The sequence below is a fragment of the Giraffa tippelskirchi genome, chromosome 7, assembly GCF_054371585.1.
Source record: "Giraffa tippelskirchi isolate mGirTip1 chromosome 7, T2T-mGirTip1v1.2.pri, whole genome shotgun sequence".
Taxonomy (NCBI): domain Eukaryota; kingdom Metazoa; phylum Chordata; class Mammalia; order Artiodactyla; family Giraffidae; genus Giraffa; species Giraffa tippelskirchi.
Genome location: NC_137281.1, coordinates 82,346,569 through 82,490,430, shown reverse-complemented (window position 1 = coordinate 82,490,430; position 143,862 = coordinate 82,346,569). Strand labels below are relative to the sequence as shown.

General features: G+C 45.6%; 1 protein-coding gene, 2 long non-coding RNA genes and 2 pseudogenes across 6 annotated transcripts; 2 read left to right on the top strand and 3 right to left on the bottom strand.

The window, feature by feature from the left end:
- Positions 1–20,884: 20,884 nt before the first annotated feature.
- Positions 20,885–33,762, top strand: LOC145514336 (uncharacterized). Its single transcript, XR_014060066.1, has 3 exons — positions 20,885–21,142; positions 28,657–28,719; positions 29,937–33,762. It is a non-coding gene; the product is annotated as an uncharacterized LOC145514336 (long non-coding RNA).
- On the bottom strand, positions 30,302–40,150 carry LOC145514332 (uncharacterized). The gene is made up of 2 exons (XR_014060062.1): positions 39,597–40,150; positions 30,302–31,675 (listed from the first exon to the last, which is right to left on the bottom strand). It is a non-coding gene; the product is annotated as an uncharacterized LOC145514332 (long non-coding RNA).
- Positions 40,151–50,795: 10,645 nt separating this feature from the next.
- On the top strand, positions 50,796–51,826 carry LOC145512270 (E3 ubiquitin-protein ligase RNF113A-like; annotated as a pseudogene).
- Positions 51,827–65,470: 13,644 nt separating this feature from the next.
- On the bottom strand, positions 65,471–142,653 carry NOX5 (NADPH oxidase 5). Of its 3 annotated transcripts, XM_081511913.1 has the most exons (21): positions 142,535–142,653; positions 142,312–142,407; positions 131,338–131,527; positions 119,784–119,863; positions 118,295–118,877; positions 107,678–108,298; positions 103,365–103,488; positions 101,455–101,605; positions 97,294–97,504; positions 95,932–96,166; positions 94,385–94,538; positions 94,029–94,207; positions 92,672–92,854; positions 90,927–91,059; positions 87,870–88,012; positions 83,543–83,587; positions 83,006–83,130; positions 82,657–82,741; positions 81,943–82,042; positions 73,603–73,769; positions 69,642–72,622 (listed from the first exon to the last, which is right to left on the bottom strand). In XM_081511913.1, exons 6-21 carry the CDS (start codon positions 107,725–107,727, stop codon positions 72,491–72,493), a joined length of 2,217 nt encoding a protein of 738 aa, XP_081368039.1. In that variant the 5' UTR covers positions 107,728–108,298; positions 118,295–118,877; positions 119,784–119,863; positions 131,338–131,527; positions 142,312–142,407; positions 142,535–142,653; the 3' UTR covers positions 69,642–72,490. The 3 variants fall into 3 exon arrangements, with proteins under 3 accessions (XP_081368041.1, XP_081368039.1, XP_081368040.1); XM_081511915.1 differs by lacking the exons at positions 69,642–72,622; positions 83,543–83,587; positions 103,365–103,488; positions 118,295–118,877; positions 142,312–142,407 and adding exons at positions 65,471–65,846; positions 75,626–75,665; positions 85,471–85,665; XM_081511914.1 differs by lacking the exons at positions 103,365–103,488; positions 118,295–118,877; positions 119,784–119,863; ... (1 more) ...; positions 142,312–142,407; positions 142,535–142,653 and adding an exon at positions 85,471–85,668.
- Positions 66,456–70,210, bottom strand: LOC145514327 (ATP synthase peripheral stalk subunit d, mitochondrial pseudogene; annotated as a pseudogene). Its single transcript, XR_014060060.1, has 2 exons — positions 69,457–70,210; positions 66,456–67,587 (listed from the first exon to the last, which is right to left on the bottom strand). The product of XR_014060060.1 is annotated as an ATP synthase peripheral stalk subunit d, mitochondrial pseudogene (transcript).
- Positions 142,654–143,862: the final 1,209 nt, after the last annotated feature.

Here is a 143,862-nt window from a genome sequence, read left to right as displayed (position 1 = left end):
GACTGGTTGGAACTCCTTGTAGTCCAAGGGACTCTCAAGAGTCTTCTCCAACACCACAGTTCAAAAGCATCAATTATTTGTGGCACTCTTCTTTCTTTATAGTCCAACTCTCACATCCATACATGACTACTGGAAAAACCAAAGCTTTGACTAGATCGACTTTTGTCGCAAAGTAATGTCTCTGCTTTTTAATATGCTGTATAGGTTGGTCATAACTTTTCTTCCAAGGAGTAAGCGTCTTTTAATTTCATGGCTGAAGTCAACATCTGCAGTGATTTTAGAGCCCCCCAAAATAAAGTCTGTCACTGTTTCCATTGTTTCCCCATCTATTTGCCATGAAGTGATGGGACCAGATGCCATGATCTTAGTTTTCTGAATGTTGAGCTTTAAGCCAACTTTTTCACTCTCCTCTTTCACTTTCATCAAGAGGCTCTTTAGTTCTTCTTCGCTTTCTGCCATAAGTGTGGTGTCATCTGCATATCTGAGGTTATTGATATTTCTCCTGGCAGTCTTGATTCCAGGTTGTGCTTCATCCAGCCCAGCATTTCTCATGATGTACTCTGCATAGAAGTTAAATAAGCAGGGTGATAATATACAGCCTTGACGTACTCCTTTTCCTATTTGGAACCAGTCTGTTGTTCCATGTCCAGTTCTAACTTTTGCTTCTTGACCTGCATACAGATTTCTCAGGAGGAGGATCAGGTGGTCTGGTATTTCCATATCTTTAAGAATTTTCCACAGTTGGTTGTGATCCACACAAAGACTTTGGCATAGTCAATAAAGCAGAAGTAGATATTTTTCTGGAACTCTCTCGCTTTTTCAATGATCCAACAATGATTAAGGCGTGCATATTCTCCAACCTCTGGAGAAAGAAATGGCAACCCACTCCAGTATTCTTGCCTGGAAAATCCCATGGACACAGGAGCCTGGCAGGTTATAGTCCATGAGGTCACAAAGAGTCAGTCACGACTGAGTGACTTCACTTTCACTTTCATTCTCCAACCTAGTCATTCCTCATAAAGGAGCAGAGCCTACAAATAAATGCACAAACATATTGCAAGGATATTACCTGCAGCACTCTTAGCATAAAGAACATAAAACGGTAAGCAACCTAAAAGCCCATCAACACATTTTTTATACCATCCATAAAATGGAATGCTATGTACCTTATGAAAGACTGGATGTATAAGTTTACTAGCACTGCTGTAACAAATGCCACAGACCCGGTGGTTTAAATTATAGAAATTTATTTTCTCAAAATTCTGGAAACTAGAAGTCCAAGATTAAGGTGTCAGTAGATTGCTTTCTTCTGAAGCATCTCTCTTTGGCTTGCAGGTGGCTGCCTTCTTACTGTGTGTCCACATGGATATCTCTGTGTACACATGCCTGATCCTCCGTGTCTCAATCTCCTCTTCTTAAAAGGACAGTAGTCATATTGGATTAGGGCTCACAGTAATGACCCATTTTATCTTAACTACATTTTTAAAAAGGCCTTATCTCCAAATATAGTCACACTTTAAGGGACTGGGGGCTAAGGCTTCAATATATGAATTTGCGGAGACATGATTAAGTTTGTAACACTGGACTAGCCCATATACTCTGACTTGGAAAAATGTCTATGAAATTCTCCTTGAAAGAGAAAGAAGTTGCAGAAGGGTATGTCCAGTGTGACTCTAATGTTGCTATAAAAATAATGCGTGTGTGTGTGTCTAGAAAAATGTCAGCAAGGGCACACACCCTAAATAGTTAACAGTGGTTTTCTCAGGAGAGCTAGAACTGGAGTGCAGAAAACTCCAACTTTTCACTTTATAAATGCCTGTATTGTTAGTTTGATTTTTTTTTTCTGCAACAACTAAACAATAAGTCTATAATTCAATCTTTTAAAACCTGGCAGGAGAAAAAGAAGGCTGCTTTTGCTCACTGGGAAGGTCCAAAGGCAGTGCCTGCCTCAGTATTTTTGTCATCAGCACCATATCAAGTGCCTACTGTGTGCCTAGTCTTTACTCTAAATCTCATTCGATCCCCCACCATAATGCTATGAGCTACATACTAGTGCTCACTCTTTATAGAGAACTTGTGCTCAGAGAAAGTAAACAACTGGTCCAAAGTTATGCAACAAGTAATTGACAGAGGCAAGAATCAGGCCTGTGTCTTCCAGGGGCTGTTCCCTGGGCCGTGTGAATGGCTTAAACCAATCCTTTCCCTTTGCCCTTTGTCAGAAAACCAACTTGGGGTGCCTGCTGCGGACCATGGTGGTGGCAGGGGATTAATGACATTCCCTTAAGGAAGAGGTTGCCCCCTGTTTGGCTACTGGGGGCTAGATCAGGAGGTAGCCAGCATGAGTTCTTCAATTGCTGCTCCTTCAAGCTAACATTCATAAGTGCCCACGACACGCCTGGCTCTGTTATAAATGTTTAACATCTATTAATAGATTCCTCAAAACCACCCCATTTGATAGATGAGAACAGTGAGCTATTTCACAAAAAGAGAAGGAATCTGAGTGAGCATGTGCTGCTGGCTTTGTGCAGGTGGGTGAACAGCTCAGCGCCCTGCCTGCAATTACTCACAATAATGAGGAGGCAGGAAGAACATGAATAATACAAATTCCCTGATAATCAGAAAAGGTTAGCTGAAAAATGTGGGCCAGATGGCAGTGGGAGTAAGTGGACTCACCATTAAGTGAGATCATAGATGCTACAGTGCCAAGGACAGTGCCTGGCACAGTGTGTATCCCCCTGGTCAAGCAAGACCCCAGTCTCAGGCACAGGCAAAGGGCAGGGTGCCCAACATGGGTGCTGGGCATGGGCCACACTGACCCTCCAGCAGTCAGGTGTGTGTGTATATCCAGAGCTGAGGCTGAGATCCACACCCAAATACACAGTTCAATAGTTCAATCAGGAACCAATCTGGGAATTACAGACCAGAGCTGAGAGTTCAGACTTCATGATATGGAGTGAAGCCTGGGGGTTCTTCCTGGACACAGGGGCAGAGCTGCAGAAGGGGTCTCTACAATGGGTGGGAAGTGAGGATAAAGGAGCTGGCAGGCTTGAGCTCAGAGCAGGTGCTTAACACAGGCTAGTTTCCTTCCATTCTGAAGCTAAGGAGTATTATTAGCGCATTGGTGATATTTGGGGTGTCTTGGAGCTCCATATTTCTAGCCAATATTTTTATCAATGCCTTCAAGATGGGTCAGAGTTCATCTGGGTATCGGGAGCTGGTGATTTCCTGGAAGGAGCATTGGTCAAATTGCACACAAAGGCAGGGAGAAATAGACAAAACTCTCCAAGACAGAATGGGGACCAACAGGGAGGAACACAGTCAGGCAGTGAGGTTCAAAATATCATTGTGATAGGAAAAGAGTAAAGAAACAAAATAAGTGATTAAGTAGTTAATCTCACTATGGGATTATAAATAGAAAAAATAAGGGAGACTCTTGTAAGTGAATGATTACTCAAGAAAGCAGGCTTGCTTTGCAACAAAACTGCGCAACAGAAGCATGAGACATACCCCAACACAACAAAGCATGAGACCCACATACTGCCCAGTGAGCTCAGCAAGTTAATGATCCCTAGGACATGCTCTCTGCACACATAAAAACAATGATTTGTGGACCTAGCTTGACCACATAGGGACAAGAAAACTCTCCTGCCCAACCTGAAGGAGGACCTGATGATGGAAGCATGACATCTACTCAAGAAAGACAAAAAACCTCTTCTCCCTCTCCCCACTTTTCCTTTGATTATAAAACTGTAGCCCAGTAAGTTCTTGGGGTGTGATCCTCTCATCCACCTGCTTGTAAGCTTCTCAAGGGTCCTATTCTAATAAATCACCTCTTATCTATCACTTTGCCTCTTGCTGAATTCTTTCTGCACTGAGACATAAAGGACCAGAGCTCTTGAGGCCCCTGAACACGACACCAAACAGTTTCAGTTGCACAAGATGGATGGAGAGGTAGGCTGGACAACCCTTTAATGAAGACTTAAAGTTACTCACTTGGCCATGAGTTCCATGTGAACTTAAAAGATGTGACACAGCTGCTAGGAAAGGTACTGCACATTTAGTCTGTATTCCTAGAAGCGTGGTATTTAGGTCAAGCGAGGTGAGGATCCGAATGTCCACAGGACTGGCCAGGTTTCATCAAGGTTCTGGGGTCTAGCTGATAAACAACCAGAGCAGTTGTAAACCAGAAGCCCAGGGGCTGGATCCAGCCTGCAGATACACTTTGTTTGGCTTACAGAATGCTGTAGAAAAGAACAAAAAAACCAGAAAGAAAACACTGATCTGAAAAACTCAGAATTTTTCAAATAGAAACCCAGGCTTCCAGCAGCTTTGGAAAAAATTCAGAAGCTCCGGCACCATCCTTTATGACAACACCTGGCTGGATCTGTCGGCTTGCTTTAGATCATGCATTCGCTTGGCAGTTTGCCACAGTGCTTACCATCCCTTGTTGTCCCCAGGTAGCGAGATGGAGGGTTAGTTGCCTTTTATCACTGAATTTGCAGAGAAAAACTTTTCAGTATCCTTGTCTCTATGAAAAGTGGGAAAATTAAAAATGAGAAACTCATGTGACTTGCTGTACCTGGCCTGCTGCTCTGTTTATTTTCATTACCGGTCTGGTGTCTACAGAAGTTTGAATTTGTAGTCTGAGTGCAGTATACATAGAGGAAGAAGCACAGCGTATAGGAAGGTATCACGGGGAAGAGGTACAGTAGTTGCAGACTTTTAGCTTGGAGAAGAAAAGGTCCGAGGATGCATGACTCGGGAGTGCAGAGAAGAAAAGGTCCGAGGATGCATGACTCAGGAGTGCAGATATTGGAAGGACTATCAGAGGGCAGAGGGACTGGCTTATGTGTTACTCTGGTGGGCAGACAGATGACGCAAGTTCCAGAAAAGCAGATGTCAGCTTAATATGTGGATGAGTGTTTGAGAACGTAGCTTTCCAAGTAGGAATGAGGCATCTGGAGGAGTAGAGAGCTAGAAGCAGCAGAAGTTGTCAGGGGATGGGACAGAAAGAACTAAGGAGGAGGCAGTACACATTCAGGAATTCTGGTCCAGCCTTCTATTCACTGTGGCCTTGAACAAGTTGCTTAATTTGATGCCTATAAGACAGATATTAAAATTATGCTACTTTTTAGAAACTTGGTAAGGGTAGAATTGGGCCTCCCTGCTGACTCAGAAGGTAAAGAATCTGCCTGCAATGTGGGAGACCCGGGTTCAATTTCTGAGTTGGAAAGATTCTCCTGGAGAAGGGAATGGCTAGCCACTCCAATATTTTTGCCTGGAGAATTCCATGGCAGAGGAACATAATGGGCTACAGTCCATGGGGTCGCAAAGAGTCGGACATGACTGAGTGACTTTCACTTTCAAGGGTAGAATTAAAATAATCTAGGAACTTCCCTGGTGGTCCAGTGGTTAAGAATCTACCTTGCATGCAGGGGACTTGGGTTCCATCCCTGGTCGGGGAACTAAGATCTCACATGTAGCGGAGCGACTAAGCCCAAGAGCTGCAACTAGAGTCTGTGTGCCGTTTTTGCATCACAAGGAAAGATCCTGCAGGATGCAACTAAGATCCAACACAGCCTAATTAATTAATTTTTAAAAAGATAATAATTAAAAATCAAGTCAGTTATTTTGTATAACATTTGGCTTGTAGTCAACATTCAATAAATGTTAGCTATTATTATTTGCAACTGGGTGAAAGTTTAGATAATTGATTTCTAAGAGCATTGCCAAATCTAAGTTCTGTGATTTTCATGTCTTATTCAGCTTCATTTCCTCCCTCCCAAGAAGCTGCTGAAAAGAAAGAAAATGAGTGAGTTTCAACCTCATTTTCTTTTATTGCTTTCCTCCCACTCCTTCCAAGGCACTTCTAACTCATGAAATGGCCACAGGCTAACTTTGTGAACTACAGACTTTATTTTTAGCTCCTTCTATGGTCTCTTTTTTTGTGCTCTAAAATCCTGAAAGTTAGCTAATGTTGGCAGACGGTATGCCCATTTGAAAATGTCTGCTTGTTGCCATTGCTTCAAATCCTAAAGTCCATTGCCCTGGGATCTCTTATCAGTAGTGATGTTACCAGTGGACTGGATCAAGTTCAAGGTCAATCAGCTTCTTATGAAATCAAACAGCCTGGAACCAGACCATTGTGGATTGGTTTGATACAATTTTCAATCCACTTGTTTATGACAAGTGGAATTATTTGAATCCACTTATATGACAAAGATTTTTAAAAAGTGGCTTTTTTAGTGTTGAAGTGGTTTGGATATCAGAATGAAGTAAGGAAGCCATATCAGGATGTCATCATCTCTTCCGTTGTCAGCTGGTGAGGCACTTAGTTGCTGCTGAAGGCCCTGCTGGGAGCCTATCAGTAAGAACAAGTGGAGAAGCAGCTATGGCAAGGGGATATTTAGACTATAAACAGCAGGAGTTGTAGTGGAGAGTTTAGGTCTACGTAAAGCCACCCTTTGCTGATCTAGCTCTCCAAAGATTTTGAGACACTTGTTCCTGCGTGCCCAGGTTACTCTTGCTTGGCAGAGGTGTTAAGCTGAGTGGCAGGCTCAGGAAGAGAAGAGACATCTGTTCCTGCCTCAGGGAGGTACTCCTTGTATGCAGTGATGCAAGCTCTGCCACAGTCCCTGGAGTGATAACCCTCGGAGCAGCCTAGTCTGCCCAGCAGCACTGACGCCTTTGTTTCCTAGTAACCTGCTGGAGCAGCAAAGGACTTTTATTTTTGTAATGGTAGTTAGATGTCAGCTCTCAGTTGACAAAGCCAGCTCTCCCTAGAAACCACAGCTCACAGAAAGATACACCTCAAACTGTATTGGGACTTTATTTCTGTCATCTGCCCTTGCCTGGAACAACAGTGTGATTAATCCATCATTTGTTTGGAATGTGTTATTTCTTTGTTGGCTTATTAAGAGACATGATCCTGGATGCTATTGGCTTGTGAAATTATTATAATTCCCTCAGTGAACCTGTGCTAAATAAATCACTGGCAAAGACAAACCAGTCTCTAAGCTTCATTTGCCACTCCCCAAACAAAACACAGACAGACAAATACAAAATGCTGAGCCATTAAATTGAGACAGAGACCTCATCCTTGGAGCATGGGATAGATGTGATGTACAGGCTGGGTGTACAGGCTGCTGGGCTGGTTTAATGAGAAGGAGAAAATCATGAAATGTGTTTGAAACACATTTGTTTTTCTAGCAGTGGGGGACACTGTGAAATATATATCCATTCCTCTTTCCTCCTTACTAGTCAAAACCCCATTTTTGGGGGGATGTAAATGTGTCACATTAATTGAAGTTCCTTAGTCTCTGCAGCTGATTTTGACCAATGATTAAAAGTTTATTTCTCCTGCCATGAGCATGATAAATCTCTTACTTGTTTAGGTCACTGTTTATCAGATGTTCTGTTACTTCCAGCCAAACAGAATCTCTATAACTTGCAGATCCTCAACTAGGTGCCCAACAATTCAAGAGTGATTCACTTGGTGTCAAACCCCACAAGTTAAGGGCATAGTTCCACATGACTGCACCCACCTGAAACATCAATCATGAGTCCTGGGCCACCTATCCTTCTGACCAACTAGCTATAAATCAGGGGTTCTCATGACCCCCTCCTCAGGTTTGATGATTTGCTCTAAGAGCTCACAGAACTCAGGAAAACACTTGTTTTCTGGTTTATTATAAAAGACAGAACTCTGGAACAGCCAAATGGAAGAGATGCATAGGGTTAGGGATGGGTGTGTGTGTAGACACGCTGACTAAACCATTGGCCACTGGTGATGAAACTCAGTCTCCAGCCCCTCTTCCTTCCTTGGAGGTTGGATGGGTTAAGGTTCCACATTCCAACCTTCTAATCATGCCTCGGTCTTTCTGGTGACCAGTCCCCATCCTGAAGCTATGTTGAGACCCTAGTCACCAGTCATCTCCTTAGTATACAAAAGACATTATCATTCAGGAGATTCCAAGGGTTTCAGGAGTTCTATGCTAGGAACCAGAGACAAAGACCAAATATTTACTTTTTATGCTACTGCAGAATCATATCTGATTCATAGGCCAACTGCTCACTGGGTGTCTCCATTAATTTTTACTGAATAACAAAGTACAGATGGTTCCTGACTTATGATGGTTCGACTTTACCTAGGTGGGAGAGTGATACACACTCAGTATAAACCTAATTAGAATTTTGAATTCTGTTCATTTTCAAGGCTCGTGATTTATAGTATGGATACTCTGGTGAAGCTGGGCAGTGGCAGTGAGTCACAGCTCCCAGTCAGTCCTGAGACCCCAAGGCTAGACAACCAATACCCTGAAAATCATTCTATACCCTCACGACCATTGTGTTTCTCACTTTCAGTACAGTATGCAACACATTACATGAGATATTTAACATTCTTGATAAAATAGGCTTTGGTTTAGATGATTTTGCCCAACTATCAGCTAATCTAAGTGTTCTGAGCAATTTAAAGGTAGGCTAGGTTAAGCTATGATGTTTGTAGATTAGATATATTTAAAACACATTTTCAATTAATGATATTCTAGATCTGTGATGGGTTTGTCAGGATGCATAATCCATCAGAAATCACAGAAGATCTTCACTCCAAAACTTGGTGGTTTAGAAAAACCACCATTATTTCTTACAACTCTTGAGTTGACGGGTAAGCTAGAGAGTCTTCTGTTGGTCTCTCTTGAGGTCTTATGTAGTTGCAGTCAGACTGTCCAAGATGGTTTCATTCACCTGCCTGGAACCTTGGCAGAGATGGCTGAAAAGTGGGGACCTGGTCTTTCCATATGGCAGCTGGATCCCATGAATAAGCATTCCAATGCATGAGGACTTATCAAGACTTTGCTGGGATCAGGCTTTCTAACGACCCATTAGCCAAGCCCAGGGTCACTGTGGAAGGAAACTCCACAAGGGCTACCAAATTAACAGTCTACCACATCAGGGATGTTGTAGAAGTGATACATTCTTTATGTACAGGATAGGACTACATAAACCCTCAGGTCACTTCTAATAGTAGATTCCTTCTTTTTTACAAGGTTTTCCTTTGTTTTCATCTTTCTATCCCTTCTTACTCTTTTCTTTTTTCTCTCCTTATAGCTAATCCTCACCCTAGAAAAGCAAAAGACATGCCAACTACCTGCAGAAGCCTTCCAATGAATTAGGATCTAGGAAGTAGGAACTGAACTCTTTAAACCTGTGTTATAAATTGATAGCCCACAGGCATATTTTGACTGGGGCTCAGTGTTTACTTTTTAATTTTTTAAAAGTTTTTTATGGGAATCATTTTTAAAGTCTTTATTTAATTTGTTACAATGTTGTTTGTGTTTTATGTTTTGGATTTTTGGCCACGAGGCATGTAGGATACAACAGGGGATACAGCTGACAATAGCTGCATTGGAAAGTGAAGTTTTAACTACTGGACCACCAGAGAAGTCCCGGAGCTCAGTTTTTAAAAGTTGGCAAATTCCATATTAGAATTCAGATTCCCAGCGTCTCTTGAAAATTCAAAACAGCAAACCATCCCTGGGCCTACATTCTTCCCTGGCAACAACATGCAAGGGCAGAATTGAGGCTCCCCTTCTAGAAGGGCTAGGCCTTTGCCGTCTACCCATGTTCCCCCTCCACATGTTCTTATTTAAGTTGGAATCACAGGTTCTAATTTGAATTGTCTACCTCATTCATTTCTGTTAGCTGTCTGGCCTCTGAAGGTTTTTGAGTTGCAACCTCTGCTTGAAACCTCCTCTGACTTTTCCCTTTTTTACCATTACCACCCCCTCCCATTTATCAACCCTCTATAAAATGTGCACACTATTTTCCACTCATTCACCACCATTCCACTTTTGCACCCTATCTAAAGTCTTTTCCAGCTTGAAATTGGTTCATCAAATAATTCCTTGCCTTTCATTTAAGCAGTGCCCCAAATCTCACCTCCTTTTAAAAGCTTTGCTTGACTTAATAATGATAAAAGAGTGTGAGTCCATCTGGATTCAGCCTGTTTAAATCCAAGACCCCTGGATTCAACTCCTCCTTCATAATGCCTCAGACCAAAGCTTGATTACAAATATCTCTGTTTCTGGGTTACAGGTTGGTGTCTAAGACACAAGCGCAGAGTCATCACGTAAAGCAACAGTCTATAATGTGAGGATCAAGAAACACAATTCAGTCCTTTTCAAAGAGACATATTTGGTCCAAGTTTGGAGCATCATTGAGGGCAGTGGTCCTCAAAGTATGGTCCTTACAGCAGTAGCAGCAGCATATCTCTGTAAGCTTGTTAAATATGCAAAGGCTCAGCCTTACTCTTGACCTAATGGATCAGACACTTCAGGATGTAGGGCGTAGCAATCTGTGTTTTAACAAGACTTCCAGGTAGTTCTGATACACTTTGTAGTTGGAGAACCACTGACTTAGATCATCTGGCACCATCAGGCTTTATGGTTCCCATTTGAGCTAAGTAGAGTAAATGGACACTCCGCCCCACTCCCCCAAAAAAAGATCCCCTGGAGGAGGAAATGGCAACCTACTCCAGTATTGCCTGGAAAATCCCATGGACATCCTGGGCTGCAGTCCATGGGGTCACAGAGTGGGACACCACTGAGCAACTGAGCACACTGAACCCCTCACCCTAATGCACCAATGTCAGTTGTTTTACTGGCTTTTATACATTTTCCAGTCCCTTGCAACGCAGGTAAGTGATTCCCAATGTGGCTCAGCATGGGCACTACCTGAGGAGTGAGTTCCAGCCCGCCTCCTCATTCCTGATCAGTAAGTTGAGCTGGAGCCCAGAAGTGTGCCGCTCTAATGAGCTCCTGGTGATGCTGGTGATCACGTGGCCTTGAAAACCCTTTGTAGAAAGTACCTGCTAATGGGGTCACCTCTTTTCACCTCCCATTACACACAGCTGGGGCGCTTTGGCACTTGAATTCCTGAAAAACTGTTTTCAAAGTCTCTCGATTCTGCTGCTGATTTTGGAAGGCCGCTGAGTGGCCATGTGGCACTGTGTGCAGAGTAACATGTCACACCACGGCAGTGTACAAACTGCTGCTCTCCAGCCCAAAGTCCCACATGGCCAAATAGTTTGGTCTTTTCTCTCTGGGGCTTTCTGTAATGGCATTTGACCCATAATATTCTTTCTGCCTGGCCACAGGGGATTGTGTGCAGACCTTCTGGAGGGTTAATAAATAAATGATGGGCTTCTTTCTGGCCACGGGAAACCATCTCAAGGTCAATGCTATTGCAGAGCCAGGCTTTCCAGAGCTTGCTAAGATTAAAAAATCATCAGCTTCCACTAACCACATCCCTTCTTTTCTGAAACTTTGAAGCTTTGCTGCTGCAAAAAAGGAGCACAATTAAGCTTCGATAAAATTTTAATAGCGGGAATTATGCACTCTGCAACCAGCCTACAATTAGCTGTTGCTATGCTACGGGCAGAACATAATCACGATAATGAGGCAAACAAAGGGAGGGAATTAATCAGGGCTATAAGGGTAGTGCACAGCCGTTCCATCTCCGAGCACTGATTTCTGAAACACAGCAGCTGGGCCCCTGGGAAACCTCAATCCCACGGCAAGGTTAGAGTCACTTGGGTGGAGTGGGTGTGTGTGCAAGCTTCTGAGTAAGGAGGGTTGTCTGTGCAGTCTCATTCCTACCACCACCAAGAGGATGCATTCATTTTAAAAAACGATAAGGCCTCTATTCTGTGCAGGAATCCATGCCAGATTCTGTGAGGAAGATATTGTTACTCAAGACACAAACCCTGCCCTTTCAGACTTTGCTATTTCAAGTGTGGTCCTTGGACAAGCAGCCTTTGTGCCATCTGGGAGCTTGTTAGAAATGCAAGCTCTAGGAATTCTGGCTGTCCAGTGGTTAGGAATTCATGCTTCCACTGAAGAGGGCATGGGTTCGACCCCTGGTTGGGGAACTAAGGTCCATATTCCATGTGGCACAGCCAAAAATAAAAAGAAAAGAAATACAGGCTCTCAGGTGCACCCCAGACCTCCTGAACCATATCTGGATTTTAACAAGATGCCCAGGTGAACTGTGTGCCCACTGAAACTAAGACACCAGCCCTGGGAGAGTTAAACCTAGTAGTAAAAACAGTTGTTATTACAGTGATACTAACTATTGTTTCTGTCAGGTTCTGTGTGAGGCATTCTACTTGTATGATTATCCCATTTCATCCTCATCATAACTCTATGAGATTATCCCCATTATGTAAATGAAGAAATTGAGGCACAATTCAGTTCAGTGTGTGATAAAAAGTCACAAGTGAGGAGGGTGGTTTCAAGAGATGACAAAGGGTCAGTAGCCTCATTTGGTTGAGGTGATCAGAAATGGAGAAAGTAGCATTTAAGCTGGAATTTGAATGATAAGTAGGATTTATTTAGAAAAAGTGGTGGGAAGGGCATGCCAGGCAGCTGGATCAACATAAGCAAAGTATGACTTGAAGACATGAAGGATGATTGTGGGGCTAAGGAGAACATTTCACTAAAGTATGATTTGTGTGTGAGGTTCAACTAAATTATGGAAGGCCTTGAAAGTCAAGATAAGGGTTTGAACCTTACTAGGAGGTGATACGGAGAAGGCAATGGCACCCCACTCCAGTACTCTTGCCTGGAACATCCCATGGACGGAGGAGCCTGGTAGGCTACAGTCCATGGGGTCGCTAAGAGTCGGACGCGACTGAGCGACTTCACTTTCACTTTTCCCTTTCATGCACTGGAGAAGGAAATGGCAACCCACTCCAGTATTCTTGCCTGGAGAATCCCAGGGACGGGGGAGCCTGGTGGGCTGCTGTCTATGGGGTCGCACAGAGTCGGACACGACTGAAGCGACTTAGCAGCAGCAGCAGCAGGAGGTGATAAGGATCCATGGAGGCTTCCCAGGTGGCTCAGTGTGTAAAGAATCCACCTGCAACACAGGAGATGCAGGAGGCACAGGTTCGATCCCTGGGTCGGGAAGATCCCCTGGAGGAGGGCTCTGCAACCCACTCCAGTATTCTTGTCTGGAGAATCCCATGGACAGAGGAGCCTGGCAGGCTACAGTCCATAGGATTGCAAAGAGCTGGACACAACTGAAGTGACTGAACATGCACGCATGCATGAGGGTCCATGGAGGGTGTTTGAGCTGGGGGTGTGTCATGGTCAGGCCAAGTTCTAGACAGAGCTAATTCAGAGATTATGAACTGAATAGGGAAGGCTGCGAGTCCCAAACCATCACTGGTCTGAGAATCAGAAAGGAAGGAGGGTCACAAGATCCTGCAAGAGGAGGGGGCAGGGCTGTGGGATGAGTGAGAGCCTCCGACTCTGGGCTCTAACCTTAGTGACTGATAGAACACTGAGATGGAGGGAAGGATGGTTTGGGGAGAAAAATGGTGGCATGCTCTGAGATGTATTGCATTTGACGTGATCTGCAGCCTCCCATCAGCAGCATCAGTGTTCCTTCGACAGCCATTTATTAAGAGGGACAGCAAAATGAATAAGGCACAGAAGCAAACACATGAAGCTCACAGGAGCTGAGCACCAAGTGCAGGGCCCGAGCGCAAGGCTTTACAGACACTGCCTTTCTGACTACACTACGGCCCCTTGAAGTGACTTGTCACCCATCGTTCAAAATCCAGGACACACAGAATAATCACCTGGGGAGTTTTAAAAAATACCAGAGCCTGGGGCTCATCCTGTGAAAGATATGTGTACTGTTACTGCATTGAGTGAGGGTCCTGATCTAAGGTGGTGATCTCAACTGAATCTTGGTGGAACTTCCAATTCTGTTGATCCCCTTCAGCCAAAGACCACCAGGAAGGCATCTATAATTAAGCCAGCTGAGTCTGTTCCTCATGATAGAGAAGGAGAGTATCCCCATGGGGAATCCTGGGGCGTTATCCTCACTGGAGGGTCTTGGAAAGAACCCATCATAGCACTGAGCTGTGGTGGAGTGACTTAGTAGAGGGTCTCAGGAAATGAGCCTTGCTCTAGATCAATGGTTTCAGAAAGTAGGGCTCTTCTATGACTATTTCAGTGACTCATCTATGGGGAGGGGAGACTAGAATGAATAAAATTGACATTGGTAAAGAAGTAGGAGTCACCCTTGGCCAAGAGTGGGGTATTGTTGGGTGGCAGGGCTTCCCTGGTAGCTCAGCTGGTAAAGAATCCACCAGCAATGCAGGAGACCGCGGTTCAATTCCTGGGATGAGCCCCTGGAGGAGGACATGGCAAACCACTCCAGTATTCTTGCCTGGAGAATCCCCATGGACAGAGAAGCCTGGCAGGCTACAGTCCATGGGGTTGCAAAGAGTCAGACACGACTGAGCGACTAAGCACAGCACAGAATGACTTTATGTCTTAGACAAAATTTTTTTAAACTTTTAACTTTATATTGGAGTATAGCTGATTAACAATGTTGTGATAGTTTCAAGTGAACAGCAAAGGGACTCAGTCATGCATATACATGTATCCAGTCTCCTCCAGACTCCCCTCCTATCCAGGCTGCCACATAACATTGAGCAGAGTTCCCTGTGCTATGGTAGGTCCTTGTTGTTTATCCACTTTAAATATAGCACAATGTACATGTTGATCCCAAACTCCCTAGCTATGCCTTACCTCCATTCTCTCTCCCTGGCAACCATAAGTTTGTTCTCTGTATCTTTTTTTTTTGGTCACACTGTGCAGCATATGTGGGATCTTAGTGCCCCAACCTGGGAATAGAACCTGTGCCCCCTGCAGTGAAAGTTAACCACTGAACCACCAGGGAAGTCTCAAGTCTCAGACAAAATTATGAAGCGGCCTTGCTTCATCTCATTTTATCTTGGTCTCAGAGTAAACTTTGAGGCTGGTGTTCTGTGAAATCGTTCATACCTAACAGGCGTATAACCCAACTTTGCTGTGAGCGTCAGGCCAGCTTCTGGCTGCCACGTTTTTTTCTTTCTCACGCCCCATTCCCCATCCTCCCCCACCACCCACAAAGAATAGAGAAGAGGGGAGAAGAAAGCAAGCAGAAGATTTAAATTTAAGAAAGAAAAGAGGAAAGAGAAGGATACTGTGAGGGTGGGTGTGGGGAGACTTAACCTTGTGGATTCAGCTTCCCCACTGAACACAGGTGGCCAGACAGGAGGGCCTGGGCTGAGCCACCAGGATGACAGGGACACCATTCGCTGTCCTTCCACTGCCCTGCAGCCCAGCCCTCACTCAAGGTCAGCAATGACCTTGCCGCCCATCCCCCCCTTGGAACAAGCACACTTTCCCACCATCTGTTTGGCGTCAGTCAATTGGTGATGCTCAGCTTGGTGTGAAGGGGAATCTGCTCATGGAACAGGAGAAGGGTGAGCAGTGAAGAGGATCCAGGCCCTCGTAGCACTGCATGTGTATGCTCTCAGGCGCATGTGCACACATGCGTGTGCTCACTCTGGCTTAGAGACATCTCGGCCAGACCGTTCCTACCCAAGTTGTGTGGATTGAGGTTTCTCCCTGAATCTGGAGTCTGACCCCAGAGCAGGTGTCTGTGGCCTCTCCACCCCAACTGCAAAATATAGAGAGGAGAGGTGGAGGGGCCTCAGTGCCCCTGGCCCTTCAGAGCCCTCACCTGGCTCACGGGCTGCCATCTGCGAGACCTGGCCATCCCTCCACTTTGGGGCTGGCGCTATGAAACCCTGATGATTCTGGGGCTGTGGAAGCAGCAGCATGCAGGTGGCAGCTACAGGCCATATCCCTTGTGTCTTTCTCGCTTTGGCTCAGGCTTTCCCTCCTCCTGGAAAATCTGTGCCACCCTGCCCTAGTCAGCGTTCAAGACTGAATGCAAAGGCCAGTCTCCCCCAGCCGGATCATTATCCCTGCCTCTGCTCCCAGAGGGAGGCCTTCGCTCCCATTCTCCTGAAAAAAACTCTTACACTCTACTTCTTATTGTGTGTTGCTTACCTGACTGTCTCTCCAGCTGGACAAGGAACTGGCTTGTTTATCATGTGGTCCTCAGCTCCGAGAACTCAGCCAGACACGTGGTGGATCTTTGGTAAATGTTTAGAAAGAAAAGGGGGGTGGGGGAGAGGATTGGTTGCCACCCTAAACATGCAGCAATGTCCTAGGGGTGACGGGGGCTGCAAAGACCCTCTGCTGGCAGTCAGCGCATGCCCGGTAGCTGCTGAAGACAGCAGCAGGCTTCTCACCTGGGTCAGGCTGCAGCTGGGTGCCCCTCCCCTTTTCTCTCCCTACCTGATTAGAGCTTCTAGGGAGTCTGGAGTGAATGAGGCAGACCTGCTCAAGAAGACACTAGGCCCCAGAAAAGCAGCAGGTGTCTTGGTGTTACCAAGGAAGGCCTCAGAAGAAGGGTTGATCTCAGGTGGCCTCAGCCTGCAGAAGCTTGAAGTAGGGCTTTGGTTCCCTGCCAGAGACTGAGGTTGGGTCCTGGCGGTGTGAGCACCAAATCATAACCACTAGACTACTGGTCAATGACAAGAACCTGGCTCTTCAGCTTTGCGGAAAAGAATTCCCACAAAGACGAAAAGTAGTGAAACAAGTAAAGTGTTTATTAGGAGGAAAGGAATATAGTACATATGGATAAACACACAAGTGGACTCAGAGTTGTACCCCTGTGGCAATTTAAATCACTTATGTGGGTGATTTAAACTTATGTGTTTCTTCGGGGTTTCCTTTGGCCACTCATTTTGCTTTGCCTGGTACAGAGTCCATCTTTGGTTTATCTCAAGATCCTCCCATGTGTGCACACGCATTTCTTACCAAGATGGATTCCACTCAAGAAGCCTATGAGTAGTTAGCATCACTTACTATGGGGTGGCGCCCCCTCCCTTTGTGACCTCTGAGGAGCCTTTCTGTGCATGTGTAGTCGTGAAGGTCTCCTGACTTTGAGAATGAGACATATGTGGTCTCTTATCGTCTGTCTGGGCAGGGCCCCGCCTCCTCCTTCAATTGTCTTGCTATTTTAGTCTCGGAGTATCGGTCCACAGAGAACCAATGCCAACTGTTTGCTCCGGGGGCCCATCTGTCTCCTGCCTCAGGATGACTGGCAAGCAGTCCCCTGTTGACACAATCTAGTGATGATTTCACCCCAGTGATTTTGGTTCCTCTCTAGAAATAGCTCCTCACTGAAGCCACAGAGAAAATCCACATAAGACGGAGGAATTGGTGATTAGGAAACATATCACTCACCCCCTGAGCTCCCGGGGCAGAAACAGAGCTACAGCAGCATTCATCTGGGGCCGCGGGGTCCCTGGGCAGATGCAGGCTGTCCTCTCCTGGCCTTCATCTGGGCCCCTTCCTCCTGGCCTTCATCTGGGCCCCTGAAGGAGGCCCCTTGCGCTAGGAGGGTTGAGCAGAGCAGAGCTTCCTCAGTGCAAACTCAAATGTCAAACTTTTCAGTTCTGCCCTGCCCTGGAGCTCCAGTGGAGGCGTTGAATGCAAATGAGGATCAGCACGTGTATGATGATTCAGAGCAGCTGTAATTGGTGAGATGCATAAAGAGAACAGGAAGAGGCATTTGGGGGGAGGGGAGGTTTCTTTTTTCTTTCAGCTTGAAATGAGCATGATGGCCAGCACCACAGGACTCAGCACCTGTCAAGTTCTACCTTGGCTCCCTTGGGGACCACAGAGTCTTAGCGGTTTGCCCAGGGGAAGGGGGGGGAAGAGACGGGTTGGAAATGACATCTGAAATGTCCCTGAGTCCACCCCGTGGGGCATGAAGGGACACAGGGGCACAGTCTTGGCTGCTGAGATTTCAAACGGGCCTGGCATAGTGGAGAGAGCAACAACTTGGATGTTAGATAGAACAGAGTTCAATCCTGGATCCACCACCTACAAGTTCTTTGATCTTAGATAAAGCACTTGAACTCCCCAAGTTTTGTTCCATCTCCTGTACAGAGAGCATGGTCTTCCTCCAAGGCTGTGGGATTTGGATTAAATTGAAGGACATGGTCTATAAGACAAGAAGGAGCACAAAGCCTGGCATATTGGAGATGCCCAGGAAAGGATGTTCCCTTCGCCGCCCCACCCCACCCCTTACAGGATAGCAGCATGTCTTCCTAGCACTCCACTCCTCTCCACCCCGCCCCCTGCCACCAACACACCAGACAGCTGCAGTTCTCACAAAATTAATTATCCAGGAATTCATCAGAATCTAAACACTCTGTGGGTGTGTCTTTGGCAAAGAAGAAGCAGCTGGCTGGAAGTGGTGGTCATTGGGTTCCAAACATTGACTCTCCTCTGGGTGAAGCAGAACTCTAATTCATCCTCAAGTCTATCCATCCAGCGGCTGGGAGGGCCTCAAACGGGAGCAGGCTGGGATTGGACCAGGGTCTCACCTTCCCCATCACGATCTGATGGACTCTAATCACCTCTCCATCCACACTTCCAGCCTCCAAGTTTTCATCTCCAAGGGATTCATCTCAAAAGCCACCCCCATGGGCCCCTCATCTGCTGTTTAATTGGAGAAGGAGGTGCTAGAGGCCCTAGAGCCTTAATTGCATCTGTTAATGGGTAGGTGCAATTATCTCTGCTACACTCCTGCACACTGCCAGGCAGACAGAAGATGATTAAAGGGCTCTTGAAAACTCCAGCTCCCTGTAGCCCTTTCCACTAATTGAGCAGTGGAAGAAGCGTTATTGAGCTCTCCACTCCTTTCTTTAAATTAACTCCTGGCTCCAAAGTCCTCCTCGGAGCAGTGTGTTGGCCATGTGGCTCAGAGCATTCAGTTCCAATCCCATCCATCACCCGTCACTTAGGCACAGGGCCCAGCCACATCGTCAGTGGGACCATCCATCACCTACAGACTGGGAGCGAACTGTGGGTGGAGGGACCTTCATGGGCTCCAGAGGGTGACATCTAGCCTGACTGTAGCACCTGATTTAACTGAGAGGTGGTTTAAAGCTGTCCCACCATCTTCTGTCCTCAGCCACCCATGTTCAGCCCCAGTCTGGACCACCACATTGCCTAGTGACTGGTCCCCCGACTTACTGTTTTCTTCACCCAGCAGCCAGGGGCATCCATTTGAATTAAAAATGGGTTCAAGTACCAATTACCCAGAATGCACTCTAAACTACAAGTCATGTCCTACGAAGCCCCAGGGCTGTGGTGCCTGGCACATTCCCCCACATCAACTGCATCACCCCACTAACCCTTGCTAACTCCACTTACTAAGCTCTACCCACACTGGTCTTATCATCCCAGTTCCTCAAAAATACCAAATGCCTTTCAGCCTCAGGGCCTTTCCTTGACTTGGAAGCCTTTGCCTTCACACTTTTCACCATCAGCTTCTTCTCACCCTTCAGGCCTCTGTTTAAATGTTGCTTGAGAGAAGCCATATCTTAAGTAATTTTCCATGTCCTTCCATGAAAGGACATATCTTAAGTAATTTTTCACTTTCTTTTTTTTTTTTAACACATATTTGCTTACTTCAAAGTATGTATTACAATTTTTCATTATTTTAGTTTTATTCTTTTGCTATTTATTTGTGTTGTTTCTATGTTATGAAACCAAAGCTTTGCGAGGTCTGGATCCTGCTTTCAGTTCACTTCCACACCCCAAATGTCTACTGGAGTGGTTAGTATTTCTGTAGTCATTCAGCATTTATTGAGCTCCTACTGGGTGCCGGGCATTCTTTTAGGCGCTGGGAACACAGTAGTGAACAAATAAGAGAAAACATCTGTCTTCCTGGTTCTTATATTCTAGAGGGGACAGGAAAGGCAGGCAATAGACAATAAACATAAACACAGTCAGGTGGTCCAGTGGTTAAGAGGTGACAGTTCAGTCCCTGGTTGGAGAACTAAGATCCTATATGCCTCTTTCCTAAAAACCCAAAACATGAAACAGAAGCAATGTTGAAACAAATTCACTAGACTTTTAAAATGGTCCACATCCAAAAAATCTTTTAAAAAAAGACCTAATAAGGAAATCATGTAGAACATTAGAAGGTCACAAAGAATCTGCCCGCCAGTGCAGGAGACACAGGTATCTCTGAGTCTGGAAGATCTCCTGGAGGAGGGAATGGCAACTCACTCCAGTATTCTTGCCTAGGAAATTCCATGGACAGAAGAGCCTGGTGGGCTAGAGTCCGTGGAGTCGCAAAGAGGTGGACATGACTCAGTACCCACACAGGCACGCAGGGCTCTTTCTAACAACCAAGGCTAAAAGCTAAAGAGAAAAGGAGTGTGTATGTGAGTGTGTGTGTGTGTGTGTTTATTGGGTGTGCAAGGTCAGTTAGCCTGGAGAACATCCTGTGCCCCATGGCGTGGTTCAGTCAGGTGAGTTTGGGTTCTGGCCTGCCTGGCATTCATTCATTCCCCTTTCTTCTAGAAACAGCATCCCAAGTTTTTCAGGGGGACCTCTCCCTACCCCACAGGATATAGGTTTGGTAGGGCTGTCAATCACAGCCTCTGCCTTCTCCCAGTTAACAGGTGGCACTGGACCCAGGCCCTTCTGAACCTGAGTCCTAAAAGGAGAGAAAAAAAGATTTAAAAACAGAAGTTTCTTCATTCTGATGAAATGATTGTTTGTTCATTCCTTCCACCCAGACCCTTGAAGCTGCCCTGCTTCCTGTTCTTTCTAATCACATGTCTCACTTTTCCCTTGTTGCTGGCACCGCACTAGAGTCCCTCCACGCATTCTTTCCTATTTACGAAAGTTTCTATTGCTTGCAGCCAGAGATCCTGACTTATGCTGAATGCATCAGTACAAACTGATACAACTACAGACCAGTCCTCTCGTTTGTTGGTGGGTGACCTCCAATTCCTTGTCAGTAGAATGAGGACAATAATAGCCTGTTCCTCTCAGGGTTATTGTGAGGATTAAAAGCATCTGCATGTCAAAGTGATATCACTTTCTTGGCATCCCTCACATTCTCTTCCTAACCTCTAACACAAGTCCAGGAGGACCTGTGGCAAAGTAGGGACAGCTGGTCCCCATAGAAGTTGCTATGGGAACCCCAGCCACTTGGGCAGCATCTGGGGGTGGGGGGTTGGGGGTGGCGTTGCCTGCAGCTGCTGAGGGACTGGGTGCAATGACTCTGCCTTTTGGAGCAGAAAGGCCCAGCTATTCTCCTCCCCACAGGTCCTGTGCTCAGTCACTCAGTTGTATCTGACTCTTTGAGACCCAAGGACTGCCGCCCACCAGGATACTCTGTCCATGGAATTTTCCAGGTAAGAATACTGGAGTGGGTTGCCATTTCCTACTCCAGGGAATCTTCCCAACCCACAGATTGAACCCACGTCTCCTGCGTCTCCTGCATTGACAGGCAGGAGTGCCAATTTTACTTTACTACTGTGCCACCTGGGAAGCTCCCCACCCCCCACCCCTAGGTCCCAACTCAGTTCAACTCACAGAACTGCAAACAGAGCATCTGTGCAGCTTGGGGAGACAGGCGGAGGAGCGCACTTTGTACAGCTCTCCTCTTCCAGGCTCAGGGGAGGCTGTCAGGGAGAAAGAATATCCCTTAGCTCACAATTCTTAGACTGGAAATAAGCCTTCAGAAGCCATACAGGGGATCAATCTGACAGCAAACCTTCAGTGAGTCAGTTCTGGGAGCGCAGCACCAAACTGGGTAGACAGTGAGAGGGACAGAACATCAGAAAACAGGAGTAGAAGGACGTCAGTGAAAATAAAAATAGAAATCAAAATCAACAGCCACAGTGATCATTTGTGGAGCACTCACCACGTACTAGCTGCTCTGCAAAGATTTTTCCATGCATCTCTGTAGCCCATACTGTCAACTCTACCTGGAGGCATTCCTGGGTCCTTGTATCTCCGATAGGCTGAGCTCAGAGAAGTTACAGCTCATGCCTGAGTAGTCCCCAGCCCGGAAAGATCTGACCTAGTGCCATCTGACCATCATACAGACCAATTCATTTCTTCACTCACTCCCGGGAGTTGGTTGAGTATTCGTGGGTTTTGGGATCTGTACTGGATATGCATGGAGTCCCATGGGAGCAGCTCACCTGTACAGAGGTGACGCTGATAGTGGTCAGGGCGAGAGAAAGCAGTAGCACATGACACCAGCAATGCCTTGAACATCAGGGTGGAGTGGGGAGACACTGGCTGAACTGGGTCTTGAAAGATGGCTGAGTGATAATTTAGCAAGGAAAGAGTGGAGGCGGAGGAGGGGGTTTCATGTGGTGAGCAGGCGCGGGTGGCTTCTCTCTGGAGTTCCCCTGCTGGAGAGCTGAGTGCCTGGGGCTCCAAGCTGGGGGCTGAAACCAGATTGCAAGGGGCCTTATATGGGATGCCAAATGATGTGAATTACATCTGGTAGGAAAGGGGAGGCCTCCGAAGGGTTTTACACCAGGAGTGATGTGGGCAGACTCGCCCGATACCCAGGCCATCCCTGCTCTTGTGTGCGTACGTGTGTGCTAAGTTGCTTCAGTCGTGTCCGACTCTTCAACCCCATGGATTGTATAGCCTGCCAGGCTCCTTTGTTCCATGGGATTCTCCAGGCAAGAATACTGGACTGGGTTGCTATTACCTCCTCCAGGGGATTTTCCCGACCCAGGGATTGAACCAGCGTCATTTATGTCTCCTGCATTAGCAGACAAGTTGTTTACCACTAGTACCACCTGAGAAACCTGCTCTTGTGTGTAGGATAGACAAAAGGCTGGACAAGAATACAGCAGAGATCCAGCCAGAATGGATGGGGTTAAAGGGACTGGGACTGTGGTGGGTGGGGGGCTGCAGGGGACACTTAGAGACATTTCAGAGATGGAATCAGTAGACTCATTGGCAGGAGGCTAAGGACACAATTGTGTTTCTTACCAGAAATCAGGTGTGTCACTGTAGTGATTGCATGTGCAGGTGTGTGTCTATCGACATTTATGTTAGGTGCATGCACGCCTGCGTGTGAGAACGCGGTCTGGAGGCCTTTGGGGGCCATGTATGCTCCTGTGTAGATAAGCAGCTGTGTGTGCTCAGGCACATCAACATGACTGTGTCTGTGTGTCGGTGCCTGTGTGTCTGTCTGCTGCGAGCCCCTCCCTGGCCCCTTGTTGTGCTCCTGGCTAAGGGCAGGTTTCTGTGTGCCAGGCACCTCCAGGGACTTAAGCTGCTTTAGAGGCTCCCACTGCTAACGCAAGCTGCATCTTCCATCCATTTGATGCTGCAACAGGAACCCTGAGGCAGTTCTTCAAAGGGAATGACTGGGGATGGACCGAAAGAAAGTAAACATCAGGATTAAAACTGTGAACTCACCACGCCCGGGTGCAGCAAACTTCCCCACCGACTGGCTTTGATTTGACAACTGCATTTTCCCCAGGCCAGGATCCCAGGCTGAGAGGGTTCTGGGAAGGGCTTGTGGAAGGGGGCAGGGACTCAACAGCTCTGGGAAACAGGCAGTCAGTAGACCTGACCCCAGGGGCATGGATAGGCGGAGGGCCCCCATCCTTTCGTCCCTCCCTCCCTCTTTCTCCTCTTTCTCCTCTTCTCTTCTTCCTCCTTCCTTCCCTAACCGCCATTTCCAGAGGCCTCTGAGGCTTCAAACTGACTCCCGTCTGTGTACTATTAATAACTCTGATGCTTAGTGATGATGTGATCATGGGCACGGAGGCCTCTGTTTTACAAGACAGCTACTCTTCCCTCACGGGGTTGTTTGGATGAGGTCAGCCCAGCTGCGTCTGCACAGCGCGGTGCCAGGACCATCAGAGGAAGTAGCCGACAGCAGCCGTCACAACTACCATTATTGTTGTACAGGGATCGATAAGGCATCTCCCACCTCATACAACTTCCTCCACATTGATCGTTTACAAAAGGCAGGATGCTCGGAGGGGCTCAGAAGGGCCCACTGTTCCTAGAAAAGGGGTGGGATCCCAGAGAGCTTCCTGGAAGAGACGATTTCTGAGTCTTACAGGAGGACAGTTGAATTTCACCAAGGGAGTCCAGTGTGAGGGCATCCGGGCCAAGAACAGAACTCCGCTGAGGTGTGAGAGGGGAGCCGCAAGGACCCTGCTGAGCCTCAGGCCTCGGGCCTGTGCGGGAAGCCTGCTTCAGGCCGCAGTGCCAGGCAAGTCCTATGACCGCGCAGCACTCCTGGAAGAATTCAATCAAACCAGAGGCACTGGCGCTGAAGAGTCTCAGAAAATCTTTCTAGGCCAAAAGATCTTCTCTACCCAGGTGGCAGGCTGCCCGGGGAGATGCTCCTTCAGTGAGGGAGCTGCTGGGAGGGTTGTGGCAAGCACAGTGGTCAGCCCCTTCAGGAGAACCTCAGGTGCCCAGGGAAGCCCTGCCCAAGATCCTTCCCTTCCCCCACAGCCCACATCTGGGGACTGATGGAGTATAACCATCTGGCCATTGCAGCCCAAGTCAGGACAATGCTGAGGGGTGGAGAGAAGCTCCAGGGCTTCTCTGAGGAGTCAGCTGAGGCTGTCATGGGCTGAACTCTGTCCAGAGAAGGCACTGAGCCCAGGTGGGTACTGGAGAAGGAGATAAGAAAAATAAACCAGGGGCCAGAATGTCATGGGGCAAGATATGACCCCTTCAATGGACAAGACTCCATCTTCTTCATCCCCAGATCTCTGGCCCTTAGCAAAGTAAGTGCCCTGCATTTGCCCAGCAGAAAGCAAGAGACTAGAACTTTCTGAAAGTAAACTCTGTGAGAGGAGGATCTGTAGGTGCTCATTAGAGTGAGATGAATGAAGTTCGAAAGGCCGTGTAAATGATAATAGCTCCATTTCTCAAACCTCCAGCAGGAGTCAGGCACATTTACATATTAGCAGCTCATTTAATACAGTTTAGTAGCTTCGATCTGCTGATTTGCTGATGAGACTAGTTTAACCTGCCCAAGGTCTCTAAGTGGAATTCACAACCAGCTCTGCCTAACTCCCTCTGTGTGCTTTCCCCCTAAGCCACGCTGCTTGTCATTAGGGGAGCCAGAGAGAGTAGCTGTCCAAGGTCTTCTGTAGGCAGGAAGCCCACACTCTCCCTTCCAGGTGAGGGAGCACAGACACAGGATCAGAGGGGCTCTGAGTAAACAGATGGGGGTTAAGGGGAAAATGACGGCACTATTGCCCTTATCCTGCCCATAACCTCCCTCATGCTCTGTAGCACCTCCTTCCTCCATTCCTTTCTTCCACAAACACTTACTGAGCACCTGCTGTGTGCCAGGCCCTGTGCTAGTACCAAAGTGAACACAATAGACACAAAAGTCCTGCCTTCACGCAGCTTAGGCTCAAGTGATGAACACAGGAGACAGCCATTAATCAAGTGACTCCATGACCAAGGATGGAGGGGTGGTGGAGATATTCCCACGCGCTTGCTCTTCCTGCAGCAGACGCTGCCCCCAGCGCGGGAGGAAGCCCAGCGTTGGTGCATTTGTTCTGTTCCCAGAGGCCTTGTGTTGCTGGGTGAGCCTGAGCTGCAGGCTGCTGTTGCCAAGCACCCAGAAGCCATCCTCCCCTTCCCCTTTTGTTTTGTGAAAACACATCTTTGGAGGAATTATGCTGTGTTGTCTGAAAAGAGGAGGGTATGGCGGGGGTGAGATGGAAGCAGCTGAATAGAAAACTGGGGAGCATCTCCCAACCAGAAAAGGGGCAGGTTTGGGAGACGGGGACTGTGCCCTGGGGGACCTTGGCTGGGAGTGGCCATCGGGGACCCTACTTGTCACACAGACTCCCGACTTTGACAAAGATGCAAATAGTCTCCTAAACACACACACACACACACACACGTGTGCACGCTTGGCAGAGACATCGTAGAGATAGACTTTACCTGTGGCTTCTGGGGTAGAACATAGACCAGAGGACCTAGCCTGACCAATGTGGATTCTCAAGGTCCCCTGAGACCTTTGCTTGAGAGTGGGTGGAGCCCCAGTGTCCAGTGGGATGGAATTTCCCAAACTGGAGATGACGTCCAGTTCCTCACCTGGTTCTCCTCACTTCCTGTTCAGACTCTTTTCCTGACAATTATATTTTGTCCAACCTTCCCTGTTGATCCTCCACCCATTCCCTAACTCCAGGGTTGACCTTAGTCCAGAATCCATGACTGCTTTTCCAGCATCTTCCCCCCCGCCCGTGTCTGAGTTGTGGCAACAGGGGTAACACTCTGGAAGCCCCGGGGGTATGAGAATAGCCCTACCCATTGGGAAGCTGTGAGGATTAAATGAGACAATCCATGGGCAGCAGTTCATGCAGTGCCTGGTCCATGGAAAGTGCCCAACAAACATGATCTCTTGTTATTAACAATCTCTCTAGGCAAAGGAAAGTGGTCACGCAGTCATAGAGGCATGGAAGGGTATGGCACATTCAAACAGTCTGACAACAAACAGTGGGTGCAGAGCTGGGCTCGCTAAGGTAGCTAAAGCAGGAAAGAGGCCTACTGTCTAGACCATGTACGTGACCACATGTGCCATGCTAAAGGGTTTGCTGTTTTTTTCCAGCAGGTCATGGGAAGTACCATTTTTTGATCATGCTCAGTCGCTGTGTCACATCTGTCTCTTCACAACCTCATGGACTGTAGCCCACCAGGCTCCTCTGTTCATGGGATTTCACAGGCAAGAATACTTGCCAATTCCTTCTCCAGGGCTCAAACCCGCAACTCTGGCTTTGGCAGACAGATTCTTTACCCCTGAGCCACCAGGGAAGCCCATTTTTTAGGCAGGAATGTATATTTTAGAGAGCATGCTAGGCCACAGTGTGGAGGATGGATCTGAGTGGGGAGAGACTCAAGAACTTGCTGCTCCATGCCATTGACCCTGGTTGATGAGGACAGCCTTTCAGTATCTGGGCAGGCAACATAAGGAGAAGGAGAGTCCAGCCCATTTTCCAACAACACCTCATTTTTAGTGAGTAAGCAAATTTAGAATCATGTTAATTGTTCTGTCAGGGAGGTGACACAGTAGGAAAGGGAGAAAAACCTGTAAAAAGATTACAAAATAGAAAATCCACTGATGTAGCCCTATAGGTGATAGTGATTCAGGGAAGTGTCAAAGTTTCTGAAATCCTGACACCTCCCCTCCCATCTCATGCTCCACCCACTGACCCAAGGAGGTCTATTCTTCAGCTTACGGTTTAATTAGGACTCTGTATTTCAAGCAGCAAAACAAAACACTGCTCAAACTGACTTCAACAGTCAAAGGAAGTTGTTGCCATGCATCACTGAAAAGCCTAGAAGTATGGATTTCCCAGGTAGCACTAGTGGTAAAGAACCCACTGCCAACGCAGGAGGCATAAGAAACATGGGTTCAATCCGTGGGTCGGGAAGATCCCCTGGAGAAGGAAATGGCAACACACTCCAGTATTCCTGCCTGGAGAATTCCATGGACAGTGGAACCTGGTGGGCTACAGTCCATAGGGTTGCAAAGAGTTGGACATAACTGAGCACCAGAAGCTAGTATGCACACTAGCTTCTGGTGAAGCTTGATCTAGTGGCTCAAACAATGTCATCTAAGACCTGGTCTCTATATGCCCTTCCACCTACAATTTAGGTTTCAAACTCAGGCCTCACTTAGGGAGCCTCCAGTAGCTCTAGGCTTTCCATCACAGTTTTAAATGGCTGTATTGGAGCCTGACTTCACATTCTACCCTACTCTTCCCAAGCCGGGGCAGGGGGGGGTCTTTCTTCTAGTAGAAGAATTCCTCTTTCCCCCAAGGCCTCCCTTCCCCCTATGTCTCCTTGCTTCCTGTTGGCCCTGAGGGTTTATACACCATCCCTAAATAAGCCAAGGTGAAGGCTGGCATAGACAGTTGTCTAAGGACCCCACCACCATCACCACAATCACTCAAACCACATGAAAGACAAAGGAGGCAGGGACTTCCCAAAGGAAACTCCGCAAGTAGTGGGGTAGGAGGACTTCCTTGGAGCTAAGACTCCAAGCTCCCAATGTAGGGGGCCTGGGTTCAATCCCTGGTCAGGGAACTAGATCTCACATACCAAAACTAAGAATCTGCATGCCAGAAGAGCCTGTGTGCCAAAACTAAGACTTGGCATAGCCAAAAATAAATAAGTGCTGTTTTTAAAAAAAGAAGTGGGGCATGGATGCAGGGCCAGTATGATTTCACCTCCTTTGTGTGTCCTCCTTCCTTTCCATGCCCCCTCCTCTCAGACTTGGGGTTCCCATCCTTTACGTATAGGGCCTCCCAGTGCTGTCCTAGGTCTTCTTTCTCTCGAGCTGTCTCTTCCGCCTTTCCTGACTAACCATTTATTGATGACCTCAATTCCCCATGACTAGTCTAGATGTCACTCCTGTGCCATGAGACTGTAGACCCAAATACCAATGGACCTGCCCGTTTGGAGGTGGCCCAGAACCCCAGAGTTGGGTCTGAATCCCAGCTCATTCTCACTCCCCTCAACCTGTTTCCTGTTTGTGTTCTTGATCTCCAGTGGCCTCAGCCTACAGTCATTGAAGCAGGATTTCAGTTCCCAGCCAGAGATTGAAATCAGGCCACGTCAGTGAGAGCACTGAATCCTAACCACTAGACCACAAGGGAACAGTGACCAGTGACAAGGCCCTGGCCCTTCAGCTTTGTAGAAATGAATTCCCACAAAGATGAAAAGTAGTGAAACAAATAGTGCTTATTAAGAGGGGAAAGGGTACATGTGTATAGACACATGTGTGAGCTCAGAGAGTCTTGTCCTCAGGGTAGTTTGAATCACTTTTATGGGGCATTTATTCTGGTTTTCTTTGACCAATCATCTTGCTTTGCCTGGTTCTGAGTCTGTACCTCGTCTATCTCAGGGTCCTCCCATGTGTGTGCATGTATCTCTTAGCCAAGATGGATTCCAGCAGAGAGGCCTATGGGTAAGTTGACATCACTAATTATGAGGTGACGCCTCCTCCCTTTTGACCACCAACGAACCTTTCAGAGGACATGTATTCAGGAAGGTCTCCTTGATCTCGAGAATAAGAAATATGTGGTCTCTTACCTGGATCGGGCCTAGCTTCTCCTCCTCTTCATCTTGGAGTATCTGTCCACAGGGGCAAACTCCGGCTACTCAGCCTGGGGTCCAGCTATCTCCTGCCTCATTCTCACCCTCATCACTGAGCTGGATCATCCCTGACTCCTTCCCTCCCTCATGGCCCAAATTTCATCAAGCCCCAGGCCATAAATCTCTCTAGATTCCATCTCCCTGTTTTGTAGCTCTACTGCCCTGCTCATTGTTAGGTATTCAGGAAGTCCTAGGTGACCACTGGTCTCTATTTTAGCCAAGGTGCCATCCCCCAGGCAGAAGACCTGCTCACTGCTCCTTTCATCCCCTTTGTGAATGAAAAATATTGTCTGCCATATCAGCAAACAAAGGATCTGCAGCCACCAAGGCATCACATTACAGCTGTCCTGATGGTACACAATGAGGAGACCCAGGATAAAAAAGCACAGGATACTGGCCCCAGAGAGCTGAGGTGCATATCAAAGGAATGATGTCAGTAAGCCCAGACTCTTGCATCTTCCCATACATAGAAAAGCACTAAATCCCTTAACTTGACATATCTGGTTTTCCTTAATTAACAGTAAATTTTTGATGTTGCAACTATCTGGTGCCTGTTGCAAAAACTCCTATGTATCCTGACTCCCCTCTTGCCTCTTTGAAGCAGTTTTTCCAAGTTATCTGAGATGCTCAGACATTATCTGAGGGGCTTAAGCCCTGCATTTTGTCTACTGAATAAAACATAGCTCTCTGGTGGCAAAGGCTGGGGCTGAGGGGAGGGAGAGGGATAGACTGAGAGTCTGGGATTGGTATGCAAACTATTACATTTAAAATGGATAAAAAATAAGCTCCTACTGTATAGCACAGGGAACTATATTCAACATTCTGTGGTAAACCTTAATGAAAAAGAATATAAAAAAAGAATGTACATGCATATGTATAACTGTATAGCAGAGATTGGCATAATATTATAAATCAACTATATTGCAGTAAAAACAAATAAGATTGACAAAAACAAAACAGAAAAAAAAACCCAAACAAACCAAAAACCTCATAACTCTCAACTCTTAGATTGTACTTTTTTTTTTTCAGTTGACACCTGTGGCTTTGTCCTGAGGTCAGAGTCTATGTCGTGGTCACTGCTGTACCGATCAGAGCCCAGGACAGTGCCAGGTGCTTAAAGACTTCTACCAAAATGTGTGGATAGAACAAATAAATGGATGAATGATCAAAAAAAGTAAGGGAATTCTTCTTGGGAAAAAGAGGCAACCTCCCCGAAGGCCTGGGGAACAGGAGGTGACTCTGACCAACCACTGGAGAAGGGAATGGCAAACCACTTCAGTATTCTTGCCTTGAGAACCCCATGTACACTGTGAAAAGGCAAAAAGACAGGACACTGAAGGATGATAGCCCAATACGCTATGGGAGAAGAGTGGAGAAATAGCTCCAGAAAGTATGAAGAGACGGAGCCAAAGTGAAAAAAACACCCAGCTGTGGATGTGATTGGTGATGGAAGTAAAGTCCAATGCTGTAAAGAGCAATATTGCACAGGAAACTGGAATGTTAGGTCCATGAATCAAGGTAAACTGGAAGTGGTCAATCAAGATGACAAGAATGAACAACAACATTTTAGGAATCAGTGAATTAAAATGGACTGGAATGGGCAGATTTAATTCAGGTGACCATTATATCTACCACTGTGGGCAAGAATCCCTTAGAAGTAATGGAGTAGCCCTCATAGTCAACAAAAGAGTCTGAAATGCAGTACTTGGGTGCAATCTCAAAAATGACAGAATGATCTCTGTTTGTTTCCAAGGCAAACCATTCAATATCACAGTAATCCCAGTCTATGTCCCAACCACTAATGCCAAAAAACCTGAAGTTGAACAGTTCTATGAAGACCTACAAGACCTTGTAGAACTAACATCCAAAAAATACATCCTTTTCATCATAGGAGACTGGAATGCAAAAGTAGGAAGTCAAGAGATACCTAGAGTAACAGGCAAGTTTGGCCTTGGAGTACAAAATGAAGCAGGGCAAAGGCTAACAGAGTTTTGCCAAGAGAATGCACTGGTCATAGCAAACACCCTCTTCCAACAACACAAGAGAAGACTCTACACATGGACATCACCAGATGGCCAACACCGAAATCAGATTGATTATATTCTTTGCAGCCAAAGATGGAGAAGCTCTATACAGTCAGCAAAAACAAGACTGGGAGCTGGCTGTGGCTCAGATCATGAACTCCTTACTGCTAAATTCAGACTTAAATTGAAGAAAGTAGGGAAAACCGCTAGACCACTCAGCTATGACCTAAATCAAAACCCTTATGATTATACAGTGGAAGTGACAAATAGATTCAAGAGATTAGATTTGATAGAGTGCCTGAAGAACTATGGACAGAGGTTCATGACATTGTACAGGAGGCAGTGATCAAGACCATCTCCCAGAAAAAGAAATACAAAAAGGCAAAATGGTTGTCTGAGAAGGCCTTACTAATAGCTGAGAAAAGAAGGAAGTGAAAGGCAAAGGAGAAAAGGAAAGATATACCCATCTGAATGCAGAGTCCAAAGAATAGCAAGGAGAGATAAGAAAGCCTAAGCGATCAATGCAAAGAAATAGAGGAAAACAATAGAGTGGGAAAGACTAGAGACATCTTAAAAAAAATTAGAGATACCAAGGGAATATTTCATGCAAAGATGGGCACACCAAAGGACAGAAATGGTATGGACCTAACAGAGGTAGAAGATATTAAGAAGAGGTGGCAAGAATATACAGAAGAATTGTACAAAAAGATCTTCATGAGCCAGATAACCACAATGGTGTGATCACTCACCCAGAGCCAGACATCCTGGAACGCAAAGTCAAGTGGGTCTTAGGAAGCATCATTATGAACAAAGCTAGTGGAAGTGATGGAATTCCAGCTGAGCTATTTCAAATCCTAAAAGATTATGCTTTGAAAGTTCTGCACTCAATATGCCAGCAAATTTGGAAAACTCATCAGTGGCCACAGGACTGGAAAAGGTCAGTTTTCATTCCAATCCCAAAGGAAGGCAATGCTAAATAATGTTCAAACTACTGCACAATTGCACTCATCTCACACGCTAACAAAGTAGTGCTCAAAATTCTCCAACTGAGGCTTCAACAGTACGTAAACTGAGAAGTTCCAGATGTTCAAGCTGGCTTTAGAAAAGGCAGAGGAACCAGAGATCAAATTGCCAACATCCGCTGGATCATCAAAAAAGCAAGATAGTTCCAGAAAAACCTACTTCTGCTCTATTGACTATGCCAAGGCCTTTGACTGTATGGATCACAACAAACTGGAGAATTCTTAAAGAGATGGGAATACCAGACTGCCTTACCTGCCTCCTGAGAAATCTGTATGCAGGTCAAGAAGCAACAGTAAGAATCCGACACAGAACAATGGACAGGTTCCAAATTGGGAAAGGAGTTCGTCAAGGCTGGATATTGTCACCCTGTTTATTTAACTTATATGAAGTGTACATCATGTGAAATGCTGGGCTGGATGAAGCACAACCTGGAATCAAGACTGCCGGGAGAAATATCAATAACCTCAGATATGCAGATGACACCACCCTTATGGCAGAAAGTGAAGAGGAACTAAAGAGCCTCTTGATGAAAGTGAAAGAGGAAAGTGAAAAATCTGGCTTAAAACTCAGCATTCAAAAAATGAAGATCATGGCATCCTGTCCCATCACCTCATGGCAAATAGATGGGGAAACAATGGAAACAGTGACAGACTTTATTTTCTTGGACTCCAAAATCACTGCAGATGTTGACTGCAGCCATGAAATTAAAAGATGCTTGCTCCTTGGAAGAAAAGCTATGACCAACATAGATAGCATATTAAAAAACAGAGATGTTACTTTGCCATCAAAGTTCGATGTAGCCAAAGCTATGGTTTTCCCAGTAGTCATGTATGGATGTGAAAGTTGGATCATAGAGAAAGCTGAGCACTGAAGAATTGATGCTTTTGAACTGTGATGTTGGAGAAGACTCTTGAGAGTCCCTTGGATGGCAAGGAGATCCAACCAGTTTATCCTAAAGGAGATCAGTCCAGAATATTCATTGGAAGGACTGATGCTGAAGCTGAAGCTCCAATACTTTGGCCACCTGATGAGAAGAACTGACTCATTGGAAAAGACCCTGACACTGACAAAGACTGAAGGCAAGAGGAGATGGAGATGACAGAGGATGAGAAGGTTGGATGGCATCACCAATTTGATAGACATGAGTTTGAGCCATTTCCAGGAGTTTGTGATGAACAGCAAAGCCTGGCATGCTTCAGTCCACAGGGTCGCAAAGAGTCAGACATGACTGAACAACTGAACTGAACTGAACTGACCGACCGTGTGTGGGGCCTCCAGCAATTGAAACCTACCTCACACACGTTTAACACTAAGAGGGCTGCCCCCCATGGGCAGGACACTACAGAGGCACTTCTGATGGGAGGTGGCCACCTGAGCAGAGGATTCCTAAAGACCCTTCCAGTCTCCATATTCTGGGATTCCAAGAGTTCAGCTTTTCCTTTCAGCTCAGTACAGTTAGCCCCAGGTACCACCTGGAGCAGCTGTAAGTTGGACTGCTCCATTTCTTGCTTGAATTCATCAGAAAACTAGCACATTGACAGAGGGGCCCTGGGAACAAAGTGGGCTTGTTTTTGCCCCACCTTGGTCACACACGGGGTGTGGAGAGGTAGGCTAAAGACCCCTCAGATTTCAGTTACTGCAGCAACAAATAAGTTGCATCAGGGAGAAAGCAAAATGTGCCTGCTTGGCTCTAAAGACTCACAATGTTTATGAACCTTCTGTGACTTGGCAGAGACGGCAAGCTGGTGGCAAACACACAAATGTGGAAATATTAATAGATGTGTGGCTTCGTGACTTGGTTTTCTCTACGAGGTTGCTGTTTTTATAGGCAAAGACTTGCTCTTACCTCTCCTGTTAAACAAGGCCTCCTTCAGCCTTTGACAGGCTTGGAAAGAAAGACAAGGAAGGAGAAGAAAATTTGGTTTTGTTGTGTTCTTGCCTGGGGTGATCCCTGGGTATTCCTAAATATGATCTCATTTAAGCCTCATCATAACCCCCCAAACAAGCATTCTCATCATTCCGATTTTACAGATGAAGAGACAGAGGCCCAAAGAAATCTCCTGACTTGCCCAGAGGTTGAATGATTAGGAAGTGGCAACACTGGCCATGCATGCAGGCACGTGTGCGTGCTCAGTTGTGTCTGAGTCTTTTGCAACCCCATGGACTGTAGCCCTCCAGGCTTCTCTGTCCATGGGATTTCCCAGGCAAGAATCCTGGAGTGGGCTGCCGTTTCCTCCTCTAGAGGACCTTTTCTTCCCACCCCAGGGAACAAACCTGCGGCCCCTTCATTCACAGGTGGATTCTTTACCACTGAGCCACCGAACAACACTGAGAGCTGAATGCAAATTTGTTTTCCCCACAGCTCTAGAGGCACCAGGTTGACAACACAATCCTGTTTAGATCTGAGGGCCTTGGTAACCCATGTCCTGGGGATTTAATCATACTTCTTTTGGCTCTGCCCCTCAAGGAGAAGCCTGAGCAGCAAATCTTAAGGAACAGCCCAGTGCTTCCTGTTTGCAAGAAAATAATACAAATATATCATAATACATTCTCTGCCAAATTTCTCCCTATGTGGCCCACCTTTTATTGTGCTGGTTGAACTCTTTTTTTTTTTTTTAATACAAAGAGGTGCCAAGAAGCAAACCAAAAATGAGTTAAAATCTCCTTGGTCAAATCAGCTTTTCTTGACATTAAAAAAATCATTAAATATACTTATTTCATCATTTTATATTATATACATGTATCAAATCATTATGTTATACACCTAAAATGAATACAATGCTATATCAATTATATCTCAATAAAATTAGAAAAAAATCTAAATTTAGAAAATGCAAGCAATAGGAAATTTTAAAAATTAAATGCTCTTCCCCTGTATTCCTCTCCCAAAGGCAATATTTCTAACATTTTCTTGGGATTCCTTCCAGTAAAAAAGAACATATGTAATCTGATACGTATGACTCAATTTTGTTTTTTACACAAATGGAGTCCCCTGATACTCCTGCAGCTTATTCTTTTTTTTTTTTTTTTATTGTTTTTGACCCAGTAACCCATCTGAGAGAATCTTTCCATTTCAGCACAAAGCCATCCACCTTTCTTTTCCTGAACATGTAGGGTTCATATTCTTTGCTCATTGGCAAATCTGATTTGGGATCTTTTTCTTATCAGACTCTTTATAAATTAGTCAGTTCTTGGTCAACTTTATATGTTCCAAATATGTTTCCCTTGTTTTTTACTGTTTAATTTCAAATCCATGGAGGTCTTTCTTGTTTCTAGAGGTACTTCGAACGATTGCCTCACAGGGACTGTGGGCATGGCGGAGGGGAGCTGTATTGCTTTTCTATTGCTGCTGCAACTAATCTCCACAGATTTAGTGGCTTAAAACAAATCAAATGTAGTGACTTACAGTTCAGGAGTCTGGACGTCTAAATAAGGTCACAGGGGCTGTGTTCCTCCTTGAGGCTGGGATAGAGGTGCAGGGTGTGGGGAGAATCCACTCCCTCACCTTTTCCAACTTTCAGAGATCACCTTGCTTATGGTCCTTTCCTCCACCTTTGAACCCAGCAACGTAGCATCTTCTTTCCTCTCAGGCCTCTGTTCCCATCCTTTCGTCTTTTCTCTCTCTCTGAGATGCTTATTGCCTCTTTATAAGGATCCTTGTCATTGCATTGGGCCATCCAGATAATCCAGAGTAATCTCTCCATCTCAAAACCATTAATTTAATCACATATTCACAAATTCCAGGCATTAGGACAGGGAATCTTTGGGGTTGGGACAGGAGGAATTATTCAGAGAAAGGGAAGAGGGAGGAAGAAGCAATAGTATTGCTCCAAAGCAAAAGCATAGCTCTCCCTCCATCTCCAGAACTCGGGAACGCTCTACACTAGGTGTGACCTAAGCCTCATCACAGACCTCTTCTTGCAACCCTACCAAAACGGACACATCCTTACTCTTCAAGGCCTGTCACATCACCATGTCTGTTTCCTATTTGCCTCCCTGCCATAGGGCACAGGAACAGGTTATGGAAATCAGACACCTGTGCTAGGAAATTAACTCCCCCAGCTGAGTCTTCCCCCCCTCACCAGGTTATAAGCTCCTGGAAGCCAAGGGCCAAAGCCCAGGCTTTTGTTCAGGGACTTCCCTGGTGGTCCAGTGGCTAAAACTCCATTCTCCCAGTACAGGGAGCCTGGGGTTCCATCCCTGGTCAGGGAACTAGATCCCACATGCTGCAACCAAGAGTCCACATGCTGCAACCAGAGCAACTAAAGATCCCATGTGCTGCAACTGAGACCTGGTACAGCCAAATAAATAAGTAAATTTTTTTTTTAATGTTCATTTTTAGGCTGTTGTTGCAGCCCAGCACCTTGAATGTGATTGGAAAGAAAAGGAAGGAAAAAAGGAAGCGGTATGGGGGACATTGGGGGTGAGGGTGGGGGCAGCTGCTTCTCCCAGGCCCAGCAGCTCTCCCTGCTAAGTCCAGGGACAACGCACTCTCTCCCTCCTCACCTGGGTTCCCCCTCCCCTGGGGCCCAGCTTGACTCCACTAGCCCCTTGGGTGACTGGGTATTCTAAGAGGATAGGGCCCGTAGGCAAGTCCTGGAGCCACCTGCGGGCAAAGACTTTGCAGGAAGATCGTGCCCTATTTTCTACTTAGGCAAATGATGGAAACATGAGAGCAATAAAAACATTTACCATGCAGTTGAAGCTCTTTGGGGGTTCTGCTGGGAGCAGGATGAGGGGAGCAAAGGGCAGTTTCTAAGGTGGGGAGGAAGTTCCGCTATTATGTCTTGTTCGGGTACTTCATCTCAGAGGCAGGGGAGTTGACAGGATGACTTCTCAACATTTCTTCCAGCCTGACATGGTCATGACCTCCACATCCCCACCCCTGCAAAGCTGCCTCAGGCCTCTTATTCTGAAACCTCCAGCCTTGAGACTCCTTGGGCAGATGGCCATGGAATTTTTTCCCTCCTGATTGTAAAAATAGCACATACCTCTTAAAATGACAAACTCAGAAAAACACAAATAAGCAGGAAAATATGATAGCCATAATCCAGATATTCAGCAGGAACCATGGTTTCCATTTAAGCCTATTTCCTTTTGTGGATTTGTAAGTCCTATGAAAGGCTTCTTTCTGGGGCTTCTGGGAGTTCAGTTCAGTTCAGTCACTCAGTTCAGTTCAGTTCAGTTACTCAGTCATGTCCAAATATTTGCGACCCCATTGATGGCAGCATACCAGGCCTCCCTGTCCATCACCAACTCCCGGAGTTTACTCAAACTCATGTCCATTGAGTCAGTGATACCATCCAACCATCTCATCCTCCGTCACCCCCTTCTCCAACCTTCAATCTTTCCCAGCATCAGAGTCTTTTCAAATAAGTCAGTTCTTCCCATCAGGTGGCCAAAGTATTGGAGTTACAGCTTCAGCATCAGTCCTTCCAATGAATATTCAGGACTGATTTCCTTTAGGATGGACTGGTTGGATCTCCTTGCAGTCCAAGGGACTCTCAAGAGTCTTCTCCAACACCACAGTTCAAAGGCATCAATTCTTCAGTGCTCAGCTTTCTTTATGATCCAAATCTCACATCCATACATGACTACTGGAAAGACCATAGCTTTGACTAGACAGACCTTTGTTGGCAAAGTAATGTCTCTACTTCTTAATATGCTGTCTAGGTTGGTCATAACTTTCCTGCCAAGGAGTAAGCATCTTTTAATTTCATGGTTGCAATCACCATCTGCAGTGATTTTGGAGCCCCCCAAAATAAAGTCTATCACTGTTTCCACTGTTTCTCCATCTATTTGCCATGAAGTGATGGGACCAGATGCCATGATCTTAGTTTTCTGAATGTTGAGTTTTAAGCCAACTTTTTCACTCTCTTCTTTCACTTTTATCAAGAGGCTCTTTAGTTCTTCTTCACTTTCTGCCATAAGGGTGGTGTCATCTGCATATCTGAGGTTATTGATATTTCTCCCAGCAATCTTGATTCCAGATTGTGCTTCCTCCAGCCCAGCGTTTCTCATGATGTACTCTGCATCTAAGTTAAATAAGCACAGTGACAATATACAGCCTTGACATACTCCTTTTCCTATTTGGAACGAGTCTGTTGTTCCATGTCCAATTCTAACTGTTGTTTCCTGACCTGCATACAGGTTTCTTAAGAGGCAGGTCAGGTGATCTGGTATGCCCATCTCTTTCAGAATTTTCCACAGTTTATTGTGATCCACACAGTCAAAGGCTTTGGCATAGTCAATAAAAGCAGAGTAAATGTTTTTCTGGAACTCTCTTGGTTTTTCTATGATCCAACGGATGTTGGCAATTTGATCTCTGGTTCCTCTGCCTTTTCTAAATCCAGTTTGAATATCTGAAAGTTCACGGTTCACGTATTGTTGAAGCCTTGCTTGGAAAATTTTGAGCATTACTTTATGAGTGTGAGATGAGTGCAACTGTGTGGTAGCTTGAGCATTCTTTGGCATTGCCTTTTTTTGGGATTGGAATGAAAACTGACCTTTTCCAGTCCTGTAGCCACTGCAGAGTTTTCCAAATTTTCTGGCATATCAAGTGCAGCATCATCTTTTAGGATTTGAAATAGCTCAACTGGAATTCCACCACCTCCACTAGCTTTGTTCATAGTGATGCTTCCTAAGGCCCACTTGACTTTGCATTCCAGGATGTCTGGCTCTAGGTGAGTGATCACACCATGGTGATTATGCAGAAGACCTGTGAGGAGATACCCAACGTGTCTTCTGGGAAGAGAGTGTCAATAGATCAACTGGCTACCTCTGTGTGCCCCCAGTGACACGTGCTGCTTTCGTCCCACCCCCCACCACGCGGGATGGGCTTGGACAACCTTCCTCTGAGGTGCCCCTGGGCCCTTAGGGAAGATTTCAGCTCCATACTGAATGAGAACAGATCTGGGGTTCTATTTGGCAGGGATGGGAGGGAAGGTGGAGTCGGCTATTGCATGAACCTCCCCGAGGTCTCCTACTTGGAGAGGAGAACTCTTGTCCCCTTTCCTCTCTTCCTGTTGCCCCTCTGACTCTTCACTTCTTTCTGCTCTGAAATCCAGCTTATCCCCTTCTGGAAACAACCTCTCTTCATCAAATGAGGAATTCTTAAAACTACTCCTATGCCTCCCACATTCCCAGCCTCTGGCTTCAAATGACCATGTCTTTTTCTAAGCTGCCAGCTGTTACTGCTCCAGAGAGGAAAAGCTGATTTTCCTGGGAGGTAGTGTGCAGGGGTCAAAGGGGAGCCTTGTGTTCTGGGGTGCAAGTGTGGGAGGCAGGGAATGGGAGTGGTCTTCCATATAGCTGCTTCACCCAACAGTGCATCTAAGAAAGAACCTACCTCCCTGCACTAAGACTAATTTCTTCCAGGAAAAACCCCCACAACCATAGAATTAATATTTGACCCACATAAGAAATTAATATTCTTCCCATTACTGTACTCGTAACTCTATTTCCTGTGAGCAAACACCCTGACCTTATTAGCCCAAGAGAACATTTACCTTCTCTCTGTCAAGGTTAGATGACAAGATATCCTTCATTAACTTGACAAAAAAGCATATGGCTTTAATTGCTTGGAAGAGAAATAGGGGTGGGTGTGGGGCGATGGCGAGAGCAGGGTGAAGTCTCTTTTCACTCTATCACACACATTTTTAACAGACTTGAAATCATACAGTTTTGTATCCTGCTTTTTTTTTTTTTTTGCAATATGGTAAGCATTCTCCCACACTTTAAAACCCTTTCTAAACACCTTATCTTTTATAAGCCCCATTTTAAATGATGGTATAACATCCCACTGTAGAGCAGAGCACAGTCTGGAATTTTTAGGGGAAGAAAGTCAGTGTTTCAGGATTATTCTTGCTAAAGTAAATCCTTATAGGCCTAATAACTAGCTTAGGAACGGCTGGAGACTTGCCAAAGAAATTGCTAATAGGGAACAGCCTTTTTAGATTGAGAATGAGACTCTAAGTTATCAAATGTTGTGCCGAAGTGTTGATGCCAGCCCTGCTGTAACCACACAAGTTGGGTCAAGAAACATATCATAGGAGGAGCCAAGGTAGAAGTATTAATCAGATACAAAAGACACATTACCTGCATGATTGACAGCAGCCACCAATCTGTCCCCAGGGAGCAGAACTGGAGACACTTCATCCTGGACACAGGCAGACAGTTGTGTTACTGGATAGGAGTGGACAGGCCTGGAGCCAGCAAATTTCTTACTTTGAACTCTGACCACCTCTGAGACTGTGTAGCCCTTGGTTCTCAACCCTGACCGCATTAAGGGAAAAAACAAAGAAAATCCCCAGGACTTATCACATTTTGATCAAAGAAAAAAAATTGATCTTTTTGCTCTGGAGAATCCTAGAGAAAGACAATGCTCTCTGTTCATTTTGTTCTTTCAGTTTCATTATGCAAGAAAGCATTTCTTGGAGGCAGGAGACAGGGGTGGGCTCTAAGACCTCTAATTGGCCCTCCCCTGCACCTTGGGGAAAATTAGGAATCTATGTTCCTTAGGCAGAGCTTGGCAGGAAACACTGGGATATCAATAATTTTACAGAGCATCTTATGCCTAGATTTTTTGTTTGTTTGTTTTTAATCTTACAAAGCCTATTTTCAGGTCTCATTATCAGTGAGACTTGGTTAATGAGACAGGAATCCTGAAGTGACAAGAACTCTGCTTCTGGTTGCCTCAGGTCTTCCTGGAGGTCTGTCAGACTTTCATCCAGATACTTACAGTGGACTTTCCAGGGAAGGAGTAGGGAGCTTACTCTCCCATTAGGACCCCCTATGCCCTTCCCAGAAGGCCAGCCTAAACAGAGTTGGCTTGGGACGCAGCAGCAAGCTGCAGAAGAAACCCAACTCCACGTTCAGTTCAGTTGCTCAATCGTGTCCGACTCTTTGCGACCCCATGAATCGCAGCACGCCAGGCCTTCCTGTCCATCACCAACTCCCGGAGTTTACCCAAACCCATGTCCATCGAGTCAGTGATGCCATCCAACCATCTCATCCTCTGTCATCCCCTTCTCCTCCTGCCCCCAATCCTTCCCAGCATTAGGGTCTTTTCCATTGAGTCAACTCTTCGCATGAGGTGGAGAAAGTATTGGAGTTTCAGCTTCAGCATCAGTCCTTCCAATGAACACCCAGGACTGATCTCCTTTAGGATGGACTGGTTGGATCTTCTTGCAGTCCAAGGGACTCTCAAGAGTCTTCTCCAACACCACAGTTCAAAAGCATCAATTCTTCAGCGCTCAGCTTTCTTCACCGTCCAACTCTCACATCCATACATGACCACTGGAAAAACCATAGCCTTGTCTAGACGGACCTTTGTTGGCAAAGTAATGTCTCTGCTTTTAAATATGCTATCTAGGTTGGTCATAACCTTCCCTCCAAGGAGTAAGCGTCTTTTAATTTCATGGTTGCAATCACCATCAGCATGATTTTGGAGCCCAGAAAAATAAAGTCTGACACTGTTTCCACTGTTTCCCCATCTATTTCCCTTGAAGTGATGGGACCAGATGCCATGATCTTAGTTTTCTGAACGTTGAACTTTAAGCCAACTTTTTCACTCTCCTCTTTCACTTTCATCAAGAGGCTCTTTAGTTCTTCTTCACTTTCTGCCATAAGGGTGGTGTCATCTGCATATCTGAGGTTATTGATATTTCTCCCGGCAATCTTGATCCCAGCTTGTGCTTCTTCCAGCCCAGCGTTTCTCATGATGTACTCTGCATATAAGTTAAATAAGCAGAGTGACAATATACAGCCTTGATGTACTCCTTTTCCTATTTGGAACCAGTCTGTTGTTCCATGTCCAGTTCTAACTGTTGCTTCCTGACCTGCATACAGGTTTCTCAAGAGACAGGTCAGATGGTCTGGTATTCCCATCTCTTGAAGAATTTTCCACAGTTTATTGTGATCCACACAGTCAAAGGCTTTGGCATAGTCAATAAAGCAGAAATAGATGTTTTTCTGGAACTCTCTTGCTTTTTCGATGATCCAGCGGATGTTGGCAATTTGATCTCTGGCAGAAGAGCTGCCCCCAAATCGGAGGCACTCAGGTGGTCCAGTGGTTAGGTCTCCATACTTCCACCAGGTTCAATTCCTGGTCAGGGAACTAGGATCTTGCAAGATGCATGGCACAGCAGGAAAAAAAATCAGAGGAAGTGGACTGAGGACAATTTGCTGCAGAGTCTCAGGGACAACCTGCAAAACACTCATCAGAGGGTAGAGGGCACACCTGGAGGTGCACACAGAAAACCCTTTTTTCCAACAGCAGGAAGCAGGTGCACATGCTGGTGGCTTGAGTTCTGCTGGACCAGGACTAAATGAGGCATCATGCAGACAAGCCGTATTTGTAGGAAGTGGTCTGTCTCTGTGTCAACAGGGGAGAAAGAGGCTTTACACTGGGAAAAGCATCACCGCTGGCTGGAGACAATTCAGGCTATGGGTGCTTATATTAACCCTGGGTCGTAAGAAACATTCAGACCACCTAGAAGGCAGCCTTGGCCACTCTCAGACAGAAGGTCCATGGAAAAGGGAAAGAGAAATCACCTGCTCTAATGGTGAATCATCTAAACAAATATTTGACAAGAAAAAAGGAGGGAGAAAAAAGATAAAACAAGGCAAAGGCGCATCAAAAAAATATTGCCACAGAGCATATGAAAATTCTAACCAGAAAATTAAGAAAACATAGTGAAGAGACCTCAGGAAAGAGATGAAAACAATAGGAGGAAATGAATCCTGTGCTGACAGAGCCCAGGGAAGAAGTGGAAGAAAAAAAAGAGAACCGTTTAATCTTCATTCTTAAAAAGAAGTCTAAAATCTGAAGAAAAAAATACTGTTAGAAAAACAGTAAGAAATTTCTGGTTCAAGACGGTGGAGTAGAAGAATGTACGCTCATCTCCTCCTGTGAGAGCACCAAAATCACAACTAGCTGTTGAACAACCATCGACAGGAGAAACCTACCAAAAAAGATACCCTACGTCCAAAGACAAAGAAGAAGCCACAGCAAAAGTCATTAAGAGAAAGGAAGAGAAAAAAGGGAAGTCAGAAAATTAAAAGAAAATAGAGGATTAGAGAGAAAATGATAGAAACAAAAGACAAAAAGATCTGTTGTCCGTGCATTCAATACCTCTGAAAGGACGCAGAAGAAACTGGTAACATGATCTGCTTTTAGGGAGGAAAATTAAGTCCTGGCGCTCATTGGATGGGTGGATGAGAGGAGGGCAAGGATGGAAGGGAGAATTCTCGGTCTTTTAACACTTTGACCTGTATGAACGTATTAGCTCCTCAAAAAAAGTCTCACTAAGCAATCCTTACAACCCCCCAACACACACACACACACTCTCAAATCTGATTGTGTAACTCTCTTCACTTAAAACCCTACAATTGTTCTCATCAGTGTTAGGATATAGAGCATACATTTCACAATGGCTTATAAGTAGGGCAACCATAGAATCTACTGCCCAACAAGGCATTAAAAAAAAAACAACCATTATTTATTTGGCTGTGCTGGGTCTTAGCTGCGGTATGCAGGATCTAGCTCCCTGACCAGGGATGGAATCCAGGCCCCCTGCATTGGGAGCATGGAGTCTTAACCACTGAATCACCAGGGAAGTCCCAACAGTGCACTTTTGAGGTTGAAAGGAGATGAGACAAATGTAACCTGAGACTAAGGTCAGTTATAAGGCAGGTCACGGTGTGGTACTTAATGCCCTCTCTAGCCTCACCTCCCACCATCCAGCCCATGGGCTCTAACCCTAGCCATGCTCCAGACCTCCTCACACATGTGGCTCTCCCTCCGGTAGCGTCTCTCTCCAATCCCCCACACTGTCTCAGGGATGAAAGGCGATCAAAATGAGAACTTGCTGCCTCCAGGCTATCCGCCTCTGCCCAGGAATCAGGAATTAGGCTCTAGCATACAGCTGTCTGCCTGGATTCAAGACGAAATGTCTTCAGATCTCCACCCAGGGACAGATTGATAGCTAGCTCAGGGAATGTGTCTTTTCCATCTGGACTTTAAAAAAATTAATTTATTGGGCTGTGCCGGGTCTTAGTTGTGGCATAAGGAATCTTTAGTTGTGGAATGCAAACTCTTAGTTGTGGCATGTGGGAGTTCCCCGACCAGGGATTGAATCCACACCTCCTGCACTGGGAGAATGGAGTCTTAACCACTGGACCACCTGGGAAGTCCCTTTGCATCTGGTTTTATACACTTACTTTGGCTCCTCATTGGCTCCACTTCCTGTGCAGAGCCAAATCTGCAAGAAGACCCTTCTGTACCATTTCAGCCATGCCTGGCCTCAGTACCTTCCGTGCACAGCTGTGACAAGCTGGAGCCACACTCCCAATCTCCCAGCATGAGCACTCACTAGCAGCAATTGCTCTGGAAACTGTAATTCCCAGTGTGTAATTTCCATTAGCAACTTCATTTTAAAATCCCATCAAGCTACCAGGTTGCCACCCCAGCACTCCAATAGGCAAACACCCTAAGAACTCCCCCATTAAAAGAAAATGTTTTCCTCCTTCAGCTCAAAGTTTCCAAAATTGTTACATCCCTACACCTGGCCTCCAGGAGAATTGAAGAGGGAGAAGACTGGGATCCTAGGACGCTTGGGCAAGAGGGGCACTGCTCTCTTCCTTTCCTGTGACTGGCCTCTGAAGCCCCACCCGCTCCAAGAAGTTGAAGGGAAGACCCCCAACTGGCCTCAGTGTTTTGCCAGAAAGTTTCCTCGAAGGTTCAAAGGATTTGTTAACAAAATAAGCCACTTTTACATACAAATAAATAATACAGATATTTATTAGAGAATTATCTAGCTTACTTTCAACACACTTACATTAAAAGAAAAGAGAAATAGAAAGAGCAGAGAATACATCACCAAATTGGGTTTTGACCAACATCCAGACTCAAACAGCACTGGGAAGTCCCGTGACACAGCACATCTGAGGTCCCAATTGGGAAAGGGTCCCAGGCAGCATGTCCGCTCGGTGGGTGAGACTTCAAAGATTGCAGTTCAGGGTTCCTGCTTCCAATCCCAGGACTGAGGCAGATTGATATGATCATCAATCTGTCACCAAAGTGCAAGCCTGGTTTCATGTTAATGCTGTTTGTTTTGTTGTGTAAAACTTGGAATGCAGTTAAGCCTGGGGCTTGGTTGGCCGAGGCCCCTCCAAGGTCTCAACAATCTCAAGATTCCTCCCTCATCTTAACTCTGGTGCTGCAAGTCTTGCACTCACAGCAGGCAAGTCACTCCCAGTCAGGGCAGTGTCCAGGCAGGTCAGAAGCAAGGTCAGAGGTCTGCTCTGCTTTGTTTCTGAAGACTAAACAAGACTATTCATTTAATTTCCCCAACACTCAGCTGGAGCTACATGACCCCTGCGAGCACCATCTCTCCCTCCATCAGTGTTTTCATGAGGCTCAGAGGTGACGTAACTGAAGCTGCAAGTCCTGCACGTTGCACGTACAGGCAGCCGTGACAGTTGTTCCCCACCTTCTGCCTTCTGGTATTCCTCATCTAGAGAACTTGATTGTGTTGTCAGGACTTTTCTACAGCATTACACAATAAACTGGAATCGGCAGCCCTGCTTATTGGGAGGCTGGTTTGCTAGGAATGGAACGGTAGTGTTGACATTTGCAGAAAGCTTTCTTGCTAAACTTTAAACACTGCTGGTCTAATCCAGCTAGCCTTGCCTGCTAGTGATATTCCTATAGCTATGATGGACACGCTGAGTTCTATCAGACACCCGGGGAGAGGGCAGGATAATTGGCTCCTTTGAGAGTTCCAGCAAAGTTAGATAGACACCAAGTCCATTTTATTAGGAAGGGAATTAACATGTATTGAGTGTTATCTGTCTGGCACATAGGAGGAATTCAATAAATATCGACAAGCTGAATAATGTGAAGGAATAAATTAATTAATTGCACAGGCCAGGATGAAGTATGCATTTTTACTTCATACTGTTTGTCTTGCTAGGTATGAATGGCAAACTTCAAATGCTGATGTATTAATTTGGGTGCAGTGGTCTGTCAGGCCCTTTGCTAGGTTCTGGGGACATGACTACATGCAAAACCAAGCCTCTCTGCCCTCTGAGACCTCTCAATGCAGAGAAGGTGACAGAGAAGAAATGGGAGTATTACCTGTATTAGTCAGTCTCCTGAAGCTGCCATAACAAAATACTATAGACTGGGCAACTTAAACAATAGGCATTTATTTCCCCACAGCTATGGAAGTTGGAAGTCCAAGGTCAAGGTTAAGCCATTTTGGTTTCTAGTGAGCACTCTCTTCCTGTCCTGCAGATGGCTGCCTTGTCACTATGTCCTTATATGGCCTTTCCTCAGCATGTGCAAGAGAGAGGGTTCTCTGATATCTCATCATCAGTCCTTCTCAAACTCTTAAAAAATTTTGAGGAGAAGGGAATACTTCCACACTCGTTCTATGAGGCCAGGATTACCTTGAAACCAAAGCCAGATAAGGACACCAAAAGAAATGAAAACTATGGATCAATATCCTTGATAAATAGAGGAACAGAAAGTTTCAACATAGTGTCAGCAAACTGAATTCAAGAACACTTGAAAAGGATTATACACCACAGCCAAGTGAGATTTATGCCTTGTATGCAAGGATGGCTCAACATAAGCAAAGCAATAAATATAACACATATTAATGAAACAAAAGAGAAGAATCACATGATCATCTTAACAGATGCAGAAAAACCATTTGACAAAATACAACATCCTTTCATGATAAAAACCCTTAGCAGATTGGGTACAGAGGGAATATAGCTAAACATAATAAAGGTCATGTATAACAAATGCACAGCTGGCATTATACTCAATGGAGAAAGATTGAAAGTGTTCCTTCGAAGATCAGGAATAAGACAAGGATGTCCATTTTCACCATTCCTACTACTATAGTATTGGAAGCCCTAGCTAGAGTAATTAACTAAGACAAAGAAATAACAGGCATCTAAATTGGGGAAGAATAAGTAAAACTTATCCTTTCAGTAAGTATTATTTATACAGAAAGGCAGGTGATATGATCTTGTATACAGATAATCCCAAAGACTCTACCCGGAGAAGGAAATGGCAATCCACTGCAGTATTCTGGCCTGGAGAATTCCATGGACTGTAGAGTCCATGGGGTCACAAAGAGTCGGTCACGACTGAGCGACTTACACTCACTCACACACTTTCTGATTCCAAACTGTACTACAAAGCTACAGTAATAAAAACAGTATAGTACTGGCACAAAAAATAGACACATATACCAAGAACAGACTCAAAATTAACCCCTGCTTATATGGTCAACTGATATTTGACAAGGGAGCCAAAAGCATCCAATGTGGATAAGACAGTTTCTTCAATAAATGGTGTTGAGAAAAACTGGATAAACACATATAGAGCAATGAAATTGGACCGCTATCTTATACCACTCACAAAAAACAAACTCAAATTGGATTAAAGACCTAAACGTAAGACATGACCCTATAAAACTCTTAGAGGAAAACAGACAGAGCACTCTGACATAAATAGCAGCAACATTTTTACTCTCCTAGAGTAATGGAAATAACAACAAAAATAAACAATCGGGACCTAATTAAGCTGAAAAGCTTTTGCACATCAAAGGAAATCTAGAACAAAACAAAAAGACAACCCACAGAATGGGAGAAAATATTTGCAAATGATTTGACCAACAGGGGATTAATCTCCAAAATTTACAAACAGCTCATGCAGCTCAATATCAAAAAAACAAACAACCTAATCAAAAATGGGGAGAAGATATAAATAGACATATGTCCAAAGAAATATACAAATGGTCAAGAAGCAACATGAAAAGATGCTCAACATCACTAATTATTAGAGAAATGGAAATCAAAACTACAAAGGGGTACATCACCTCACACCTGTCAGAATAGCCATCATCAAATAGTCTACAAACAGTAAATGCTGGAGAGGGTGTGGAGAAAAGGGAACCTTCCTACACTGTTGCTGGAATGCAAATTGGTACAGCCACTATGGAAAACAGTATGGAGGTTCCTTAATAAACTAAAAGTAGAGCTACCATAGGATGCAACAATTCCACTCCTGGACATATATCCAGAGAAAACCGTGATTCAAAAGGGTACAGGCACCCCGAAGTTCATTGCAGCACTGTTCACAATAGCCAAGACATGGAAACAACCTAAACATCCATTAACAGATGGATGGATAAAGAAGATGTGGTACATATATAAAACGGACTATTACTCAGCCATTACAAAGACAGACCTGGAAATTAGCATAATAAGTGAAGTAAGTTACACAGAGGAAGACATATATCATATGATATCACTTATATGGGGAATCTAAAAAAATTGAGAGTCAATTCTTGGGTAGGTTGATAAGAAGTCTGGAGGAGGAGGAGGAGGAGGAGGAGATAGGGTCTGGGGCTTTTAAGGAGGAGATAGGGGTCTGGAGTTTTCAAGGAGGAGAAAAAGGACAAACTCTTTTTTCTACATTACTTAGTCTTAGTCACATAAAACATTTTTTTTCCTTTAAGTCCAGAGCTGATGTTTACACAACAAAACATCTCAGCTTAAACTCTGTACTAAGGATTATATAACAACAATGTATCCTGCTTGAGGACATGTTTCTCGTTCTTGAGAACCTTCTGACTAATTCTGTTATCTTAAAATGTATATTCGGAGAAGGCAATGGCATCCCACTCCAGTACTCTTGCCTGGAAAATCCCACGGACGGAGGAGCCTGGTAGGCTGCAGCCCATGGGGTCGCTAAGAGTCGGATACAACTGAGCAACTTCACTTTCACTTTTCCCTTTCACGCACTGGAGAAGGAAATGGCAACCCACTCCAGTATTCTTGCCTGGAGAATCCCAGGGACGGCAGAGCCTGGTGGGCTGTCGTCTATGGGGTCGCACAGAGTTGGACACGACTGAAGCGACTTAGCAGCAGCAGCAAAATGTATATTATGGGAGTGGGTCTGGTAAGATCTTACTATTGTTAGTTCTAATCCTGTCATCTTAAAATGTAAATTGTGGGAGAGGGTCTGGTTCAGTTCAATTCAATCGCTCGGTCCTGTCTCTTTGCAACCCCATAGACTGGAGCACGCCAGGCCTCCCTGTCCATCACCAACTCCCAGAGTTTACTCAAACTCATGTCCATCAAGTTGATGATGCCATTTAACCATCTCATCCTCTGTCGTCCCCTTCTCCTCCTGCCCTCAATCTTTCCCAGCATCAGGGTCTTTTCAAATGAGTCAGCTCTTCGCATCAGGTGGCCAAAGTATTGGAGTTTCAGCTTCAACATCCATCCTTCCAATGAACACCCGGGACTAATCTCCTTTAGGATGGACTGGTTGGGTCTTATTGCAGTTCCAAGGGACTCTCAAGAGTCTTCTCCAACACCACAGTTCAAAAGCATCAATTCTTTGGTGCTCAGCTTTCTTTATAGTCCAACTCTCACATCCATACATGACCGCTGGAAAAACCACAGCTTTGACTAGATGGACTTTGTTGGCAAAGTAATGTCTCTGCTTTTTAAAATGCTGTCTAGGTTGGTCATAACTTCTCTTCCAAGGAGCAAGTGTCTTTTAATTTCATGGCTGCAGTCACCATCTGCAGTGATTTTGGAGCTCAAAAAAATAAAGTCAGCCACTGTTTCCACTGTTTCCCCATCTATTTGCTATGAAGTAATGGGACCAGATGCCATGATCTTAGTTTTCTGAATGTTGAGTTTTAAGGCAACATTTTCACTCTCCTCTTTCACTTTCATCAAGAGGCTCTTTAGTTCTTCTTCGCTTCCTTCCATAAGGGTGGTGTCATCTGCATATCTGAGGTTATTGATATTTCTCCTGGCAATCTTGATTCCAGCTTGTGCTTCATCCAGCCCAGCATTTCTCATGATGTACTCTGCATATAAGTTAAATAAGCAGGGTGACAATATACAGCCTTGACGTACTCCTTTTCCTATTTGGAACCAGTCTGTTGTTCCAAAAAGGGTCTGGTAAGATCTTTCTATTGTTGATTCTCATCTTGTTAATTTAAGATGCATATTGTGGGAGTGGGTCTGGTAAAAGTATATAAGGCCTTGCTAAGACTAGTGAGGGGGCACTCTCCCGCTTCTGACATCTAGTCAGAAGCTTTCTCTGTCCTTTGTCACTGTAATAAAACTTCTGTCACACCAGAGCCCTGAGTGGTCAAGCCTGGTCCCTGATCCTGAAGCTAAATTTTCTTCTTCATTAGAACGACCCCGTTCACTGTAAGCTATCAAAATGATACAAGTGAACCTAATTCATACAACAGACTCAGAGACTTAGAAAGGAAACCTATGGTTACCAAAAGTTAACCAAAGGGGAAATATAAATTGGGAGACTGGGATTGACATTCACATACCGCAATATTTAAAACAGATAACCAAAACAAACACTAACACAAAATAGATAACCTACAAGGACCTACCCTATAGCACAGGGAACTCTGCTCAATATTCTGTAAAAACCTAAATGGGAAAAGAATTTGAAAAAGAATAGATACATGTATATGTATTACTGAATCACTCTGCATACACCTGAAACTAACATGATATTATTCATCAACTATACTCCACCCAAGCGCCCCTGAGGAAGGACAGCCCCCTTCCCAGGCTGATTTAAGGGGATTGATCTAATCAAAGGCAATCATGAGATTTAAGGGGGCTTTTTTTTTAAGGTTGGTCAGGAGACTAAGAACACCTGCCACCACAGATTTTGCACGAATTCAGTCGAGCACTCTGACAGTGTAGTGATGAGCAGGCCCACGCCACCCAGCAGACCACAGCCATTTCAGAGCTCAACACTCTAAAAATGGCAGAGCAAATATCCCCAGGAAAGAGGACAGGCCAGTTGTGAAAAAGACCTTTCTTTTCAAAAGCCTGGGCAAAAAGTGGCTGCAGGCTGCAGGAAGCGCCCCATCTGCAACCAAGAGTCCAGAGAGAACAGCTGCAGTGACGAAGGGAACACTGTTGTTCTCCTAGAAAAGAAGCAAGCTCCCCAAAATCCCATGATACAGAAGACCTATGGCAGTGGTAGACAGAGGTGGCATATGGTGACCAGAGTAGCAAGGAGGAGGAAAACGAGCCCGAGTGTCTGGGTGTGGTCTAGAAGTCCAGTCACTCGGCGAAACCCATAAGGCCAGAGGATATGGGGGCCACTGCTGTCCACAAGCTAGACACAGAGAAGGAGCATGATGCACAAACCATCTTTGAGCGCAGCCAGAAGATCCAGGAGGAGCTGAGGGGCAAGGAAGATGATCTATCGGGTGGTTTGATCTAATAATCATTAGATCTAATAATCAGTAATTGTCAGAAATACATGAAGCCCAAGGATACGTCTATGGGCACTGCTTCCTCTGGAATGGTGAGGAAGGGCCCCAACCGAGCTCCCCCGCATCGCCATGTGCTGGGATTACCAGCCTGACATTTGTAAGGACTACAAGGAGACTGGATTTTGCGGCTTCACAAACCGTTGCAAATTCCTCCGTGACCGTTCAGATCACAAGCATGGGTGGCAGATCGAACACGAGCTTGATGAGCATCCCTGTGGCGTCTAAGAGGACGAAAACTACGAAGTGGGACGTGACCAGGAAGAAATACCATTCAAGTGTTTCCTCTGTCACCGGACCTTCCAAAACCCAGTTATCACCAAGTGCAGGCGTTATTTCTGCGAGCGCTGCAGCTTTTTCACAACACCCCTCGCTGCTATGTCTGTGACCAGCAGACCAATGGTGTCCAGAGAAAGAATTGATTACTAAACTGGAGAAACACTGAGCTTCAGAAGGGGCTGGTGCTTCTGATTTCCCAGAAGACCCTGATGAGAGTCCAATTCCCATTACTTAAAATTTCCCATTAGTCTCAAATCTCAAATGTTTTGTTATTTTGGAAATCAAAAAAAAAAAAGATGACCCATTGACTTAATAGGGTACAGGAGAATTAAAAAGGCAGGATGACTTAATGGGTGTCTGGAGAGTTAAGAAGGCAGATGGATTTAATGGAGGTCAGGAAACCTAAGGGGTTTGATTGGTAAAATGGATGCCAGGAGATTTAAGAAGGATGATTGATTTAATAGGGGTCAGGATATTTAACGGGGCTGATTTAATCAATGGGAGTAACATGTTTTAGGGGCTGGTTTAATACGTAGGTGTCACATGACACAAGCATGTTGATCAAATCAGCGAGGGTTACCTGTTTATAGGGACTGATTTAACAATAGGAGCCGTGTGACCTAGCAGCTGATTGAATCAGCCCAAGGGGACAGCAACTATATACACAGTGTGCATATGTGTCCACAAAGGCACTTTGTGTATACAATATATATACACAGCTGTGAATGTACTATGTGTCCAGAAAGGCACTTTGGGTACACAATGCATATACACAACAGTGTACCAGAAGGGGTGCACATGGGGTGCCCAAACCCACCCCCATAGGCGACAGCACCCTCCCTAACCTTTCATCATTATTTCTGGTATCTCTAACATTTTTTGCTACTACAAACAAGGAAGCAATATTATTGCTGCCTAACACATCACCCCAAAATTTTGTGACTTAAAACTATAAATATTTAACATGGCTCACAGTTTTTGCCAGACAGGAATTTGGGAGCTGCTTGGCTGGATGGCTTCTGGCTTCATGTTTTTCATTGGGCTGCAGTCAGAATGTTGGCTGGGGCTACAATCACTGAGGTTTGACTGTGCTGGGGGGTTCACTCCCTCCAGGGCTGGCAAGTGGGTGATGTCTGATGGTGCCATGCCATGTTAAGGTACTTAGCATGTTGTGTCCGACTCTTTATGACACTATGGACTGTAGCCTGCCAGGCTCCTCTGTCCATGGGATTCTTCAGGCAAGAATACTGGAGTGGGTTGCTGGCTGTCTGATGGTGGAGAGCCCTAATTTCTAGCTCCCTAAGTGGACCTCTCCATGAGGCTGATTGAGGGTCCTCACAACATGGTGGCAGGTTTCCCCCAGAGTGAGTTATTCAAGAGAGAACAGAGGCAGCAATGCATCTTAAGACCTAGCCTCATAAATCACACATTGTCTTCTCTGCCTCATTCTGTTCATTAGAAGTCAGTCACTGAGTCCAGCCATTTTGAAGGGAGGAGTGTCAAACAGTTTGCAAAGTTGTTTGAAAGCCATCAGTACTACCCTTTTATATAATCTTTAGGTACTTGTGTGAACTCATCCTTATAATAGATATTCTGAACTAGAATTGCTGGATCAAGTGACATGTTCACTTTTAATTTTGATAATTCCTCTATGTGTCTGAAGCTGCCCAACAAATATTTGCTCTATTATTCGTTTTAGCAATGAATCTCCCGAGTTTTATCTAGGCACAGCTTGAGAAGGTGTTTCCCAGGCTCCCTTGCTGCAGACAAGGGAGACAGGTAACTAACTTCTGGCCAATGAGACATATTGTGTGAAATTTCTGAGTCATGCTTTTAAAAGTAGTCGTTGGCCTATTTCCTCTTTCCCTGTTGAGAATGCTGTTTGGAGAGCAGATGTGGTGGTGGGAACCAGCTTTCACCAGGTGATGAAGACAGTACCTTTGGGGATGGTGGGATGATGTATAGAAAGAATCTGGGCCTCTAGATAACCTCAAGGAGCCAAGCTACCCTTCTTCTCAGGACATCCTACCAGCTTAGATTTTTGTATGAAAGAAAAATAAAATTTCTGTTTTAAGCGACTGTTGTTTACTGATGATTTGCCTTCTATAGAAGCTTCGCCCACAGCATATGCATATCCATTCCCCCATCCTTGCCCACACACAATAGTCTCAATCTTTAAAAATTTACCACTCCGATGGACTCCCACTTCACTTACAACTTCATCATCCCCCTCCTTTGCTGCTGAACCAAGTGCTGGGAATAAGAGGAGGGATGCTGATCAGAAAGCCTACCACAGTCAGGTTAATAGAAAACACAAAGATAAAATGTTGCTGTCGAGGAAAGGAAGCTATAAGCAAGGTGAAAAGACAACCCTCGGAATGGGAGACAATAATACCAAATGAAACAACGGACAAAGGATTAATTTCCAAAATATACAAGCAGCTCATACAAGTCCATACCAGAAAAACAAACAACCCAATCAAAAAGTGGGAAAAAGACCTAAACAAACATTTCTCCAAAGAAGACATATGGATGGCTAACAAACACATGAAAAGATGCTCAACATGGCTCATTATTAGAGAAATGCAAATCAAAACTACAATGAGATATCACCTCACACCAGTCAGAATGGCCCTCATCAAAAAGTCTACAAACAATAAATGCTGGAGAAGGTGTGGAGAAAAGGACATGCTCTTGCACTCTTGGTAGGAATGTAAAGTGATACAGCCACTTCGGAAGACGGTATGGAGATTCCTTAAAAAACTAGAAATAAAAGTACCATACAACCCAGCAATCCCACTCCTAGGCATATACCCTGAGGAAACCAAAATTGAAAAAAACACATGTATCCCATTGTTCATCAGCACTATTTACAATAGCTAGAACAAGAAAGCAACCTAGATGTCCATCAACAGAGGAATGGATAAAGAAGTAGTGGTACATATACACAATGGAATATTACTCAGCCATAAAAAGGAACACATTTGAGTCAGTTCTAATGAAGTGGATGAACCTAGAAACTATTATACAGAGTAAAGTAAGTCAGAAAGAGAAAGATAAAAATTGTATTCTAATGCATATGTACGGAATCTATAAAAATGGCACTGAAGAATTTATTTACAGAGCAGCAATGGAGAAACAGACATAGAGAATAGACTTGTGGACATGGGGAGAGGGGAGGAGAGGGTGAGATGTATGGAAAGAGTAACATGGAAACTTACATTACCATATGTGAAATAGCCAATGGGAATTTGCTGTATGGCTCAGGAAACTGAAACAGGGGCTCTGTATAAACCTAGAGGGGTGGTATGGGGAGGGAGATGGGAGGGAAGTTCAAAAGGGAGGGGATATATGCATAACTATGGCTGATTCATGTTGAGGTTTGACAGAAAATAACAAAATTCTGTAAAGCAATTATCCTTCAATTAAAAAATAATAATAAAAAAAAGTCACTGCCAAGAAAGGTCCTCTTACAACTCTAAAGTACATGTCCATCACCGAAAGAGCCTCTGCAGAGATGCTGTGCCTGCCCTTAAAGGCATGACAGCCGAACTGGGGACAGCAAACATCTGAAAAGAGACAACTAGCCTGGCAAAGTGGAAGGGTCTGGCTGTCCAGTTATCGGGGCTGAGCCAGGGACCTGGAGGAGGGAGCAATGCGGGAGGACATTAGCCTCCCCAAGGCATGGTTCATGAATTTCTCATGCTACTCTGGCCAGAAGTAGGGAGGAGGGAGTGGCTTACCTGGGAGAAAGTTACAGCAAATGGCGAACGGCATGGGTGCTGGTGTTAGAGTGCCTGCATCGCGTTCCATCTCCACCACACTTCACTCTGTGGACAGATGATGTACTGAGTGCCTCCTGAGAGTGGACACTGTGGCAGTGCTGAGAGTCCCATGAGAAACTGCTGTACCCGGAGCTTCCCTTAGGGCGCGAAGATGGACAAGTCAAAGCTGAGCCACCGTTTCCTCACCTGCAGAGAGGGACATCTGCTGGGAAGACTGAACGGAATAACAAGTGTATAGGATGGTGCCCACGGCCCTAAGTAGCAAAGGCTCAGTACAGGCAGCTGCAATGATTAAGAAAAGCCATGAAATATCATGATATCACTTATATGTGGAATCTAAAAAAAGGATACAAATGAACTTATTTATAAAACAGAAATAGATTCACAAACAGAAAAAAATTTATGCTTACCAAAGGGGAAAGCAGGGGAAGGGATAAATTAGGAGTTTGGGATTAATATATACACACTTTTATATATAAAATAGTTACCCAACAAGGACCTATTATATAGCACAGAGAGCTATACTCAATGTTTTGTAATAACCTATAGGGAAAATAATATGTGTGTGTGTGTGTATGTATCTGAATCACCTTGCATACACCTGAAGATAACACAACGTTGTAAAACAACTAGAATCCCCAAATTTCCTCTGTGCCCTTTTGTTCCCTCACTGGTGACTCCTTTGAACATTGGGTTAATGTCCATCCCTGCCTAGGGGAAAAAAACACAAAATCCTGCTTTTGTAAAAGAGCTTTCTCCTTGAGAAACAGCTGATGTAGTTTTATGCCCTGATTCTGTTTCATTAACACTTTAGCGGGGGACATACTGTGTTTGATTAAACCAGAGGAATGAAAGTCTAATTAGGAAATTTTAGGCATCAGTCAAGCTAACCGCAGACATCTGGTCCAATTGGAGGTGCTTCACTGATGCTGTCGAAACCATAACTTTTAGGAACTGGCCCAACCTCTTCTCCTCTCCTCCCCTCCCCTCCTCTCTCTTCTGTTCTCCTTCTCGTCCCTGTCTCCTGTCTTTTTCTTGCCTAAACAGCCATCCAAATCCCCGATGACTCAGTGTGATCGCGTTTCCACAGGCAGGTGCGCATCTTGTTTAGTCACATTACAAATAAATCACTTGGCCACACATAGTCAATGCACCAATCTGTTACTTTTCTCTGCTCTTCAGGAACAGACTTCTCAAAAAGCACAAGATGGTTGGGTGAAATGCAAGTGAGGAAAACAGTAAGGTGGAGTGGGCAGAGCCCTTCTGACCTGGCCATCCAACTTCCCGTCTAATCAGAGAGTGAATCAGTTACGTCTGCAGTTATGTCAACAGCTCAGCATCGTGAGTGCTGCCTGGAACCCACGATGGCGAGCTGTGGAAGAAACAGGCTTGGAGTGGAGAGGTGACGCTTGTGTTTACTGAAAACCTATCACATGCTAGGCCCTGTGTTTACTGGACACCTATTATGTGCCAGGCCCTATGCTTGCTTTGCATCTGTTCTTTTCCAAGGCAGGGATCAGGATCCCGACTGGGGGACCCTGGCCAGTTTCACCTTTCAGGGTCTTGTTTCTGCAGACTAGAAACATTACACCATTCTCTAATGATTCTGCTTGGTATGATGGAAGGGTCTTGGGGTTAGAGAGACCTAGCTCCACCACTGTGAGCAGATGACCTAACACCTCTGAGTCTCAGTTTCTTCATCTCTAAATGGGTATGAAGATCGGATCAGATGAAATAACATCTGATGTTTAAGACATCTCATAAATAGGCAGCTAAAAATGATGGTGTTTAATCTCTCCTTCATAACATACAACTTCACCCTCTTAGAGATTTTTTATCATTTTTACAGGTTAGGGTGGCAATGCTCCCAGAGCTCTGTGTGCGTGGATGTGTTTCTTATACTTGATTTAAAAAAAAAAACGAAACAGTCTGAAGGGGAGAGAGCTGAGTCTTTTATAGAAATCTTGGTGCTTTAGAAAACCAGACAAACCTCAATGAAATGCCATTGGGCATTCTGTCAGTGAACCAGGCCTCCCCATGGCCACACCCTGTACAGTGTACCTCCACATTGGATCTGGGCTGGTCTGTGACTTGTTTTGAATAATAAGGTGGAAGTGACACTGGGCCTAAGCCTCAAGAATTTCTGGAAGAGTCTGCCTTTGTGTTTTGGGGAGGCCTTGAGCCAATATGTAAGAAATTTGGTCTCTGTGATGTAGAGATGTTAGCACAAGTTCACATGCTCCATGCACAGTGAGGCCAAACAGATGAAAACATTGGAGTTTGGAGCAGAGAAATGTTTATTTCAGGGCCATGCTAGGAAACAGGTGGTTCATGCTGTGGGTGGCTCACACCCAAAAAACCCCAAACCCCCTGAAGGGGCTCCTTGAGGGGTTCCAGCAAAGCATTTTTAAAAGGCCAGGTGAGGGAGGGGGGTCACAAGGTGTGTGACCAGTTCATGCACAATTCTCTGATTGGCTGATGGTGGGGCAACAGGGCTGTGTCACGGGGTTAGCATTATCAGGCCTTAGGTTCTCAATTAGTTAACATCTTCCATTTGGGGGGAGGTTCACATCTATAAAACAACTCAGGAAATGTGCATCAAATACTGTTATCTAGGTATTTCAGAAGGAGCTAAAGCAGAGGATATGGGGAAAGGCCTATCTGCTTGCTTACAGAGATAGTATAGAGAGAGTTCATGGAGAAAGAGAGGCCCTGAGAATCTATGGGAGGAGAGAGTCTCAACCTAGGCCTGCCCTCCTGCCACCCTTCTGTCAACTTAAAAAATATGCACAACCTAAAAGTTGAGAGTCATGTTTTATTGGAGGAAGTTTTTAGGATGTCAAGCGGTGAGGCAGCATCTCAGTTAACTCTGAGAGAACTTCTTCGAGGAGGTGAGGGGGGAGCCAGGATATATAGGAGTTTGGCAACAAAGAGCAGGTAGTCGGATCGTCAAAAGATTATTGTTAATTAAAGAAAACCAGATATCTCAAGGAATTTAATGCTTTTCTATATATGGGAAGATGCTAGAGTCTGGGCTCACTGAAATCATTCCTTTGATACACACCTCAGCTACCTGGGGCCAGTATCCTGTGTTTTCATGGGGCTTCCAAGGTGGCACTAGTGGTCAAGAACCTGACGGCCAGTGCAGGAGATGTAAGAGACATAGGTTTGATCCCTAGGTCAGGAAAATCCCCTGGAGGAGGGCGTGGCAACCCACTGCAGTATTCTTGCCTAGAGAATTCCACGGACAGAGGAATCTGGTGGGCTAGAGTCCACAGGGTCAGAAAGAGTTGGAACAAGCTGAGTGACTAACACACACATACTCCACAGATTGTGGGCCATCTCAGAAGTCAAGAGGCCCTGAAATATGGGGTTGTTAGTTTTTATGGACTGAGTAATTTCTTAGGCTAATGGGTGAAAGGATTATTCCAACTATTTCAGGGAAGAAGCAGGGATTTCTAGGAATTGGACCACTGCCCACTTTCTGACCTTTTATGGTCAATGTCAGAACTGTCACAGCACTGGAGGGTGGGTCACTTAGGTGCTAATGTATTACAATGAGTGTATAATGAGGCTCAAGGTCTACTGAAAATCATATTTCACCATCTTGGACCTAGCTAGTCCCAACCAGTTTTTGGCATGTCCTACGGCTATGTCATTCTTTTAAAGGTTGTGTCCTGCCCTCTTGCCGCCTGTCTCAGCTGGATGTAAAAATAATGGAGCTATTACAAAATCAGGTTTTAGGTCTGCGGTGGGGACCTTAGAAAGCTGGTCATCTCATGATCTTTACTTTCTCCATCCCATTTGGTAGAAATAATACAGCTCACTTCCCTGCTGACTTACAAGCGCTTGTAATTGTGGAGCCTCCTGGGGGAGGTTCCCTTCAGCACCCATTGGAGGGGGTCCCAGAGTATGAGTAGAACCTGTTTGCAGAGGGACCTTTTAGGTCCCCACCAAAGATAGCTTGGGGGGTGGGAGTGGGGAATTGAGGTTGTCAGGCCCTTTGTGTACTGAGGAGCAGAGGTAACTGGCTGGTAATTAGCAGGTTAATGACTCACATCAGGGATAATGCAAGGCTGGAGCCAGGGGGCAGGAAATAACATAAAAGTCTCCCTCTCTCTGCTCCCCACCCCATAGTGTTTGGTGGGGCTTTGACGTCTCCTACCTAGGAAGGGCTGGATCCTATTTGTCTCCTTAGCTCTGGGAGTCAGGGCCAGGCCAGAAGCTGATGGGTGGTGCCAAAAAAATACTGACTTGTAAAAAATAATGAGCAACTTTGCCCTTCCCTTGAGGAACAAGAAGGGGTATAAGTGCAAACTGAAGGGGATAGAAGGGCAAGTGATCCCCACTCCATGCTGAAGAAGGGTGAGGGCCAGGGGCATCTTTTTTCAAATTTTAGGATGCCATCTGAGCTTGTGGGTCCACCCAGCCTACTCCACTTACAATCTTAGCATACACAGATTTTTACAGATACTGAATCAATTAGGAATATGTTTAGTTGTAAGCAACACAACTCCCCTGATAGCTCAGTTGGTAAAGAATCTGCCTGCAACGCAGGAGACCCTAGTTTGATTCCTGGGTTGGGAAGATCCGCTGGAGAAGGGGTAGGCTACCCACTCCAGTATTCTTGGGCTTCCATTGTAGCTCAGCTGGTAAAGAATCCACCTGCAATGCGGGAGACCTGGGTTCCATCCCTGGGTTGGGAAGATCCCGTGGAGAAGGAAACAGCTATCCACTCCAGTATTCTGGCCTGGAGAATTTTATAGACTGTATAGTCTATGGGGTCTCAAAGAGTCGGACACGACTGAGAGACTTTCACTTTCACTTTCAACACAACTCTTAACAGTGATCTAAACAATAAAGACATTCCCTCAATCCACAGAGAACTACTGAGAGGTGACTTCGTGCCTGGCACTGTTCTGGGAGCAGGGGACAGAGCAGAGAAAAGAAACTTCCTGTTCTAGAACAAGAAGGCAAGCCCTGGTGTGGGCAGAGGCTCCACACAGCCTGGAGTTCCCGGGCCTTTCTACCTTTGTCTTCCATTCACCCTGTGTACTGGCTTCTGCCTCCTGGTCCTACGATCACTTGGGATGTCCAGGAATCTCAACCAAGACAGGAAGCACGAGAGAGACGAGGCACCAGCCTCTCCTGCTCCTTTTATCAGGAAAAAGAAAACTGTCCCAGAACCCTCAGCAGATTCTCACCATCACTGGGGAGAAGAGGCATGTGGCTGCATCAGCATTCTCGGGACTAATTAATCTGGTCATTAGTTATCACCTGGGTTGCCCAGCACAAAATCAGGGGTCAGCTTGCAGAGGAGAAGAGGGAAGGATTTTGGGGTCAGGTTATCTTGCTCCTTACTGTTCACAGGGTGAGGCCCTGACAAAGAGACAACTATCCTATTGCCAATCTTAAGTAAATAGTAAAGCAATTAAAAATAACACTAGAGGGACTTCCCTGGTGGTCCAGTGGTTAAGACTGCCTTCCAATGCAGGAGGTGTGGGTTCCATCCCTGGTCTGGGAACTAAGGTTCCACATGCTGTGGAGTGCAGCTCCCCCCAATTTTTTTTAATGTTTAAAAAAAAATGACATTTTTTCTTTAATGCAACCTAAGATGGGGCAAAAAGTCTTTATGTATTGCTGCTTACTAAACTCTTTTCCAAGGCCTCTGTGGGAAATGTGAAGGTGATGGAGAAAGGATCCAGTCTCGGGGAGCTTTCAGGCTAGCTGGAAATGACACACACAGATGAAACAGCCTGGGACCATGAGAGAGTGAAAAGGCTTTGGTAGGATCTGAATGCATGGTATCGAATAGAGACGCAAGTAAAGGCCGTCATGGTCCAAGGCTCACTCACTGCCTGCCCTGCCCGCACCCCTCTGGGGAACACGTCACAGCTCCTAACCCTGTGATCCTCCCCCACCCCAGCCATGGCTGATGGGATCAGACGTGGACCCTGAGCTCAAGGCAGCCAATCCATACCTGGCAGGAAGGACGTGAGCTGGGCCACTCAGGTGCTCTGTCTTGAGAATCTGAAGAGACACAGAGGTCCTGATACCTCGTAGTAAGAGAGACATGTCAAGAGACCGCACAGATCCTCAAGAAGGAAACGGCAAGGATTTCCTTGGTAGTCCAGTGGTTAGGACTCTCTACTTCCACTGCAGGTTTGATCCCTGGTCAGGGAACTAAGAGCTTTCATGCCTTGCTGCACAACCAAATAAAAAAACAACAACAAAAAAACTTTTTTTAAAAAAGAAGGAAAGGGCAGCCTCACTCCTGACTTGACCCATCCTGAACTGGGGTTGGGGTTGCCATTCCATCCTGACCATCAATGTTCCTTTTATGAGGGCTGGTTTGAATAGGTTTTGTGCCTCAGCTTGAATGGTATGGCGTGGGAAGACTTCAAGCTCACCCCTCATCCCTGTATCCACCTCTCTCCCATTCCCCAGTGCATCCCTCGCCTCTGCCTTAGTCCAAGTCCTCTTCCACCAGCTGCTCCACCAGCATTTCTTCTCCCCTTCATTTCATTCACTGTGGACAGTGGTCTTTCTAACATGACCCTGCCAGGCCCTCGCTTTACATCTTTGAGTATCTCCTCATAGCTCCGCCTCTGGTCCCATCTGCGCTGCAGCACTCCCTCTCTGCCTAAGCTCCTGACCTGCCATCCAGTCACCCTAAGATTAAACAGTCACACCTCTCTGCTTTTGCACATGCCCAGACTTCTGTGTACAAATACACTCTCCACCCGTTTCACATGCCTCCTCCAAGATCAAGGTCAGGGGACATCTCTCTCTAACCCTAACTTTGATTCCCCTCTGCTTTGGCCACCACAGCAGTTCAGGAGGCCCTGTGCTGGCATTTACTTCATTGCATTGGAACCATGCTTCTTTGTCCTTGTCACCTGGCGCTATGCCTGTGGAGTGAATGAATGAATATGCCTCAGCTGACCGGATCGGGTTTTGTTGGGAGAGTGGAGTGTGAGGAGGGGACTCTTCTTTCTGGGAGATTAGCCTCAGTCCAGCCTAGACAGGGGTGTCAGGTGCTTTCTGAGGCCCTGACGCCCCATGCCCTGAAAGCCCACCCATCTGCTTGCTCCCCTGGTGACACGGGGACAGCCTCATTGAAACTGGCCTTCCTGTCCTCAACACTGGACAGAAATCCCCCAGGAGCACGTCTCTGTTTCCCTCTTCTAGAGAAGAGGTGCACAGACAGAGCTAAAGAGCCAAGTGCAGCGAAGCACTCAGATTTGATAAAGAGGCAGGAGATTTCAGAAGCAATCAGGGGAGAAAAGAAGATACATTATCACCGGAATTCACAATGCAAAGCTGACGAGCTGGAGGGGCTGTGATTCCATCTTCCCGTCTTCCCGGGCCTCCTGCAGCCCGGGAAGATTTGCTGCTTTGGGAAATGATGCAGTAATGTCCACACAGCTGGTCAAGACTTCCCCAGGGACATGGTGGGTGGCGGGCAGTGTTTGCGGACTCCTGGGAGCCTGGTAGTCCTCCCTGGGAAGGAAGGCTGTTTATCAGGCTCACAAATGTGTCTAGTGATAATGGACCTGAGGACAAAGGGCTGCAGACCCCTCCTGATGGCAGAGGGGCAACTTGGAAGAGGGTCCTCACCGGAACCAGACCATGCTGGGACCCTGATCTCCAACTCCAGCCTCGTGAACAGTGAGAAATAAATTCTGTAGTTTATAAGACCTCCAGGTTATGGTATTGTGCTATAGCAGTCCAAACAGACTAAGACAGAAATAATCAGCATTTATTAAAACTTACTACCTGCCAAGCACTGTCTTAAGCACCTTATACACATTAATTTATTTAATCATTTTACCATTTCCCTATCTGACAGGTACCGTTATTATTGTTGTCGCCATTTTACAGATGAGGAAACTGAGAGCAAACCTTGAAATCTTTTGTCCACTGTTCAACTCCAGCACCTAGAAACTAGGAATGCAACAAGCTCATCTAGTAAGCAGCACCAAAATATCCTCTAAAGCAGAGCCTGGGGCCAACAATGACCCAGACGATGACACACTGGGACCATGGGGATGCATGGAGGCTTAGATGCCATCAAGAAGTTCTGCCTCTCCCTCCTGTCCTCTTTCCTTCCAAACATATTTTTCAGGGGCTTCCTATTTGTGGAACATGTGCACAGAGAGGAATCAGATTTCCCTTCTGCCCCAAGTGGGTTATAATTACAATGTAATAAGCAATGATAACCTATGCAGAAAAATTATGGTAAAGTAATTTTTAAAAAACCCAAAGAGAAGCAAACAACGTCCTGTAACAAGTTTGTCATCCTCAAATCCGTTCACTCATTCAAGGAACCTGCGTTGAGCTAAGCCCTGGGGTGCAGGGATGAGTGTGAACTAGGTCCCCTTCTGGTGGGACAAGGCTGTCTCCCTCAGGGTAGCAAAGGAGAGCAGCTGAGCAGAAGAGGCTCCAGACTTGAGGCCTGCCTCCTGCATCCCTCTTCCCTCTGCTCCAAAGGGTGCTTTCCCCACAGCTGGCCCAGTCCAGTCCAGAGTGCAGGCTCCAGGGCTCTGGCCTGTTGAGGAAAGCAGGTCAGTAAGCCTTGTCCCAGGCCTTGGGGCTGGCTGTCCCCTTTCAGTGTCCCTCTGGCCTCCCTCCCTCCCTCTGTGGTGCCTGGCAGCTTCCGTGGGCTGGCTCCTCACTCACGCACAGAGCCCAGAGCCATCCACAGACAGCGCGGCCACCTCCCCCAACCCCAGCCCCAGAGCTCTGCGTGGTGATTGATGCCGCTGGTCTGCTCCTGGTCCCAGAGAGCTCCTTTGAATAATAACTTGGCAAAATTACTTTTTTTTTTTTTTTTTTTTGCTTTCCCTATTTCTGATTCATTGGCTCTTTCTAAGTCATTCATCTCTTTTGAGTTAGAGGAGGAAAGCAGAATGAGGAAGAGGAGGAGGAAGTATTGCAGAGTTACAAGGGACCCTGAGTCCCACTTCCTCATACTACAGACGGAGCTGAAGGCGGAGTGTGGATTCCTCTATGAATCCTGACCTCCACTCATAGAAGAGAAGCAACTGTGGGAGGGATGGGAGACGGGGGAGGCAGGGATCTTTCTAGGGACCCTTAAGTTGCACCTTGAAGGCAGCTGCCTACTGTATCCACATGTAAGGCTGGTCCAGTCTGCCGGCAGAGATGTTGGAGTTTCTTTATCCTTGAAGGGGCAGAGCAGAGCAGGGAAAGGGAGTAGAGACAGACGGGGCTTCAAGTGAGTTGTGTCAGCTCACCAACACCAACACATGATCACCTACTATGTGCCGGGCATGGAGGAGACAAAGATGCATAGACACTTCCTACCCTCAAGGGGTTCACAGACAGGTACAGGAAAAGCTGATACCTGCGACAGGTGCTGTAGTGGAAGTAGATCCGATGCAATCACACAGAGGAGGTTGTTCTATGTCCGGAGGGACCAACAAGGAAGTCTTCACAGATGAGCTGATAAAATGTTCTGAGATCTCAATCTGAAGGTGGGGAAGCATGCTCCAAATGTCAGGCACTGCAGAAGCAAAGGCTTGAAGGTGTGAAATGGCATAGTGTTCAGGGCAATGCTGAGTTCTACGGCATTTTTAGAGTATGAAGGTGAAATGGATGTTGGCCAGACACAGGAAGAAGGGCCAGTAATGATACTGCCTGCAGAACTGAATCAAGCACTCGTGCAGGAAGGCCTGTGTGCTAGTCTTGGCAGTCTGATGACTGTGACAGGACAGTTATCCAACAGGAAGGGGTCTAATCAGATCTGCAACAGTGTGGAGGATGGATCAGACCCGGAGAGGCTGGAGAAAGGAAGACCAACCAGGAGCTGGATGTAAGAGTCCAGGCAACAGTCTATGGAAGGACTGAAACAAGGCAGAACCGACACAGGAGGGAATGGATGTGCGAAACATGTTGGCAGCGCTTGGTGGCTGGATGAGGGGTGAAGATGGGGAGACAGAGGAGTCAAGGGTACCTTGCTGATGCCACCAGCTGAAACAGGGATCACAGCGCAGAAGCCTTCACGAACCACTGCCAAGCACCAGCTAGATGGCAGTGCTATTCCAGACACAGAGACAGAGACGAATAATTCATTTCCCTTGGATGTACTTCTCTATTCTTTAAAGACAAGCTTAATCCGTATACACATATGTCCAAACAAGTTTGGGAGAATCTCAGAACTTTTTTCTTTTACCAAAAAAATAATACACCATTCCCTCCCTCACTTCCTCCCACCACCCCCCCACCTCCCCACACACTGAAACCCACTCCCTGATTTATTTTGTTTTCTCCAGGAGGCAACACTCATGCACCTGTGGTGATTCCAGGTGGTGTAGGATTAGGGCAGCTAATTTGGGGCCACTGTCACAGAGCTAATGTTGGGAGGTAGGAAGCTTCCTTGAGAGTGGTCTTTCTCCAGCCATCTCTGCCTTTCTGCTGGAGTCTTCTTCCCCCCTGGGATGGATTTCCCTGTAAAGTAAATGTCTTGTCTGAATTAATCTTATTTTTAAAAGGAGAGAGTCATCATATTGTAAAGACAGATCATAAAAAGATGCATCAATCTGTCAGGAAGGCTGGTTAATGTGAGTATTTGGTTAGCAGAGTCAGTGCCCCCGAGACAGTCTTTCTGGACCAGCCCTGGGCCGGGAAGGGGCCTTTAATTTGAATACTTAGAGCACATATGGCTGGCAGCTTTGCATTCTGAACCTGGGCACTGGAGCAGCCTTGCTCTGTAGAAGAGGTTGGAGCGCCCCCCAGTGGAAGGGGCCCATTCCCAGGGCCAGCAGTGCCCCCAAACACTCCCACTGGAGAACTAATCAATATGAGGGATCTTTAGAAGACACCTCAGATGCTCTCTCCAATCTGCTTTATTCTTTTGGGGCTTCTTTTATTATCGGGCTTCCCTGGTGGCTCAGCTGGTAAAGAATCCGCCTGCAATGCAGGAGACCTGGGTTCGATCCCTGGCTTGGGAAGATCCCCTGGAGAAGGGAAAGGCTACCCATTCCAGTATTCTGGCCTGGGGAATGCCATGGATTATATAGTCCATGGGGTCACAAAGAGTCGGACACAATTAAGTGATTTTCACTTCAGACGCTCTCTTCATGATGCTTTATTCTTTTAAAAAGGACGCAGGCCATCACATACGTACACAGATAAAAACCGAGTAATATATGAAGCGCATGGTATAAAAATTCTATGCTGTGAAACATTCCATGGGTGATACAGAAATACATGAAATAGAACAGAGAGGACTGCTCAGAGTGCTCCTTTACCTCCTTCCAGTTGACCACTGGGCACTGTTATGTGTGTATCCTTCTTACCCTCTTCCAACACGTTTCTATTTATTTCCTGCACAATACACAGACACTGTTTGTTTTTTGTTAGATGCAATGGAAACACATCAAAACATGGCATTTGAATTTTTAATTAACCTTCTATTTTGGATTTCTTTTTTTTAAATACAGCTATAAAACTAATACATGTTTGTCATAAAAGCTTCAAAATTGATAGAGGGGTAGAAAATAAAAAGGTAAAAAAAAAAAAACCAACACTGTCTATCCCACTCAGAGCAAACAGATAAAACACATTTCTGTGTAAATTTTGGAAAGACTATGCATGTACAAGCATTTAAACGTGCACATCGTTCATCTGTTCACTGAGGCAGTGAGAGCTCTGAGAGGTCACAGGGCAGATCAAGGTCACAGAGCAAATGCAGAGGCCGGCTCCTGGATTTCAGAGGGCAAAAGCCTTTCCACACCGCACAGTTCCCAGGAGTTTGCCCACAGCCGGTCTCAACTGGAGTGGCTAATCTCTCCAAGCTTCAATACTTTGGCCATCTGATGCAAAGAGCTAACTCATTAGAAAAGACCCTGATAGTGGGAAAGATTGAAAGCAGGAGGAGAAGGGGAGGACAGAGGACGAGATGGTTGGATGGCATCACGGACTCAGTGGACATGAATTTGAGCAAGCTCGGGGAGATGGTGAAGGACAGGGAAGCCTGGTGTGCTGCAGTCCATGGGGTCACACAGCCGGACACGACTGACTGAACAACAACCACCTCCACCTTGTCTGCAAGGCGGCGACACTCCTCAGCACCGCCGGCTCTCAGTGTATTAATAGACCGCACTGCAGGAGGCTGTCAAATGGTTTGTGTCACTGATGCTGCTGTCCCCTCCAGAGCTGGCGTCACAGCAGAGCAGCGTCGTGGAGCCTGGCAAAGCGATTCGTTCGTTCAGTGCGCTTGTATTCTCGCTTTTGTTCCCCAGAGTACCGTGACAGTGACAAGTGGAGGACGCTCACTTCCCAAGGAGGATTCTGTTTAAGAAGCCCCTCCCCTGGGGGGAGCTGATATCCGCGTGAGGCCCCTCCATCTACAGGAGGCCCTGGGGCCACAGGCCTGACCTCTGGGAGTGCCCAGCTTGATGGAGTGGGCGGTACACACCCTAATACCCTGCCCTGATCTTGAGTTCACCTGCATTCCCTCTCTGTTTGCCTAGGGCACAGCCAACACCTGGGTGGAAGAAGAAAAAGCCAGTCATGGGGATGCACTTGTTTCTGGTTAACGGCAGGTTGGCCCGCATCTGGGCATCTAGGAAACATCCAGATGGATGGCCCGGCTGACCTGTACGCCCACATATTCGATCCTGTCACCTATGAGCCTGGGCCAACGAACTCCCCCTACCTTCCAGCCCGCTGCCCCAGACCTGCTCTGACCTTGCAGCTAGAAAAGAGGGAAGCCCAGAACTTGTACACTGGGTACAGGGATGGGAGGGGTGTGTGGGGTGTGTGTGTGTGTGTGCGTGTGTGTGTCTGTGTGTGTGTGTGTGTGTCTGTGTGTGTGTGTAGCAGAGGGTGGGGAGGTGGAGGGTTGTGTATGCATTTGTGTGTTTGTGTGTTGGGGTAAGAGGCTGGCAGCTAGAGAAACTGACTTTCTTTCTTTGCCGCGCCTCACGACTTGTGGAAGTTCCCGACCAGGGATGGAACCCATGCACCCTGTGTAGCTGCATGACTCTGAAGCACTGAGTCTTAACCACTGGACCACCACGAAGTCCCAAGAAACTCTACGCTTGAAAATGAAGTTTCTTGACTTCACGGTTCTGCCTCCGTCCCCGCGTAGAGCTGTTGCCTCCAGCAGAGAGCTTTGGGGTGGGGCTTTCTTCCCTGGCTCTTACCGATTCACTACCATTCGGAAACCAGTCTCCCTCCCAGCAAAACAAACCCTCTTGAGATCGATGGTTCCACAGCGCCCTCCAGTGGGTAACTAGGATGTGTCTAGAGAGAAAGCCTTGGACACACATGGTCGCAAGTCACACCTGTGGATCCTTCAAGGATTTTAGAATCTAGACGCAAGTTCCTCCACATGCTCCCATGCCCTTTGGAAGATGAAATTGCTGTTTGTATTCAGTGGCAGATCAGTGGAAATCTGTAATGAGAGAGCAAGGAACTGCGGACTGGGCAAACTGTAAGATAATGGTGACTGTGTGTGCATGAGTGTGTGTGTGTGTGTGTGTGTGTGTGTGTGTGTGTGTGTGTGTGTGTGTGTGTGTGTGTGTGTGTGTGTGTGTGTGTGTGTGTGTGTGTGTGTGTGTGTGTGTGTGTGTGTGTGTGTGTGTGTGTGTGTGTGTGTGTGTGTGTGTGTGTGTGTGTGTGTGTGTGTGTGTGAAGTCCTCTTAGCACACACTAGAATGCTCTGCAAACTCTTGCCACATGACTTTGCTATATTCTCTTTACCAGCCCATCAGGACACCCTCTTAGCTTACATCTAGACGCCACTGAGTGACAGTTGTTTTTTTCCCCAAGCTTTCCCAAGTCTGATGACAAGGCAAAAACACAGACTCAACAGGAGGCAATGGGCTCCAAGAGGGTGACCCCAGGCTGGTAAGTTAATTGTTCTTGGTCCGAGTTTCCCCATGGGAGTTAGATGTCTATCCCAGACTTGTTGGAAATTAAACACAGTCGTGCACAGAGGCCCCGACACAAGGCCTCTCAGATATGCTGATGCCCACCCCCTGGAGAGGCCCTGAGAACCGGGTACCCTCCTTCCTGCCCTCCATACGGCTCGCGTGGTTGCCTCCTTTACCTCAGGGCTGACAGCTGGGCCCCACTCTTCCTCTTGCATTCCTCCTCCTGCTCCTCCTGCATCTGGAATACGATGTCCTGCATTCCATCTTTTCTCTGTCCCAGTCCTCATGCTGTGTTCCGCCCTCTGCCCCAGGGTGCACTTCAACATCCTTATCCACCATCCGCTTTTCTTGCTGCTGATTCTTTTTTTTTTTTTCACCATGTAATTATTTTTAATGTCCAGATTTTATAATTCGAGGGCCAGAGCTTTCTCCCAGACTCGAGCTTATAAGCTCTCAACTGGCCTGTGAGGCCAGTAGGGGTACTTCTTCTTGTCTAATTTGGTTTCCGGGAAGATTTCATTCAAGTCCTCAATGGTCATCTGATCAAATGGAATTATGTTCCTCATCTTCTCCAGCTCTTTCTCATATTCCTGAATCCTGGTCTTTGAGAGAGTCAAAAACTCAGCACAACTTTTCACATCTTCTTTTTCTTCAGCATCCACCTGGGCAGTATATTTATCCTCTGGTATAGGTAACTTCAGGGCATTAAACTTCTTCTCAAAGTCATCCACCAAGCCAGCCTTTGCCACGTTGGCCTTGTAGTAAGCCCAGTCGACGGCAGGTGGCTTCTCAGGCAGAGCAGCCAACCTGGAGGTTAGGGTCTCATTCCAGGACTTCAAGGAGTTAGCCATGGCCTTCTGGTTTCGGGGGGATGATCTCCCCGATAGCTACCCAGTCAATGGTTTTTAGAGCAAGTTTCTGTCCAGCCATCTTGAGATCCTTCACCAACCCCAGGCGGCCTGCAATCCCCAGCCTGATTGTTTTTTTTTTAAATACTTATTTGGTTGTGCTGGGTTTTAGTGGTGGCATGTGGGATCTTTAGTAGTGACACGTGGGATATCTTAGTTGTGGAATGGGAACTTTTCGTTGTGGCATGTGGGATTTAGTTCCCTGGCCAGGGATCAAACCTGGACCCCAGCATTGGGAGTACAGAGTCTTAGCCACTGGGCCACCAGGGAAGTCCCCCTTTGCTGCTGCTATTTGAAAAGAACTTCTCTCACTGATGTCATTTCATTGTCACCCACAGGATGACTCCAGTGTCCTCTGCAACCCCCTCACCTGCTGTGTCCCAGGACCCTCTCTGATGCCCAGCCCTTTATAAGAGGTGTCACCATCGTGGTTGTCACCTTTACCTGTTCTGTGCCCAGGACTTCTAACCCTCAGAAAAGAAAGGTATATTCTACAATCCCATTGGAAAGTGTCTGATTCCAATCCCCTGAAAGCCGCTTTGGGGAGGAGAGTTTAGACTGTCACAGAAGAGATGGAACCCAGCAAGACTAGCTGCAAGGCGGAGGATGTGTGGCAACTGTGAGGTCCCCAGGGGCTTGCAGGGTGAGGCAGAGAGAAAATACCCAGTTCAGGTCTGAGGGGTGAGGCCAGCTCTTCTACCCCTGGTACCACCCAGGACATCTCCTCCCCAAAGAGTCTCCCAGGAGAGCTTCTGTATTTGCTGTCCTTGCCGTCTACTCCTGTCTGGACAGTGACAGATGCAAAAAGAGGCTCCAACACATAGAGGGAGCATGAAGTAGAGAATGGGCTTCCCTGATAGCTCAGTTGGTAAAGAATTCGGCTGCAATGCAGGAGACCTTGGTTCGATTTCTGGGTCGGGAAGATCCCCTTGAGAAGGAACAGGCTGCCCACTCCAGTATTCTTGGGCTTCCCTTGTGGCTTAGCTGGTAAAGAATCCACCTGCAATGCAGTAGACCTGGGTTCAATCCCTGAGTTGGGAAGATCCCCTGGAGAAGGGAAAGGCTACCCACTCCAGTATTCTGGCCTGGAGAATTCCATGGACTGTATAGTCTATGGGGTTGCAGAGTTGGACACGACTGAGCGACTTTCACTTTCACTTTCATGAAGTAGAGAGAAGATGCACAGACTCAGATGCTGGAGCAGTAAAGAGGCACCCAGGGACAGATGAACATCCTGAGCACTACTGGTGATGTCTCATTTCACCCCCAGCAACTGTGATCAGGGAGGCGGGGCATCAGGCCCATCCTTCAGATGAAGAAACAAACTCGAGGAGGTTTCCAGGGCCACAGCACTGGGCAGAGCTGAGCTGAGCTACAAGTCACAACCTGCCAGATTCCCAGGCACAGGACTTCTCTGTGACCCCCATGGAGAGACACACACAGAGACTCTGTCTCCATTCCACTTCTCTAATGACTGTGTGGAGAGAAGGGAAAAGCATCATGCCGAGCAAGGAAGGGACGCACACAGGGGAGAGACACAAGGAGAAAGACAGAGAGAAGAAAAGAGACACAGATAAAAAGAGAGATGGGAAGACAACAACATAAAGAGAAGGGAAAATTAGCTGCTCATCTCTCCCTTTGGGAATGGATTCTGGATAAAACACACATTCCAGGTCTCAACCCCAGATCTGTAGAATCAGAATTTCTGGGCAGGGTCACAGGAATATACCTTTAAAGAAAGTTCCTCTGAGTAGCAAGGTGTGCTTTGAAATGCATCAGAAAAACAGGATAGCCTGATGGATGAATAGAGGGAGGGAGAAATGGAAAATATGCAGTAAACCAAACACAGCAAAATGTTAACTGAGGAATCTAGAAAGTGAGTAACACTGTTCCCTGGACAAGTCTTAATTTTCTGTATGTTTGAAAATTTTCATAATAAAATGCTGTGTGTGTGTAAGTTCTGGAATGACCACGATGATCAGGTAGGTCTGGGACTACTGTAGTAGGAGGGAAGGTGTCCTCAGAGGACTTCTGGAGGAGGGGTTGCCCTGGAAAGGCCCCCTCTACCCTCTGGCCAAGTCTGCCCAGCCTCACAGCAATTCCCAAACTCACAGCAGCACCCCACAAGGCCCCGCCTTCTCCTTGGGCTCTCAAGGAAGTCCATCTGCCTCCTAGGGGCTCCTGTTCTGCACGTGGAGCTGGATTTGCTGGGTCCTGTGAGGCTGGTCCCTGCAGGGCACTAGCAGCAGTCTGATTAGGCTGGCGAGCGGTGTGGGTTTGGGCAGAGCTGGGAGAGGCAGAGCTAGAAGTTCTCTTGGAAAAACTTGAAGCTGAACTGCTCACAGTGGCCCTTGAGGATCTTGGCCAGAGCTGGAGAGCCACAGAAGAAGACTTGAACCTTGCCTTTCTTCTCAGCGGCCACCTTCTGGAACACCTAGGGTCCACGGAATTGGGAAAGAGCAGAGGGAGAAGAGGGGGACTTCGGACCCACCCAGTGACTCACCTAGTGGGGCTGAGGACATAATGGGCCAGGGTGACTGTCCTCCCCATGAGGAGCTCCAGGGCATAGCTGCTTGGCTTTGGCCATTAGTTTAGGAGCCATTTGCTCAATGCATAACCTGACCCAGACTCCAGGGAGGGCTGGACCAGAAGGAGATAAGACCCAGGCCCTCCACTCAAGGAGCTGCATCCATGTGGGAGACATGTACTAACCAGCTGCAGTGCTGGGGGGCGATGGCAGAGCCCAGCGGGCACACTGAGCTCCAATGCCCCAACCTCATGCCAGCTCACAGGCCTCCATCGAAATGCCTCTGAAGTCAGGCTTCCTCCCCCAGGGAGGACCACTTTCCACCCCAAGTTCTGCTTAAGAATTGCCTTGCCTAAAGTTTTCTTGGTGTTCAAGGCCTGCTGGCATCCCCTTCCCCACCAGCTCTTACCATCTAAACATGGATCACCTACAGCAGTTTGAAAAGCAATACCTTCTGGTCATTTCAGACAAACACTACACCCCAACTGGTTAAGTGCTCAGGGAGGAAAAATAATAATAAAACCAATCTGAGGAATAAAATAGACTGGGATAAGACCTGATATCTCCCCAGAATTCTTTCCACTGGGGCCTTTGGACTCTGGTCTGCAGGGGGTTTGCAGGCTGGGAGGGGCCTTGGAGGTCCTAGGGACTAACTTCCTCTGTGATCAGACGGGGAGACAGAGGCTAGTGGTGGAACAAAGTGAGGCAGTGATGGAGCCAGAACGTAGGTACCCTGCCTCCCATTCCAGCCCTGAGATCCTAGCTGGACTCTGGATGCTGGCCCCAAGCTTTGCCTCTGGTTGCTTGGCCCAAATCTCCCTAGCCAGTGCCTCAGGCTCTCAGCCCCACTAGTCCCTGCAGGCTTCAGGACTCCAGGTGGCCTTTACCTTGTTCCAATCAGGCCGCCCAGGCTGGGTGCGTGTCTGGAGGCCCGTGATGGAATCCTTCTTCTCCTTCTTGGCCAGGAGGTCGAGGGCCATCTGCAGACCAATGGCCTTTATGTCGTTCTTGCTCAGCGCAGAGGTCATGTACATGTGCAGCTCCAGAAAACGGCCTACGTGGTGGGAGGAGAGGGCAGGGCTGAGGGGCCAGCACCTGTGATGGGGACAGGGCTGGACGCCAGCCATTCTACCCCAGGGCTTGGAGAGGAACTCATACAAATACTATCAGCTAACGTGTTCACCCATTACCTCCACCTGACCAACACCATAGAAGGGAAAGATGGTCACCTTGGGCTGCTTGAGCTGGGCAGGCCCTATGCACGGCATACATGAGTTACCTTATAGCCACTGTCCAATGTAAGCCTTACAGCCACCCCAGGAGCTAGACCTCATATTTGAGTGTGTGCGTGCATACTAAGTCACTTTAGTCATGCCCAACTCTTTGCGACCCTATGAACTGTAGACTTTCAGGTTCCTCTGTCCATGGGATTCTCCAGGCAAGAATACTGGAGTGGGTTGCCATTTCCTTCTCTGGGAGATCTTCCCAACCCAGGGATTGAACCTGTGTCTCCTGCATTGCAGGTGGATTCTTTACCATCTGAACCACCAGGGAGTGGATCAGAGGGCAAATGCTATTGATTTACAGGGAAGGCTGGAGCAGACAGAGCTGCTTCCTGGGCTGGTGGGAATTGGGTGAAGTCTTGGCAGATGGGTGAGACTCAAAGGGGAGGTGAAAGGAAGGTGCACTCAGAAGGGAGCAGCAGGAGCCAAGGGCAGGAGACTGGTGTTTGTGGGTCACGACGTGACTGCCAGGTTGGAACAGAGCATCCTTGAATGGGCGTGACAGAGGATAGGACTGAATATACACTGAGGCCAGAATGTGAAGGATCTGGAATGCCCTGCTAGGGAAGGAGGGCAGGGAGAGGGTACTGGAGCAGGGCATGATGAGATGAAAAGAGCATTTCAGGGAGGGGAGTCAGAGGACTGAAGGGAGAGGGCAGAGACTGGCATCAAGGAGACCCATTAGGCGTCAGTGTCCACAGCTCTATGTCTGCAATGGGACAGGCTTGTGAGATGTTGATCCCGTCAGCTTTAGGAATTGGTGCATTCAGTGGGCATCTCCGTGCTCAAGCAGTTTCCTCTGTGATCCCAGAGGTGGCAAACAAATGTAATCACTTTCCCTGTGTGCCAGGATGGGGAGAAGACTGCTGAGTGTGTCCCACACCCCTGCTTCTCCCTCAAGGATTCAGGCCATCCCAGCTTGTTCTCTATGGTTTTATTAGCCCACTTTTCCTTTGGCTTAAAATCTCAGCCACTGTTAAAATGCAAATGGCCCTATAAACATATGGCCACCAAAGGAGGAAGGAGGGTGGGATGAATTGGGAGATTGGGATTGACATATATATGTGCACTCATGATAAGTCACTTCAGTCGTATCTGACTCAGTGCGACCCCCATGGACTGTAGCCCATGAGGCTCCTCTGTCCAAGGGATTCTTCAGGCAAGAATACTGGAGTGGGTTACCATTCCCTTCTCCAGGGAATCTTCCGACCGACCCAGAGATCGAACCTGTGTCTCTTATGTCTCCTGCACTGGCAGGCAGGTTCTTTACCACTAGTGCCTCCTGGGAAGCTCTCCGACATATATTCACTGCTGCTGCTAAGTTGCTTCAGTCGTGTCCAACTCTGTGCGACCCCATAGACGGCAGCCCACCAGGCTCCCCCGTCCCTGGGATTCTCCAGGCAAGAACACTGGAGTGGGTTGCCATTTCCTCCTCCAAGGCAGGAAAGTGAAAAGTGAAAGTGAAGTCGCTCAGTCGTGTCCGACTCTTCACGACCCCATGGACTGCAGCCTACCAGGCCCCTCTGTCCATGGGATTTTCCAGGCAAGAGTACTGGGGTGGGGTGCCATTGCCTTCTCCGGATTAATCCACTACTATGTATAAAATAGATAACCAATGAGAACTCACTGTATACCACTGGGGACTCTACTCAGTGCTCTGTGGTGACCTAAATGGGAAGGAAATCCAAAAAAGACGGGATATATGTACACATATAGCTGACTTACTTTGCTGTACAGCAGACACTAACACAATATTGTAAAGCGACTATACTCCAATAAAAGCATTTTTTAATGCAAATGACCCTAAGAGGGACACCACATTTTATTCCACACATCACTGAACTTGAGCAGTGTTGGCGGCACAGGAGGGAAAGAGATGCACCATAAGGGATGCCCACCTGGCCCTTCTTCCCCCTCCTGCACAGTCACTACCCCCCACATGGGGGTAAAAAAGGAGATGAGGAGACACCAGGGTGGGAGGGAGAAGGAGGTGCTGTGGAGGTCTTCACCCACTCCAAGACACTTGTGTTCAAGACAGTCCTCCTATTTCTGGGACACTCCCTTAAGGAAATCATCCAAAGAAAGGGGAAAAAAAATCTATGTGCACATGCATATTAATTGCAGCTTTACTTGTGATAATAAAGAATTAGGAATAAGCAAAATGTCCCGTAGTAGGGGCGTGGTTGAATAATTTATTGCAAACCATTAACTGTACTATTTGTTACATAAGTCATTAAATACTACTAGTACTGATACATTACTACTATTAAATTTATGGGGCAATTACTACTACTATTATTACTTCTAATATTAAATTTGTTGAGCAGTTACTGCTACTGCTACTACTACTCTTAGTACTATTTCTGCTACCACTAACTTTACTGAGCAGGTATTAAGTTCCAGCCCCTGTTCTAGGTGCTATACAGATGATCTCTCATCCAATCCTCATGACAATCCTAAGAGGCAGGTACTTAGTATCCATATTTTTCAGATCAGGAAGTAGAGGCAAAACAAGATGCTCAAGGTTCTAGAGTTATTTTGGGTTAAAGTAGAAGATTCAAGCCAAACAAAATGATTGAAGCTTAAGCCAAAGACATCAAAAATTATAAACCACAAATTCTTTAACTCAAACCTTGGCATATAATTAAAGTTGAAATCAGAGGCCATGTGCTTCAACTGCAATTAATGAGAAACCTTGGAAGAAATTTGAGGTAGCAAAGTTGTTGACTCAAGTGACTTTGAGAATGCAAAGCACTGGGTTCACTGTTACCCTTTGCTTACATAGATTAGGAAGAAGCAAACAGTAAATATTTATATACCAGTACCCAGAAAATTTAAATTAAATCTAAACTTCCCCTGAGGCTATCATCATAAAAGCAAGTTTCTTACAAATTAAAATACTTAAGCATTTAGAACAAAGTCAATGCTATATAAATATTTGCTTTAATTATTATTTACAAGAAAGGGCAAGAAGCTTTACTGCAACATCTAGGGTTTAATTGTCATCTTCCAAAGACTGTTGACTTGTACTTTAAGGCTTTGGATGTTTGTTATAGTAAACTACACGTGTTGGAATGTTTTCGTAGAAAACTGTATTTGATTACTTGAGCTTATAAACTATGTTTATCATAGGAATTTGAATTTACTCATGGCAACCCTGTGATAATTAAACAGCCAAAAAATATCTAGTTCCAGTGAACTCAACAGTATAAAAAAACCTCACTAATTCTCTTGAAGTTAGAAACATATCTAAAAATGTTCCTTCTTCTATAAGATTTTCCACAAGTAAAGTATAACAAAACAAAATAATGACTCACAGATTAACTTTAAGTACAGTACAAAACCTCAGTATTCCACAAAAATGTCCCAAAAGGACTATTATGTATCCCAGAGAAACCTGTTATCATACAATGCTTAGTAAAAAGTGTACACTTGCTGGGTGGGGAGGGGAGACTGCAGGGGCTGGAGGAGGACTTTAAACATTTCAATTTAACAAACACATAAAAGAAAGGACCATCCACAACAGAATTTGTACATGCCAAGCTATATAATCTTTATCTTAGACCACTTTCTGAATTTTTTGATTGCCACCTCATCAGGAAAAATATTGAGCACACACCACAAATAAATATATACGTTCGTCTCTACTTACAGATTACATCTATTAAAAATCAGTATTGGAGGGACTTCCCTGGTGGTCCAGTGGTTAAAAACCTGCCTTCCAGTACAGAGGACATGGGTTTGATCCCTGGTCAGGGAACTAAGATCCTGCATTCTGTGGGGCAACTAAGCCCACACTCGTGTTTACTGAGCCCGTGCACTCTAGAGCCCGGGCTCCACAACAAGAGAAGCCTGCATACCACAACTAGAGAAAAGACCCCATGCACAACTAAGACCCAGTGCAGTCAAATACATATTAATAAAATAAAATATTTTTTAAAAAACCATATTTGAGTAAAAGGAATCATAACACTCTCTCTTCTTGAACAACCAGAAATATGAGCAAGATATATAAAACAATGGTTTCCAGACTCTGATCAACAAGTTGTGCAGAACCGTCTTTGCTGAGAGAGGAAATAATGAAGTGAGCCTTACGACCAACTGGTGTCAGCCTCACTGAGTTGAGGAGATAGATAACTGGAGTCCAGAGAGGCCAAGACAGCTAGAACGTGCCAGGCACAAAACGAGAAGAAAGGCACCTGCAGACAAAAAAAGAGAGAGAAGGAAGAAGAGAAAGAGAAAGGGAAGACAGGGATTCACCAGATCTAGAAAGCCGCATCAAGTTCCCCCTCCGTCTCCAGCAGAGTGTTAATCTATACACATGTTAAAGAAAACTACCAGTAAACATGAGGCGCCACAGTGCCTGGAGCTCAAACAGGGCTGGGAATAATCTGTATTCCACCATCAAGGATGCAGAGAGCTTGTAATATACAAGGCAGTAGAATGGGTCCTCAGAGGTGTAGCGCCTTAGCTCTGGGGCTGAATTAGACCCACAGTAAAGGCTGCTGGGGACTCACCCTAACAGAAGTTAAAAGCAAGGCTTGAAAGTATCCAAATCATCCTAAATAACTTAACTGTGCACCAGAACAAAGTACAGAACTATTAAGAGAAATACCACAAAATCCAGAACAGGACAACATGTGATTCACAATGTGACATCCAGTAACAAATTATCAAGCATGCAAAAAAATAGAACACAATTCATAACCAGGAGAAAATTAGTAATTAGAAAAAGATCTAGAAATGTCAGAGATGATGGACTTAGACAAAGATGTTACAACATATATTATAAACATGCTTGAGAATGTAAAGACAAAACAAAGGGCCATGATGAGGAGAGAAGTACAAGACATAAAAGATACCAAAATAGAAGTTCCGTGGAAGAAAAACACAACAACAGAAATGAAAAACACAATGGATAGGATTAATAGCTATTCTAGGTCTTTTGGTTTTTACATATTAATTTTAGAATCAGCTTCTCCATACCTATTTTTAAAAACCTGCTAGAACTTTTACTAGAATTGGAAGGATCTCAGGTGGCTCAGTGGTAAAGAATCTGCCTGCCAACACAGGAGATGCCAGAGACATCCAGTTCGATCCCTGGGTCAGGAAGATCCCCTGGAGTAGGAAACGGCAACCCACTCCCTATCCTTGCCTGGAGAATCCCATGGACAGAGGAGCCTGGAGGGCTACAGTCCATGGAGTCACAAAGAGTCAGATAGGACTGAGTACTGCACTGTACTGTACTATACTGCAGAAGAAAAGATGTACTTGAAACCATAGAAACTATCTAAAATGCGGCATAGGTTGAGTGGGAAAAAACCAACAACCAGATTCCCAATAGCCTGTGAGATATCAGTATAACACCTGTGTAACTGAAGTGATAGGAAGGGGCAGGGGAGACAGAAAAAAATATGCAAAGAATGGCTGAAATTTATCCAAATTTGATGAAAACTCTATGTCCATATGGCTGAGAAGTTCAATAAACTCCAAGTACAAGAAATAAAAAAAAAAAACTATTTCTCAGAAATGTTGTATAGTTTTTAGTGTTCGGATCTTGCTCATATTTTGCTAAGTTTATCCTTAAGCATTTCATGCTTTTAATATTTTAAAGATTTTCAAATACTAATTATTTGTTGTCGGAAAAGATCCTGATGCTGGGAAAGACTGAAGGCAGGAGGAGAAGGGGATGACAGAGGATGAGATGGTTGGATGACATCATGGACTCAATGGACATGAGTCTGAGCAAACTCCAGGAGATGGTGAAGGACAAGGGAAGCCTGGCGTGCAGCAGTCCATGGGGTCACAAAGAGTTGAACACGACTGAGCAACTGAACAACAACGACAAATAAAAATAGAATTGACTCTTGCATGTTGACTTTATATCCTGGACCTTGTTGAATTCATTATAAAACTGATCTAAATAAAGAGCTAAAACTATAAAACTTCTGGGAGAAAACATAAAAGAAAATACTTGTGACCTCACGTAAGGCAAAGATTTTAGATAGGACACAAAAAGCATCAATTCTACAAGAAAAAAAATCTGATAAATTGGACATCACTAAAATTTCAAAATTTTGTTCTTCAAAAGATAGTTTAAGAAAATGAAAAGACAAACCACAGACTGGGAGAATATATTTATAAAATGTACACCTGGTTATGGACCTGTTTCCAGAATATATGAAGAGCTCGTAGAGCTTAATAAAAAGAAGAAAAACATCTGGATTTAAAGAGTAAACAAAATATTTGAACAGATACTTTATAAAGAAGGCATACACAGCAAGACCATGAAGACATCTTCAAGGTTATTTATTAGTAATTAGGGAAATGCAAATTAAGAGTATATTGAACCTAAAATAAATAATTTTTTTTAAAAAAGAGTATTTTGAACCTAGAGGGGTGGGATAGGCAGGGAAGGGAGGCCCAAGAAAGAGGGGATATATGTATATTTATGGCTCATTCATATTGTTGTACAGCAGAAACCAACACAACATTGGAAAGCAATTACCCCTCCAATTTTAAAAAATTAAAAACAAAACAGACAAAAAAGAGCGTATGGAGATACCCCTATACACCCACTAGATGGGCTAAAATTAAAAAGATTGCCAACATCAAATGAGGCTGTAGTTGATGAGGTTGTAGAGCAACTGGAACTCCATTATTGATGGAAATACAAAGTGGTACAGTCACTTGGGAAAAACAATTTGATAGTTCCTCATAAAGTAAAACAGCACATTCCATACTACCCAGCAATCCCAATTCTAAGTATCGACCCAAGAGAAATGGAAATCATACTTCCACACAAAGACTTTCATAGTCCAAAATGGCTAAAAAGTGGAAATAACTCTAATATCCACCAACAACTGAATGGAAAAACAGATTGTGGTATGTCCATAAAATGGAACACTTCTCAACGACAAAAAGGAATTAGCTACTTACTGAAAGATGCAACAGCATGGGTAAATCTCAGAGGTTTTATGTTAAGTGAAAGAAGACTACATACATATTATATGATTCCATTGTTATGACCTAGAAAAGGCAAAGCTGTAGTGACTGAAAGCAGATCACTGGGTGCCAAGGGCTGTAAGTAGAGAGAGGGTGTTGATGCAAAGTGAGATGAGGGAGCTTTGAGAGTAAAAGAAATGGTCCATGTTTTGATTGCGCTCCCTAGGCTCCCTCATGTGGCCACTCTGCTTTTAAGTTTATACAACTGGACACATTTGTCAAAGTGCCATTATATTTATTGGACACAAATTGATGAATCTTACTGTACATAAATTATCCCTCAAAAAATTTCTTAAAGAAGTGTGAATATGAATCATCTGAGAAGCATGTTGAAATGTAACTTCTCTAGCCCTACTTCCAGAGAATCTGATCTGGAAGGTCTGGAATGAGGGCTGGGAATCTAGCTTTTTAAAAAGTGCTCATTTTGAACAAAAAGAAATGTCATTAAAAAAAGAGAAATGGGTGGAAAGTGAAAGTGAAAGTCGCTCAGTCATGTCCAACTCTTTGCGACCCCATGGACTATGCAGTCTGTGGAATTCTCCAGGCCAGGATACTGGAGTGGGTAGCTGTTCCCTTCTCCAGGGGATCTTCCCAACCCAGGAATCGAACACAGGTCTCCCGCGTTGCAGGCGGATTCTTTATCAGTTGAGCTACCAGGGAAACAGGCTATACATTTTTATAAAATGTGAATAAGAAAAAAATATCAGAAGGAAATCCTTCAAAATGCCTGGGTAGCTAGATGGGATTATGAATGGGTTTTTTACCCCCTCTCTTAAGTTTCACAAATTATTATGTTTTATCGGGGGAAAAAAGCAGCTCCCTCTCCCCTACACTTCTGATAGAAATAGAATAAACACTTTCTTACAGAGACCCTGAACTCCACTGCCCTGCCCCCCGCCCCCGCCCGCCAATCATTCTCCAGCCTCACCCCTCTCCTACCCTCCTGCGTCTCCTCAGCCTGGTCCATCTCCAGTTTGGTCAGCAGGCTCACAAACCACTCGAAAGACTGCTGGTCTCGGTTAATCCAAATGAAGTCCACCTAGGGAGAAGGGCCAGATCAGGGTGGGGGGTGGGGGTGGGGTTTACCTCATTCCCTCTTAACTGTGCTCCTCATGTGACCACCCTGCTTTTAGCACAGCACACACTATCATTCCCATTTAACTGGGGTAGTGGGGGTGGGTGGGATGGGGGTGCAAACTGAGGCTCACAGAGGTAAAGAATGAGGCTACAGAGCAGCATGGGACCAGAACTGGGGTTCTAGACTGCCAGGTCAGGATTTACTCTAATAATCTACTGCTCACAGCAAGCAGTGTTCTGAGCTCTTAAGCTTATTAAGCCAGAAGAACTTTTTTTTTTTCAAGAAACTCTTTTAAGTGGCTTATACAGAATAATGAATTTTCAAATGGCAAACGTTTTCATTTTTAAAACCACCATCAGGTCACAGCTAGCAAGCATCATGGCTGTGACTGCATCCCGGCCGCCTACTTTCAGGTTCTGGGTTCTTTAGTGAGATGCCTGCCTTCGGGGCCCAGAATGTCTCTCCAGGGGGAGAGACAAGCTGGTGGGGGTCGGAGGGTGGCGGGGAGAGGAACTGGCTCTGGTGTCTGGGGAGAAGCTCTGGAGTCCTGCCTGTAGGAGGCAGTGCTCACTCACCTTGTGGAGTTTCATGTCCTCGTCCTGACCACTCTCCATCCAGGAGTGCTGGCAATTGGGGCAAATGTGCTTTCTCTTCTGGTGTCTGACGGGAGGTGAGAGGAGGGGGTTTTGAGTTTGGGGTGAATATGAGATTTCTCAGGACCCCAGGGAACAGTGCAGGGGACAGGGAGGGAGGGTGGGGTGGCAGGGGGAGGGATGAGACCCCAAAGAAGAGCAGGAGGAGGAATAGAAGAGGAAAGAGGTAAAAGGGGAGACAGAGACAGGTGACAGAAGGGAGCAGGGAGGGGTGAGCATCTCTCAGGATTCTGCCCCAGGATACAGGTAGGACCACAGCCTGCCCACCCACCTGTATAAGATGCTCTGCAGGATGGAGGCAAAGGGTGTGATGCCAATGCCTGCACCAATGAGCACAGCATGCTCGGAGGCAAAGATCCTGCGAGTGGGGGTCCCATAAGGGCCATCGATGTAGCACTGCACACAGGAGGGGTTAGAGGAAAGAGAGGGATGGGTGGGTGGGTGAGACGTGGACCCCAACACATCAGACCCCCTGTATACGTAGGCAGTTGTCTCCTGGGCTGGAACCCAGGAGTAAGTGGCTCCTGCTCAGCACTGTTCACACACTGTGCTTTGAGCTCGAGTCTGGGAGCACCCTAGAACTCCCACGTGCAGATCTGGTGAGAGTAGGGTCCAACCAGCACAGCCATGTGTCCTGTGAGGGTGGGCAAGAGTCTGATTCCCATTATCTGGAGACCTGGGAGTCAGGCTGTGGGGACTGAAGAGCCCAGGAACTGAGCGTCCCAGCGAGCCCTCCCTGTGGGCAGAGGCTTTGCTTCCTCCGCTTGGGGCAGTGGTTTTGGTCACGGCCAACCCCGGAAACTCTCACCTTGATGTTACAGAACTGGTGGTTCTCAGAGGACATCTCAGAGACCTGCAGAGCACGGAGCAGAGAAAGTGGGTCTTTGGGAGTGGGTGGGCCAGGCATTTCTCAGAGGTTTACTCACCCTTGCAGTCTGAGCAACCTTATAAAAAGGGGATTGCCTTTTCTACCCAAACCATTCCAAGGGGCATGGGGTGCTTTTGAGGGAAAACATCAGTGATGTGCTGGTAAACTGACTCCTCAGAAGAAGAAAGGACCACCAGAAAAAAGGCCTGATTGTTAGTGTTGAGATTTCCGATATAAACACTGTCATCATGGCTCCCACCAATGACCGGTTTTAATAACTGGCTCCCCCCCACCCATCTCATGCTCTAGAGCCCTTGAGCCCCAATTACTGAGCTGGCATGCTGGAACTACCGAGCCCATAAGCCTAGAGACCGTGCTCCACAACAAGAGAAGTCACTGCAATGAGAAGTCCCGGCACGGCAATTAGAGAAAACCCAAGCAAAGCAATGAAGACCCAGCACAGCCAACAATAAAAAATAAATAATAACAACAATTAAAAAAAAAAAAAAACAGGCTCTCAAAATTCCTGAAAATTTAATAATCACTCTTGTGGTCCAACACAAGTCAGCTTCAGGTGGGACAGGAGAACACTCAGCCCAGCCTGCCTCGTGGGCTCAGCTACATCTGATTGCTTTCATGTTTCTAGACACACCCCTGGCCTTGAACATGCTTTCCCTGTGCCTAGAGCACACCACACTTTCCTTTTCCCCAGCTGGCAAATTCCTGCACATCCCTCAGTGTGCACCTTGCTTAGAGTGGCCATCTTCCTAGAATCTTTGCCCAGCGGCTCTGGGCAGAAAAACCAGGTGCTGGCCTGGCTCACAGCTCACCCCTGCCCTGGGGACCCTGCTCTGGGCTCGCTGATGGGGAGCCACCTGAGGGCAGGGAGCAGGCCTCCTCTGTCTACTCTGCCTGACTCCTCCAGCCCTGAGCACAGCCAGACCAGATTCCTTGAGGTCCATGGGCTTCCTCCTTGAAGATGAAGGAAACAGACCCGCAAAAGGGCTTCAGAGGCCTGTGATAGCTTCTCTCTGGTTAGGAGTGACCTTCACAATCATCCAGGCAAATCCCTTATTTCACAGAAGAGAAGCTGAATCTGGGAGTGCGACAATGACTCACTCAAGTTCCCACAGAGCTGGGGTGGAGCCTGGGTCTCTGTCTGCCTGTTCTGCGCTCACCATGTCACACCACGTTGCTCCTTGGTCCAGGGGCAACTGAATTTTGTGTCCTCCATGGTGCTGGCCTTGAACTACTTGTGATGGTTATTTTAGGAGGTGCACTGTGAGAGGGCTACTCCTCTAACAGTTTTTTTAAAAAAAAAATCCTTCTTATTGCAAGGAGAAAGCCTTGTATCATGGTTATTACATCCCCTTAACTTCTAACACTTACTATTCCCTCTTCTTCTTCTTCTTTTTTTTCTTTTAACAAAGTGAGAAAGAAAGAGATGGAGAGCATGACAGAGACAGAGAGGGAACAAGCCGAAGAGAGCAGCTTCAGGCTCAGAGCCTCATTTAACAGACAGAAACATCTGGCAAGAATTTAATAACATTGCTTTTGCTTTTAGACTTATCTTTTATGGCACATGATACTGATTTTCCATTAAACATACTAATCTAAAGCGTCCTTTTAAAATACAATTAAGTTTAAAGTAATGTTGGGATGTAAGGAGAAATATTCAGTGGGAAATATTACCTATGGGAAGTAAATATGGTAAAAGTTACAAAGGTGAGAGGCTGCAGGAACACCATGTGGTTTGGGGTCCTTTCCGACTGTGGCCCTCTCTTCCAAGTTCCAAGGACCCACCCACCAGTCCTGGGAGAAAAAATCTTTGGCTCTCCAACCTCCAGCCCCAGCTTCTTCAGCCTTACCAGGGCCCAGTCCTCGGCTGTAGCTTCCCTCTGTGCCCGAGTCCTATCCTTTGTCCCCGTGTTCACCAGGCCTTCGTGCCCCTGCCACAGAGTTCCCTCCAGCCTGCAGGATGTCAGTTCCACAATCACCTCCTTGTTGGAGGCTACTGCACCCTGTGCTGAGGCTCCAAAATCGATGGGCTGGGGCTGCAAGTCCTGCTTGGTTTCAAAACAAATATTGCTTTATTATTTAAATCATAAATCAATACAATTTTTTAAAAAAATTCAGAAACTACAGAATTTTGAAGGATAAAGTAAAAAAGCACTCTGAATCAGAAAACACAACTTCTCTAACCATTTTATCTGTCCTTCCAGACTTACACACACGCACTTTTACATAAACAGAACATACTGCTTTGTAACTCGGCTTTTCCACTTACTACATCTTGGCTAGCTTTACATGCTGATGCATATACATTACATAATCTTTTTTAGGCAACTTAATCTTCTATTAGAAGGGTGACTGGTAATTTTTTAAACTGTTTCCCTATTGTTGGGCATTTTGATCATATTCATTTTCTCATTATTGTTAGCAATCATGGTGTATAAAACAGCTCTTTCCCTTTACTCTTATTTTCTTCACAGCCTTTATTAGCATGTGACACATTATGTATCTATTGTGTATTTACTGTCCACCACCCCCTCCAGACTCAAAGCAGTGACAATGGGTATTTTACTTATTGATGAATCTCCAGCAGTTAGAATAGTACTTGGAAAACAGTAGATCCTGTGCTCAATAAATGAAGTGAAAGTTGCTCAGTCGTGTCTGACTCTCTGCAACCCCATGGAGTCCATGGAATTCTCCAGGCCAGAATAGGAGTGGGTAGCCTTTCCCTTCTCCAGGAGAACTTCCCAATCCAGGGATCAAACTGAGGTCTCCTGCATTGTAGGCGGATTCTTTACCAGTTGAGCTACCAGGGAAGCCCTAAATATTTGCTAAGTGATTGAATGAACGAAGTGGTTAAGGAGCTTGCATACATGTCCAAATAGTTTTTAGGATTAAACTCCTAAAAATGGTATTGCTAAGCCATTGGGTAGGAAGGCTTCCCTGGCGGCTCAGATGGTAAAGAATCTGCCTGCAATGCGGGAGACCCAGGTTCCATCCCCAGGTAGGGAAGATCCCCTGGAGAAGTGAATGTCTACCCACTCTAATATTCTTGCCTGGAGAATTCCAAGGACAGAGGAGCCTGGTAGGCTACAGTACATGGGGTCACAAAGAGTCAGACCTCACTGAGCAACTAACACTTTCACTTTTAAGCCACTGTGTATAGATATTTAAAATGCAGGCACATATAGCCAGACTGTCCACCAGAAAGTCTGTGCCAATTTACTCTTTGGCAGTGGTGCCTAAGACCCCAAGGAAACACAGCTTTTAGTATATCTACCCACCAGTTCTCAGTGTGCCAGGACTCACTTGATTTTGAAAATCAGCTTCCACCTTTAGGAGGTTTCCCCTGACGAACAGGAAAGAACACCCTGCCTGTTTCTACCTACCTCTCCATTTCCCAAAGTTCTGCTCTTGGCACTGTTCTAGAAGGGCCCTCTGGTCTGGCCAGGCAGGATTCCACCTGGTTTTCTTCTCTGGACTTTATATTCCACAAGGGCAAGGCAGGGCTGGGTCAGGCCTGGGGGAATCTCTTCCTTTGACCTTCAGCAGGGTTTCCACATATTAACCTGATTCCAGGCCTGGTGGCACAGCCTACTAGTGTTCAGGCACCCTCAGCCTTCTACATAGATTCCTGCTTCTTCAAGCATTGCTCTGATCTCTCTGCATTCCTCCCAAGCCTCCCAGAGCCTGTATTCATTGGCAGCTTGTCAACTGTATGGGTTTCATCAGGGCTCAAAAGATTGTTAAACTCATGGTGGTGATGATGATGATGATGATGGTGGTGGTAATGCTGATAGGGATAATGAATGGTCCACCTGGACCACACTGCCCAGTCCATGCAATCCTTTACATGCATACATTCCACGGGTCCTTAAAACAATCATGTTAGAAAGGAGAACCAAGGATAGGAATCACCTCTATTTCATAGGTGAACAACTTGAGGCTCAGTAAGGCTAAAAGATGTGCCCGTCCATAGAATTAGAGAGTATAAGAGCAGAGAGGTGGAGAGGGATTTTTCTCCTCTCAATTTCCCCCTCTTTGCCTTGTCCCCTGCCTTCTAAGGGAGCATGGTGGACCAGGGAGGATCAGGTGTGGTCTGGCTTCAAGGAGGCTCTTGGACCACACATTCTCAAACCTTCTGTGCAGTCCCAGCCAGTGTTCACAACTGCTCAGGCATTGCCAGCTAAGAAGGCAACTTGGTCCCCATGGGTTTGTCACCATGGTGGACCCTTTCTCCCCTTCAGTCACTTACCTGGGGCTTCCTCTGACTCCTCTTCATCTCCAAGCTCCTCGAGAGCCTCTTGGAACCACAGAACACTGGGTCTGATTTCTTGAAGGACTCAAACAACCTGTTGGTCCACTGGCCCTGGGACCGGATGTGTAGCCAGATGGTGTCTGAGCAAGAGACAGGGCAGGAGGAAAGAGGTCAGTGCTGGTCTCCAGCAGGGACAGGCCTGTCTCACTGGATGGACTGAGACTGGGCATCGGCCCCTTACACTCTCCTCTGAACGTCCTTCCTCAGGTCCAAACTAGCAGCCACGGCCATGAGACTGGGAGAGCTGGCCTCTCTGGTGCAGACCTTGCAATTTTTCTCAGTGAAGTCAACATAAGGGCTCAGTTTCCTCTGCCAAAGCAGGGGTCAGAGTGGCCCCGAGCACACTGAGGGCTCCCTAGAGGTGAGGGCCTTGCCTCCTCCATCAAGCCAGGGTCTCACCAAGGTTGGGGACCATCTCCCTCCCACATTCTATGAGATGCCTGTCAATGGTTCTGCACAGAGTAGGTGCTCAGTCAATAGTGGGACCAATAGCTTTCACTGCCCTCAGTGTCTGGGATACAGTGGGTGTTTGCTTAGGTTCCCTATTGAGTGGATGATTGGTGGAAAGGTGTTGAGCGGTACCAGAAAGAACATACATTAGAGCAAGGAGGCCCCTAAGAGACTTCCTGGTCTGGAGTTTTCATCCTTTTTCTTTTATTTTAAATCATGAAATCTTTTGGCAGTCCTGTGAAGGCAAGGATAAACTCCTTCTCAGAATAAGGTTTTTAAATACTTTGAATAATATATGTAGAAATTATGAATGAAACCAACTATAATGAGACAGTTACCAAAATAAATTTTTTAAAAGTTTGATTTAAAAATACATGTTCTTTTTTGTTAACACATGAAATAACGAGATGCGGCAGGAGTTGCATGGTCACTGGAGATGTGAATTAGCGATAAGTATGAATGACATTTCAAAGTATGGACAACAACCATACATGACATGAAGAAGAAGCCATGGTTTCCATTTCGAAAAAGTCACAAGGATTGGTAATGCTACTTTGGTTTGTAACCTGCATTTATTAACAGAAGAAAATGCTAAAGCTCAGTCAGAGGTTAGTAAAAACAAAGGTGTCCCATTTTTTTGCCCATCTGCATTCCTGAATGAGGTGAGGCATGCTCTCATAGGGCTTCCCTGGTGGTTCAGCTGGTAAAGAATCCGCCTGCAATGAGGGAGACCTGGGTTGGGAAGATCTCCTGGAGAAGGGAAAGGCTACCCACTCCACTATTCTGGCCTGGAGAATTCCATGGACTGTATAGTCCATGGGGTCTCAGACAGTCAGACACGACTGAGCGACTTTCACTTTCACGCTTTCACAGCTTTGTGAGGAGGGGACTGAAAAAGTCACGGAGAAAAAGCGGGCGGCAAAACAGTGTAATCCCTTATATGCAAAACCATAATCCCTTATATGCAGAATTATCTCTATATCTGATTATTCACGGAGATACATCAAGATCTGGAAAGCTATTCACCAAATGATTGACAATGGTTTTCCTTGGGTAGAATTATTTGAGGGATTTTAATTTTCTTTGGCACATATTTCTATATTGTCTGAATTTTCCAGGAGCGTATCTGTTCTTTATGAAACAGCAAAAAAAGAAAAAAAAAGGGAAATTAAAAAAAGGAAGAAAATAATCCACCCTCTCTAACCCACACCCCCACCCCATTGTACATCCAGGCCACCGCTCATGTGATTCCAGGGCAGGTGTTGTACAGCTTCTCATGGGGAACTCTAGCCTTGGGTCTGTGCTCTGAGCTGTGGGAGCTGGGCCAGGGGTGGGGCCTGGGCTGGGGTGGGAGGCATCCTGAATGGAGCTACGGCTTTTCATGGAGGAGGGTCAGAGAACCCCAGCAACGAGAAACCTTTACCTCTCATGAAGCCAAGCAAGGGTCTCGCTGCAATAGACCATACAAGGCCTCCTCCGTCAGAAGCACTTCTTGAGGGACTTCCCTGGTGGTCCACAGCATTCCGTGTTCCCAATGCAGGGGCCTGGGTTCAGTCCCTGGTCAGGGAGCTATCCCATGTGCCACAGCTAAGAGTTCCCATCCCACAACTATGATCCAATACAACCAAACAGATAAATAAAAATAATTTTTTTTTTTTTAAAGCGGCACTTGACATGGGAAGGCCAATCCCTGGCCTGGCCTGGAGGTCAGAGGTCCAGGTTGTGGCCCCACCAACAGCCCAGGACCAGAAGGCAGGCACGCAGGCACATGCATGGGTGCGGGTCAGAGGACAGCTGGGTGAAGAGAGGGTCAGCTGAGTAGTCCTGTGGGTGCTGGGCACCCAGAGGATGGAAGTGGTCAGGGATAGAGGATAGATTCTGTTCCCTTGGGCCTCCCCAGGTCTCATGCCCACATGGAGTGGGGAAGCCTGGCTTCCTGTCACAGCCCTCTGGAAATGCCCTGGTGCCCCTTCATCTCAGCCACTACTCCTTTGCTTAAGACCCTTGCAGGCTCCCAACTGCCTGCGCCATTCCACTTTTCACCCTGGATTCGAAGACCTTCCTGACCCCACACTAGCTCTTATCGATTTTGCCAGCCACTTTGGTCCCTTCTCTGACCTCCTCTTCCTTCCCCTCACCTCTGCTTCCTTCCTCCCTACTCCACCTGACCCTCATCCCAAACTACATCAGACCCTTCTATGTTTGCAGGTTTCATGCTTCCCCTTCTGCCTCCACCCCCATGCCCTTCCCTATCTAGTAAACTCTTATAAACCTTTCAAGGTTCTGCTGAAATGCCACCCTGCCCACTTCCCCCACCAAGTCAGGCCCTCTCCCGTGGACCCTCACAGAAGCCGGTATAGCTCCGATCACCCCATTTAGTCAGCATCTGCACATCTGCCCCCGCGTTCCAGAGGGAGATCCAGGAGGCCGAATTTGTGTCTCGGGTCTTGTTTGCCTCTGTGCTCCTGGTTCACAGCCTTGCTTGGCACATGGCAAGGGCTCAGTAATACCCCCTGAGGGCCTGTGGAGTTGGTGCAGGCCTACCTTTCTGCTCAGGAGCACTGCTGATGGTGAAGGGGTGCCACTCGTAGCGTGCGATGCTGGGGATGTTCAGATACAAGTAGTCACCAGGTCTGTAGTGGAAAAGAGGGGGCCTCTTGATGAGGAGATGAGTGACCTGGGGAGAGAAAAAGACCAGGGTCATCCGTGCAGACCCAGAGCTGCCAGGGATCCCAGGACCACAGGCTGGCCCATCTTCTTCCACCATCACCCAAGCCAGCCTGACATGAGACCTTTTGGGTCTCTGAGTGGGGGCTCACCCTACAGCACATCTGCCAATGGGTGGTAGGTGGCAATCGGAGAAGGGGAGGCAGGCTGTGTCTGAAATGGGGCTCATGGTGTAATCCCACTTCCTCTGGTGTAAATACTGCTTCCTAGTGGCCCTCCTCCTCTGTGAAGCCCCCTGACTGCTCCAGCCCCTTTTCTGGAACTGCTATGGCATTTGGCTGGCATTCCATGCAGGAACAGGCATTTCCCCCAGGATACAACAGCCTCCTGGAGAGTAACTTTGGTTTACTGAGCACTTACAGGTGCCAGAGCTGTGTGCTACCTCTAGTCCCTACAACAACTCCCTGTGACGAATGTCAATCTTTCTCCACTTTACGGAGGAGAGGCTGAGTTAGAGAGGTTAAATGACTTGCTCAAGAGCACCAGCTAAAAACCATGGGATCTGAATCCAACCACTCTGTCTGATGCCAGGGCCTATACACAAACTTCAATCTCTTATACAGCTTCCGTGTCCTCACTTTCAAGTTGCCCAGAGTCAAGCCCCCCCAAAGCTGCCTGCCCTTTTTCCAAAAATGGCCCCAATTACTCAGACACCTGCAAGGCAGCCTAGACTCCTCCCCCCACATCCCCATTCCAACCCCAAACGCAGCCAGCTACCTTTTGAGTCTTTCTGTGATATGCCCCCTCCCCACCCTGGTCAGGGTCAAGGCTCTCATGAGCTCTCCTCTGCATATGTGCAACAGCCTCCCCAGTGGTCCTCTCTAAGCCATCTTCCACAGAGCAACTAAAGAAATCCAGCTGGAGTATAAACCAGCTCAATACCACCATCCTTTCCCCACCCTGCTCAGGGGTTCCCGTGGTCTGCAGAGTGAGGCCACTCACCGTTAGGCCCTGCCCACCCCTCCAGCTTCTCCTGGCACCTTGGCTCCAAATTACTTGTAGTCCCTTCAGTACAGTATGCCCTTTCATTACTCTCTGCCTTTGCCCATGCTGTTCTTTTTCCCAGCAATACCTTTCCCTGTCTTGTCTATCCAACAAACTTCTATTCATGTCTCAAAACCCTGATATGGCAGCTCTCCTCTCATTCTGAAGCTTCTCTGATCTCTCAAAGAGTTTAACGCCCACTGAGATTTTCCTCTCTTGCCAACACAGCCCTGCACTGATGAAAGGCTGACTCTCCTACTATCATGTGTCTATGGAGAGTAGAAGAGTGCCTCCATTTTCTCTGCATCTCTGTCACCAAGCACAGGGCCTGCCACCTTGCAGACATGAAATATATACTTCGTGAAGGTGTTCTATGCACACCTGGCCTTTAGTAGTACCCTGCTTACCCGCCATTCCCTTTCCAGAAGTGTCACTCTTGCAGGGCTGGACCAAGTCTTGCACTTGCTTGTCTCCTCCACTGTGCTCCCTATTTCCTGGGGGTGGAGGTCTAACAGAGTACCCAGCTGCTGCACCCCACCACCTGGGACACCTCTTGGCTCCTCAGGCCCCCTTTGTACCTTGGAAGGGAGGAGATTGACTTCCACGATGTGCAGGGCCGCCATGCGGGATGCTGCCAGGCCGATGGTTTTCTCCAGGAAGAACAATGTGCCGGGGACGAGCAGCCACTTCCAGAAGTTGGGCCCGTGCAGAATGAGCAGGAGCCACATGGGGAGGTAGGACAGGTGGGTCCAGTAGAACACCTGTGGGGGGTGGGGGAGTAAAGATGTCAAGGCATGGGGGTGGAACAGAGCCAAGGGTCAGGGTCCTCCTCAAAGCCAGGACTGTGCTCAGAGCCTTGGCCATACACACCCTCTCCTGGGAACAGGCTTGGGTAGGAGATTGGGGGTGGGAAGCTTTGTTGCCTCTTTGTTCTGAGGGCCTGGCTCAGAGAGCCTGTAAGTGAAGATTCCTGGTGCCAGTGACAAACACCTGGAACATCTGCCTGGGCATGTTCTGGGCAGGGTGGACTGCCCCCTCTGATGGGCTCATCAGCATTGTCCTGACCCATGGACCCTTTCTTAGGGGGAAGGAAGGAAAGAGAGCAATGATATTCTGACAGTAGAGAAGAAAGAGCAAAGCCTTGAGTTGTAATGCCTGCTCTGCTACTAGCTGTGTGGCCTCGGCCTGGTAAGTTACTTCTATGGGTCAGATTCCTCATGGATCAAGTGAGGATGCTGATTATGACTTCAAAGGATCATTGCTGGCTCAGAGTAGGTGATTTTATATATATATATATAGATGTCTATTTCTGCTATGACCAAATCAGTCCAGGGGACACAATCTCCAAACTAGATCCTCCGGGACCTTTTATATCTCCAGGAGGCTAGAAACAGGGAAGCAAGGCTAGACCTAACACCTGTAGCGTGCCCATATGCCAGGTGTGTATAGTTATTGACTTCACCTGTATTATCTCATTTAATTTCTAAAATAACTCCAAAGGTAGAGAATCACAGCTCCGCTTTACAGATGAGGGCAGTGGAATGACCAGTAAGGAGTGGGGTGGGGATTAGAACTCTCAAGAGCTTGTTTCTTGCCCTCTCTGTGCCATCTTGAGCCTAGTTTAATCCAATTAGAGCAAGAGGATAAGCAAGCAAAAAAGGTAGAATCTTCTAGAGCAGAATATTTTCACTTGCCAGACAAATCACAGTTCAGTGGCAGAACCCAAGTCACATGTCCATAGTATGCAAACCACCTGGAACTTCCTGGGCTCTGGACTAAGTTGGAGGGGGCACAGCATGAAATGAAGGTGTGTGACTCACTTTGCTGAACAATAGAAACCAACTATACTCCAGTAAAAATTAATTTTTTTAAAAAAAGGAAGAAATGAAAGTGGAAGCCCAAGATAGGCCAGGCAATGGGGAAAGGCTGGGACACCTCGAAGTGACCACTCCTGCGGACACAAGAGCTGGAGCAGGCGGACATGAGGAGCAGCAGCAGGAGCAGAGCCACGCCGGTCGGGGAGGCCGAGCCGTGGACCCAGCCTATGCCAGGCCTTGTAGTGAGCAGGAGTTCCCAAAACCGGAAGGGGCTGGCCTCAGTCTGAGCCTGGAGCGCTGGAGACAAGCACAAGACAAGCCCGGCCCACTGCACCTTCCTGTTGGGGTTCCCACTTCTCCCCCTCCAGTTTATCCAGGACACCCTTCCCCGCCCACTGGGACACATGGGCGGGATAAATGAGTGGTTTGTGGAAAGCCCAGATCCCCACCCCACCCCAGCCCCAGGCTACTCACCAAAGTTCACCACATGGGCCACGGTGTGCACGAGGGAGAGCCCAACCACCACGTAGCCCATAAGCTGGTGGAACTGGATGCTGTGGTCCAGCGGCAGGACCTGAGCCAGCCACGTGGCCCGCAGCCACGTGAGGCAGCGCCTGAGCATCAGCACCTGGCCGAGCAAAGTGGTAGAGAGCCCACCTGGCTCGCTCTCGAACCTGGCCTCCCCTTCACAGCCGGTGTCTCCCTGCCTTCCCCTGAGATGGCTGTGCTTACTGATGGGCGGGGCTGGAGGATGGGTGGGGCCGTTGTGGGCGGGGTTGGAGGGTGGGCGGGGCCAGGGGACATCACCACCTACCCTGCCCTCAAGTCTTGCATTGCTGCCCTAGATCCACAGCTGAGGTCCCAAAGTAGGACCTCCAGAACTGGACAGGGAAGAGAAATCTTACAGAATGTCTGTTCGTATTCCTTTTATCTCAACACGTGGGAAGCACATAAGCTTTTACTAATATTTAGGCTCTGTGTGGATATGGAGTCCTTATTTAGTCATAGGTCAGACAGGCACCATGTCCCATGTAGTTCTTGAGATGTCCTGAGGGGAGACGGCACTTTTCAAGGGGCTTATGGCGAGGGGCCTCTCCCTTACTCATTTGCTTTAATCTATGCCTGTCCTATTGTGTGAATTTGTGGATTATATTAACTGTTTTTAACTTAAGTAAGCTAACTACCCCTCAGAAAGGACAAGTAGCTTAAAAAGATTCCCTATAGAGAAAATGGAGATTGAAAACAGTGTTAATAAGGCAAGAGCAAGTGACAAAAATGAGTCATGTGTCTCCCACTCCTGGTGTGAATTCTTTGTAGCCAGTTAGGAGGTTAAAAATAAAACCCACTCTACTAAGAAGCTGATAGTGTCAAAAGGAGTATTTGAACTAGAGATGTACATCTCTGATCACTGAAGATGAACCTTGACTTATAGTTATATTGTGCCTAAACCTATTGGCTAACAATAACAAGGCATGCATATAATGATAAGTAAGTGAGCATATACTAGGTAATCAGGAGGGGGGTTTTGTTTTTTGTTTAGTTTTGTTGTTTTATTTCATTCCAGTTGTAGAAGTGTGTTATCAAATACACTTGGAGACCTCAGGCTCTGGTCCAGAGGATCACGTTCTGGCATTCAAGGCCTCTTGAAGTATCCTCTTTCTGGCTGGAGCCCTGCACAGGAGCTGGCCCAACCTCCTCTGGGTCCACCATAGGGTTATTGTGAGGGTCAATAACCCTATGGAAAATGCTTAGCACTGTGACTGGTACATAGCAAGCACACAAAAATGCCAGCTGTATTATCTACCTGCTGTGTGACAACAGACGACTCACTGCCCCTCTCTGAGCCTTAGTCCCCACCACTGAGTGTTGCCCCAGTTGATTTCTAAGGTGCCATCCTGCGCTGCAGCATCCTGTGCTGCTAAGGTGCCAATGCAGGTGTCCACGTGTGGGTCATTTAGTCTAAGAGGAGCCTACATCAGTCCCCCTGCCCACTTCCCTGTGTTGTGCCCACGGAACCCTACCGCAATGAAGCTGCAGTCAAAGTTGAGGCATTGGCCGCAACCCTTGGCCACCATGATGCTGGCTCCAAAGGCCCGGTAGGCACTAGCTGCCAGGGCAAACAGCAGCACGTGGAGGCCCACGAAGACGGCCAGGCAAAGCGCATGGCTGCGGTGGTTGTGCCAGTAGGCAGAGGTCAGCAGGCGAGGTTGGCACCGGTGTTGCTGGGGAGCTGGAGGCGTAAGCCAGTGAGCAGCACTGTAAGAGAGGACTCCACTCAGAGGGACGCAGCGCGGCAGGGACCACTGGAGTGGGAACCTGGAGACGCACTCCCTCTGCAGCCACTAACTCTTGGGAGCCTCGGGGCAAACAGGCCGGCTTCCTTTTACATCAGGAAAGGGAGGTCAAGTGACTTGCTTACAGTAACACAGCTAGGTAAAACTGGGATCAATCTCCTGTCTGTCTGATACCACACCCACAACTTTTTTTTTTTTTTACTACCTTGAGTGGGGAGACAATCATAAAGGATGGAAGAATCTGAGAAATTTTTGAAGTTAATACACAGAAAGAATGAAGTACAAAAGTGGCACTGTTCAGAACTTGGAGTCAGACAAACTTAGGTCTGTTGTTACACCCTTTTGATATTATTTTCTCCACAGCGCCTATCAAATTTGTACTTGTCTAGTTTATGTATTTGTTTATTGGTATAAATTACCTGTCTCTCAGCCTGGAATGCAGCCCCAGCAGAGCTCTGCCATTACTGAGAACAAGGCTTGGTACAGAGTAGCTGCTCGAAGAAGTTGAATAAATAACTGTCTTTGCTAATTATTTATGTGCTCCTAGGCGTGTTACTGGAGAAGGAAATGGCAACCCACTCCAGTATTCTTGCCTGGAGAATCCCAGGGGCAGAAGAGCCTGGTGGGCTGCCGTCTGTGGGGTCACACAGAGTCAGACACGACTGAGGCGACTTAGCAGCAGCAGCCGCAGCAGGCGTGTTACTTCAGGTGAAATAATTTTAATGTCTTTTTGTTACTTTAGTCTTTGTGTAACTTCAATTTCCTTTTCCACGCTATGCAATGATACACTTGTAAAAATGCCCAACACATAGTTGGTGCTTAATATTGAGTTGATTCTTAAGGAACCCTGTAGAAAATGCACGCATGACAACAGCTGCCCTGCAGAGTGCAGGAGCCCTTTGGCCCCAAGAGAAAGCGGGCAGAGGAGCTAAACTGGGCCAGGGAGGGAACCCGAGGGGCTGGGCTGGGAGGGGCCGTCCAGGGCGGGGCAGGGGCAGGCCGAGGGATCCTGCTTGTGCTCAGGCCACACTTCGCACCTGCGGTCTAATCCCGGCACGGGCTCTGCCCCTGTACCAGACAGGGCGGTACCTGATGGTCAGGTTCTCCATGACCTCGGGGAAGCGCTGCAACTCGTCTCGGAGCTCCTCGAAGGTGATGGTGCCGCTGCAGTCCTTGTCGGCCGATTCGAACAGTGCCAGCGTTAGCTGGTCCAGCTTCTCCTTGGGCAGCGAGATGGCGCTCTCGTACAGGCACGACTGCAGCACGGTGCGCAGCTCGTCAGCGTCGATGGAGCCGCTGCCTGTTTCAGGTGAAGATGAAGCCTAGGGGGGACCTGCACCCACCCCCCTCCCGCCTCACTCTGTACTTGCAAACTACCCTCGCCTTGCGCAGCCATTGCATCGTGGGGTTAACTTCCTGTTCGTTCAGGTTTCTGCCAACCTGATGTCTTTAGGAGTAAAGACCAGGCAATCAAAGGACATATGGCACCTCCAGCTCACAAACCTTCCATGGCTCCCTACTTCCAGGCTCAACAGAGGCAAACACCTTCCCAAGCATGGAGAATCTTTGGCCTCAGTGCATGCTTTCCTCTAGAATCTGCAGGCTCCTCTCTAAGTACCACTCAACTTCCAAGACCATCTGCCCAGAAGATACACTTGCTTACTTAATCTATAAGGAGCTATGTGCCCAGAGCCCCAATTATTCAGAGGCAAATTGTGTATGAGGTGGTGGTGAAAAGGTTTCCCTTTGTTCCCCAACTTGTAGCAGATTCTGCTCATCCATCCATGTTGTCCTGAGAGGCCACAGCTGGTCCCTCAAGTCCAGCGTTATGACTTTATGTGAACATGAGTGGCTAAGAGTGATGTGAAAAGGAAGCCAAAAGTACAGTTGACCCTCAGCATAGATGGGTTCCTCATCTCCAAATTCGATCACAGTTGATTGAATCTGTGGATGCATGAACCCACAGGTATCAAGGGTCGACTGTATGTCTACATTTTATATAAAGGACTTGAGCATCCATGGGTTTGGGTATCCACAGGGATCCTGGAACTAACTGGAGAAACAACTATATCAACTGAGATGGGATCCGAGGCATTTTTTTTTTTTCTGTATATATTTTAATTCTTTAAAAGTAGTAGGACATTTGATTAGAAATTTCTTGACTTGTTTTGGATATAGACACACATGAGGTAGCAATATGCTTCTGCCCCTTACTGTGTGATGGTGGGCTATAAGTCCTTTAGAGTCTTGTGACTTTGCTCATCTCTAAAATGGGGCTAATTATTCCTCCCTTTCAGTATTGGGTCAAGGATAATAGATAATTATAAAGCAGAAAGGACTGATGGCTGAAACTGAAGCTCCAGTATTTTGGTCATCTGATGCGAACAGCCAACTCATTGGAAAATCCCCGATGCTGGGAAAGATTGAGAGCAGAAGGAGAAGAGGGGGTCAGAGCACGAGATGGCTGGATGGCATCACCAATGTAATGGACATGAACTTAGGCAAACTTCAGGAGATGGTAAGGGACAGGGAGGACTGGCATGTTGCAGTCCATGGGGTCACAAAGAGTTGGACACAACTGGGTGACTGAAGAGCAACAACAATGTTATATTTGGAAGAAAGCAGCTACATATAAATGAAAGTCTTATTGGCACTGTGATCGATACTTGAGCCCAAGTCAAAGCCTGTAATCACAGTACGATGCAGAGTCTAACATACCACTCTCCAGTCACACCTCCTGTCCTTCAGTTTAGGCAAGAGCCTAAGGCAAGAGCCATGAAGGCAAGAGCCATCATGAACCATACTTTAAAGAAAACCTTAGTAAAGCTCTGCCAAGAAACACGTGAACCCTGGACCAACTTGTTTCCTACCACACTCCTCAGGGTCCATGTAGCCCCCAGGAGTAGTCTGAGATTTAGCCCATTTGAAATGACCTCTGGAGGCCTTTTCTTACTACTGACGAATTCTAAGGGATGAGGGTGTGAACCAGGCCCTGAGATATATTATTAATCTTGGACACATTCAGAAGGTGATCCATGACTATGCCCAAAAGGCACTTCAAGCTCCCACTAAAAATGCAAAGGAAGGAGCAGTTCCTTCACAAATAAATCCAGGGACCAGGTTCTTAAAACCTGGAAAGAGGGAGCTCCCCAACCCCAAGACCAACTATTGCACAGGATGGGTTGAAGCCTTCCCTATCTGATCCAAAAAGGTTATGGATGTCTGTAAGTCTCTTTTAAAAGAAATAACTCCTTGATTTGGACTTCCAAAGTCCTTCCAAAGTGATAACAGGCCCTTTTTCATAGCCAAAATCACACAGAAGCTAGAAACCCCATAGGCCAGAGGGCCATGCCCAGGAGCACAACAGCAGCTGCTTTGAGCTTTCCCAGATGCAAATCCAGCCCTATGACTCCCCTCAATGCTCTTCAATGGCTCCCCACTTACTCATTGTATTGAGACTCCAAACCATGACCTCTGGGGCCTGCCCAGTCTGGCTTCACCAACCACCCCAGTCTCTCACTGGGTGCCTTTTTCCCACTCAGACTCCCTTCCTTTGATGATTCTGGGCCTTCAGAGATTCTTTAAGTCACAAAGTTGCCAACGATGTAAAAACCAGGATGATTATTGCAGTGTCATTTACGATGCCAAAATAAGGAGGGAGAACAATGGAATTCTCCATTTTGGAAATGGTGTTTGAATAAATAAACAACAACTGACCCCTATAAAGGACTGTCCTGAGCTAGGCATTGTTTTGAGTTTTCATAACTAATTTAATCCTATCAATGTCACAAGTATGTACTATTATGATGATCATTATTTTCATGGGATACGTGGGGAAATTAAAGCATGGGAAAGTTAAGCAATTTGTCCAGGGTCAACAACTGAGATTTGAACCTGGGTAACTTGGTCTTAGAGTCAGAGATCTTAACTACTAGGCTGTGCTTCATGTAATCATAGGGTCAAAGTCACACAGTGGCATATAATACAGTCACTACAAATGATGCTATAACTCCACCGAGTTTCCCCTTCACACCTATTAGATAGCTTTTATCAAAAAAACAAAAACAAAAAAACAGAAAATAAGTATAAGTATTGGAGAAATTGGAACTTTTATGCACTGCTGGTGTGAATGTAAAATGGTACAACCACTGTGGAAAAGAATATGGCAGTTCCTCAAAAAAATAAAAAAAGAATTGTCCTGTGATCCAGTGATTCCACTTTTGGGTACATGCCCAAAAGAACCGAAAGCAGGGTCTTGAAGAGATATTTGTACTCCCATATTTATAGCAGCATTATTCACAATAGCCAAAAGATAGAAGCAACCCAAGTGTCCACTGACAAATGAATGGATAAACAAAATGTAGTATATACATACAACGGATCATATTCAGTCTTAAAAAAAATAATGAAAGCTTGTCACATGGTACAACATGGGTGAACCTTGAGAACATTATGCTAAGTTAAATAAACCAGTTACAAAAGGACAACTATTATACAATTTCACTTATATAAGGTAGCTAGAGTAGTCAAATTCTTGGAGAACAGGGGAGTAGGGAGTTATTGTTTAGTTAGTACAGTGTCGGTCTGGTAAAATGAACAAGTTCTGCAGACAGATGGTGGCGATGGTTGCACAACAATGTGAATTTACTTAATGCTTCTGAACTATACACTTAAAAATTATTAAAGTGATAAATTTAATATTATGAGTATTTTACTATAATAAAAATGATGTTGTAAAGCAATACAGTCTTATATGAACAATTGTTTATGTTGTTGAGTGAAAAAAGGCAGTGTATATAGTATTATAATCCCATTTTGTTTTTTAAAAAATGTGTGGTTAATGTGTATATGTGATCAGTTATAAGGCAGTACAGAAAAATGCAATGGGTGATTTTTGCTTTCTTTTTTAAATCATTCTATATTGTCTAAAATGTTCATAGTGGGCTATTTCTATTATTAAAAAGCAACAAACCAATTTCTTTTTTCAAACATGGAAAATAACAAAGGAAAGTTCTGGCTTCTCGTGAGTTGAATCAAGGGCATTTGTCTGCCTGCTGGTGTCCCACCTTCTCCCCCAACGAAAGGGAGATGAGGACCAGAGACTGGGCGGGGAACCCACAGAGAGAAAGAGAGAGGAAGCTGTCAGCCTCACCTGGAGACATTAGCCCAGTGCTGGGTAGTCACTGAGATGAGCCCATTCCCTTTGTCCCTCCCTCTGAGTCCTCCTCCCATCCCACAAAGGATGCTTACCGTCGACGTCATACACCTGGAAGAGGAATTTGAGTTTGTCCATGGGGCTGCCGTGGATGAGCAGGGTCAGTGCCTCCTGCAGCTCCTGAAGTGTGATGGTGCCACTTCCATCCGAGTCAAACAGGACAAAGAATCTCTCAGCAAAGAAAGACTGTGGCCAGAAGAGGACGGCAGATGGGTACAAATGTGGCCATGGAGCCTGGGCTTTGAATTCATTCACTGTGTGTGTGTGTGTGTGTGTGTGTGTGTGTGTGTACATGCCATGGGGTGGTGGGATGATTCAGGGAGGACTCAGGTGACTGAAAATAGCCTGTGATCTGCCCAATGAAGCCACACCAGGGGACAGTGTCCATGGCCCGTCCTGTCAGCTGAGAACAACTTTGGGCTCTGGTAGGAGAACTGTTCAGATCCCTGTAGCAAGGATAGGCTTGTGTCTGGGTCCTGGGCTCCCTTCTGGCTCTCGGGCCTGGTAATTTGCATAGGCTCTCTGTCTCCATAACCCACCACTTTCATCAGCCTTGCAGTCCAGACCTCCGGTGGCCCCTTACTCAATGTGGGAAAAAGGTCAGATTGAGTGTCCTGCTGCAGGCTCCTCCCAGGTCCTGTCTTTTTCCCCTTAGGGTGACCTTGAGTGACAGTAAAGCCAGGAAGGATTTATAAAGAAGGTGCCACTTGAATACCAGTGTCTTTGCCTTGTTGTTTGGGCTGCCTGTAGCCTACAATTAGGCGTTCTTAATGTAGAGTTCTTCATAGCACTTGTTCTCAGTTGCTGCTGCACGTACTCCATTCATTCATTCAAGAATCATATCTGTACAAGCCCCTGCTTGCCAGGCAGGCCTTGTGTTAGATACTGGAAACACAGAAATCAAGCAGACAGGCTGGGTCAGTGTCACAGGTATGCCAGGCCGAGATCCGCTCCTTGAGGCAGGGAGAAGAGCCTGAGGGCTTTAGTGTATGATCTAAGTTCACAAGCATGGGTTCACGAGCATGAGGTCCACTTTGGGCAGTCAGCCCTGCCTTGGCCTCACTCTTTTTCACCCAGGTCCCCTTAGTGAAGTCGCTCAGTCGTATCTGGCTCTTTGCAACCCCATGGACTGTAGCCTACCAGGCTCCTCCATTTAGTAATGCCTTTATCACTCTCCCAATATCATTCTACCACCCTGAATGGCCTTCATCTTGAGATATCCTACAGCCCCTATTAGGCAGAAGGCCTTATTTCCCTTCCCCATATTGACTATGAAAGGAGACAGTGTTTAGAGTTCAAAGCAGTGCCCCTGGTACCAGCAAGTGAGGGGCCCTCCCATCCAAACAGGGACATTCAAATGCTCCTTGTCTCACTCCCATCAAGGATACAGGCCACCACAAGAGGCCAGCCCAGAGGACACCTGTGGAGAGGTTGGCATTTGCAGGCTCACTCCTCCCCCCTCTCTGCTAATGTCTCCACTTTTTGTCAGGCATGCAGGCTGTTATGGGGATGGGCAAAGGATCTGTTACACCAAGAGAGAGGACTGGGGATGGTGTGGCAGTACAAACAGGTCTTTAATGGATACAAACCATGGAAAAATTTGGTTTTATGGCAGGAAACTTAAGTCTTGGCATCACCTCTGCCCATGAGACTGGCGATAAATATAAGGTCAATAATATTTCTTAAGATTTGATAAGCTACTGATTTCCAACTTCATGTGTTGTTTGGAAGATCCCAGGAGGCCATGGCTACCACCATGGATGGAAAGGCCCCAGTAGCAGAGACAGAAATATCCTCTGGCCCTGCTAAGAAGTAGAGCCTCAAGCCCAGAGGAATCTGAGAAGCAACTTTACCCTCCTTGTGAGGTACGGTGTCCTGCAAATCAGATTGCTCCTCCTCTACAAAATATGAGCATGGGGTCCCCACTTCTGGAGCAGACACTTGCCTCTTTCACCTCCAGGGCTCTTTTGAAGTCTTGCAGGTTGATTTCCCCATCTTCTCCTGCAATGGTCTTAAACTGGTGCGTCACCCACTGAAGCCACTTGGCGTCCTCCTCGGCACTCATCATGCTGGGAGACAAAGGAGACGGGTGTGTGGGTTTGGGGTGTCCAAGGGCTCAGGAGGCCTCACAGTGGCCCCAGGACCTCTGTCTTCCTCCAGCTGGGGTCTCGGGCTTCCCATGTGGTTGAACTAGCTTCAGGGTGGGAGCAGTGCTTCCGCACAGCTGCTTCTTGATGTCTTTAAGTCTCTTCCTTCCATCTGGGCATTGGCTGACCCAGGCTTAAGTCTCTTTAGGCTCTCGGATGACAGGACCCCAGTGAACTGGACCTCAGACTGTAGGCTTAAGTTCAGAGAATGGCTCACTCCAAGGGTGTTATTACCATGGTGACAGTGCCATCCCACCTCACATTTACCCGGCTCTTTACCGTGTTCCAAATCCTTCCCACTCACGCTTTTGCTTTGGTCCTTGTTACTGAATGTAAAATACTCAACTGCTCTGAGCTTCCTTCCTCCCTAAGACAACTTACAGGGAGGAAACAGGCTCAGAGCACTTCAGTTATTTAGCAGAATTTATTCAGCAGGTCAACTCCAAGGCCAGTGCTCTTCCCATCACACCCAAGAACCTCCACCCTCTGCCTGAACATTTCAAGTATAAGCCATGCGAGGGCTGAGACCAAGGGCTTGACTCTCCAGGTCCAGGATGTATCAGCAATGTCACAAGGGCATCGGCCATCTTAAACCCTCACAGATGGGCTAGCTACGCTGTGATCCAAACAGAGATTAACACTTTCTGTGGCATCAGAACCCAGCAATCCAAACCTGTCAATGATGAGTCAATGAGTGAGAATTTATATCATCTTATTCTCTAAATTTCCTTTGTGAGAATGGCTATGGTCTATATCCCATGAGTTTAATATAACTTTAGATAATTTAGCTACAATCAATCCTCATTATCTGCAGATTCCATATATGGAAATTAGCCTATTCGCTAAAATTTATTTGTAACCCCCAAATCAATACTTGCGGCATTTCTGAGGTCACTGTGAACGCGGGTGAAGTGGGAGCGCATTTGAGTCACTTGATGTGCATGCTTCCTGTTGAGGTCAACACAAGCAACAATCTGCCTACTTGTCTCAGCTCTCAGACTATAAACAAATGGCTTTCCTAGGATCTATTTAGTGTTGTGTTTCACATTTTTGCACTCTTCATTGGTGATTTTGCTCTTTAAAATGGCCCCCAGGAGTAATACAAAGTACTGTCTAGTGTTCCTAAGCACAAAAGGCTGTGATCTGCCTTATGCAGAAATTACATTGTTAGATAAGCTCTGTTCAGACACGAGTTCTAGCGCTGTTGACCATAAGGTCTATGTTAACGAATCAACAATTTCTGCTTTTAAAGGAGTCTTTAAACAGAAACACACATAAAACAAAATTATGTATTGATCCTTATATGAAAACTTTGTGCCCATCAGCTGGTAGGAACCAAATCCTGTATTTATTTTCCCTAGGAATAAAGGTACAGAATTTCCTCATTCGGGGTTTGTGGTGACTTTACCAAATACAACTACCACAAAAAATGAGAATTAATTGTATATATAAATAAGATTAAAAATAAATGTGTTAAAGTGAAATGAGTCAGAGAAAGACAAATATTTTATGATATCATTTATACGTGGAATGTAAAAACTAAAACATACTATGAACATAATGGAAAAGAAACAGATCCACAGATATAGAGAACAAACTAGTGTTTACCCATAGGGAGAGGACAGGTGGAGAGGAAAGATAGAGATAAGAGGTTAAGAGGTACAAACTACTATGTATAAAATAAGCTACAAGGATATATTGTACAGCACAGGGAATGTAGCCAATATTTTATAACTATAAATGGAGTATAACCTTTAGAAAAAATGAAATAAATGGGCTAACTTTCACTTAAGAAACTAGAAAAAGAATAAAACACACAAATACACGAATAGAAGGATAGACTCAAGTATAAAATCTGAAATTAAGAAACTAGAAAACTAAAAAAAAAAGGTCAAAATGGTAAACTGATTTTGGTTACAGCAATGGTTTTACAGATGCATGCATATGTCAATACTCATCAAATTGTTCATTTTAATAATTGTACATCAATTATGCCTCAGTATTGTGAAAAAAGGGCTTCCCTGGTGGCTCAGATGGTAAAGAATCTGCCTACAATGCAGGTGAACCGGGTTTGATCTTTGGGTTAGCAAGATCCCCTAAAGAAGGGAACAGCTGCCCACTCCAGTATTCTTGCCTGGAGAATCCCATGAACAGAGGAGCCTGGAAGGTTACAGTCCATGGAGTCACAGTTGGACATGACTGAGCGACTAAGCATGCATTCACATAGTGAAAAAAACAAGTCAGTTCTGTGAAAATACTAAGTAAAAAAGCATGATTAGAGAAAGTGAAAAAATAAAATATTAATATTGAGAAAGGCAATATTGAGAAAACGGCTACAGAAATATGAGTATTGTGTGCAAGTGATTGGTGAACATAGAGAAATGAATTAATTTCAAGAAGTAACAATCTGAACAGACCAATAATCATTTAAATAGTTAGTAAGGGGGTTAAATGTCAACATTGAAAATAATGTCAGGCCCAGCTTGTTTTCACAGTTGAGCTTTCTCTAATCTTCACAAAATAAGTCCAATGTCAAACCGTCTCAGATTGTAGAAAATGACGGTAAGATCCCTAGTTTATTTTACAAAGCTATCATTACCCAATCCCACTGAAGACAGCATGCAAAAAGAGAAAATTCTAGACACATTTCACTTACAGATATGCAAAACTCTAAAATATAACCTAGTTAAATCCTAAAGTTTACTTAAAAAATTAGAGACTTCCCTGGTGGTCCAGTGGTTAAGACTCCAAGCTTCCACTACAGGGGGTGAGAGTTCGATCCCTGATCGAGGAACTAAGATCTCACATGCCACATGGCATGGGCAGATAGTAAAAATCAATTATCATCATCATCAGGAAGGACTTATTTTAGTAATATAAGTGTGGTTCACTTCTAAGAAGTCTATCAACAGCCCTCTGCAGCCCAATAGGGCAGTCTCCTAAGAGCATGATTCCCAGACCCTGGTAAGTGCTTGTCAGAAACTGCAGAAACTGGTGAAATGCCCATTCTGACTCCCCAGATTCATGGCGGGGCCCAGGAATCTGCATATTCACCAACTTTGGAGCGGGGCCCAGGAATCTGCATATGTAGGCAGCACCCTGAATGTCTGTGACCCACACAGCGTGGTCCAGGCTCACACCTGGAGAAGCATGGCCCTGAGGGTTAAACAGCCTCACCTACTACTTTTCTTGGGATCCCATCGGAAGACATTCCACAAATTAGAGAGAATTCTGGGAAACAGGCTGCACACAAGTGCTAACCCAGGGAGCATGGGGGCAGGGTATCAAATGTTAACCTCCCTTGTCTCAGAAATATTAGTGTGCCTGGCCTACAGGATAAGAAAGGAAACTCTGCAAAGGGGATGGAGAAGAGACAACTGGTGGGAAGTGAAGAGTGAGGGAGGGTGGGGAAAAGGAGGCAGTCCTCGACAAGAAACCGGGAATCTGCAGGTTTCAGAGCTCAAGGGGAACCTGGTACTGACGAGAGGCCAGAACTGTCCTCAGGAGACCAGGTTCTTAGGTCCACTGGCCCCAGTGTGTGATAGTTTCCTCATCTGTGTGTTCATGTGTGCTAAGTCACTTCAGTTGTGTCCAACCCTTGGCAAACCCATGGACTGTAGCCCACCAGGCTCCTCTGTTCATGGAGTTCTCCAGGCAAGAATACTGGAGTAGGCTGCCATTTCCTTCTCCAGGGGATCTTCCCACCCCAGGAATCGAACCCATGTCTCTTACGTCTTCTGCATTGGCAGGTGGGTTTGTTTTTTATCACTAGTGCCACCTGGGAAGCCCTCTTCATCTGTAAATGTGACAGTCAATCCTTCAACCAAGGGTTACCACAGGGACCCAATGAGATTCTGTTTCAAAAGTGAAACTGGTAAACACTGCACAAATGTTAGGTATGGTTATTAGTCTGGTTATTAGACTTGGACAATTCCTTATTTTATAGTTGAGAAAACAGGTCCAGAAAGGGCGAGTGACTTGCTCAAGATTGTATAGCTTGCTAGTAACCAGACAAGAGCATGCCCTAACACTTTGTGGACCCCCAAAATAATAAGCACTCCTGCCTTTCCCTTGTCCCTGGCATGGAAAGTGAGACAAATGAGCCACTCACCCTCTGAAGCCTTCAGGGTCTGTCCAGGCTGTGCCTCCTGGAGCGTTCATCTTCTTCTCTGTCTTTTAGACCACAGGTCCCAGAAAGGCTGCTGTCCGTACAGCAGCCTGCGTCCTGCAGCCCACAGTTTATCTCTCCCCAGCTACTCTTCCTGCCTTTCCTAAAAAGCTTCTCACACCCACAGCTGCTCAGTGAGCCATGTGCTGGCTGGTGGCCAGCTGTGTCAGAGAAATTTTAACAAGGAAGCCTGGTGCAGAGTGGGGCAAGACTTTTCCTGGGAATGATGTTGACTATGTTCCATCTAGTCCAGTACCTTCCAATTTCCCTCCCTCAAGGAGACTGGGCAGGTAGGAGAACTAGAAATGCACCATGAAAAAAAGTGCTCCATGAGACTTCATGGCCCACAGTCCCATCAGTTACCAACAAAAATGCTGAGGACTTCACACACAGTGCCTGATTGAATACGTAAACCAGCCCTGCTTGGGGGTGTTAGAATCATCACTCTGCAGACATGGAAAGTGAAGCTCAGAGAAGTGAAGCAACATGTCCAGGCGGCTCGGCAGGAATTCAATCTGGAGATTGCATTTAACCACGTGGGGAGTGCAACTCGGACCCAGTGTCCTGTGTAAAAATAAGTTGGAACAGTCATCCGTAAGGGGTTTCTGTCCCAGGGGCCTGGGGGAAATTGGTGGTCTGCAAGCTCTGTTTGTTAAAACACAGAAAGAAATTGTGCAGTCATTTAGATAAGGCCACCCCATAATTAAAATTCCAAGTGCTTTTCACTTTTTCTCCTACCTGGTAAGATGTCAGCTCAGGCTGATACTCCTAGACATCTGTTGCACATTAGGACCTCCTATTGGTTATTTTAGGTGTTCCTGGTTCATTTCCAAAATGGGGGAAATAATTATTGTTTTGTTTTAAAGAAGTTTCTCCAATTGTTTGGCCCCTGGTGGGATATTTAAAGGGCTCCTTGAGAGACAGTCATGGTACTTGAACCTGAAATGCTCCCTCAAATCCCTCTGCTGTCACCCACATGCTCCTCTGCTCACAGGCTCAGCAGTTCTCATTTGATTAAGTCCCAAGGGAATATGAGTTCCGTGGAACTTATCTGGTGACCTTGGCAAGTGCTTCCCTTCCAATGTGGCAAGAGATCAAATCTATTGGGTCCAAATGGTTTAAGACAGAGTATCAGAAAGGACAAAGAGCATCTGTTTTTCCTTCAGGGGGAAATGTCCAGGTTTTATGATGTGATGACAACAATATAGGAGTTCAGTCTTTTGGTTTTAGTTTATTAGATTTGATTTGCTTCTTTTAAACTCAGGACTGGAAAGACTTCAGGGTCATAGAATTCACTCAATTTAAAAAAATAATTTTTACTGAAATATTTGAGCTGTTTTGTTATTCAGTTGCTCAGTTGTGACCCTGTGGCCTGCAGCACGCCAGGCTTCCCTGTTCCTCACCATCTCCCTGAGTTTGCTCAAACTTATGTCCATTGAGTCGGTGATGCCATCCAACTATCTCGTCCTCTGTCATCCCCTTCTCCTGCCTTCAGTCTTTCCCAGCATCAGAGTCTCTTCCAATAAGTTGGCTCTTCACATCAGGTGGCCAAAGTATTGGAGCTTCAGCTTCAGCATCAGTCCTTCCAATGAATATTCAGGATTGATTTCCTTTAGGATTGACTGGCTTCATCTCCCTGCTGTCCAAGGGACTTTCAAGAGTCTTCTCCAATACCACAGTTCAAAAGCATCTATTCTTCAGTGCTCAGCCTTCTTTATGGCCCAACTCTCACACCCATATATGACTACTGGAAAAACCATAGCTTTGACTATATAGACCTTTGTTTGCAAAGTAATATCTCTGCTTTTTAATATACTATCTAGGTTTGTCATTTCTTTTCTTCCAAGGTGCAAGCGTCTTTTAATTTCAAGGCTGCAGTCACCATCTGCAGTAATTTTGGAGCCCTTAAAATCTGTCACTGTTTCCATTGTTTCCTCATCTATTTGCCATGAAGTGATGGGACTGGATGCCATGACCTTCATTTTTTGAATGTTGAGTTTTAAGCCAACTTTTTCACTCTCCTCTTTCACCTTCGTCAAGAAGCTCTTCACTTTCTGCCATAAAGGTGGTGTCATCTGCATATCTGAGGTTATTGATATTTCTCTCAGCAATCTTGACTCTAGCTTGTGCTTCATCTGGCCCAGTACATTTCACATCATGTACTCTGCATATAGGTTAAATAAGCAGGATGACAATATACAGCCTTGATGTACTCCCTTTCCAACTGGAACTAGTCCTTTGTTCCACGTCCAGTTCTAACTTGCATACAGGTTTTGCAGGAGGCAGGTAAGATGGTTTGGTATTCCCATCTCTTTCAGAATTTTTCACAGTTTGTTCTAATCTCAGCTGGAATTCCATCACCTCCACTAGCTTTGTTCATAGTGATGCTTCCTAAAGCACACTTTACTTCACATTCCAGGATGTCTGGCTCTAAGTGAGTGATCACACCATCATTGTTATTTGGATCATTAAGATCTTCTTTGTATAGTTCTTCTGTGTATTCTTGCCACCTCTTCTTAATATCTTCTGCTTCTGTTAGATCCATTCAGCTTCTGTCCTTTCTTGTACCTATCTTTGCATGAAATGTTCCCTTTTTATCTCTAAATTTCTTGAAGAGATCTCTAGTCTTTCCCATTCTATTGTTTTCCTCTATTTCTTGGCATTGTTTACTTAAAAAAGGCTTTCTTATCTCTCCTTGCTATCCTCTGGAACTCTGCATTCAGATGGGCATATCATTCCATTTCTCCTTTGCCTTTCACTTCTCTTCTTTCCTCAGCTATTTGTAAGACAACCGTTTTGCCTTCTTGCATTTCTTTTTCTTGGCGATTTTTTTTTTATTAATTTATTTTAGTTGGAGGCTAATTACTTTACAATACTGTAGTGGTTTTTGCCATACGTTGATATGAATCAGCCACGGGTTTACATGTGTTCCCCATCCTGAACCCCCCTCCCACCTCCCTCCCCATCCCATCCCTCTGGGTCATCCCATTGCACCAGCCCTGAGCACTTGTCTCATGCATCGAACCTGGACTGGCGTTCTGTTTCACATATGATAATACACATGTTTCAATGTTGTTCTCTCAGATCATCCCACCCTCACCTTCTCCCACAGAGTCCAAAATACTGTTCTATGCATCTGCGTCTCTTTTTCTGTCTCGCATATAGGGTTATTGTTACCATCTTTCTAAATTCCATATATATGTGTTAGTATACTGTATTGGTGTTTTTCTTTCTGGCTTACTTCACTCTGTATAATGGGCTCTAGTTTCATCCACCTCATTAGAACTGATTCAAATGTATTCTTTTTAATGGCTGAGTAATATTCCATTGTGTATATGTACCACAGCTTCCTTGCCCATACGTCTGCTGATGGACATCTAGGTCGCTTCCATGTCCTGGCTATTATAAACAGTGCTGCGATGAACATTGGGGTACACGTGTCTCTTTCAATTCTGGTTTCCTCGGTGTGTATGCCCAGCAGTGGGATTGCTGGGTCGTATGGCAGTTCTATTTCCAGTTTTTAAAGGAATCTCCACACTGTTCTCCATAATGGCTGTACTAGTTTGCATTCCCACCAATAGCGTAAGAGGGTTCCCTTTTCTCCACACCCTGTCCAGCATTTATTGCTTGTAGACTTTTTGACAGCAGCCATTCTGACTGGTGTGAAATGGTACTTCACTGTGCTTTTGATTTGCATTTGTCTAATAATGAGTGACGTTGAGCATCTTTTCATGTGTTTGTTAGCCATCTGTATGTCTTCTTTGGAGAAGTATCTGTTTAGTTCTTTGGCCCATTTTTTGACTGGGTCGTTTATTTTTCTGGAATTGAGCTGCAGGAGTTGCTTGTATATTTTTGAGGTTAATTCTTTGTCCATTGCTTCGTTTGCTATTAATTTTCTCCCATTCTGAAGGCTGTCTTTTCACCTTGCTTATAGTTTCCTTTGTTGTGCAAAAGCTTTTAAGTTTAATTAGGTCCCATTTGCTTATTTTTGCTTCTATTTCCAATATTCTGGGAGGTGGGTCGTAGAGGATCCTGCTGTGATTTATGTCGGAGAGTGTTTTGCCTATGTTTTCCTCTAGGAGTTTTATAGTTTCTGGTCTTACATTTAGATCTTTAATCCATTTTGAGTTTATTTTGGTGTATGGTGTTAGAAAGTGTTCTAGTTTCATTCTTTTACAAGTGGTTGACCAGTTTTCCCAGCACCACTTATTAAAGAGATTGTCTTTTCTCCATTGTATATTCTTGCCTCCTTTGTCGAAGATAAGGTGTCCATAGGTGCGTGGATTTATCTCTGGGCTTTCTATTTTGTTCCACTGATCTATATTTCTGTCTTTGTGCCAGTACCATACTGTCTTGATGACTGTGGCTTTGTAGTAGAGCCTGAAGTCAGGCAGGTTGATTCCTCCAGTTCCATTCTTCTTTCTCAAGATTGCTTTGGCTATTCGAGGATTTTTGTATTTCCATACAAATTGTGACATTATTTGTTCTAGTCCTGTGAAAAATACCGTTGGTAGCTTGATAGGGATTGCATTGAATCTATAGATAGCTTTGGGTAATATACTCATTTTCACTATATTGATTCTTCCTATCCATGAACACGGTGTATTTCTCCATCTATTTGTGTCCTCTTTGATTTCTTTCATCAGTGTTTGATAGTTTTCTATATATAGGTCTTTTGTTTCTTTAGGTAGATTTATTCCTAAGTATTTTATTATTTTCATTGCAATGGTGAATGGTATTGTTTCCTTAATTTCTCTTTCTGTTTTCTCATTGTTAGTGTATAGGAATGGAAGGGATTTCTGTGTGTTAATTTTATATCCTGCAAATTTACTATATTCATTGATTAGCTCTAGTAATTTTCTGGTAGAGTCTTAAGGGTTTTCTATGTAGAGGATCATGTCATATGCAAACAGTGAGAGTTTTACTTCTTCTTTTCCTATCTGGATTCCTTCTAGTTCTTTTTCTGCTCCGATTGCTGTGGCCAAAACTTCCAAAACTATGTTGAATAGTAGTGGTGAGAGTGGGCACCCTTGCCTTGTTCTTGACATTAGGGGAAATGCTTTCAATATTTCACCATTGAGGATAATGTTTGCTGTGGGTTTGTCATATATAGCTTTTATTATGTTGAGGTATGTTCCTTCTATTCCTGCTTTCTAGAGAGTTTTTATCATAAATGGATGTTGAATTTTGTCAAAGGCTTTTTCTGCATCTATTGAGATAATCATATGGCTTTTATCTTTCAGTTTGTAAATGTGCTGTATTACATTGATTGATTTGTGGATATTAAAGAATCCTTGCCTTCCTGGGATAAAGCCCACTTGGTCATGATGTATGATCTTTTTCATATGTTGTTGGATTCTGTTTGCTAGAATTTTGTTAAGGATTTTTGCATCTATGTTCATCAGTGATATTGGCCTGTAGTTTTCTTTTTTTGTGGCATCTTTGTCAGGTTTTGGTATTAGGGTGATGGTGGCCTCATAGAATGAGTTTGGAAGTTTACCTTCCTCTGCAATTTTCTGGAAGAGTTTGAGTAAGATAGGTGTTAGCTCTTCTCTAAATTTTTGGTTGAATTCAGCTGTGAATCCATCTGGTCCTGGGCTTTTGTTTGCTGGAAGATTTCTGATTACAGTTTCGATTTCCGTGCTTGTGATGGGTCTGTTAAGATCTTCTATTTCTTCCTGGTTCAGTTTTGGAAAGTTATACTTTTCTAAGAATTTGTCCATTTCTTCCAAATTGTCCACTTTATTGGCATATAGCTGCTGGTAGTAGTCTCTTATGATCCTTTGTTATTCTGTGTTGTCTGTTATGATCTCTCCCTTTTCATTTCTAATTTTTTTGACTTGATTCTTCTCCCTTTGTTTCTTGATGAGTCTGGCTAATGGTTTGCCAATTTTATTTATCTTCTCAAAAAACCAGCTTTTAGCTTTGTTGATTTTTGCTATGGTCTCTTTTGTTTCTTTTGCATTTATTTCTGTCCTAATTTTTAAGATTTCTTTCCTTCTACTAACCCTGGGGTTCTTCATTTCTTCCTTTTCTAGTTGCTTTAGGTGTACAGTTAGGTTATTTATTTGACTTTTTTCTTGTTTCTTGAGGTAAGCCTGTATTGCTCTGAACCTTCCCCTTAGCACTGCTTTTACAGTGTCCCATAGGTTTGGGGGTGTTGTGTTTTCATTTTCGTTCATTTCTATGCATATTTTGACTTCTTTTTTGATTTCTTCTATGATGTGTTGGTTATTCAGAAGCGTGTTGTTTAGGCTCCATATGTTGGAATTTTTAATAGTTTTTTCCCCTGTAATTGAGATCTAATCTTACTGCATTGTGGTCAGAGAAGATGATTGGAATGATTTCAATTTTTTTTAATTTACCAAGACTAGATTTATGGCCCAGGATGTGATCTGTCCTGGAGAAGGTTCCGTACGCACTTGAGAAAAAGGTGAAATTCATTATTTTGGGGTGAAATGTCCTATAGATATCAATTAGGTTTAGCTGATCCATTGTATCATTTAAAGTTTGTGTTTCCTTGTTAATTTTCTGTTTAGTTGATCCATCCATAGGTGTGAGTGGGTTATTAAAGTCTCCCACAATTATTGTGTTACTGTTAATTTCCTCTTTCATACTTGTTAGCATTTGCCTTACATATTGCAGTGCTCCTATGTTGGGTGCATATATAATTGTTATATCTTCTTCTTGGATTGATCCTTTGATCATTATGTAGTGTCCTTCTTTGTCTCTTTTCACAGCCTTTATTTTAAAGTCTATTTTATCTGATATGAGTATTGTGACTCCTGCTTTCTTTTGGTCTCCGTTTGTGTGAAATATTTTTTTCCAGCCCTTCACTTTTCAGTCTGTATGTGTCTCTTGTTTTCGTGTGGGTCTCTTGTAGACAGCATATATAGGGGTCTTGTTTTTGTTTTCATTCAGCCAGTCTTTGTCTTTTGGTTGGGGCATTCAACCCATTTACATTTAAGGTAATTATTGATAAGTATGGCCCTGTTGCTATTTACTTCGTTGTTTTGGGTTTGAGTTTATACACCCTTTCTGTGTTTCCTGTCTAGAGAAGATCCTTTAGCATTTGTTGAAGAGCTGGTTTGGTGGTGCTGAATTCTCTCAGCTTTTGCTTGTCTGTAAAGCTTTTGAATTCTCCTTCATATCTGAATGAGATCCTTGCTGGGTACAGTAATCTGGGTTGTAGGTTATTCTCTTTCATTACTTTAAGTATGTCCTGCCATTCCCTTCTAGCCTGAAGAGTTTCTATTGAAAGATCAGCTGTTATCCTTATGGGGATCCCCTTGTGTGTTATTTGTTGTTTTTCCCTTGCTGCTTTTAATATTTGTTCTTTGTGTTTGATCTTTGTTAATTTGATTAATATGTGTCTTGGGGTATTTTGCCTTGGGTTTATCCTGTTTGGGACTCGCTGGGTTTCTTGGACTTCTGTGACTATTTCCTTCCCCATTTTAGGGAAATTTTCAACTATTATCTCCTCGAGTATTTTCTCATGGCCTTTCTTTTTGTCTTCTTCTTCTGGGACTCCTATGATTCAAATGTTGGGGCACTTGACATTGCCCCAGAGGTCTCTGAGGTTGTCCTCATTTCTTTTAATTCTTTTTTCCTCTCTGCTTCATTTATTTCCACCATTCTATCTTCCACCTCACTTATCCTATCTTCTGCTTCAGTTATTCTACTGTTGGTTCCCTCCAGAGTGCTTTTGATCTCAGTTATTGCATTATTCATTATTGATTGGCTCTTTTTTATTTCATCTAGATCCTTGTTAAACATTTCTTGTATCCTCTCAATCCTTGTCTCCAGGCTATTTATCTGTAACTCCATTTTGTTTTCAAGATTTTGGATCATTTTTATTATCATTATTCTGAATTCTTTTTCAGGTAGACTCCCTATCTCCTTCTCTTTTGTTTGGTTTGGTGGGCATTTATCCTGTTCCTTTACCTGCTGAGTATTTCTCTGCCTTTTCATCTTGTTTAGATTGCTGTGTATGGGGTGGTCTTTCTGTACTCTGGCAGTTTGTGGTTCCTCTTTATTGTGGAGGTTCCTCCCTGTGGGTGGGGTTGGACGATTGGCTTGTCAAGGTTTCCTGGTTAGGGAAGCTTGAGTCGGTGTTCTGGTGGGTGGAGCTGGATTTCTTCTCTCTGGAGTGCAATGGAGTGTCCAGTAGTGGGTTTTGAGATGTCTGTGGGTTTGGTGTGACTTTGGGCAGCCTGTATATTGATGCTCAGGGCTATGTTCCTGCGTTGCTGGAGAATTTGCACGGTATATCTTGTTCTGGAACTTATTGGCTCTTGGGTGGAGCTTGGTTTCAGTGTAGGTATGGAGGCTTTTGGATGACCTCTTATTAATTAATGTTCCCTGGAGTCAGGAGTTCTCTGGTGTTCTCAGATTTTGGGCTTAAGGCTCCTGCCCCTGGTTTTCAGTCTTATTCTTGCAGTAGCCTCAAGGCTTCTCCATCCATACAGCACTGCTAATAAAACTTCTAGGTTAATGGTGAAAAGATTCTCCACAGTGAGGGACACCCAGAGTGGTTCACCGAGTTACATGGAGAAGAGAAGAGGGAGGAGGGAGATAGAGGTGACCAGGAGGAGACGTTCAGCTCAGTTCAGTTCAGTCACTCAGTCGTGTCCGACTCAGGGGGAATCAAACAGGGAGAGAGCAATCTAGCCAGTAAACAATTCCCTATGTGCTTTCCACAGTCTGGAACCCTCAGAGAGGTTCACAGAGTTACATAGAGAAGAGAAGAGGGAGGAAGGAGATAGAGGTGAGCAGGAGGAGAAAAGGAGGAATCAAGAGGAGAGAGAGAGATCTGGGCAGTACTCTGTTCCCTAAGTGTTCTCTGCCGCCAAGAACACCCACAGAGACTCACAGAATTGGGTTGAGAAGCGAAGGGGGAGGGAGGAGATAGAGGTGACCTGGGGGAGAAGAAGGAGAGTCAAAAGGGGGAGAGAGTAATCAAGCCAGTAATCACACTCCTGAGTAAAAATGGGTTTCTGAAGATTGGATTCTTAAATGTACAAAATTGATATCAAATAGTATAAAACAAAGATTAAAAATATAGAGTAGAGGTTAGACTCTTAAAAAATACAATATTAAAAAAAAAAAAATCACAAAAAGTACAAGAAATATATATGAAGTTTGCTTTAAAAATGGGGTCTTTTTTTTGCAAGATAATAATGGATTATAAAAATGAAAATTAAAGGAGTAATAGAGGACTTAAAAAAAGAAAAAAATTTTAAAAATGATAATAGTAAAAATATATTTAGGAATTTCTCTGGAGCTGTTGCAAGCAGTCAGGGGTCAGTTCAGTTTCAGATTGTTCCTTGTTCCTGCTTATACTTTTCAAGATCTATAGGCCCCTTCCAATGTAGTCGGTGTTAACTACAGGGATTTTAATCTGTTGCACCTGTCACTTCCAAAGCAGTTCCCTCTGTTTATTTGGCTTCTGTTTGCAGATCCTCTTCAGTGTCTACTTTCAGCCCTGACACAAGGGGGCAGAGGTGGTCTCTTTAGGTTCACTTGTTCAGTCGTGGTGTGGGGAGGGAGGAACACTGCAAACAAATATCACTGGCGTATGTGTGGAGAACTTGCAGTGTCTCGGCCACACTGGGTTTGCCCCCGTTCACGGCACGTGTGCTTTCCCAGTCTACACTGCTCAGGCTTCAGGTTGCTCTACAGGGAGTGGGCCCTGAGTTGTGTGCCCTTCCCAGATCTAAGTTGCTCAGGTTCAGGTTCTTGGGTACTCCATTGCGTTTTGTGCCGTTCCCCGGTCCGAGCAGCTCATGCATCCAGGTGCTTGGTGATCGCACTCTCTTCAGGTGCGGTGCGACTTACCACCTCCCCAGGCCCAGCCTCGGTTTCTGGGCATGCCCGACTCCGGTGTGCCTTGTGTCAGTTCTGGGGAGCTGATCTCTGGCTGCGACCCTCCCGGCGGATGTCAACCCTCCAGAATCTCAGGAAGTCTTTGGTTAGAAACTGGAAGCCTGTTCGCAGTTTGGTAGGGGATGCCCTCTCTGGGGCCAAGTTTGCCCCTTTCCAGCTCTGGTTGGCCCCGCCTGCCCACTGCGTCTGGCGAGGGATGGGCCGGTCTGCAGCTGGCTAGCTCTCCTCTGGTATTGCTCAGTCCTTTGTTCTGTGAGTGTGCCCAGGTTAGGGCTTTTTGAGGACTAATTCTCTCTCTCTGGCTATCCCACGGTTCAGGTTGCTATCTCACCTTAGCTCCCTCAGATTGCCCTCAGGGCATTCAGGTCCAGTCCTTACCCTAAACAATGCCGCCGGCTCCTCTCTGTTCAGCCCCTACTTGCTGGTGGCAGATGCGAGCGTCTGGGGTACTTCTCTCCTGGGAGTTGCCTTTAGGCATGTAATCTGTGGTTTTTATTTATGTATTTTTCCTCCCGGTTATGTTGCCCTCCTAGATGGGAAAACTTCCCCCCAAAGCCAGCGGTGAGAGGGTTTCCTGGTGTTTGGAAACTTCTCCTCTTTTACGACTCCCTCCCAGGACGGGTCTCCATCCCTAACTCTTTTGTCTCTCTTTTTATCTTTTATATTTTGTCCTACCTCCTTTCGAAGACAATGGGCTGTTCTTCTGGATGCCTGATGTCCTCTGTCAGCATTCAGAAGTTGTTTTGTGAAGTTTGCTCAGCATTCAAATGATCTTTCGATGAATTTGTGGAGGAGAAAGTGGTCTCCCCGTCCTATTCCTCCGCCATCTTAGGACCGCCTCCAGGGATGGTTTTGATTACCGCCTCCTGTACAATGTCATGAACCTCCATCCATAGTTCTTCAGGTGCTCTATCAGATCTAATAGCTTGAATGTATTTGTCACTTCCACTGTATAATCATACCGGATTTGATTTAGGTCATACCTGAATGGCCTAGTGATTTTCCCTAAGCTCTTCAATTTAAGTCTGAATTTTGCAATAAGGAGTTGAGCTGAGCCACAGTCAGCTCCTGGTCTTGTTTTTGCTGACGGTATAGAGCTTCTTCATCTTTGGCTCGGGGAAGGCAATGGCACCCCACTCCAGTACTCTTGCCTGGAAAATTCCATGGACGGAGGAGCCTGGTAGGCTACAGTCCATGAGGTCGCACAGAGTCAGACACGACTGAAGCAACTTAGCAGCAGCAGCAGCAGCATCTTTGGCTACAAAGAATACAATCAATCTGATTTCAGTATTGACCATCTGGTGATTTCCACTGTATTGAGTCATCACTTGTGTTGTTGGAAAAGGGTGTTTGCTATGACCAGTGGGTTCTCTTGGCAAAACTATTAACCTTTGTCCTGCTTCATTTTGTACTCTAAGGGCAAACTTGCCTGTTACTCCAGGTATCTTTTGACTTCCTACTTTTACAATATTGTAAACCAAGTATATAAAGTGATTCAGTTATCTATCTCTCTCTCTATATATGTTTCAGTGTTTTCTATCATAGGTTATTACAAGATATTGAATATAGTTCCCTGTCCTATGTAGTAAATCTTTGTTCCTTATCTATGATATGTATATTAGTTTGTATCTATCAATCCCAAATCTGTTCTGTATGTAGATTCATGTGTACTATTTTTGAGATTCAACATATAAGTGATAAAATATTTGTCTTTATCTGACTTACTTCACTTAGCATGATATTCTCAGGGTCCATCCATATTGCTGCAAGTGCCAATATTTCATTTTTTAAAACTACTGAGTAATATTCCATGGTGTAATAGTTCACATCTTCTGAAACCAAATATGTTGATAGGCATTTGGGTTGTTTCCATGTCTTGACTGTTATAAATAGTGCTGCTATGAACCTGAACACTGGGTGCATATATCTTTCCAAATTAGACTTTTCATCTTTTTGGAATATATTCCCAGGAGTGGGATTGCTGGATCTTACAGTATGTCTATTTATAGCTGCTTTTTTTATGGAACTTCCATACTGTTCTCCATAGTGGCTGTACTGATTTACATTTCAACCAACAGTGTAGGAATCAACCAATTTTTTCAGTTCATCCCTCCATCTACCCTTCCTCAACAACATTGGTGGTCATTGGTCCTGCTTTACCCACCTCTGGTCATGGGATGCTCACTTGTTTGGAAAGTAGCAATTTGGGGGCATACTTTGACTGTTAAAATAGTCTTCTTCACACTAGAGTGAGGAGAGAAAGAGAAAAGAATTCCATTATATGATTTCAGAAAATAAATTTAGGAAATCCCACCATCATTGTATTATCTGTGGGTGTCTCTCTGTCTACCCCACTGGACTGGGAGCTCCTAAAGGCAAGGTTTGTGGTTCATTGATTTTGAGTCCTAGAAAACTAACACTATGCTCAACACAGAGTGGACACTCCATGTACATTTATGAAATGAATAAACCTGCCTTAATTCAACAAATACATATGAAACACTTACCATGTGCCACTGTCTGAGTATACAGAGATGAGTAAAATTATCCAGTACAATATAGGCAAATACAGCAATATGTACAGGTTGGAGAATGCTAAGAAGAGAGCACCCAGAGGATTTCCCAGTGAAAGCAACTAATCTGAAATGGGTTTTACAGTGTGAATAGGAGTTTGTTGGGTGAAAAAGAAAAAGGAAATTCTGGGCAGCTGGAAAACAAAGTACAAAGGTGGGAATACATTCTGTGTTGAGGGAATGAGAAGCAGGTCATTGTTTACTAAGCAAAGACATAGGGAGGGACAGCTTGAAAGCAGAACAGGGGTGGAGAACGGAATTCAGATCATGAAGGGTGTGGGAGGAAGCAAGCTAAACAGCTAGGACTCTGTCCTAGGAGCCAGAGAGCCAGCAGAAAATGTTCAGCATTGGAGTAACATGATCAGATCCTTGCCAAAATTCTGACAGATAAAAATCTAATTCAAATCTTAGCATCTGGACGAAATGTAAGTTTTTAAAAGGAAGATGATAAACATTGTAAAATTTTCTTTTTAAAGATGTCTTCCTTCTACCAAACATTTTGGAGGGATAGACTTTTTCCCCGATAATACTGTTTCATGATTACAAAATTATAAACATTAATTGTAAAGAATTAGAAAAATACCTAAAAGCATACACACACACACACACATACACACACACACAAAAGATTTTAAAAAATCACTCTAATCTACCTATCCAAAGAAAGAAAGAAAGTGAAGTTGCTCAGTCGTGTCCGACTCTTTGCAACGCCATGGACTACAGCCTGCCAGGTTCCTTCATCCATGGGATTTTCCAGGCAAGAATACTCAAATATAATCACTGCTAATATCGAGTGTTTATTTCTAGTCACGTGCAGAAGGTAGCCCAGCCTGGGATCCAGAGTGGGGTTGTATATGATGGACTCGTCCACATGAGCTGGTTCTGAGGCAGGAGATAGATGGGCCCCCGGGCTTCCCCAGTGGCTCAGCGGTAAAGAACCTGCTTGCAGTGCAGGAGACGCGGGTTGGATCCCTGGATGGGGATGATCCCCTGGACGAGAGCATGGCAACCTGCTCCAGAATTCTTGTCTGGAGAATTCCACGGACAGAGGAGCTTGGTGGGCTACAGTCAATAGAATCACAAAGAGTCGGACATGACTGAAGCGACTTAACATGAACACACTGGGCTAAACAGCGGGTGTTGGTCAAGTGGAGCAAAGCTGAAGCTTTGTTCTCACCCAGAGACTCCACCCAGGACAAAGCTAGTGGCAGAAGTTGAGCTCTGCTGAAGTAGAGATAAGATGATCTCTACTGAGATCAAGGGAAACTTCCCTGTCTGCACATGTGCAGGAAGGCTCCTTGGGGTCAAAAAGGGAGGGGACACCACCCCATAATAAGTCTGGACATACCCACACAGGCCTCTGCAATGTAACCCATCTTAGCAAAAAGTTGTGCATGCTTCTTGGGGAGGGTCCTAACACAGGTCAGGTATGGAAAAAGAAATGAGATAATTGTCCAAGGTAAACAAAGACTTGGAAGAACTGTTCTACACAAGGGATTAACTCACCTCTTTACTGCACTTTTCCTCATTTAGAGAGGATGCCCATACCCTTTCTCTCTGAGTGTGTATTTCTGCTTAGCTTCTGACTTAAATAAAATTCTTCTCTATGTGCTCTCCCACACGTTGTGCTATGTCTCTAATAATAAACTTGGTACCTCTTTTGCAGTTTTTGCCTCCTTGAAACATTCTCGCTTTCAAATGGGGAAAAGAGCCAGGGCCACTTTCCTTCTAGCCCCTAACCCTTGATTGATTAGCAGCTAGGATTCCTGGTTTTCACCCAGGCTACCCAGGTTCAATTTCTGGGCAGGGAACTAAGATCTCTCTTCAGGACTGCTCACTGCTGCCTCTCCTAGATCAATTTCACCTGTGTGAAAGGGCCACTGAGGAGAACATTGAAAGTGGACGGCTTGCGGGTAAGACCTGGAAAGAAGGAAAGGGAAACACAGGTATATTCTTCAGTTCTGTCCTTTAAGTCTGGTCTGAGTTCTCTGACGAGATAGGAAATGGAGGGAATTCTTTTGCAGGGAACGCAGGAAGCTTTGGTACAGTTTGAACTCAGGGGTCTCAAATGATTGGACACCTAGGAGATCACCCTTGTACTGGGAGGTCCTAGGGCTGTAAAGCAGGGCCGCCAGGTAGCGGACAGCTTCAGGAGGGCCAGAGTGGCCAGATTTGAGTAGGCTGGCTCATATGAGCACATGTGAGACACCCAATACCCACCCTGAGAAACACATGGAGAAAGCTGGGAGGAGTAAGCGGGGCAGTCAGCAAAAGATGGGCATAAATGCTAATGACACTTCTTCATAGCCACAAGCCAAAGTCAGAAAAGTAAGAAGCTGCGACTTGGGACTTCTGGGTAAGATGCATTATCCTCCTCTGTACCACACGCAAATAAATGATAGAAAATACATATATATAAATAAATATATCTTAAGTATTTAATACATGTGTGTACTCAGTTGTTCAGTTGTATCTGACTCTCTGTGGCCGGCCCCATGGACTGTAGCCTGCCAGTCTCCTCTGTCCATGGGGATTCTCCAGGCTTGAGTACTGGAGCGGGATCTGGAATACTGGAATGCCCTCCTCTAGGGGATCTTCCTGACCCAGGGATCGAACCCATGTCTCCCGAGTCTCCTTTATTGACAGGCGGGTTCTTTATCACTAGTGCCACCGGGGAAGCCCTATATTCATACATATCAACTATATATTAATATACAGATATTTTTTAGTTTAAAGGACCAACTGATCTCAACTAAGATAAACATTTCTGTTGAGCAGAGATGAAGCAGAAACATGGCATGCTTTGGCAAGTAACATGGAGGTTCCAGTCCTGCTCAGTTCTCAGACCTGAGACAAGCAGAGGCTTCTAGGAGTTCTGCTGCTAGGAAGGGAGGTAAACTGATCAGATGAGGGGGCCCTTACTTATGGGAAAGGGTTGGGAAAAGCTGGCTCACCACTGCCTGGGACTATGATTTTATTTCATACTTAGCCTTCTAGCCAAGGGCTTGACCCCAATAACTGTTGCTTGGTGGCTGGTCACACAGTATCCTCAGCTCTCCATGGACGGGAGCCCCAGGCCACCAAGGTAAGGCCAATTTTGAACTGTGGGGACTGAGAAGCTGGGTGGAAGCAACTACAGAACTTCTAGAAAAGGGCTGATCTCAACACAACACACACAATACACCCTATTCAGGATGAATCAGCAAGCCGGTATTCCAAAAGACCCCAAAAGAATTATTGCTTATTGAGGAAGTTCATAGAAGGAGTCTTGTTCAGGCTTCAGAGGCCATAACAGGCCTTTGACTGAACAAAGACCCTGAAGGGAATCAGATGCCAAACTGCTGACTAGCAGAGATGGCACAAGTGAGTCCTGAGAACCAACAGATGTGGAAGGGAGTAAGTCATGAAGCTTCCTGGACCATGGGAATCTGGCCGGTTACCAGAGATCAGTGAACATTCTTAGAATTATGATGACAGATACAAGCATTTAACATAATAGTTAGAACTGCATATTTGCACATAAGCCAGTGATTATCAGCCTGTGGCTTTCTGATAAAAGCAGGACTCCTTTGAATGGTACTCTGAAGTCTGACCTGTGGAATGGACACACTGCCTGGGACCTTCCAACTGGGACTTCGCCTCACTGTTTCAGGGACTTCCCAGAGCTACTTTGGTCTGGTTTTAGGTGTTTCCTCAGTTTGGTGATGTATATACATTGATTTCTTGCTGCATTGCTTCTCCTTATAATGTAACTTACTATCAGTATCAGTTCAGTTCAGTTGCTCAGTCAGTCATGTCCAACTCTCTGCAACTCCATGGGCTGCAGCACCAACTCCTGGAGCCTACTGAAACTCATGTCCATTGAGTCGGTGATGCCATCTAATCATCTCATCCTCTGTCATTCCCTTCTCCTCCTGCCCTCAATCTTTCCCAGCATCAGGGTCTTTTCCAATGAGTCAGCTCTTCACATCAGGTGGCCAAAGTATTGGAGTTTCAGCTGCAACATCAGTCCTTCCAATGAACACCCAGGACTGATCTCCTTTAGGGTGGACTGGTTGGATCTCCTTGCAGTCCAAAGGACTCTCAAGAGTCTTCTCCAACACCACAGTTCAAAAGCATCAATTCTGTGGCACTCAGCTTTCTTCACCGTCCAACTCTCACATCCATACATGACCACTGAAAAAACTATAGCCTTGACTAGACAGACCTTTGCTGGCAAAGTAATGTCTCTGCTTTTTAATATGCTGTCTAGGTTGGTCATAATTTTCCTTCCAAGGAGTAAGCGTCTTTTAATTTCATGGCTGCTGTCACCATCTGCAGTGATTTTGGAGCCCCCCAAGATAAAGTCAGCCACTGTTTACACTGTTTTCTCATCTATTTGCCACGAAGTAATGGGACCAGATGCCATGATCTTAGTTTTCTGAATGTTGAGCTTTAAGCCAACTTTTTCACTCTCCTCTTTCACTTTCATCAAGAGGCTCTTTGGTTCTTCACTTTCTGCCATAAGGGTGGTGTCATCTGCATATCTGAGGTTATTGATATTTCTCCCGGTAATCTTGATTCCAGCTTGTGTTTCTTCCAGCCCAGCGTTTCTCATGATGTACTCTGCATATAAGTTAAATAATCAGGGTGACAATATACAGCCTTGATGTACTCCTTTTCCTATTTGGAGCCAGTCTGTTGTTCCATGTCCAGTTCTAAGCGTTGCTTCTTGACCTGCATATAGATTTCTCAGGAGCCAGGTCAGGTGGTCTGATATTCCCATCTCTTTAAGAATTTTCCACAGCTAGTTGTGATCCACACAGTCAAAGGCTTTGGTGTAGTCAATAAAGCAGAAGCAGATGTTTTTCTGGAACTCTCTTGTTTTTTTGATGATCCAGCGGATGTTGGCAATTTGATCTCTGGTTCATCTGCCTTTTCTAAAACCAGCTTGAACATCTGGAAGTTCACAGTTCACATATTGCTGAAGCCTGGCTTGGAGAATTTTGGGTATTACTTTACTAGCGTGTGCTGCTGCTGCTGCTGCTAAGTCACTTCAGTTGTGTCCAACTCTGTGCGACCCCACAGACGGCAGTCCACCAGGCTCCTCCGTCCCTGGGATTCTCCAGACAAGAATACTAGGGTGTGAGATGAGTGCAATTGTGCGGTTTTTTGAACATTCTTTGGCATTGCTTTTCTTTGGGACTGGAATGAAAACTGACGTTTTCCAGTCCTGTGGCCACTGCTGAGTTTTCCAAATTTGCTGGCATATTGAGTGCAGCACTTTCACAGCATCATCCTTTAGGATCTGAAATAGCTCAACTGGAATTCCACCACCTCCACTAGCTTTGTTCCTAGTGATGCTTCCTAAGGCCCGCTTGACTTCATATTCCAGGATGTCTGGCTATCAGTATAATAAATACTTATTTCTTGATTACTTAAGTGCAGAGTGGTGTTTTGCTGATGAATCCTCTGAACCTAAAACCAAAATTAAGTCTTTTGGCAGAGCATTGTACTAAAAAGACAGCCAATCAAACCAATAATAGGGGGATTTCATTCTATAAGAAGTGAAAATAATAGATGTTAAGCATATTTAAAATCCTCAAAGAAAGAAAGAAAAACATCCATTAAAAAAAAGAATAAGAACTTAAATAAAAATGGGCAGAAATTAAACCAGCCCAGCTGGTATGAAGAAAACACAACTAGAAATATGGAGAAGAATATGGTTATTAAAAGTTTAAATAATTCAATAAATAAGATAATTTTTAGTCTACACATAATTGAAGAGTAGATATACAATTCCTAAGATAGTATTGAATAATTTACTTGGAATAATTTTGTAACTTCTTTTCACTTACCAGCATTTACATTTCTCCATGCTATTAAATATGACCATGTCAAAATGTTGTAAACTAGTTTTCTGTGTTTGGACAGTTAACTTTCCTATATTTATTCCATTACTATGAACAAATTTGTGAGAAATCTTGTTATTAAATCTTTGTCCAAATTACCAATCATTTCTCTAGATTGGGTTCCCAAAAGAGGAATTACTGAAGTATGAAACTTTCTAAGTCTTTTGGTTATAGCCAATAGCCAAACTGCTTCTCAAGGATCTTAAACCAATTTTCACTCCCACCCATGTTTGAAGAAAATGTCTATTTTACCAAGCACTTTTGAATACTAAGAATTATTCTTTAAAATATTTGTCCATTTGGCAAAAAAAAAATACTGCTTTCGATTTTTATTTGCCTTAGTCTGATTAGTAGCAAAGTGAAACACCATGATGGAAGGAAAAATATGAAAACTTCTTTCCCTCATTTTTCTGAGTAAAGTAGGACATATTTTCCTGTAGAGGGGACACAGCACTTCGTTATATGACGTGCTCCCAACTGGTTGCTTTTTGCCAGAAAGCATTTTTCTTCTAAATTTTTTGTCAAAGGCATGATGTCTTCACTCCAGCCCTATAATAGATGATTTAATTCTTGGGGCTGATGTTAAGTTCTGAGTCTGTAGTGCCTGGATTTTCTCTGCTTGCTGTAGAGTGGGAACACAGCTATGGCCACCTTCCTCCGCCTGGATGAGTCAGGAAAAGCAGCTGACACGCTGACAAGCCGTGGGGAAGGCAATAGGTCACCTGCCTGTGCTCCTCCCTGTGGCCACCTGTGCCCTGGAGCCTGCATTCCCTTGCCCATTCAAGGATGGTGACCCCGTGCTTTCTACATTTTCCTCTTCTCAGCTGGGTCGTTCTTTCTCCAGCTAGTGCCCAGTTTCTCCTTAACAGCAAAGCTTCTTGAAAGAGTTGCTTATACTCAGTCTCATTTCCCATTTTTTTTTTTTTGGAACCCATTCCAATCAGATTTCTATCCCTCCAAGCCCAGGGGTCACAGCAGCATTTGATGAAGGTAAGTTCCTTTCTTGAACCTCTGTCCTCTCTTGACTTCCTGAATCCCACCCTCTTCTGGTTTCTAACTCACTGTCTCCTTTTCAGTATTCTAACTTATTGATATATCCTGCTTTTTAAAAATATATATATTTATTTGGTTCTGCCTGGTCTTAGTTGTGGCATGTGAGATCTTTAGTTGCAGCATGTAGGATCTAGTTCCCTTACTGGGGATCAAACCCAGACCCCCTGCACTGGCAGTATGGTGTCTTAACCACTGGACCATGAGGGAAATCCCTAGATTCTGCTCTTTTATGTGGCCTTTGTAAGTTGGGTTTAGCCTGTCTTTTCTATCTAAACTAATAACTTCCTTGTTAAGTTAACTAGCTCATCTACAAGTGCATGTCTCCATCCCCAACCTTGGCCCTGAACTGTGGTCCAATAATTCCAACTGCCAGTTACTATCTCCACTTGGATGTCAATCTGCATCTAAAACTTAACACATCCCAAACTGGATTCACAGCATTCCTAACTCCGAGCCAGCTGGTATTCCAATCTCAGTAAATGACCCCTACCCCATTCACCTCAGCACTATGGAGTACTCATCTATTCCTTTCCTTCCTACATGTCTGACAACCAACCCACAAGCCAAGTTTGTAGCTTATACTTCTGCATTGGAAATAGATACAGAATCTCACTGCCCCTCCACAGGTCCCAGCCTAGCCAGAGGCACCATCACTGCTCACCGGGACCATGCTGACAGCCTCCTAACTCACCCTCTGTTCCACCATCATTGCCTTCGAGTCTGTTCTCTGTTTGGCTGCCCTGGGGATCCTATTCAAATGCAAGTTAGATGAGTACTCCCCTGCTCTTATCCCACTTAGAATAACCACAAAGCCCTCCATAACCCCCACCATGACATGACCCCATGACCCATGTGCCCTCATCTCAGGCTCTCCCCTTGCTCACTCAGCTCCAGCCACACTGGCCTCCTCAGTACCTCTTGAACATACCAGGCACACTTCTGCCCCAGGGCCATTGCACTGACCATTCCCTCTGCCCAGAATGTTCTTCTTCCAGAGATCTACCTGGCTAACTCGCTCACCTCCTTCAAGCATTTGCTCATCTCACATCTTCTTAATGAAGTCTACCCTGAGCATCCTGTCTTAAAGTTGCATCTCACCCACCCCAAACTACTGGTTCCCATTATCCTGATCTACCCTCTTCTTTCCATGACATGTATCATCTTCCAGTGTGCTTAGAATGTAAGCTCCATGAGGTAGGGACTTGTGTCTATTTCATTCTTGAATGAATCTCAACACTAGAGCAGTGCCTGGACTGTAACTGTCACTCAGTCCACATTTACTGAATGACTTAGCAGGCCTGAGCTTCCTCAATGGCTCAAGCAGTAAAGAATCTGCCTGCAATGCGGGAGACTTGGAGTCAATCCCTGGGTCAGGAAGATCACTTGGAGAAGGGAATGGCTACTGACTCTAGTACTCTTGCCTGGAGAATCCCATGGACAGAGGAACATGGCAGGCTACAGTTCATGGGGTCGGAAAGATTCGGACATGAATGAGCAAGCATGCAGCTTAGTGGGCTAGCCACATCAGCATCCCACAGAGGAATCCCGCTACTTCAGTCAACCATTCCCAATGCCCAACTAGGTTCTAACCAGGGCCAGCAGGAACCGAACCAGCTCCAGGCATTAATCAGGAGAAGGGGTTCCATGGCCAGCTTAACTCACTTTCTGGTCTAGGAAAGTCACTTCCCCTGTCCCAGATCCAGTCCCTCATCTCTTCAGTGGAGATTTTCTCCTGTTCTCCCTGCCTTGAGACACACTGTAAGAGCAGTCACAGGGATATACACGTTTAAAGCCATTAAAATTGACCTCATCCACATTGGGCTTCCCCAGTGACTCAGATGGTAAAAAATCTACCTGCAATGCAGGAGACCCAGGTTCAATTCCTGGGTCAGGAAGATCCCCTAGAGGAGGAAATGGCAACCCACTCTAGTATTCTTGCCTAGAGAATCCCATGGACAGAGGAGCCTGGCAGACCACGGTCCATGGAGTCGCAAAGAGTTGGACACGACTTAGTGACTAACACTTCACTTTATCCACATTGTGCACCTTGTGTTTGGGAGAGAGGCTCACAAGTGCTGTTCCTGGGGCCAAGAAAAGTAAGCAGAGGCTCTGTCTTCCTGCTGATGTCACTAGGTCTCTTTTTAATGAGATTGAATATGGCCTATCACCCCACCCTAGTCTTACCCCTCTGGGGTTGAAATGACCTTATAGAAAACAGGGCAGTTAAGTTGACCTAATATCATTTCAGCAAGTTCTATCATCCTTTTAAACTGATAAACAAAATCTCAGAGGATATTAAGTTTTCACCAGCTTTTCTTATCTCCTCTTTAAGCTCTAGAAGGCTGGGACCTATTTTCCTCCTGTCGTATACAACCTTTGGGCTCCACGAGCTGGTTACCGATTTGGTCAGCATCTGGGACCTTGAGTAGCTGCCCTCAGCTTGAGGAAAATGTGGAGAGAGCCAACACTGTGCCTGCCTCAAGCGACAGGTTTCCCTTTGGGGTTACAATGGGTATTTGTGAAACATTTTCCAGAGCAAAATGTTTGTGCAAATACATCCCAGGAAATCCCAACAAGATCCCAGTGGGGCAGATATTCTGAGCTCCATCTATCAGACAGACAAACTAAGGGGCAGAGTCTGGAACAGAATACTCTGAGCTCCATCAGTCCTGCCCAGTATCCCCTCTCTCGAAGCAGAGACACAGCCTCTGCTGGAAAACTTGAGCACGTTTTGCTCATTTTCAACACAGAACCTTTGCAGGAACTGCCTGGTCTTCAGGGCAAGCCTCTGGAAGCACCACACCCCTCAAACTGGGCTCATCCCTCAAGATCCAGCCCAAAGTCCACCCTCTGGAGGCTCTCCCTGCTGTCCCCAGCCCAGAGTTAATTACACTGTTTTCCCACACCACAGACTTGGCTGAACACATGCTGTCTTGCAACATCTCCTACCATTGCTTTGTATGGGTGGGGAGGATTTGGTCTTTAGGTCATTATTTAACTTTTCGTGTATATATCTCTTCTCTCCCCAACAGGCCTATCAGCTATAGGTAAGAATCACCTCTGCTCATTCACTATTTCACTCAAGTTTTTCCTTTAAGAAATATTGTATGCCATCCTAGCGATAAATAGATGATCCATGATTGCTGCCCTCACAGAACTCATATTCCTTATTTATTATTTGATAATTTCCTGCTAAAGGGAAAGATTTATTTTCCCACTTAGCTGTTGGAAGTCACTCTGGCACACCCTGGCAGGTGGAAAGAGGTGTGGGGAGACCAACTGACAACAGTGGCTTCCATTACTTTTAAATAGGCTGGAAGACACTCGTGCTCTGATTCTGAGTGTCTCCTCCATACCCAGTGCTGGGCATGGGATGGGGGGCGGGCTGACTGTACTCCAGGAAATCACACAGGATGATCAGCTGTTTGGCAGGTGTGGCCAGTGGGCCCCCTGATAGGAGAGAGACCTGTGAGTGAGAGGGGCTGAGCTTGACTGGAGTTCTGCCCTCCCTGGAAGCCCTCTGACCCTCTCTGAGTTCTGTGTAGGGTGGGTGGAGGTGTGTCTGCCATGCCTACCAGAGCACATGGTTGAGGACTAAATGAAACACCATATAAGGAAGCACCTGTCCCTCATATGGAACAGTCGGTATTGTATGGAACAGCAATACAGTGTTGTATTGCTTTTGCTACTAAAGGGATGTTGCCTGCAGCTTAAAGTATACATAACTGCCCATCTCTAGCAACACTGTGGGCTTCCATGGTGGCTCAGTGGTAAAAAAAAATCCACCTGCTAACCAGGAGACATGGGTTCGATCCCTGAATTGGAAAGATCCCATTGGAGAAGGAAATGGCTACTCACTCCAATATTCCTGCCTGGGAAATCCCATAGACAGAGGATCTTGGCAGGCTAGAGTCCATGGGGTCAGAGTCAGACAAGACTTAGCCAGTAAATGAAAAGGAACTCTGCCAAGGAACACCTAAGCATTAAGCTAAAATACCTTTGCTTAGCTCACAGGAAACCCCCTGACCAGATCCACCTATGAATGGCTGCAGGCAAGAAGAAATAACTCACTCCCTCTGGAGTCTGGCCAAAACCAGGAAATATATGCAACAAGTTATCACCTTCTTTTCACTTTACCTCCTCACCTCCCCCTCTTTGTTCTATTTAAGAAAAGAAAAAAGAAAAAAACTAGCATCCAAACCTGGGCAAAATGGTTCTTTGTGACACTAGTCCACCATCTTCTTGTCTGCTGTCTTTCTGAATAAAATTGCTGTTCTTTGCCCCAACAACTCATCTCTCTGTTGATTGGCCTGTTGTGCAGTAAGCAGGATGAGCTTGGATTCAGTAACACTAGACTTACTCCCGTGAGGTTATGTGGCTCCACTGAGACCCTGCAAGTACACATTCCAGTGGGTCCCACTGGATACATGCTCCTGATTCCCTTCCCTCTCCTTTCCAGAGGGGGCTGTTCTTCAGAGAGGGTGGGGAAAGACCTAGAGGCTGGGTAAGAACCTCTTGTCCTCGGCTACCCCACTCTCTTCCCACCCCTGTCGACACCCTTAGCACAGGAGATGCCTTCACTGCTCCAGCCATCAGAAACACATGCAACGAGGGCCAGCTGCTATCACCACCATTCCAGCCCAAGAGAGAGAAGACATGTGTGAGACATTCTTCTTTTATAAAAGAAGGCACTGGTGGGAGGCTTGCTGTGGGGACCTGGCTGCAGAAGACAAGCCATCTCCTTCCTCCCCACTCTGCTTCCACTTTTGAGTGTGGAGAAGTCTAGAGACTTATAGAAGTTAGACCTGGATATAGCCTTGAAGGGGTGTCCCTGGTAGCTCAGCTGGTAAAGAATCTGTGTGGCAATGCAGGAGACCCCAGTTTGATTCCTGGATCGAGAAGTTCCCCTGGAGAACTTCCCCTGGAGAACTGAAGGGTTACCCACTCCAGTATTCTTGGCCTTCCCTGGTGACTCAGATGGTAAACAATCCATCTGCAATATGGGAGACCAGGGTTCGATCCCTGGTCTGGTTGGGAAAAGCACCTGGAGGAGGGCATGACAACCCACTCTAGTATTCTTGCCTGGAGAATCCCCATGGACAGAGGAGCCTGGCGGGCTACAGTCCATGGAGTTGCAAAGAGTTGGACATGACTGAGCGACTAAACACAGCACAGCACATAGCCTTGAAGATGATTTGTTCCATGACTTCCAAACACCTAAAATTAATTTTTACTTACTTTTAACCGACTCACCTCCATAAAACTGTGTATGCAGATTTTTTTCTATGAAAGATCTAGTGCAACCTTTTTTTTCTTCTTTAAAAAAATTATTCATTTCTTTATCTGGCTGCATTGGGTCTTAGTTGCAGCACACAGGATCTTTGTTGTGGTGCAAGACTCTCTAGTCGTGGCACATGGGCTTAGTTACTCCATGGCATGTGGAATCTTAGTTCCCTGACCAGGGATCAAACCCATGTGCCCTGTGTTGCAAGGCACATTCTCAACCACTAGACCACCAAAGAAGTACCAACCTTTCTTTTCTAGATGGGGAAACAGAGTGCTTGGAGTGGATGTGGCTTCCTGATGGTCACTCAGGAGTTGGTGGAGATGGAACTAGAGCCCTAGTCCCCTAATGCAGACTCTTCCCATCAGGCTTCACGCTAAGGGGGTGATTACAAACCCTGTGTCTCAGACACAGGGAGGAAGAAGGCAGGATGGAGCACATGTGACCTAAGTGGGAAAAGAATCCAGGCTGATCTAGGAACTCGGTAAATTTATGTCTTAATCCCATTTCCTAAGAATTGGTTCTTGGAACAAGGTCAGTATTTATAACCCAAACTTTTGTTGGAGGAAATTAAAATATTATTTTCGCCTTTTGTGTTTAAGAGGTGCCAAGAACCATTAGGCTTTGGGAATCCCAGAGGGAGGAAATGTGGGCCTCAAACATTAGGCCTTGAAGGATGTCTGTCTCTGATTTCCACTGTGAGTCGTGGCTTGAGACCTTCCGCAGAGTAGACGTGCCTGGCCTTCTCTGCTTTCTCCTCCTTGCCTTGCCTTTCTTTTCTTCCCTCCGTCTCCTCCCTTTAACCCTGTCTAGTTTGCACCCACAGAAATCACAGCATGAATGACAAGGCCTTACTTTAGGGCAGCAGCCCCAGCCTGTCCCCAGGACACTGGTTCCGCTAGAGAAGAAGTGGAGTCTCTGGCAATTCAGTGCACATTGGCATATTCCAAGCTCCATCTGGACTGAACATATCCTGGTCAGTTGACAAGAAGACATTGCCTCTTTCCAGGCTTTGTGTTCACCTGAACCTACGCCTGTGATCCTTGAGATGAAGAGGGCTCAGGGCCATGGCAGCATGACATAGTTCGGAAAATTTCTGGACAGACTCAGGACCCTGGTTTTAGCACCAAGGATGTGATAGCTCTCCTCCTTATATCTCCACCTGGTGAACTCCTACCCTACCTCAAGGGCCACCACAAATGTTCCCCTCCCCAAGAGAAGAGCTTACTTATTTCTCTCCTCCAGTTTTCACTGAACTTTACTTTTGTTCTTTCAACACACAATGTTGAATGGTATATTCTGGTGTGTGTGTGTGTTAGAGAGAGATAGAGTTCTGTAATCAGATGTCATGTGTACATACACAAACAAATACCACTAACGGTATCACCTGTGAAAAGTGAGACCTTTCTGTTATTGAAGGAGAAGAATCTCATGGGAATTTAATGTACCACAATTATTTATTAACAAATTAATTTACATCATATATTGCTCTTATTGATTTACCGGGAAAGAACAATAACTATCTTGATATGCATCCCACCCACTGGAAGTTAACTCAGTTTTCTTCCTATGGTCAGTAAGCATTCTCCAGTCCCTTAAGTAGCAATAAACAATTCTTCCTGTTTCTGGGTCTGAGAGGAAGTTGAGCATGCTGGGAGGGAACCCTGATGTGAGAATGGGCTGCCCCTCTACAACCTCTAAACAGGATTCTTATGTTTAACTGGAAGCAGTTAAACCAGATTACCCTGGAGGGGAGGAGAATGGGTCTGGTGCTCTAAGATAGAGGTGAATGTGTTTTTAGATGAAGTGCATTTGTCTTTACAAAGAGTACACCACACAGCACAGATCACTGAACACAATGTCTTCCTGAAATAACACAGCTGACTCATTCCCACACTAGCATTGATAGAGACATCTTTTAAACATCTGGGACCCAGGGTGATGTGGGGTGCTTTCATCCCCGGGTGGGGATTCTAAGCTCCCTGCACACAGGGCTGGGAGGGCCAGGCCTGCATCTTGTGTCACCAGGAGCAACAGCTACCATGGCAACTAGAGGCTGCAAAACCCCCTTTTAAGAATGCTAAGTCCCTAGAGGGCCTTTTGTAAACCCAAGGGAGAGGAAAAAGCAAGGATATGACTACATAAGGATATGAAGGATATGACTATACAAGATATACTTCCTCCTTAAGTAGGAGGGTCCAAAATAATTCCATTTCTTTTTAATAAAAGCAAGCCGTGCCTGTAGTGAAAACTGCAAAAGCACAAGAGAACAGGCAAAGAGAACATCCCTCCCACCTGAGCCGCTGGTCTCACTTTCCACAGGTGACGCTGAGTGGTGTTGGTGGTATACACATAACATCTGATTACAAAGCTCACAGACACACACACACACACACCTGTGTGCCAGAATGTACTGTTCTGTACTTTGTCTTCTGTCATCTGCTTTGAAGATTGTTCTACGTCAGCTCACTCAATGTCACTTGTTCTTTTTAATGACTGAAATTTCTGGTCCCCTTTCAATGGATTCAACCTGACTTAGATGCCCATCAGGAGTGTGACATTAATTGCAGCTGAGTGTCATGGTACAACTTCATTCCTATACTTATGTAGGTATTTAATATTCCATGCATTACCAAGATTTGTATCTGCATCTCTATCCCTCCTAAGAAATGAGCCCACCAACAGCAAGGGCTGAGATGGAAAGTGGTTTAGCAGTGGCCCAGGAATGTGGGAGTGGGGGTGGGTAAGGACAACTATAAAGGGGACTCAGAGTGGGCTGTTTGCAAAAGCTCCATATCGCGATTGTCGTGATGGGCACAACTCTATACGTATGATACACAGAACTACACGCACACACAAACACACACACACCCCTATACATACACCATGAACACACACAGATGAACATGTACATGTGAACACTGTGTGGCTATGCCTATGTAAGTTTCCTGGATTTAATATTACACTCTGGTTTTATTCCAGATATTGCCACTGGGGAAAGCTGTGTGAAGGGCACATGGGGCCTTTCTGTACCATATTTGCAACTTCCCGTGAATCTATAATTATTTCAAGGTGAAAAGCTAAAAGGTTGGGGTCTGCGACATCCTGGCATTCTATTCCCAGGTTCTGGTACAAGCCCTGGCACAGAGAGGCACTGAAGGAGTGCACAGTCTCTCCTTTCTGGGCCTCAGTTTCCCCATCTGTATAGTGAGGCCCCTGAACTAAACGATCTTCACATTTCCAGTCTCCATGTCCTGTTCTGTGCAGGTGGCATACAGTCCTGCCTTGGAATCAGTCAACAGAGCCTTTCTAAGCACTGAACCCCCACACTCCCCCTGCTCTCCCTCTCACCCCACAGCCCCCTTGGGCAGAGACCCCATACATCTCCAGCAGAATACAGAGTGACTAAAATAGAAGGTGTAGCAGTTTTTGAAAAATGATATTTCTGAATACCCCTGACATGAGCAGTGGAAGAATGTGTCAGATGTGTGTAGCTAAGCCTGGTTTGCTCTATGGGCTGAAAATACACAGCCAAGTAAAAGAATTGTGTGATAATTAAGTCTAGGGTCTCTGGGCTCTCAGGCTCACCTTCCTCCAAATGAGGTTGCCTTTCCATTACCTCTATCAACTGAGCTGGACTTGCTGGGATTTAAAAGAGACACTGGCATGTCATGGACAGTGTTGGTGCTGCACTCTGACCACCTTGCATCATTCCTGGGCCCCTGCCCACCTCCCACAGTAGATCCTCACCTCTCCTGGGGGAAACTGCCCTCAGCTGCTGGAGTGGCCCCATCCTAAAGTGAAGAATTCAGGGCATTCCTGGAAGTAGGTGTCCTCCTCCTCTTCTCCCAGTGGGAGGTGGGCGGCAGCATGAAAGCCCAGCTCAGCCTAGGACGTCTGAAGTGTTCTTCATGCTCCAGGCTACCCTGTGGGATTGGCAGAAGCTGCCCTCATAGGCCTTTGTCTGAGGGTCCCCAGGCTTTGTCCTGCTTCCCCATCCCCTTACCAGTGTCCCCTGGGAGCTTAATACAAATTCATGCCTTACTATCTGCTTTGGGACAACCCATCTGAGCAATGCCATCCCTCAACAGTTCTAGCCATTGAGACCTGTCTCAGTGCCGCTCCTAAAGGAAGGGAGGATGTCCCTCCCAGGCTGAAGTTTGGTGAGGAAAAGATGGTTAGAGGAGCTGAAAGCAAGGCCTAAGCAGGAAGAAGTAGTAGTTACTCTATCAAAGTTGACATCAACTACAAATTTAACTTTCTATTGACAAACTATGACCCATTAAGAGATCTGGGACCCTCCAGAAGACCTAGGAAGAGGAACCACAGTTTGCCTCTCTACATGAAGCTGTCCTGTCGACCTTTGCCCCCCATTCTCCATTTTATCTTCCACTCCCCTCCCAGCCACCCCCCAGCTCTAGGCACCAGGGCTGTCTTCAGACTCCATGATTTAAAAAGTGCCATTAAGGCAAGAGTACATACAATAAGCTACAAATATTTCAAATGTGCAATTTCATATGTTTTGACCTATATATAGATCCATGAAACTGTCACCACAGTGAAGACAGTGAACATATCCATCACCCCCCAAAGTGCCCACTGACGTTGAATCTTAAATCAGTGTCAGGAAGACACAGCAATGTGGGAGCAGCCACAGTGAGTGTGCGGAGACACAGGCCCCAGGTGGCATCCTGATCACACTGTTCCTGAAGGTGATTTGCTATGTTCTAGCCACCAGTTTCCTTTTGGTGTGTGATGATTCTTACACCAGTTTTCTAATTTCTCTATCAATTCTGTTAATGTACCAATAGTCTTCTGATCAGTGTTACTTAAGTTACCCAGAGCTGGTATTTGTTGCTCATAACCTAAAACCTCCTTGACTGACAGATGGTGGAGGTAGAGGGTGATTATAAACAGATCACTGGACAAGAGTTCTAGGCAGGGGCTGCCCTGCTGCTGCTGCTAAGTCTCTTCAGTCGTGTCTGACTCTGTGCGACCCCATAGGCAGCAGCCCACCAGGCTCCCCCATCCCTGGGATTCTCCAGGCAAGAACACTGGAGTGGGTTGCCATTTCCTTCTCCAATGCACGAAAGTGAAAAGTGAAAGTGAAGTCGCTCAGTCGTGTCTGACTCTTAGCGACCCCATGGACTGCAGCCTACCAGGCTCCTCCATCCATGGGGTTTTCCAGGCAACAGTACAGGAGTGGGATGCCACTGCCTTCTCTGAGGGGCTGGCCTAGGGCCCTTCAAATCCATCAAGACAGGATGCTCCAGAAGGTTGCCTCCCACCTAGTGCCCAGCTCCTCTATGGGCCCTGTAAAGCTCTCAAGAGGGGCCACTTAGGACCAGGACCAGATACACAGCTCGGTTCTCCCAACTGACCTCTGCTCTCACATGGGAGCTTTTGGGGACAACAGACTACCCTGCCCCTGCCCGCTAATGTAATATTAAGACAACTGCTCAGTAGTGATTGAGGCAGATCAGAGCGGAAGTTGGGAGTACAGCCTTTCAGATTGGCATGCCTAATTTCTTAATCCTGGCTCTGTTATTTTAATTGTATGTACTCAGGCCTTCATTTCCTCATCTGCAAAATATAATAAAACCCACCTCACTGCCTGGAGAATGCCACGGACAGAGGAACCCAGTCCATGGGGTCGCAAAGAGTTGGACATGTCTGAGCGACTAACGCACACACACACAGAGACTGTGCTGAGGTTTAATGAGATGATCCATGCACAGTGAGTGTTTGGATGTGTTCCTGATTGTAACAAAAGTACCTGTTGTTTTGGCAGGTCAGGTAAGACATGCAGAAACAGAAACATCTTTCACAAGGGAAGAAGTGTGTTATACTCACAGATCCCTAGAAACAGGAGGCATGCCACACCTTGCAGGTCTACACGGGGAAATATCAGGGCCCAGTCAGAAGGCAGAGAGAGTAGAGGAGACTGGGTAAGAGCCTTTATTGCAGTTTCCATGGGAAAGATGGGTAAGGCAGGGTATGCAGGCTTAGGACTGGTTTATAAAATAATTCTAGAAGGCTCTGGGGCACAGGGGCTATCCTGAGCTGTCTGGTACCTGACCCTGGAATGATCAGGGCGGGAGAATAGAGGCAGCAATCCCTCAGTCACCAAAGGGCAACATGAGGACTTCCTTGAGGCCAGGGAGGCTAATAGCACTGAAAGTCATCGCCCAAGAGTCTCAGCTCTCTTTGTGGATTCAGAAGCACAGCGGGGGCCATGGTCTAGATACAGAAGCAGCAAGAGTCAAAGGACCTGCAAGGATGTGTAAGGAGGAAGAGAAGCTGGCCGTGTGTGTGCTGAGAGGTGGTGGGTGAGCAGGCAGCCTTGGAAGCAGTTGAATTACATCATCAAGAACACATTTTTAAATCCTTCCCCCACTGTATTTCCCTGAAGAAAATGTCTGATTTGTACATTTTGCAGGACCCCATACATGGGCATTGTTGGTCAACAGCAAACTTACCTGATAATGATCTGCATCATTATTTCCTGGGGTTTCTCTTGTCTTGATGGAGGCTTGCCACCTTAACTAAAACAGATGGGCTCTTTCTCTGTTCTTCCCATGTGTGAGCCTCACTTTCCCACGTCATCAAGCAGGCTGCTGAGGGCCAATATGGACTTGCCTGGACCTGCCTCTTATCACCATTCATCTGGACTGGGACAGAGCTTTCAGGCTCAGGCAAAACCACTGCTTACATCCTCATCGATTGAGCAAAATCAATGAAGGGGTCTTGAAGCCAAATAGGAAGTGAGAAGTGAAATATTTCCTGCATATCAGTAAACAAGAATGTTACAGTCATTGGTGATTCCAGTCCTCCAACGTGAGCTGGTGAGCCCTGAGAAAAATCAGGATGTGAAAACAGGATACTGGCCCCAGATAGCTGAGAAATCAAAGGAACGGTTTCAGTGAGCCCAGACTCTTGCATCTTCCCACACATTGGAAAAGTGCTAAATTCCTTAACTTGAGATATCTAGTTTTCTTTAACTAACAGTAATTTTCTGATATTCTGACTACCTGCCCCTTTGTTGCAAAACTCCTTTATATCCTGACTCCTTCCCTCACCTCCTTGTAGCAGCTTCTCAGATCTATCTGAAACACTGTCTCTCGGGGTACAGTCATCATTTTGCCCCAAATAAAACTTAATTCACAGCTCTCATGTTCTGTACTTTTTAATTTAACAGAAGTGAAAGGATGCCCTTTTGGCCTCTTGAGGCTGAACTGTCCCAGCTATAAGGAGACCAGGCACTTTCTCAGTTTAGCACTGAACACTTTGTGCCCTGCAAAACCCCTGGCCCCAAGCAACCTGGGTCAGTTGGTCCCCTTATCTGGACACTGGTGGTGCTTGCCCTCCAACCTTTTGCACGGGGCTTCTGAGGGTGACTGGCGGGGAGCCTCCTGTGGGGCTTGCCGGGACTGTACCAGGTGTCCCAGGCACAAGGCCTACTCACAGCATCCTGTCTGTTAGCTCTTGGTTCCAACAGCAGGTTTGACTTCTCAGAAGTCTGGTTTAGATCCCACCAGCTGGAGAGACTGAGAGGGCCACCGAGAGACCAGAAGATCATCCTGGTGGGACGACATGATGTCAGTAAGGAAACAAACTGAATGAGGTTCTGTTGAAAGGTGAGATCTTGGCTTGAGACAAGCAATGTGACAGCATGCTCCAGGAGACAGGAGGCTTGTACTTGTGTAATAAAGGAAGACAGGAACAGACTCCTTCCCTGCAATGGCTAGGAGCTCATCAGACAGCTGCATGCTCAGGCAGTGGTCCATGAGCCAAGACTGCCAAATAACCCTTACCAGCAGACACAGGGCACTGCTAAAGTAAGATGGAAATGCTGGAAAGACTCTGGTTCCTGTAGAAAAATGAAAATGTCAGTTAAGAATTTGAAAGCAAGAGGACAAGGATAAGGAAGATGGGTCCGAAAGGGATTCAGACACAAGTGAGGAAAGCCCAGCCTGGTTTGATCTAAGTAAGCAGAGAAGCAGGAAGAGAGAACAATGAGAAGGTAAGGCCCTGAATCTTGGAGAGGGCCACCCCCACTGAGGGGAGGGGGGACTCACCGAGAACCAGACGCTCACCTGATTGAAGCATAGCCCCAGTATAGTGCTTTACAGTTAGCAAAAACCTCCACAAGCATGTGGTCATTTGATCTGATCTTCACAGTGACCCTGTGATGCAGGAAAGCAGTTGTCACCCCACTTTATGGGGTCAAGAGATGTACTCCCATAGTACCAGCAATGAGCCTCCTGAGAACTCAAATGCAGACAGATGAGGTGGAGAGATCACCGGTCATCTTGGCCACCAGCATGTCAGCTCACATCTTACATTACACTGTGATGATGGCTGGTCCAAACTGTCTGGATTGTCCATCCTCTTCTGCAAAAGTCTCAAAAATCCACCCTATGCTGACCTTTATCCCTAAAGTAAAAACATAATCACTGAAGCACGCATAGCTCAGGTTTGTGGAAGAATAGGGAATAGTTGGAAGAAAATGAAAAACAAGAGGCTCACTTCAGCCAAAAAATCAATAAGGGTCTGGAAGCTAAGCAGAGGACACGCTCTCAGCCTTCATGTCAACAGATTTCTACAGATTAACTGGAAGCTGGCTATAAGACAGATCCTGTTCAGACACAGAAATGAGTGAGACACACGTCATAACTGTGAGAATCGTCCTGGTCAGAGGGGAGGGAGACACAAAATGGATGAAGAGCAATAATTGTGGCTAAGATTATATCTATTGTCTGCTGAGTGTGAACCCATGCTGGCTCAACGCTTGGGGCCATCTCACCTGCCTCTACAACTTGGTGGGACAGCAGTGTGATCAGATGAAATTGTGTGTGTGAGGCACTGGGCCTGGACAACAGTGAGCAGATGATAAATGCTAGCTATGGTTTAAAATAACTAATGCCCCTGTTTTAGAGGAGAGAGAAATAAGGCTTAAAGGGGTTAAAGTGAGAGGCCCAGGATCCCACACTCTGTGTTGTTTGATTCCTTAATCTTGACCAGTGATTCCAGTAGTTCCTTTTTATTTTATATTGGAATATAGTTATTAACAATGTTTTAGTTTCAGGTGTACAGCAAAGTGATTCAGTTAGGCGTATACATGTATCTATTCCTTTTCAAATTCTTTTCCCATTTAGGTTGTTACATGATGCTGAGCAGAGACCTGCTATACAGTAGGTCCTTGTTGGTTACCTATTTTTAAATATAGCAGTCCTGATATCAGTGATTCTTAAGTTTGCTTGTTAAAAACACAGCTTCTTGGGCCCTCCTGTTGGAGGTTTAGATTTGGTCAGGTGGCAGGGAGATCGTGGTGACAAGAAGGAAGTATAACTAGTGTTTAAGAGCCAGAGCTTTGGTCTGAGAACAAACTCTGCTTCTTACTAGCCTTGTGACCTTGCTTAATCTTACCAAGACTCAGTTTCTTGGTCTATAAAATGGGGTCTGTAATACAGGAGTCTGTAATGTTATCCATTATGCTAATATACACTCAAGGCACTTTAATAAAATGGTTGAGAGCATGAACTCCAGAGTCAAACTGCTCAAATTCAAATCTGACTTCACCACTTGCCATCTCTGTTTATTCACTAAGTTGTGTCTGATTCTTCTCATGGACTGTAGCCTGCCAGGCTCCTCTGTCCATGGGATTTCCCAGGCAAGAATACTGGAGTGGGTTGCCATTTCGTTCTTCAGGGGATCTTCCCAACCCAAGGATTGAACCCACATCTCCTGCATTGGCAGGCAGATTCTTTACCACTGAGCCACCAGGGAAGCCCATCTTGTACTTTTCTGTGCCTCAGTTTCTTCATCTATGAGATGAAAGTGATATTATTATCTCCTTCAAAGGGCTGTTAGATTTTAAAGCATTCATACTTGTAAAGTTTAGAACAGGGCCCGGTGAAGCAGGAAGGACTCAACCAGTATAAGCTTGCTGCTATCATTAATATTGTTTTCACCATCATCACCATCCTGGCAAGAGGAAAGAGACTTCAATTAAGGCAGTGGTAGTAGGACTAGATAAGAAAGAACATGGGCACAGAATTCAAAAGATGAGCTTCAAGGAACAGCAAGAATAAGAAAAGGAGAATGTGCTGACCTTCATTCCCAAACTGGTGGTGGGGCAGTGGGTGGACTTGGGGCAGTTCTGGTTGTGCCACTGGCTCGCAGGGTGATCCTGAGCAAGGTCTCCTCTCTCATGATGTCTTGTCTTATCATCTGTAAAATGAGGGGCTGGAGTCAGCCTAGCTTGTAGATCTCCAATTTTAACACATTGAGAGTCTAGGAGATTTTACGCTGATGTTTTTTAAAAACCACCTTGTGGGCTGGTGGGTTAGGGTATCCTCCTATGTTCCCAAGTTGTCATATTTTAGGCCTTCTGAAGGTTGTATTAATTTTCAGCACTACATGGACATAGATCTATGAAGCTTGGCCAGAGAAAGCTGTTTTGTGCCCCAAAGTGAAGGCCAGAGTCTACCGGGTGACCATCCCCGAGGTCCCATCTAGGTGACCCAGACCAGAAAGTTCATCTGACAATCCCTGCCTTCTTTAAAAAACACCAGTGACCTCTGGAAAGTATGTAAGAAATATGGCCATATCCTCATCTCCTGCCACCTACATGGGGATCAAGTACTGAGGGTTGAGGAATCCCAGTCAATGAGAACTGGCCACCCAAGGTTAGTTGCCTGCTCAGCTCACTCCTGCAGAGTAAGGATGGGAGGAACCCCAACCCACTCTAGCAGAGACAAATCCAGAAGCCTGTCTCCAGACTCCTAGCCACTCCTTCAAAGCAAGAGCAGAGATGTCCATAGCAGCCAGGATATTTGGCAATAACTTCTTCCTTTGCCCCTGAGTGGGTTAATTTAGTGTTAGATTTCCAGCTGACGGTGAAATGGTGAAGTCTCTCATTCCAGCTATAGTTAGTGATACAAACCGGAGACCAGGCCCTCCCCAAGACTCATGGAACGTCCTCCACAGAGAAGGAGTCTTTACACAGGGGCAGAGGCACTCTGCCTAAAAGAGTTATATATATATATATATATATGAAAATACCTGTTCTTCTCAAGTGCACAGAGGACACTCACTAAATTAGACAATAGTTCAGTTCACAAAAAAAGTCTCAGTAAATTTTAAAAGACTGAGATCATTCAAAGTATTATCTCCAAACATAATAGAAAAGAAAAAAAAATAAGAAATCAATAACAGAAGTAAAACTGGAAAATTTACAAATATGAGGAAATTAATACTATGCACTTTCAAACAACCAATGGGTCAAAGAAGAAATTACAAGGGAAATTAAAAATACTTAGAGACAAATGAAAATGAAAACACAATATATGAGAATGGAAACAAGATGGTGGAGGAGTAGGTGGATGTGGAGTACATCGCTCTCCACAGATACATCAGGAATACACCTTCAGACACAGA

Excerpts from the sequence above, each read along its gene's own strand:
- NOX5 (XM_081511913.1), bottom strand. The coding sequence starts at position 107,727 with ATGAACGCTCCAGGAGGCACAGCCTGGACAGACCCTGAAGGCTTCAGA. Across the intron at positions 92,855-94,028 it reads GCAGGAGTGGTCACTTCGAG|GTGTTCTACTGGACCCACCT; the intron begins GTGTCCCAGCCT and ends CACCCCCCACAG. Across the intron at positions 83,588-87,869 it reads GGAGTCAGAGGAAGCCCCAG|GTCTCTGAGATGTCCTCTGA; the intron begins GTAAGTGACTGA and ends CGTGCTCTGCAG.